The sequence below is a fragment of the Agelaius phoeniceus genome, chromosome 4 (assembly GCF_051311805.1).
Source record: "Agelaius phoeniceus isolate bAgePho1 chromosome 4, bAgePho1.hap1, whole genome shotgun sequence".
Lineage (NCBI taxonomy): Eukaryota > Metazoa > Chordata > Aves > Passeriformes > Icteridae > Agelaius > Agelaius phoeniceus.
In genome coordinates this window covers 69,106,132-69,248,090 of record NC_135268.1, presented here as the reverse complement: position 1 = coordinate 69,248,090, position 141,959 = coordinate 69,106,132, and the positions used below count along the sequence as shown (strand labels likewise).

Genomic DNA, 141,959 nt, shown 5'->3' with positions numbered 1-141,959 from the left:
TTAAAGATCACCTCATTCCAACCCTCCTGCCATGGGCAGGGACACCTCCCACTAGACCAGGTGACTTCAAGCCTCATCCAGCAGCCTTTGGATAAGACTTGAAGATCCAGCTGATCTTTAAGGTCCCTTGCAATCCAAACCATTCTCTGGTTCTGTGACCCAGCTGGAAACCATCTCTTGCCACCTTGCAGCCCCCAGACCTGGGGCAGCTCACTCACATTGATTGCAGAGGTGTGGTCAGGAACAAAACTCTTCCATTTCTTCCTTGTTCAGAACCTCCCTGGAAGCTTTGGCCACATTGCTTTGCAGCTTCAGAGACGGGAACCTGCTGCAAGGTAGGAAGGGTCCTTGGAATTCCAGCCCTTGAACCTTCTAAAGAATTGTCTCCTTGCTCATGCCTTGGCAAAGGTGTCTTGGTTTGAAAAGACAGGTGTGTGCTAAGGAAGGCAGAAGCCTCCCTTGAAATAGAAAATGCAAACCCCCTCCCTCTGAATTATTATAATTTTGAAATTAAGGGGCTCTCAGGAAAAGCTATGGGAGTAGGAATAACAGTTCTTCAGTAGGGAAGAAAATAAAAATAAAATAAACAATGCAGTAATTCAAAACAACACTGCCAGAGTCAGAGCATGCCCTGCCCCCCTGTGTGTCAGGGGGTGGCACAGCCCCATCCCATGGGGGCTCAGCCCTCCTGCAGTGCCAGCTGTGGCTCTGCTGGAGCAGGGATCCTGCACAAGGGGGGAGTTTTCCTCTGCAGCTCCAGGGCTGCTGCAGATGGGCCTGGGCTCCCTCTGGCAATGCAGGGCAGCAGAAGCTGCTCCTCTGGCAATGCACTGGGCAAAGGCTGCTGGGCTGTCCCAAACCTCAGATTGGATCCAGGTAGGAATGCTTGGCTCCTCCCCTGGGCAGAGCCAATGGGATGATGGAATTGGATCAGCCATGCAGGGACACTCACTGGCCCATGAACAGAAGATAATTAATAATGAATGGCCCATGAACAGCAGAGATCTCCTGGAGGGAGGATTGGCTGTGGAAGAGATAAAGAAAACTGCCCAATGAACAGCAGAGAACTGCTCCACCTCTGACAGATGGGAACAGAGTACACACCCCAGCTACATTTTGTAACCTAAGACAAAAGGAAACCCTTCAAGGCCTCTATAGCTGCTCTGTCTCTACTTCAGAGGATGCAGAAGTAGAGCTCTCCTCATTTCCATTTCTGAGCTCTCAGCTTGCAGGCAGGTCAGGTATTTCTGCTTTTCTCCACAGCCTTGGGGTACAAGCTCCCAGAGTGTCCCTCCCAATGGAGGCACAGCCCCTGCCGTGGGCTGGCAGCCTCACAGGGACACTTCCAGCCCCTGCAGCTGGGCACTGAGGGAGCAGAACGAAGTTACAAGGCGTGCAACAAGAACTTGGGAGTTGGCAGCAGGGCTTTTGGTCTAAACTTTGAGTTCCTCTAATCCAAACCATCTTCAGGCTTCTGCGTGCCTGGCAGAACGAGACCCTTATAGTCAAGGGGAATGAAACAAACCCCAGCTCATTACAACTATCCTCTGAAAAAAAGAAACATGGTTTGAAACTGTAAATCCCAGCACTCTAACAACATAAAAATTATCTATCCAGCAGAAGATGTTCTCCCCATCCTGCAAGCATTATTCACACATTAAATCAGAACTGACAACACAATCTTTTCAGCTGAGCTGTTCTCATCCTTCTTTTCTTATCATGATCAAATAATTCCCCTTTTTAACAACTTCCAAATGTTCCTAGGGATGCGTTATTGAAGACTCTGAAAGGCTGTGTTTGGGGTTTTTTCAAAGCACTGAATAGACAGGATGTTAATGAATTGGAGAAGTATTAAAAATTTGTTTTGCAAAAAGAAATGTCTTTAACTCTATAGAGTGCTGCAACAAGTATTGATTGTATTTCCACCACAACAAGGCAGGCAGGCAGGGGCTGATTTATGACAGCAACCCACCCTAACTATCTGACCAGATTTAATACAGTTGCCATCCCATGACACAATGATGTATACTTCGGTGGCAATCTAGAAAATAATTTGCAAGGAGCAACAGCTCGTTCTTCATGCATCAGCCATAAAGCTGTCACGGGAGGGTCCCCAGCCCTGTCTGTGGGACAATGATGTAGTGAGGATGATTGCAAAGCTTCATGGGCTGGGGGGAGAACAGAGGATCTCAAATTTATGGGTAGGAGCATTTTCAAGAGACCGTGTTTGTTACCGGGTTTATTTAACCATAAACAAAGGTAACAATGTCTCTATGAGAATATGCGGTGCTGGCCAAAGTCTCACTTTTAACTGTCTGACAAAAAATTCAAATGGGCCCTTCCTGTATAAGCTCACAATGTGGTGTTTGGTCTGGAGGGAGCTGGGAACAGCTTTCCATCTGGGAAACCAGACAAGGTTAAGGAGAGAAGAGGAGGGTGGTGTTCCTCAAGGAAGAACACCCATGCCCACAGGCTGCTGGGACACCAAGCACTGTGCAGGAGATGCCCTGAGATACCTCCATAGCTTTGCAGGTCCAAACACAACCCTCACTCTTGGCTGGCAGGGGTAGAAAGAAGCTCCAAATAGATTGGAAATTAGGAAAAATTTCTTCACAGAAAAGGGTGGTCAGGTATTAGAACAGGCTGCCCAGGGCAGTGGTGGAATCAGCATCCCTAGAAGTGTTCAAAAGCCAGGTAGATGTGGTGCCCAGGGACATGGCTTAGCAGACACCTGGCAGTGCTGGGTTAACAGTTGGAGTTGATGATCTTGGAGGCCTTTTCCAACCTTAATGATTCTGTGATTCCCACTGGAGGAGAAGCCTGTTTTCTCATTAAGTGTTTCACACAAGATAATTTCTACCATTTGTCATAAGCAGAGCTAATAAATACCTTGAGAAGTAATTTCTTTTCTGCATTTCAATGCAAGTTAAATGGTTGAGCAGTAAATACAAGCAAGCCCTTTGCCCTCCACCATTCCCCTGCTGCCTGCTCTCTTCTGCCCCTGTCGCTCTCCAACATCCCCATTTTGGGGTTTGAGGCATTTTCTTTCATTTTTGCCATAGCTGTATCACCCCCATTTAGGGTGCACTGGCTTCCCCACCAAATCTCAAAATCTGATCCTCAGGATCACTGATACCCCCAGAGGTGCTCCAAGCAAACTTGAAGGTGGAAAGCAAAGGGGACAGGAGGACTGCAGGTGCTTCTGTGACTAGCACCACAGCAGGTTTCCCTAGGAAAAAAAAAATCCATGTTTTAAGCCTCTAAGGATACCTTATTTGCCAGCAGCAAATAAAAAAAAAATGAATAAATAACCCCTAAAGTTAACCACTGAAGACAGCCCCTGCTGGAAACAAGCTGAGCATATTTTCTTTAGTTGACTAATTCTTGTTTAGCCTTTGAAGGCTGATGCCATAAAACTGACAATCCAATTACAATTTCCAGGCTGAAAGGATGGCTTCTAATTATATTGTTTTCCATCATTGCACGAAAGAGTGGATTAATGCTGTATGATTTCATTCCCTGTACAAAATCAGATCTTGGCATTCTCAAGTGTTTTGTAAAAGACACATTAAATAAATTATTAACTATGTTTTTGCAACAGAAATGGGCTGTACCATAAATAGGACAAATCGAAAAATAAGGATCTGCTGCTCTTTCAATGCACAAGGAATGAGGATGACATGGTGCACACTGAGTAAAATGGCACCAATTTAAAATTGGAAAGAAAGCTCAGGTGACTTTTTGAGGTGTGGGAGTGGCAGCTTGACTTCCAGCAGGACTTTGGGAAAGTCCCTGGGCCAAGGGGAGGGAGATTGCAGCTCCAGGCAGAGCCAGCCAAGCTGTCCTGCAGGCAGGTGAGGGTGCCCACGTTCGTGCTCTGACCAGGAGAGGTCAGTGATCAAACATGCCTGAAATGTCACCATTTCAGAGGTTCTGCTGTCTTTGCCTTGTTTCTTACCTGTTCCCCAAGCTCTGGATTCTACCACATGTCTAAACTTTGGGATGTGGATATGGATCTTGCCCCAGATTCCATGTTTCAGGACAGGGCTGAGCCACAGTCTAGGCTGGCATCTGTGAGTTTGGGTTGGATTTACATCCAAGTCATCTATACTCTGGGGAAGAAAAAAATTTAGTGTCCGTCTTGAACAAACATAACAGTTGCCAACAGAAAGATAAATAAAATACACTCAGTTAAATGAGTGAAATGACTGGAGGCCCAATCTCCTGCTATTGCTTCTCCTCCTTGTAGCCAGGGCTCCAGTCAGTAATCAGACTCGCAGTCTGAAAGCAGAACAAGGGAGGAGAGGGTGGCCTTGAGCAAGGCACCATCCCTCAGGGTACAGATCCTTCAGAGACACTTGTACAGGCCCACAGCTGCCTCCACACACACAGCAGCTGTTCCCAGGCACAGCTCCTGGCCCACAAGAGCCCCGGCAGCCTCTTCCATGCAAGGGCTGCCACTTCAGACCTCAAATCAGGGAATCACAGAATGGCTTGGGTGTGGTATTTTCTGGGTCCCCCCATCATTGGAAGGAATGATGAATCTGACTCCATGTTCTTAGAGGGCTAATTTATTATTTTATGATCTATGTTGTATTAAAGAATGCTATATTAAAACTATACTAAAGAAGAGAGAACAGATACAGACAGAAGGTTAAAAGATACTAATGAAAACTCGTGACTCCTTCTAGAGTCCTGACACAGCCTGACTGTGATTGGTCATTAAGTTAAAGCAATTCACATGAAACCAATCAAACAACCACCTGTTGCATAAACAATCTCCAATCACATTCCAAAGCAGCAAAACACAGGAGAAGCAATCAGATAATATTGTTTTCCTTTTTCTCTGAGGCTTCTCAGCTTTCCAGGAGAAAAATCCTGGGCAAGGGGATTTTTCCAGAAAATGTGATGGTGACAGTTTGGGTTGGAAGGGACCTCAGAAGATCATCCAGTCCCACCCCCCCTACCTTGGGATGGGACACTTCCCACAAGACTGGGCTGGTTCCAACTAAACCCAGCTGGCCCTGAGGACACAGCTGACCCATAGCCCTGGAGGTCACAGAGCCTGGTGGACACAGCAGCACAGAGGATGCTTCTCTCCCAAGGAGCAAACAAGTGAAGAAAAAAAGTAAAGTTAGAGTTGCTAAGCCCTTGGACAAACAGTCTGAGCCCTTTCTTGCCTGTTTTAAAAGGAAGGCAGGTATTTCTCTAAAGCAGGTCCCATTTGACTGCCAAAGCCACACAATTCTGACAACATAAAGCAAGAAAAACAAGAAGACATTTCAACATCATGAGTGTAGTGATAACACCATGAGGAAACCAGGCAGGTTCTTTAACACCTCTCTACAACTCATACAAACAGATATGATCATAAATCAATCAAACACAGAAAAAGAATAAAGTGGCAGTGGTTTGCTTCCATCTTTTATTTCTCCAGCACACTTTGAGCTGAGTTCAGAGCAGGAGCCAAACCCATGTTTTGGAGTCAAAACCTGCTACCTAGAGAGCACAACAGCAAATGGAAAGGAGCAGGCTGGGAGGCTGGTGGGGTTTTTTAAAGCAGCTACCTCATAATGTTACAGGTGTGCTGGAAGCTATAAATTTGCTGTGCTGCCTTTTACAGCAACAAAACAGGTTTTAAGAGACCCTCAATTATATATCTGCACAGCACAGACATCGTTACAGGATACTGCTCCTGCTCCCAGCACCAACACTGCTCTGTGGTTGCTCATCACAGCACAGAAACACAGGTTTACTCCCAGTCCTAGAAATTTATGTGGCTTTATAAACAGGGAAGCATCTCTTGCCTTTTCTTTTGAGATCATGTCACTGCTGCAGTAATAAAGTCAGATTTAATGAGAGTTTTTGGATGTTCTGAGTGGCAGAGAATTGTCTGGGTCTGAGTCCTGTGAGTGAGCTGTGGATGGTCAGCAGGTCCAACAAGTGTCAGGAGGGACCTGGAGCTACCAAAAAAAAAAAAAAAAAAAAACAAACCCACAATAACCCCACGAAAAAAACCCCAGAAAACAAACAAACAAAAAAAGGCAAAAAACCAAAACCAACCAAACCAACAAAAACAAACAACAAAAAACTCCATGCAACAACAACAAAAAAAAAACAACATACACACACACATCAAACAAACAAACAAAACACAACCCTGGTGTGTTATCATCTTATTGCGAAAGTTCCATACCTTCTCAGTGATTTCTCATGGGCAGCTCCTCACAGCACTAACTCCTTTTTCTTCACAGCACAACCAACAAACTCTAGCTCTCCTCACCCAGCTAACCTACTCTTTTATAGCACTCATCCTTATTGGACACAGCTGTGGCCTGTTAAGGGCAGGCCTGTTCCTAATCTTTGGTGATTAGTACAGCTGCAACTCCTCAGGTGTGAGATTTCCTTCTGCACTATCTTGATTTTCTTACATTCTATCCCTTCACATGGTGCCACTCTGAGCAGTCTCCCTGAGTTTTTTAACTTGAGCAAAACTCTCAGATTCCACTTCTAGGAAAATATCTTGTTTGAACCTCAAGTTCAAGTAGGACAAGCTGACAAATTCCTTTAGAAAACTGAGTTGCAGCATTTTTGAGTCAAGAAATTTTCCAAAATCGCTGGCATTGATTTCAGGTCAATTCAACACTAAACCAGATTCGCAGAGATACAAAGAGAGCTCTGTGAGGTGTTACTTCAGATGAAGTAACCTCTCCCTAGCAATGGAACCTAACAGGCTTTAATTCCTGTATCATAGAATCACCTCCATCACACATTCAGTCACAGGGCTCTGAGGCTCATCATAGACCTCAGGCAGGAAAGGAGGAAGTGGCAGATAATTTCAGGATTGTGCATTATTTATTTACCCTACATTATGGAATACCTCACCCCCACCACTCACCTCAGTCAGCCTCTGTGAAGGGTCCTCAGAGCCTTGGGCTGCACAGAGCAAAGGCTGGATGCAAATCAAACAGCAATTCCCAAATATGCTCTTGCCTGTAGCCTTAATTTAACTGCACCACCTCTGCTGGGGTATAATCTCTGATAGAGAAGTACAGTTTTAACCCCTTATTCAATAACTCAGGAAAAATAATTATTTAGCAATATGGCCAATAGCACAAACCTAATTTAATTGCTACTTGGAGTGCTGCAAGTTGATGGCCAAGACTTTTTGGGTTTTTTTTTTGATGTTAAAATTTCTGTGGAAAACATCCAACCTGTACTCTTCCCTCTTCACCAGCTATTTCTAGTCATCCCAAAGCTAGAGGCTGTCCCAGCACTCCCAGCCTTGCACAGATGCTCCAGGAGGAGCAGCCCACTGTGTACAACACCCAGAACCTGCTGCTGCCAGGTATCCACAGCAGCAGCACAGCTCCTTCTGCCACCCTCCAGGATCACCTGCAGGCTCCTGCCCATGGTGTCAGACAGACCTTCCCAGGAAAAGCTGTCATCTAATCCTGACCAGCACCAGGCAGTGGGAAAAGGAAGGCAGAGGTAAACTGAGAAAATAGTTATGTTGGAGCACAAGATTTAATTCCACACTTTCAGCAATATTAAGACTTTGGACACCACAAGTTGGGCATTGCCTTGAAACCACCAGCACAGAAGGCAGTCTGAAGTTCTTATTGAAATGTATTTCTCATGGCTCAGATCCTGGCATTTTCTGGCCCAGTTTGCATTGACACCTGGCTGCTACCAGGGAATACAGCCACTAGAAAATGTTAGGGATCATCCAGAACCAAGTATTGTCCAGTAAGAGGAAAAAAACCAAGGGGCTCTCCATCCTTCTCTCTTTGTTGAAGAAAATCAGCGTGGCAATAAATTTCCCTGACCAAAATGAACTTACAGAATTCATCTCTCAAAAGTCAAAGTGATTTATGGATTGACACCACTGTCAGGTGTAGATCAAGAAACACAAAAATGACTATTGCACAAAATATGGAAACCAACATTGGCAGCATTTCTCTTGCACATAAAAACTCCCTGGGTTATACCAGGTTATAGTTATATAGGTTATTCTAACTACTAGGTTATAAAGTAACAACTGCTTTAAGGCTCAACACTAATTTAAGTTTTGCCTTTAAAAAAAGAATAAATAAACAATTTTCCAGATCACTCAAAATATTTATCCACAAGAACATATGGTACTAAACAGATGTGAACTTTTTCCAAAGAGATGCTGTCATTAATTAGCTGATATTTGTCAAGTGCACATTTTTAGGCAGCAAGAAAAAACTGTGCAAAGCAAACCTTTCTATCAAAGGACAGGGTCCTTCTCCATTCTGAGGTGACATCAGTGCCAGGTTAGCACAAACTGCTGCCCAGGCTGGAGCAGATCCAGCAGCTGCTGAGGGACAGCCCTGGACACTGCTGCAAACCTCAGAACCAGGGCTGAATTGCTAAACCCAGCCTCAGACCTCAAGACAGAAGGAAACACTTCTTCAGGATACAGCAATCACTGGATTTATAGCTCTCTTCTGAAATAGCTGGTGCCTCTAAAGGAGCTTCCAAAGAGCAATCCCTAGCAGGAAACTCCCTCCACCTCAGCTGTCCTGGAAGAGCATCTGTTACAGGGATGGAATTCAGGCAGTTCATCACAGAGCACTGCCCATCCCAAAGGGCAGCAGCACAGCACTGCCATGAGTTACTCTGGTTATCAGGCTCATAAGAACCCTGCCTGCAGCTCCCTGACACTCAGTGCTGAGGAACTGCACTCTTGCACAGACTGAGACAATTTAGCAGTGCTATGTCTCTAAAGGGCACCCGTCAGTCATTTTGCTCCAGATTAAAACAAGCACCACCAGAAAACTGAGCAGATCTAGTAAAAAAACCCCTTCTCTGCTGTCATAGGCTCTATCAAATGATGTACTGCTCAATGCTGCTTTCAGCTGTCCAGTGACAGGGTGTCAGGTTCATTTCAGCAAATCATGCCAAGGTGAACAATGCAGCACCTGGTCTCTGTGTCCCAAGGCTGGAGCACCTGGCTGGTGCCAGACCATACATCAAGTGCATGAATCCACCTTTAGTGTGCACAGATGTGACCTGTACCTTATGCACCTCACCAGGGCTTAGCTCTAGGAGCTGCAAATGTCAGTACTGACACACCTGCTTGCTTCAGGAAGAGAAATTCCACAGGGATTTATTTGAGTAGGGAAAACCAAGAACAGTTTTAAATAAATAACAACACGGGTTTTCGTAACAGCACCTTTATAGGAGACAAGGTTAGCTTTAAACAAGTGCCAGGTTACATGAACTTTCAGTCCTCTACATAAAGCAATCTGGGGTTTAATCCATCCTGATGAAACTTGCAACACTGATAGACACAATACTTGGGCTATATCCACAGTAAAAAAAAAAGAGGGGTATCCATTACGGTGCTGGGAGTGGTTAACAAGAAAGTTATTATGTTCTTTTCTAGAGAATAATAATTGTTCTCCACTATGTCCCATTGTTACTTAGATTTCAGAATACAAGCAGTGCAATGCTAGTTAAGATAAAGTGGAAATTAGGGTAAAGTCAGCTAAAGACCAAATCATCTTCATAGTTACAGACAATTTTGAGTACATATTTTGCATGTGAAATTATATTAATTTTTATCAGTAACAATTCCATTTCATACACAACAAACAGAATTCCTTGGCAGTAGAGGACTGCACTGTGCAGGGCTAATCAGCCTTGAAGAGAAAGTCTGGACCTCAGGCATATCCAGCTATGTGGATCAACACCAATCCCTCCAGATCCAGCAGCTTTGGTTTAATGGACGGAAACTTTGGCCTATTGTTCAAAGGTACGGTACTGGCCAGCAACCAACGAGCAGGACTGGACTTCTTAAAAATAAACCAAGATGTGGTATGTGCATAAAGTCAGTGCCTTGATCCTTAAAAGCAGCTCTACAAGCAGCTTCACCTTAAAAAGAGGCAGTGCTTAAGTTACAAAAGATTTTGTTTATGATGACCGAAGAAACGGCTCTGCTTCAGGAATTCAAAGGATGGATCAGATTTAGTAGTAGATTTATTAATTTGCTGTGATTTACAACAGGGTGACAATGTCTGAAACAAGGAGACACCAAAACAGGTTTAGCCAGGAGGTTTATGGCTTCCCAGTCAAATTCATTGACCAATGTCAAGACATTGGGGCAACTGAAGATTAGCAGACATAAGATAAGCGGAGGCCAGGTGCTGCACTGGTGTTTTGGAGAAAGTATTCCAAAGTGTCTTCTCTTACAGCAATTTCCTTTTCTCAAACTCCTGCAAAGAGCACACAGATGTCACCAGCAGGGAAAACAGAAAATGCTTCTATTATTCTTTTCTATTTCAAATTACTTTGTATGTATCTTAGGAAACGTGATGTTAAGAATTAAAAATTTGTATTAAAAATTAAAATATAAAAAGCATAAAGTGTGCAAGTTAGGGGGAAAGGAAACTGAGCATTCTCCCACCTCACATTAACAAGCCAGCTCTGGAAAGCCAGACTGTAGTCACTGCCAGACTGAAATGCTGTCAAGGAACCATTTGCTCCCAGAAACAGCATAACAGGCTTGAAAAACACCAATTCTGCATCAGAACTGTAGTAGAATCCTTACAGTAAAGGACTCAAGCCAGGGAAGCAACAAAATCAAGATTTTCATTTCAGTAAAGAAAAAGCACAACAAAAGAAGGGAAGAATCCCACAGCAGCCTGTGGAGATGCTGTACTATACAGTCATCACAGAAAACAAAAACTACCTAACAGAGCTGAATTATGCATCTCCTCTAGCTGTGAAGCAATCCCCTTTTTTGGATATGAATTAAGTAAAACGCAAATAATCCCATTCCACACCTCAGTCTATCAGCAGTATATATTCAACCATAACTCTGAATTATATGCCAAGGCTCTCCTTCCTCAAATACCCTATTTAGAAATAATGTTGTCATATTTTACATTAATTCAGGCTCTTTGCATCCAGAAAACAATTTCAACAAGTAGCTACACTTGAAACAGAATGTAATCTCTTCTCTATTCTGCTAATTTACTTTTCTATAAAACAATATTAAATAAAACTGTGTGCACATATCTTTTATGCAGTAATTTTAACTTGTCCAGCCAAGAGAGTTCTTATGTTTAAGCAAGTTCACAGCAGCAGAGTATTTGAGTAAGAGATGGACTCCCAGCTCATATTCCCTCAGAAGTGGCTCCTTGCTCTAGATGAGCCAATGCCTGAGGAACCAACCTTGTAGATGGTGCTGCCCAGCTGGGCAGGGGACATGCTGACCACAACCCCTGCACTCTGGAGGGCTGCAATCTTCTCCTTGGCTCCCCCCTTTCCCCCAGCAATGATGGCTCCAGCGTGGCCCATCCGCCGGCCAGGAGGAGCTGTCAGGCCAGCTATGAAGGACACCACTGGCTTGGCATTGGGGCCCTGGAAGAGATAAATGTGTTATGTGGAAGAGGGTGAGAGGAAAAGCAGTTCCAGGTGGCAAACCGCTCATTTTGTTAATCTTTATTTTGTTTATTTTTTATTTAAATTGTTCATTTTTTGTTTAAATATCAACTCGCCAGGCGAAGTTATTAAACAGCTCACACTGGACAAAGAAGTGTGGAGTACCTCCTCTCCTGATAATCATCATAAACCAGAAGCAAACAAACTTTAAATCTTTCTACAGACCATGTATGCTACAAAAAAAAAAAAAAAAAAAAAAAAAAAAAATTAAAAAAAAATCACTACAAATATTGTCACAGGAATAAAATCCAAAGTTGACAATGCTCTCCCCTTCAAAGAACCACAGAACATGGCTGGAAAGACCTCTAAGATTGAATCCAACCTCAACAACACTCTTAATTTCAACTCTTTTTCTTTAAAAAATGCATGACTGTGTTTTTTGTAAATAGAGATGAGACTGAAATGAGTTTTCCTTGGTGTGGCAAAAGAACCTGGCTAACTATGAAAGTGTCTGGAAGCATGGTGTTTTAAGACTTACAGAATTATTTTCTTTTAAAAATGCTGCTGCATCTTCTTCAGCATTTCCTCCAATCTCCCCAATCAATATGATCCCCTCAGTGTGAGGATCCTTCAGGAAGACATCAAGGCAGTCAATAAAATTAGTTCCATTGAAGGGATCACCTCCAATACCTACAAAAAATATTAAAACCACAAGAGAAGAGTAACTCAGGATAAAGATATTGCACTTACAATTGAAGTTTGGAAGTAAATTTCAGCATGAGGAGTATTCCCACAGGCTCTTAAGGCAGGCAGCTCTGAAGGCTGTACCCAAGTCAGAGCATGTCAAATTCCTGCTCCAAATACCTCCCCCACAATTCACACAAAGCTTTGATATCTGAGTGTTCATCTTTCAAACCATCAACAAAATGTTATGAACACAGCAGGACCAAGATGCCAGGTCCAGAATTTTGGTGTACAAAAACTACATTTACTTAACATACCCAACTAAATGCCTAAGAATGCCCTAATCCTTTAGAACTAAACTTCTTGGGACAGTCTGTTTCCAAATTGACATCGTATTTGCTGGCAGTTCTCTGTTCAAAGCTGGTTTTAAGGCCTTTATTAACCTGATGTGGAAATCAGAGAAGAGCTGTACTCTTCACAGCACATAGGTAGGGATCTCACTTCTCAACACAACTGCCATTCAGCAAATTCTACACTTGCAAAATAGGAATTCTGATGGATGTACACTTGTGAAGGAAAAGCAGATTAGTCTGGGTCCAAGAGGCTGATTCTGAGGGAACCTACCAACACAAAAAGACTGCCCCAACCCAACTTGTGTTGTCTGATGAACAGCTTCGTACGTCAGGGTTCCAGATCTCGACACAATACCTTGAGGAAAGAAAAGAAGATAAACTTACCACTAACACAGCACATAACTAGAGGCAGCTGTTCTCATAGTAATGAAAATCACCTCAGTAAACAACATGAGATTCCAGGTTCTCCAGCTGTCCTTGCCAAAACACTCTGTAAGATTATTTCTGTACTCTTTCTTGGTTTTCCTCTTTTGACACTTAACTGAGAATGGACTAAAGCTGCCCAGACAGTAAATAATATTTTTGTCATGATAAAGCCTTACCAGGAAAGAAAACTGAAAAGCAAATAAAAGAAAATACTTCTTATCTTGTATGTCAGTAGCTGATGCACTGGACTTGAAACAGAGCTGCAGCTGAACAGTTAACAAAATAATTCTGTATTAATCACATCCCCAGTATGGCCAGGCACACAAATATCTTCCAGAACAGGAAAATGCTGCACAAATGCAAGTTATCACTATTAAGGTATTTGTTGCTTCTCTACAGAACACACCTGGCATTTACATGACAATGTCACAAGAGACCCAGTTTTAAATTCAGGGTGGAAGGTAGCACAGAACTTTGAGCAGGGGCAAAATATTTGCATGGCTTTTTGTTCATTTTTCAAGTCGAGACTTCTGTTAGTACTACAAAAGGAAAGGTTTTCAGGAAAAACAGACACCATCTTCCATCTATTTCAAGCCATATAACAAGGAATATAATGCATACATTGCATGAACAGAGGAGGAAATACACCACTAGACTAAGAACCTTAGTTTTATCAACTATTTACACTGTTGGCCAGCTCAGATGTGTTCTAGCACAGGGTTTTTTCCTTGCTATGTTTGAAAAGGCCTCCCTGTTTACCACTAAGATCAGATTGCCTCAGAGAAGCTACAGATGAAAGTCCAAAGACTGTGGCTATTTTTATACCTTGCATCACAGTATATTCACTTAATTATTGGATGCCTCACAGTAATAGAAAGCTGGAGAACACATCACCATAGGTCACACGTTAGATGAAACTGGGAGGGTGGCAAATCCACATTTTTATTCCTTGATTCTTGGATCACCATTGAAAACATTTCCAGCAATGGCAGAGCTACTGGATTCAAGATGTTGAATATTCTTTTGCACTCAATGTGCCTTGCATTCAGATTCTAATAACTTGTGGCTGCAACACATTTCTTGTATATATTTAGAAAATCAGAACACAACTTTGATTCAGAAGGGAGTTTAGAGCAACACTGGCTGATGTTCCCTTTGACATTCATAGAGCAATGTCTCAGTGGTTTTTATAAAGGGTATAATTGCAGCCATTTGGTTTTTCAATTCCAGGTTTATGGGTATTGTGAAAGCTGGAGGTGGAACATGAGTGCTAACACATCCTCCAGCATTCCTTAGGTGCAGTCTAGTCTCAAGACAGAAGTGGTTACATAGCAGAGGGAGCTCCTCATGCCAAAAAAATGCACTGAGTCCCTGTAGTTCAACAGCATTGAACAGGCTTTCCCACAATTAACACATTTTCCATCACAAACAAAGGTAATGCTGCTAAGGGTGCTACTGTGCACAAGTGAAGCTGGTTACCTTGCTGACAGGCAACAGCAGCATGTGCAATATTTCTGAAGCTCTACCTACGTACAAATGGACACTTCAGAAGAAATTTCTCTACAGCTCCTGAACTGCATTATTTGAAAATAAAAAAAATCAAGTTGTTATATCTATAGTTTACAACAAGGAGCTGACAGAAGTCAGGACAAGAGACTTGCATGTTTGTAACTCGCACACACAGGGTGTGTAACTCATCACACACAGGGGCTGTGACCAACATTGCTTATGAACAAGTCACTGCCTTCCTGCCCTTTACCACACTGCCTGAATATTGGGTATATTTGTCACTTCCACTTGTGATGGTTTCATAGTTGTCTAAATTATGTTATTAACTTGTCTGTAGTCTCTTCTCTTTGGTGTAGTACTGAGATCACTAGAAGAGTAGGATCCCAGTCCCAAGCAGCCAAGCTGTTGGAAGGAATAATGTTGGAGAGCTTAGTGCTCTCAAATACCAAGAAAAATGGAAGTTTCCTCAAGGCTTTCCTTTGAAGATACCAAGTCAATCACATTACCTACAGGAATCTGCAATTGCTTTGTCTTCACCATCAGCACCCAGTGTCTACTATGGAAGAATTCCAGATTTGGGCCTTCAGGATTGATAATGCTAAAATTCATGTACAAACTGAGGACAGACAAGCTGTCCCACAGTATTCTCAACTCTCTCCAGGGCAGGATGTGCCATGCCTCGCAAGGAAAAACACTAGAGCACCAAACTTGTGTTTTAGATGACGCATAAATATTCAAAAACTCACCAATTCTTCCCTTCTTGTGAATGTGACCAGGCATGATACCAATTTTACATTCTCCAGGCTAAGGAAAGAGTGGGAGAAGTCAGATGGACCATTCAAAGCAGCACTAGGAACAGTTCAGCCTTGGAGCAAAGGCAGAGCTCACTTACATTGATGACCCCGGGGCAGTTGGGGCCCACCAGGCGGGTCTTGTTCTGCCGCAGCAGCCGGTGTTTGACACGCACCATGTCCTGCTGGGGGATGCCCTCGGTGATGCACACCACCAGGGGCATCTCTGCATCGATGGCCTCGTTGATGGCAGCAGCAGCAAACGGGGGAGGGACGTAGATGACAGTGGCTGAAGCACCCGTTTGTTCTTTGGCCTGCAAGGGGCACGAGAAAAAACACGTCGTGCGTTTAGTGGGGCTGAAGAGAATTGACAACAAGGTATTTAAAATATATCCACTCTCAGGCATGAATTAAGGATGTGTCTGAATCAATTAAAATCTCAGCAAGTGTTAAATTCCCTGAAGATGGGGCACAACCAGGGAACTGAGAACTGACCGCTGTCTGGGAAGGATCTGCCCCGTGATCACCATCATGAATACTCTTACATAACAGATGATAAAAATTCACCATGCACAGCAGAATCAATCAGAAACTAGCTGCATTCATAAAGCAAGTGTAGCCAGGCTCTGTGAACTTCACAGTGAAAGCCAAACTGGTGCCTGAGCATCCTGAATGCTCCCTCTTTTACAAGGCTTCTGTTTCACTCTGTGCCCAGTGACATCCACGGCTCAAATATTGTGAGCAATGAAATAAGGAGCCCTTCAGCTTTAAACTCTGTGCCCTCCAGTCACTGCTGCAAATTACCTCCTTCACAGAATTAAACACAGGCAGACCTAGATGAGTTTTTCCCCCTTTCCCTGGAGAAATTCCTCCAACTAGATTGGTGCCATAGTCCAGTGCCTGCTGGCTGTGAAAGGTGCCCTATGAGAGACAAAATAAGTAAAGTTAGAAGGCATGCAATAGCAAATAAACTTAGCCAAAAACTTTGATGTTATCTATAATTCTGAAGGGCAATTTATGTCACTGAAATTTGCAGTAAGAAGGGAAGTTTTCACTACACATATATATATAATCAGATATTTTGGAGAGTGCATCCACATGTTTTAAATGCATTTGGAATATGCTAATATGCTCTCTTTGTTTTTCAATCATAGCACTGTAGTTTCATGCTCAAGGGTATTCTCTGTGTGCTGCTAACACACCTGCAGACACAGTTTCTTTCCCACATCAAGTCTGGCAGATGACAAACACTACAGTGAAATAGAAATTAGCATGCTCATCCATGACTAGCTCATAGTTTTACAAAAGCAGCCTTCTCTACCTGCAAATGTGTAAAAGAGTGAATCTGAGAAAATTATTAAATATCCTAAAATAAGAAGAGAAATTTAGTTTATAGGCATTGATATTGAAATGGATTTGTGAAAGAAGCACTTTGAAAATAGGTAGGTTTTTGCAGGTTATTTTTGCAAATAGCCTTTTACAAGGAAACCCTTTCAGCTGTATACAATATAAAAAACAAAAATGAAATACACTATAATAGAGGTGACTCAAAATCAACTTTCAAGCTTGTGCACAAGTATTTGGGCCAAAGAATGTCAACTACAGGGATCTTCCTGATGGTGAAGGAATTCCAGCTTCCTATCAACACAGACAAAGGCAATATATAATCCATTTCATATATAACTATATTTTCTGAGCAATTAACTTTCTGACTGAAAGGCTGATAGAAAAAATAACTTCTAGCCATACCTGTTTGCCTGTAAAACCCTGACAGATAACCTTTGTGTTCTTGTTAACATACAGGTTTTTCCTGGATGCTGTGTAGGAGCAGTGTCGGACTCCATTCTGTTGAACTGGAGAGAAAAGAGAAAAGAGCACAAACCATTAATCCACTCCCTTGGTAGAGACTGAGTCAAAAAAGGTTCTACCAAGTAAGTGCATACCAATCAATGCTTGTATCAAAAAATCATGAGCAGCTCATGTTTTCAAAAGCAGCTCTGAAGCCTCATTCAGTGCTTGTCAGGCTAGGACATTAAACACCTGTAGCTCACCCTATTATGCCAATTACTCCATTTACTAGAAATTTGGAGAGGTTTCTCATATTGAGTACTCAATATCAGGATTCCTCCTGAGAGACAGAAATAATTTCTTAAGTACTGCTTTCATTTGCAAACAAACTCGTTTTTATCTTCTCAGACACTGTGCAAAGTGACAAAGCAGAGCTAAAATCCTGTTACAGCCCTGGTACTATGTGACACCTCCTGTGAACAGAGCACAGTCCAGAGCAGACAATGAGAGACACTGAGGAGCTCGAGGGTCCCTCAGCCCAGGAAAACCTGATGCTATGTAAGACAGCAAGGGATCTTTTCCCAACAGATTCCTAGCTATGGCATCACATTTGGGCTCAAGAGGAAACACAGCCCTCCAGATACTCCACTAGAGTGATTTTCAATTTAGTTCTCACAGCTCTGGTGCTGAGAGAAGGAAACAAGACAACACAATTGTAGAAAAAGAGCACAGCGTGTGCTGGCAACAAAAAGCCAAGGAGAATGACTGCATCTGTACTGAAGAGAAGGGAATGATGACAGCAAATGCACAGAATGTTATCACAGAAGAAAGCTTGAGATGAGAAAAGGCTTCTGGTATAAATAGGATGCACACCTACATTTATTGCCATATGCTTTTTCACACACCACAGTTTTGAGGGGATCAGAACCAATTTATTCCCTGCAAGTGTTTGACATAGAAACCTTAATTTATACATAGAGTGAGCCTGGGAAGGCACAATCCTAATACAGGATCTTCAATGTATAAATCAATATGTTACTATTTACTCCTTTAGCTCTTTTAAAACTTTAGCAAGAAAGTAAATAGTGCAGTTGAAATCAAAAAACAGATCCTGAATCATGGTCCCCAAAAAATTCCATATACATACTCAGGCACATCTGAAGGGAATATTTTTTCCTTTTTCTCTTTTTAGGAAGGGAGTAAAAGCTTTTAAGGAGAAAAAAGCAAAAAAAAAAAAAAAAGTATCTTTAAGATAATACACAGAATTTGGTAAGATGCATTATTAAATTATTATAAATACAGAATTTATATGGGTTAATAAATCTGCAGAAACTTTTTAAGATCCACGTACACACACATTTCCATCAGAGCTTCAGGGCTCTCTCTTGCCAACTAAAGTTTAGTGCTACACTGCTTTTATGCTTCAGTTGTATTCAAAGGAGTGAACAGAAAAACCAAACCATGCCAGAAGCAGCCTACACACATCAGTGCTACTGCTAAACCTAAAGTCCTTACTCTGTTCTTAGAAAGTGCTGGCAAACCCAGGGTTTAACTCCAGCCACCTTCTGATGTTCTCTAAGGAGCTGCAGCAAATCCTCAACTTCACACAGACACAAAGTTAAACTCCATACAGAAAGGAACAGACTAGGATGCAGCAAACTTGTGAGGAAAGTGGCAAAAGTGCACTTGAGCTCAGTGACCTGCAGGGTTCCAACCTAAATCACCACAAATACTGCTGCAGAACTCGTTCTGCCAGGAAATACAAAGCAGTAACAGACAAAATCCATGTGAAATCCTTAGGAAAAGCCATAAAAAACCCAATTGTTTCCTGGGCTGCATCCAAGGCAGCATGGGCAGGGTTAGGGAGGGGGTTCTGCCCCTCTGCCCCACTCAGGTGAGACCCCACCTGCAGGGCTGTGTCCAGCTCTGGGACCAGCACAGGGAGGACCTGGAGCTGCTGGAGTTAATCCAGAGGAGGGCAGGAAGCTGATGAGAGGGATGGAGCTATGAGGATGCTATGAGGAAAGACTAAGAGAATTGGGATTGCTCAGCCTAGAAAAGAGAAGCCTTTGGGGTGACTCAATCCCCTTCAGTACCTGAAGGGACCTTAGAGGAAAGATGGAACAAAACTATTGACAAGGGCATGTAATGACAGGACAAGGGGAAATGGCTTCAAAATGAAAGAGAGAACATTTAAACTGGATATTAGGAAAAACCCCTCTACTGTGAGGGTGCTGAGACCCTGGCACACGTTGTCCAGAGCAGTGGCTGCCCCATCCCTGGAGTGTTTCAGGCCAGGCTGGATGGGGCTTGGACCAACCTGATCTAGTGGAAGGTGTCCCTGCCCATGGCAGGGGGGTGGAACAAGATGATCTTCAAGGTCACCTTCCAACCCAAAGTATTTTGTGATTCTGTGATTTTATGAGAATATGTCTAAGGTTGAGATTTAATGAACAAGGCTACCAGGCTGGCTGTGGGAGGGGAGAGAGAAGCCACTGCTACAGAAGACAGCACAGGATGATCTTTGTCCTAGGCTGAGGACTTGGTCTTCTTAGGCAGGGCTGCAAGGCCCTGCACCTGAATCAACTCAAAGGCACATCTGGTGAAGAGCAGCCTGCCTCCAGCAAAGGAGAGGCAAAACAAAACCAGGAACAGCTGGAATGCTGGTCAGGAGAGCAGGGAATTATCTGCCTGAGCCCAGGCACTCGGGCAATCCCTCACTGTCACAAGATGTGCCTGGTGACACCCAACCCTGAGCACAGCAGAGGATGATATTCCCCTTGAGAAGGAGCTGTTACAGTCCTTACCACCAGCAAGGCCTTGGGGAGAACACTCCAGGCTTCCAGGAGAATGGCAATGACTGTTTGAAAATGGGCCTGCAAGGGGAAAGAACAAACAGGCAACATAAAGTGATCCAGACCTAAGTTTTACAGAGTCTGTGCCCAGCCACTGACAAATCCACCTGCCAAGAGAGGGATGCTTGCTGGCCACCTGTCTGTCTCTGAGCAATTTCAGTACCTTGGAAAAAATAAAAATCACAGAATGGCTCAGGGATTACAGTGGGTCAGCTGGTCCAACCTCCCTGCTCAAGCAGGGTCATCCTACAGCACATTGCACAGGATTGTGTCCAGATGGTTCCTGAATATCTCCAGTGAGGGAGACTCCACAGTCTCTTTGTTGCTGACAAACTGATAAATTTATTTCTCTACACCTTACAGCAATTGCACGCTCCCAGTTCAACTGTTCATTCCAGATCCATTTTCAGATATTTATAACAGCACAAAAATGTTTTTGAAAGCTTAAGTTTGCCAATCCTCCATTTTCAGAAGACAGCATTAATATATTTTTCAAGGATAAAAAGCTTTTGAGCATTTTCTAAACTATCAAAAAAAACCCCCCAAAACTTTAGGCACTGATATCTAAACAGCAGCTTAAAGTTTAAGCTTTGTATGGATTTACCCTTGAAAACCATGTGCTTCTTACATTACTGTATGGCCTTCCTTCAGAGAAAACACAGCTGGTTCAAAAATCCTGGCTATAGATTTGAGCCCTTTGCTGTCTCCAGAGGCAGGCAGCTTAGCATGGGCAAATGTCTGGAGAGCAATATATTTTTGAAGTGATTTATGGACAAAAACCCTCAAAATCACCTTGCAATCTCTGGGCTGGATGGGTCTGAGTTTCTGTGGTTTTTCAAATGGCTACAGCTCTGTACTTGTGCTCCTGCCCTGCCTGCAGCAGGCAAGGTTTGCCCCAGTTATCAGCAGAGGGGGAGCAGCAGGGCCATGGGGCAGGATGAGCTTCTGCTCCACGTGGCACAAACAGCAAGCCCTGGGTGCAAGCAGCTGGCAACTTCAATAGTTAAGACAGATACAAGATGAGAAGGAAACAGGTGGAAAGTGGAAATGGCATGCCCAAGTTCACAGCAGGTATGAGTCAGAAATAGAAGCCAAGTCTCAACTTCCACCCAGGACCTGCTTCACAACTTCCAAATCAGTCCAGACAATTGATTTTCCTAACCAAAACAAAAATCTGGGTGCTTAGGTGTAAATGAATGCTGCTTCATGAAGACTGGAGGAAAAAAAAAATTAAAAATGTTCTTCAGCTGTGAACCAGCAAGGCCAAACCCATTGGTGATGCTATTTTAATGCTCACATCTAAATTACAGGCCAAGTTACAAAGGTGAAGGCTCCAGATGAAGTCCTAGAGCATAAGGACAAGTCTTATCAAATCCAACTCTTCCCAAAAGCACAGGGAAAATGTTACATTTCATCAAGTCAGAGTTCTAAGATAACATTACCATGTCCAACAGAGGCCTGTAACAGACCTTTAGCAAAGTATATTAAAAATAAAATAAGAGACTGGACAATCTTTCCCAGGCACAATGTTCATTTCTGCCCCACCCCTGTTCAGTTTGTGGTTTAAAAATAGAGCTATATACAAATAACAAGATTATTTATTTTGGCTTTTCAGTACTTTAACTTCTACTTAGCTAAAAAGTGAGATGTACTGTGGCAGGAGCCTACTTTGGCCCATTGTACAGAAAACCAGTTATGAAAAGAGCTCAAGTACCCAAGCCCTGCTGTCTCAGGGGAGATTTGAAAAGCAGTATCTAAATTTAGCAGTGGGGCATAAGCCTGTATATGGAACACCAGCTGTTATAGAGTCAAGAAACCTTATTAGAAATTAAGGGACAGAGTCCCTCCAACACCACACACTGCTGCTGGCTCCTCTGGTATTTCCAGGCAACGAGGCCCCAGCCAAGAGCAGAACTCACTACAGTACAAATAACTGAAAAATCCACCTCATTTACCTCTTAGGAAAAACATCTCACAATCCCAAGGCTCAAGCAGGACTTAAAGCTCACTTGTGCATTACAATTAACAAGGCTTTCTAGAAAAATACCCTCTTATTTATCATGGAGTCCAATCAGGAATTTACATGTTAAAAAGAAAACTGATCCATTTACAAGGTATGTTAAAGCACACAGGGTATTTAAATAACATTTACACTGAGCTTTCAGGCCCTCCTTGAGCAGCAACACCTCTCAGGCACAAATGTCATTTAAAACATTGCAACAACTCAAGCTACATTTCATGGAATCACAGAATGGTTTGGGTTGGAAGTGACCTTTAGAGGCCATCCAGTCCAAGCCCTTCTCTATTTGGGTTGTGCAAAGCAGGTGACAGCACAGATATTAAAGGCTGAATCTCTTCTTCATCCAAAATATACAAAGCTCAAAACTTACTATTATCAGGACTTCATGTAAGATTTCCTATGGACATGAATCCAATCAAAGTGTCTCCTTCTTACCCATATTTACCCCAAACAAAAAAAAAAAAAAAAAAAAAAAAAAAGGACATTTGGAAGCTGAGGTAGCATCTGAGGCTGCTCATAAAACAAGCCCAGTATAAGAGGAAGGTGAAACAGCAGATTCCTCTCCACAATGACCTGAGCTGACACATTGCCAGAAGACTGAAATTCTTCCTCTACTGCTCCTTGAAATACCCACAGAACTTGGAGATGAAGGAAGATATTCCCTTTCTTTTCTATTACCTATTTAAGGAAAGAAGGGTAAGTGTAATTCTTCCTCTACTGCTCCTTGAAATAGTCACAGAACTTGGAGATGATGGAAGATACTCCTTTTCTTTTCTATAACCTATGTAAGGAAAGAAGAAAGCCTTAGAAATCACATTGGAGCTCCAATATAAGTGAGGAAAATGGAGGCCAGTGCAGGGGAAGCTCAGGGAAGAAAAGAAAAGAAAAGGGAGAAAAGAGAAAGAAAAAAAGAGGGAGAAAAGCACTTTATTTTCCATTGTATGAGGTATGAGGAGTGCTGCTTAAAAGGCTGCATCTTTCTTCCACATACACATCCCAGCCCCCCCTCTTTATCTCTCCCATCAGTGATGGGCCTTCAGCTTGCTCCTCAGAGCTCCTTTCAATGCTTTCTACAAGTTTAATTTACATTTTTATGACTATCTCTCCTTTCTCTGGCAACAAATGCAAGGCCTGAGGAAGACACAACAGGAACAGTTCTGGGGAGCTCCTGGCAGTGCAGAGGAGCATAAGCCCATCCCCACAGCTCACCCCTGAAGTTATCAGTTACATTAGCAGAGGTTGCTCCTTGATGACAAAGAAGCCTTCATGCTATTGAGGGATTGTTCAAAATATCCCTTGTTTAAGAGGATTGTGCACTCCAGGATTCCTGTTTATCAGTGCCCAGGTTCTCTTCTCTCACCCTCCCCCTGCCAAATTCCTGTTAATGATGGACACCCAGATCTGTGACCATCAAATAGGAGTTGAGGAATTAAGTAAATTAATCAGGCTGCAAAGGGCAGATGCAATGCCTACACTACACCCACCACATTAAAACAAATCTACAACCAGTGGGAAATGGCATCCAGAAAAATTTCAGTTCTTTCAACACATCTCTCTTTCCTAATCAGTCTCTCCTCAACACAAATCCTGTACCTCCTGCAAGCCAAGCTGCTTTTCCCCAGGTACCCTCCACCAAGAATGGGAGCAGGTAAAGCTTTGTGAGCTTTCCTCCCTCCACACTGTTGATATAAAAACAATTAAGGAATTCTTCAGTTTGGGTTGTTATTTCTGCAGCAATCCTTTGCCAAGGTTACTCACATAATTACTGTAATCTTTTAATCTAAGAGCTCTCCAAAGCCTTCTAACACATCCAGGACATGGAACCCCTAATCCTGACTCTCCAGTCAGTTCAGATGCCTACAAAAACTCTTTAAGGGTATGGACAAGCACAGGTCTCTCCTGATTCTGTCCATACACCAGCTCTGAGCTGACCTTTGAACAGCACTCACCATTTATTGACAGATTTCATACTCCATTTCCACAGCTTCCTGATCTCAACCTTAGGGATACAAACCCTGCATGTTTCCTTCAGCAATGCACCAACAAAAACAAAGTTTGCATCTCTTTTGCAACAGAACACACTGGGCACTCATGATTTCAAATCACTCAGAGAAGTAGATGTTAACTGTTAGGTGAAAATGTATGTGCAAAGACCAAATTTAAGTTTTCAGGAGTCTTTAAAGGGTAAAGAGTATCAAACCAAAGATTTGCAATGAAGGACTATTTCATCTTGCAGGAGTTTCTGTAAAAGACTTCAGGAACAGCTGCAAAAGGACACTTCTTGAGCCACTTCCTTTTTTCTTTCACTTTTTCCTTTCTACCCCTCAAAATGACTCTTTTAATAACCATTCCCTGAATCCCTTACTGCTATTTGTAAAGGGAACAATGTGGGGTTTTAACACATAAAACTGCACTCAAGAGTAGCTTTGCTGGGAATATAAATAATACTAAAGTGGAAGGTGCTACATTCCCATCTGTTCCCCTCCATCAGAACCAATTCTTATTGGGCCCAGGGGAGCCAATTCAAAAAGCTGAAGTGGCAGAAATTAACAGCAGAAATAGTTTTCTATTATCCTGCTTGTGGAGAACAAGAGGCAGGAATGGATACCCACCTGGACAGTAGGTGTGCCACAGGAACTACTCACACCAGCCTGGGGTTGTAAGATCACATTACCTGACCTGCAAGTCACCATCCCAGTGAGACAAAAACACTTTGTGTGCAGTCAAATGAAGTAGGTTTGATTTGTTCATTCATTTTCAGCTACAAGAACCACATTAATGCACAAATTTCTCTGTTTACATTCCTAGTGCCTGGGCATACCCACACTGATCTCACAGAGTGGTTTGGGTTGGAAAAGACCTTAAAGCTCATCTCGGTCCACCCCCCTGCCATAGGCAGGGACTCCTTCCACTAGACCAGGCTGCTCCAAGCCCCATCAACCTGGCCTTGAACATGTCCAGGGATGGGGCAGCCACAGCTTCTCTGGGAAACCTGTTCCAGTTTCCTCCCTGCAAAGAATTTCTTCCTAATATCCAATCTAAACTTACTCTCACTTTGAAGCCACTATCCTTTTTCTATCGCTATAAGTCTCCTTTTCAAGAGGATGCAGCCAAAGAAAAAGCACACTGGAAAGAAAAAAAAAAAAAAGGGAGAAAAGCACTTTATTTTCCATTGTGATGTTCAGAACAACACATATTAAATGCTTCGAAGTACCAGTCTCAGACTGCTCGAATTCTGCAAAAAGGGAAATCTACAACCTTTTTCTTGGCAACAAAAGGAACTTTACCAGGCTGTGCTAAAACCACAGGGTAATTCACGGCCCTCCAGAGGCCTCCAGCCCCAGCTCTAGGAGCTCTCTCCGGCCCTTGCCCTTTGGAGCCTTTCCGGGGCTACAAGGCCGAGAAAACCTCCCGCTGCCCCCACACGTGCGGCCGCCCACCCTGCACGGGAAACTTCCCCTCACATTTACAAACAGCACCCTCGCAGCCAGGCGTGCCCCTGCCCCGAGCGGGGCGATCCTGCCCCGCTCCCAGCGCCCAGCGATGCAGGAGCAGCGCCGGGAGCAGCGCCGGGAGCAGCGCGGGTTCCCCCGGGCACAGCCCAGGTCCCGCCCCGCTGCCCGCGGGCCGAGCGCGCCCGGCCGCGCTCCGCCGTGACCTTGCCCGGCCCCTGCCCTGCCCGGCCCGGCCGGGCCCAGGCGCTGCCCGTGGCCCCCGCGGCGGGGCCGGGAGGGTTCGTCCCGGTACTCACGGCGGAGGAAGCGGCCGAGCAGGCGGGCGGCGGCGGGGCTGCAGCGAGACATCGTCCCCTCCGCAATGACGGCGGCGGCGGACCCGAGCTCGGCCCGCCCCGGCGGCGGAAGCGGCTCCGCGGGGCCTTCTGGGTGTTGTAGGCACGGGAGCCATGAGGGTGGGGAAGGGCTCCGGGATCAGCGAGTCCAAGCCGCCACCCGGCAGCGCTACGGACGCGTCAGTCTGTCCTCAAACACCGCCAGGGACGGTGACTGCGGGGAGCTTTGGACTCCCTCAAAGGCAGGGAGGCCCTAGAGAGACCTCGGCAAATGAGGGCTGGGCAATCGCCAACCATGTGAGGTTCAACAGGGAAAGTGCCGGATTCTGCACCTGGGATGGAGCAGCCCTGGGTGTACGGACAGCCTGGGGAATGAGGGGCTGGAGAGCAGTGCCAGGGAAAGGCACCTGGGGCTCCTGGGCAGTGGGAAGTTGAAGGTGAGCCAGCAGTGCCCTGGCAGCCAGGAGGGACATCCCTGTCCCGGGGACATCGGGCCCAGCATGGCCAGCAGGGCAAGGGAGGGATTGTCCCGCTCTGCTCGGGGCTGGGGCGGCCTCACCTCGAGTGCTGGGACAGCTTTGGGTGCCACAAGATAACAAAAACATGAAACTGTCAGAGAGTGCCCAAAGGAGGGCACGAGGATGGTGAAGGGCCCTGAGGGGAAGCCGTGTGAGGAGAGGCTGAGGGCACTTGGTCTGTTCAGCCTGGAGGGGACAGAGAGGAGACCTCAGTGCAGTTACAAATTCCTCGTGAGGGGAACAGGAGGGACAGACCCTGATCTCTGCTCTGTGGTGACAGTGACAGGAGCCAGGGAATGGCCTGAAGCTGTGTCAGGGGAGGTTTGTGTGGGATATCAGGAAAAGGTTCTGCCCCCAGAGGGTGGCTGGGCACTGAGCAGGCTCCCCAGGGCAGTGGTCACAGCACCAGCCTGGCAGAGCTCAGGGGGTGTCTGGACAATGCTCTGGGGCACAGGGGGTGACTCCTGGGGATGGGGCTGTGCAGGGCCAGCAGCTGGACTGGATGATCCTTGGGAATCCCCTCTAACTCAGCTTGTTCTGTGATTCCGTGACTCCATCACCTCACAGGATCACAGGAGGAGTGAGGTTGGGAGGAGCCACCGTGTGTTACCTGATTCAAGCCAAGCCATCAACTGCCTCGAGAAACATTACTGTAACCAGTACAAATAACTGTGTATTTATGGGCATAGATGGGGTGGGGAGGGCTATGGGAGTGGTTGAGAAAAGAGACAAAGTATTGCTTCAGAGCAAAAATAAACAAGCAAGTCATACTCTGATTTCTTTCTGATTTATTAATTAATTGTGTCCCTAAAACTGAGGTTGGAAGGAGGCTGTAATGAATGAAGCATCCAAATGTTAAGCTTCTCATGAAGTATCCCCTTAGGAGGACACACACACAGATTTTATAAGGAAGCCCCTCACTACTAAAAGATTTATACCTGGATCCATTTCCAAATCAATTTTTCCTTCAGGCTTTCACTAAGAGTCTTGTGGAGATTATAGAATTTGAGTTAGCTGCCGATGTATCGTCATTCTGTATACAGGAACATTTCACTTTTTTAGTGTTTTTAATAGGATCATATAAAATGAGGTAGGGGTTGTTGGTTTGATGGCTTGTTTTTTTAAACCTCAGTAGCAGAAACATCTCTTCAGTCCTTTGCATTCAAAACCTTACTGTGTATAGAGTCTTGATTCTGTAATTAACATTAATGCAAGACATCATCACTCTAACTCTTGAAGTTTCAGGGTATAGAAACAAGCTGTACAATATCTAATTAGCCAGACATACATGGAATTGAGGAAAAGTAAACCTATTTTCAATTTTTTAATGCAGTGGTTTGGTTCCTGTCAGAGAACACTCTGTCCCAACAACATTAATTTTGCTGATTTATTCAACTGCCTAGAAAGCACCCATTCAGCCCAGGGAGAAACAATACAGCAATTATCAACACTCAGGTAGCAGTGACAGGGGCTGCCTCACAAAGCTCAGGTCTGACCCAGTTCTAGCAGCCCAAGGACTGCTCACTGTCCTGGGACTGCAGCCCTTCATGCCACAAACATTGTGGTGAGCTTCCCACCAGGCAGAAATCCTTTGGGATAATCTTGTTGCCCAAAAAGCTGTGAATTCCCCATCCCTGGAAGTGTTTGAGACCAGACCTGAGGGGGTTCTGAGCAGCCTGGCCTAGTGGGAGGTGTCCCCACCTATGGCAGGGGGTTGGATCTAGGTGGTTTTTAATGTCCCTTCCAACCCAAACCATTCTGTAGCTGTGTGGCAGGAGTCACACACTTGATCCATCAATAAACTCAGACTGAAAAACTAAAGGCTCCAGATTAAAAAACTTCAGGTTGTGTTCAGCCTGGCATCTGTACAAACTGCACAGTTGGTACAGCCACAAAATGGACTTTGTGGGCAGGTATTTAACAGCATCAAAAACACCCCTGATTTCCCATTCAGAATCTGAAGCAGGTTTGTCTCCTGGTGTTCCTGGCCAGAGCTGAAAGACATCCCATTGACCAATGCAGGTTCCAATAGGGAGGGTTTAGCAGGAAGGCCATCCTTGGAGGGGAAACCTGTATTTAGGGAATTGCTAAACCAGGGACAAGTTCTTGAGCTGGTTTAGCCCTTACTCACCTCAGTGATGACTCTGGACCTACATTTCTGGCATCAGCTGATGTCTGATTGCTGTCTGATGTCTGATCTGATGTCTGATCTTACCCTCAATAAAACAGCCCAGCAGCCTGAAATCCTCATGAGTCTTGTTAGCTGTAGTGGCATCATCACCTCCTATCACTGGAGCTTAGGGATGTGCAAACAAATTGATCATTCCCCACCATGTCCCTGGAATCAAGGCAGGAACCCAAGTGTGAAACTAAACCTGGCCTCACATTCCAGCAGCTAAGGGGAGCTGCCCCTTCTAAAAACAGACAAGTTTGTGGGTTTCTATAATTTAATTTATAGGCTGTAAGTAAAAACAATCCCAGCATCTCAGCCCTGGGAAAGTGACTGGGAGGAGCTGGACCACTGCTCTCCTTTCCTTTGAAAAGAGCACAGAGAAATTCAGAGCTGAGGATTCCCTCTGGAGGGATTAGCCACACTTGTGCTTTAACCTGCTTTATTTTTAACCTGCAGCCTGTGGTTTTCAGTAACAGAGCTATGGCTGAGAGCATCTGCTGAGGAATTAGTTAGAAATTAACTTTGCTGGGACTTCTGTAACTCCAGAGAGCAGAGATAAGGACCAGTGAAGAGTTACAGCAGGGAGGGTGTAGGCGGAGCAAGAAAAGGATCATCCAGCTTGCTCTTTTTCTGTGCAGTCCCCATTATGCTTTCAGCAAACAAATTCTATATTTTGCTTCTGAAAAAGCCTGCAAACTTTTGTGCTGCTATTGGTATAGTTACTTTGGGGGGCTCAGTATTACTAATGCCAAATGAAAATAAAGAAGCACACAAATACTACCCTCATCCCCTAAGCTGTGGCTTGGTATTTCTAAAGAGGCTGACATTTCTACAGTGCTTCACAAACAGGAGATCAGATTTCAGCTTGGCACCAACTGTGGTCACAACATCAACATTGGAAACACAAGGGAAGTCCCAAGGATGGACACCTGCAGCCTGCCAGCCCCAAAATGATCCTTTCAGGTCCATCATGGCTTGGATTTCTCCTGGAAGGAAGATGCTGCCAAAGACCTGTGATGATCTTCATCTAAATAGTGGGGTTTTTTATCTTCATCTAAATAGTGGGTTTTTTTCCTTTGCTCTGTGATTTGAACCAAGTCTGGCTCTGTCACATATCAGGGGCTTATCAGAGCTTACTCATTTTATTCAGTAAATTTTGCCAGAAATGCTTCAGCAGCTCCAGGTCTTAGAGAAAAGCTTGACATTTGATGGGTTTTTGTAGCAGTTCACTGGGCTGCAGCCATTCACCTTCCACTGCCTTTGTCCCTGCTGGAGACAGGGCAGCCAAGCACAGTGATCTGGTTTATTGAAAACAGGGCTGTCAGACCTGGGGCTGCCCCACAGAGCTGGGAAAGGTCACATCCTGCAGAGCTGCACTTCCAGATCATCAGGTTGCACTGCTGGTAACAAGGAGTGAAGCAGACCAGAAGATGGGAGGGGTTCACAAAGGGAAAACAGCAGACTGGGACAAATTCTGTTCTCAGAGACCCTGCATGGGGTTTTCCTGGTGTTGGAGCAGGATACAGGATCCTGCAAAGCCTCTGCCATACTGGAAGAAGCAGGAGCAAAATGGGATGCAAGTTCCTTGAAATGCATATGCCAGAAAAGCCTCTGGCCATGGCTTGTCCCCCTGCTGTCAGGAATTGAGTTTGGCTGTTAATTATTTCATAGAATCATGGAATGGTTTGAGTTGTAAGGGACCTTAAAGACCATTTCATTCCAATCCTAATTCTTTGCCCTGAAAAAGACTCCACCAAAAACCAATTAATCCCTGTGTGATTCTTCTTCTTCTGCATGATCCCTTCTTCCCTGGAGGCCACATTGGTTTTTAAGGTTTCAGGATTGTAGGGTGCATCTCAGCAGGAGTTGAGCTGAAAGCTGATAAAACCCTGACATCTAAGGGCCAGAAGTGCAGCAGTGGAAATCAGAACATTCCTTTTGACCTCAGCATCCCTGAAATGCTGTGGTTCAAGTGTCTGTACATAATTAGTCATGGAGCATTGATTTTTTTTTTTACTCCTGTGGGGTTTAAGAAACAATTCTGAACATCAGCGTCAGAAAATAAAAGAGGGGTGAGGACTGGGAGCACCCAAAAGCCACAGCCCAGAGGAAGGTCTCAACCTGGCTAAATGTAGCACAGCCTACAACAGATCAGGTCTGGTCTGGTCTGGTCTGGTCTGGTCTGGTCTGGTCTGGTGTGCCCAGAAGTCACAAACACATGGAACAATGTGTTCACCTTCACCAGGGAGAGCAGTAAATCCAGCTCCTTCCCTTTTGCCCTGTTCCCCATCATTGTCATCAGCTATTTCCTTGGGAGATTGGTTGGGCCACTGCAGGACGACTGGGCAGGGCAGGGCAGCGTTCTGGGGTCCTGCAGCAGGAACTGGTGGCTTTTCTTATCCCCAGGTGACAAACTTGTCCCTCCAGCAGTCTCCTGGGGCTATTCCCTTAGTTCCAGTGATGTTCACCCACCTCTCCTGGAGACACATGCACAAAAGCACAGAGAGAAGCTCAGCTGCAGCTCCCATTTAATTCTGCATCACAGAGCCACAGAATGCTTTGGGTTGGAAGGAACATTTAAAGGCCCTCTAGGCCAATTCCCTGCCATGAGCAGGGATATCTTGCACTAGACCAAGTTTCTCAGAGCCCTGCCCAATCTGAATATATGTTAGCACCTTAAGAAATGCTGAGCTGACAAATTACATTTTTACTCCCTTTTTGGATGCCATCAGCTCATTTTCAGTGGTCAGACAGGTCATGTGCAGTCTGGAACTCCCAGAGCTGGCCACAGCAGCTTCACAAACACCTCTTTGGAATTTTTTGCACTAAAATTGCTTTTCAGGGATTGATGAAAAGTAGAAGTTCTCTAAAGTCCACCATTTCTCTGGAGGCTTAACAGCCCCAGAATAAAATATGAATATAGGTTTATTCCATGGCAGGATTTATCTTGAACCTAAAGAAAAAAATATATTTGCTCTAATTTCTTGTTACACTGAAGCCAGCTTTGTCCTTGCAAAAGTAACTGACAACATTAAAAGAACCCAGATGTTTTCTAAAGGGAAGACTTTTATTTCAGGTTTTTAATTTTGCAGAAATTGCAGAAATTTTGCTGACACAGCAATGTCAGTGTGCAAAGTTCTGCAGGACCAAGTTAATGTTCCACTGAAAGCCTTTGATCAGGACTAGTTCTTGAATGTCTACAAAACGTATACAAATGTCTAAACTAAATCCACAGGGGCTAATCCTCATTTCACATCCTTGCAGTTAAAGTTGAAGCAGCAGTGGTGAAGGCACTGCAGTGGCAGCACTTGAGACCTTTGTGAGATCCCTCTGGCTATATCCTTTAAAGCACAAAATCAGTTTTCACTCAGTATATATATATTTCATTTTTAATATTATTTAGTATATATTTTTCATTGGCCAGAGAAGCTGAGGCTGCCCCATCCATAGAATTATTCAAGGACGAGGCCCTGACCAGCCTGGTTTAGTGGAAGGTGTCCCTGCCCTTGGCAGGGGTTAGAACAAGGTGATCTTTAAGGTCCCTTCCAACCCAAAGCACTCCACGATTCCCGGATTTTTCCGTGCATTGTAACAGCCACAAACACCACTAGATGTCACAGCTGCTTCACTGTTGGACTGCTCCCTCCTGAGCAACTTTCACAGGTTTAACTGAGGAGCAAAATACAAAGACAACTAAGCAAAACCAAGGTTTTGTCCTCAGAAAGTGCAGGGTGCTATAGGACACACTTTTCTTGAGGAAAAAAAAAAAATCACGTGTTTCTCAAATCCTCTGATTTGGGGCACGAAAAGGCTTTGCAGTTTGTTCAGTATGAAGGAAATTCATGTGCAGGACCACCCTGACCCTTTGAAACTACAGCAGAAAGCTGTGGAGAAGATGATGTGGGACACAAACAACTGTGCTGGAGACAGGAAAGCAAAGTGACCACAGGATATTATTTTTGCCTTTATTCTGATAATTTCAGTGCTGCCAGTGACTTTCCTGCTCCTTCCCTGGGTATAGCATATGGCATTTGTGTTGTCACTGTGGCTGATGATGCTTGATGGTCCTGGAACACACAAGCAGCCACCCACCTCCTCCTACTGAAATAGTGAAGAAATAGCAAAAACATCAACTGAACTGAATCAGGCCAAACTCAAGGTGTTTTCTGTTGCAGGAGCTAATTTTAGATGCCAAACTGCCACAGAGGCTGGCTCTATCTCTGCCCTATTTTAGCAGCTCATGGCAGAGAGGCAAATGATTGGAAGGTGAAGGAGCAAGCACGGTTGCTTCAGCCCATGTGAAGGTCAGGGAAGAATATTCCTTCTCTGTTCCCAAGGCAATCTGATTTCTGTCTCTGCTGGTGTCATCCATAGGAACCTGTTCATTCTCAGGTCTTGGCACTGAGGTTGCCACAGAACTAAAATACACTGTTTTCAGGGGGGAGGTTCAGACTCATTATCTCCCACAGGCTTTTAGAGAATTTTTCTCCCTCCCCTAAACACACTGTAGTCAGTGCACCAGCCTGTGCCATCATTATGTGCATGAAAATAATAGCAAAGCTGAAGATAATTAATTCATTTATTCACTCTCTCATGACCAGTAATTGCTCCTGTGGATTTCTTTTTCACTCCAGTGACAACAATTATTGCAAACAAAACCAAAACTGAATTCCTGTGAAATTGCTGTTAAAGCATCCCCTGAGGGTGAAAAAACAAAAACCAAAAAAAAAAAAAAAAAAAAAAAAAAAAAACCAAAAAAAAAAAAAAAAAAAACCAAAAAACACCAAACTTAAAACCAATAAAAAAGTAAAAGAAAAAGAAAGCAAAAGTGATTGTCAGAACAACAGCACCTTATAAGAAGCAGTGAGTATCTTGGTGGGAGTGTTCTCATTGTGTTGAATTATGAAAAAACTTTGTGAGGGGAAGAGAAAGGACAGACCCTGATCTCTGCTCTGTGGTGACAGTGACAGGAGCCAGGGAATGGCCTGAAGCTGTGTCAGGGGAGGTTTGTGTGGGATATCAGGAAAAGGTTCTGCCCCCAGAGGGTGGCTGGGCACTGAGCAGGCTCCCCAGGGCAGTGGTCACAGCACCAGCCTGGCAGAGCTCAGGGGGTGTCTGGACAATGCTCTGGGGCACAGGGGGTGACTCCTGGGGATGGGGCTGTGCAGGGCCAGCAGCTGGACTGGATGATCCTTGGGTGTCCCCTCTAACTCAGCTTGTTCTGTGATTCTGTGAAGAACCTACTTTAACTTCAATCCAAAATGGACATGAAATGGCAAAGTCCAGGAACTTCAGCTATATTAGTTCATATCCCAACTGTCCTTCTCTAAAAGCTGAGTGCATTTAATGGAAAAACAGATTTAAAATCCCACAGAAAATCAATGGCACTTTTACCCTGAGTGAGCTTTGAGTCAGACCTGCAGTGGGTTTCAGAGGAACCCTCTGGATGTGCTCCCATCTCTCTGGGAGATGTCCCATCACAGGGCTTTGGAAGCACAGGCAGGAGCCTGCTTTTCCTGAGCAAGGAGCATTTCTCAGCTCACTGGGGTTTCTGCTTGGCTCCACCACTTCAGTGGGTGCCACAGAGGAGTGTTAGCTGTCTGCTCTCACACTCCACTGAAACACCCAGGCACATTCACCCTCAAACTGAAATATTTGCAGTGTTTAAATTCACCGGGACTATTGACAGGTTTAGAATGAGACAAACCCAGGTCCTGTAGGAGATCTCAGTGAAGCACCACTCATCAAACACACCTGTGTGTGACAAAATATGATTTTTATTAGATTTACCTGTGAGAAATATTTGAAAGGTGAGGTTTTAAATGGCTGATTCTGGCTGTGCTTCCTCCACATTGGGATGGACTGCAGAGGAGGAGGTGAACCACAGAGCAGGGGTGGACCATGGGTTAGGACACACATCTCTCCACTGTAACAGGAACCCAGAGTGGCACAAAGGTGTCTGAACTGCCTCAGGCCTGGGCAGAGGGTTCCCAGCCTCTCTACATTCACCTAATTTGCATGACTTGCCCATCACAAGATTAATTATTACAGTGGCTTTAGTCAAATTCCTCTTCCTCACTTTAAAGCAATGCTTTGTCCATCTTATTCAGATGTAGCCTAAAACCAGCTGAGGCCAGTGAGTCTGTTCAAGCTGACTGGCTTTGCTAAATGAACTTCTCTGCTGGACTCAGTGGTGCTTTCTTTTGAGATGACACCAAACCCCAGCTCTCCCAAGCCTGGTGCCAACTCCTTTTGTGACTGGAGGGAAGATAAACTTGGCCCACAATTTGCCTGGGAGAAAAGAGGGGAGAAAAGGGTGGTTGAGAATAAATATTTTCAACCACCCCCCATCCTCAATATGTGGCCCAGCTTTTATCTAAATCAATCTAACAAATCCTAGATGAAAACATTAATCATAGCTATAGATAGATATAGATATAGATGATATAGAGATATAGAGATATATATAGATATAGATGATATAGATAGATTAGATGTAGATGTAGATGTAGATGTAGATATAGATATATATATAGCTGATATAGATAGATTAGATATAGATATAGATATAGAGATTAGATATAGATAGATATAGCTGATATAGATAGATTAGATGTAGATATAGATAGACATGGATATAGATATAGATATAGAGATATATATAGATATAGATGATATAGATTGATTAGATGTAGATGTAGATATAGACTAGATATAGATGTAGATATATAGATATAGATAGATATAGATGTAAATATAGATAGATATATATAGATGATAGATATAGATAGATGATATAGATATAGATATAGATATAGATATTAGATATAGATAGATATAGCTGATATAGATAGATTAGAGGTAGATATAGATAGATATGGATATAGATATAGATATAGAGATATATAGATATAGATGATATAGATTAGATGTAGATGTAGATATAGATATAGATATAGAGATTAGATATAGATAGATATAGCTGATATAGATAGATTAGATATAGATATAGATATAGAGATTAGATATAGATATAGATATAGAGATTAGATATAGATAGATAGATAGATAGATAGATAGATAGATAGATAGATATAGATAGATATAGCCCCTCCTCTGCCCCATGTCAGCCTGGGAAGCACCCTGTGAGACCGAGGGAGACTTCCTCCCTTTGGTGAACTTCCCACGCTGTGCCCATTGGACCAGCCCATCCTCAGGGCATGGAGCTGGATCAGAGATGCCCCAAGTGATCATCCTCAAGACACCAAAGGTTCCTCGTGTGTTTTGCCTTGACTGTTTAGGCTGACTTCCCCAAGCATTGCTCATGTTTGTTTGGAGAGGCCTTGCCTTGTTTCCAGAAAAACAGGATGGTTTCAAACCATCTGTTTATCAGCAGGGTGACAGCTGCTATTGCCAGGTGAAAACTGAGATGCTCATCTCTTTTGTCTTCTTGGAACTGTATTGAAAAACAAACAGCCCCATGGCTGGTCAGGTTTGGTCACAGCCCAGAAATTCTCTTTAGCAACCTGGCTGCTAGCACCTGAGTGTGTTAAATCAGACCTCTGTGGGTGCTGAAGGCAATGACAGGGCTGATATTGGATGTAGGGGGTGACTGGCAAACAGCCCCATCCCCAGCACAGCCACTGTCACCATCCCTGTGATGAGGAGATAAACAACATAAATTTGAGTGTTTTGGCTTCATCTCACTCTCCAAAAATCATCTGTTATGTTTCTGCAGTGACCTGGCTGGTTCCCAGAAAGCATCCCCCACTCCCATACATTTCCATGGAATTTTTCAGCACATTAATCTCCATATCCTCCCCCTGATCACACCTCTGCACAGAACAAGCTCAGTGAATGTATTCCATCAGGGATCCTTCTGTGAAACACCTGGATTTTTAAAACTGCATTTCACTCAATCTTTCAAAACATCTTTCCTCTCCATCTGGGAATCCATCTGCAGCTGACAGTGATTTCTGGTTCATCAGCTCCACCCACTTCACTGGAGCTGTTCCTGCTTGGTGTGGAGGTGAGGAACCCTCACCGTGGGTTGTCACCCTGTGATCAGAAACCTTTAACTAGATCATGTTTTCCTAGCAAGTAAGCAACAGCTTGGGCCAACATGAGCTACTCTGTATGCTTGAGCAGATCTGAAAAAAATCTCTCTACATCCTCCATGAATATTCTGAATCCAGGAAATTCTCGTAGCCATCCTTTCCACTTCTACACAGTCCTCCTAGAATCACATTTTCTGCTCTAAGCAATGCAACACTTTGCTAAAGTGTTAATGTAGTTCTCTGGTGTTGAGAGACTTGTGGGCAGGAGGGGATGTGGGTTGCTTTTGTCTGGGGTGGGCTGCCCCAGGAGGTGAGGCGTTCTGCCTAAAATAGATGGGTTGAATCCATTTTGTTCTTTCCATAAGGCTCCAGGTTTGTCCAAGCTCATGTAGCTTTTGAGTGGGAAGTTATGTGAGATAAATCCTATTACTGATGTGGGAAAAGTAGGAATAAGTTGTTCCTGGTCCTGCTCTATCCATCTGTTTGATCAGCAAAATGGGTGCAGAGATGGATCAATAGACAAATAAAGGAATTATAGCAGACAGCATTTGTCTGTGCTTGGCCAGCCATCTGGCTAAATAGCAATATTGATCCTGTAAATAATGACATCCCTGAAATACCTCACTTACTCCTCAAGCAATAAATACAGGCCTTAGGGCGTGAATTTCTCCAGTGAATTTTTCTTGGGGAAGGCAGCTATCCAACACAGAGTAACAGCAACATGTGGATTCTCTCTCTCACACTGGTTTTATCTTATCTATTTCTCTTAAATTAGTCAAATGAAGACTAGAAAGCATCAGGCTTTTTTTCTGCCTCATTTACTGAATATTTGGTAAAGAAAAAGCACCAGCTTTTTTTTCTGTCTCATTAACTGAATATTTGGTTTGGAGCTCCGAGTATTATTTATCAATAAAAGTTTGAGTTTTCTAAGCATTCATTGACCAAACAAAGCTTATTTTCCCCTTTGTAACCAAAATGTTCCCAAGCTGGATGACTGAAATAAGCTTCAAGAGCTCACATTAGGCACTTGGTGACTGCACCACTTTTAGGCAGCTGAGAGCTGAGTTAAAACACAGAACACCTCTAGGAATGATCCCCTATGTGAGCTGCCCCCATCAAGGCTTGGAGAGAAAAAAGGCCCAAGGCCAAGTCAGTCCTGATGCAGAGGGATCAGGAGTCCAGAGGGAGGGTCTGGTGGGATCAGACCAGCCAGGGGCTTGGAGGGGAGAGCAGGGCTGTCCTGTGCTGGGCACAGCCGGCTCTGGCGGGTTCTGTGGTTGCTGGGGTGTCCCTTTGTGACAGTCTCCTTTGTGTCCCTTGGTGACAGAGGCATGTTCCAGGGCTCTTTGTGACATAGGGGCCCTGCTGTGCCCAGAGGCCACTGTGACCTCTGGGGGTTTTTTGGGCACAGAGGCCTGGTGTGCCACTGCCCCAGAGCACCTTTCTCAGGAGGCAGCAGCGGCCTGAGAACCTCTGCGGGACAGCATGACAGACACACCCAGCCGGGAGAAGGTGAATCCCAAATCCCTGCCCACCCAGGGGCTGCTGAGCCTGAAGAGGTGAAGGATGAGCAGTGGGGCAGGGTGGAGAGGCTGCTGGTGGCACAAGGCTGAGCTGGAGCTGTGCCAAGACAGCCCCCTCCACGCCATGCCTCCTCTGTCCCACAGATGAACTTCAGGCGGCCCCAGAACGAGCAGCGCTGCCCAAATGCCCCTCCTGAGGCAGCAGAGGCAGCAGCCCTGGCCGAGCAGGTGTCCTCAGCAGGAGCACAGAGCCACGTCCCACCCCTGCAGAGCCCCTGCTCTCCCCCAGGCCCCTCATCTGCCCAGGGGACAGCCTCGACCCTCAGCGGGCCTGGGTCAGCGCTGGAAGCGCCAGAGCTTGGGGAAGGCTCCTGGTCCAGCGAGGAGGAGCAGAGGGAAATCTGCCATCCCCTCCAGCCGTGCCCAGGGGGAAACTACATGGAGCGAGAGCTTTCCCAAGGGGAAGTCAGCAGAACCCCCAAGCCATCCCAGGGGGAAAACAACAGCAGCAGAACATCCCCGCAGGAAAACTGGCGCCGGATCACAATCAGGACGGTGTGGGTCAACCCCGACTATCCGGAGCTCCTGCGGGACTCTCTGCAGGAGGAGGGGGCCACTCCTTCTGCCTCCGACGAGCAGCTGCCAGCAGCAGGGACACAGAGCCCCGGCCCGGGCAGCCCCTGCTGCTCTCCCTGCTCCTCCCGGAGCCAGCTGGCAGCCCAGACCCTCGGGGAGCTGCGGGCCATGCACAGGCAGCCCTCCCGGCGGGCTCTGCAGGCTCTGTGCACCCTGCTCTGGTGCTCCTGCATGGAGCTGCAGCTGGATGATTAGTGCCCACTGCCAGGTTCAAATCAGTTCACTTGGGATACTTCAGTGGTCAATAAATTTTTTTTAATATTTGCAAAGGGCTCTGGAGAATTGTCACTGTCTGTGGGATTCACACCTGAGAGAAGCAGTGAGAGAAGCAGAGAAAAGAATGATCAAAACAATTCTTATCTCATTCGCTGCTCCTGTGTTGTGCCAAAGTGGAGTGCAATATGGAGATTGTTTACCCAAAGTGATGGTGTTTTTTTCCTTGGCCTGCCAGGGCCAAGCACGTGTCCAAGCTGTCTGTCAGCAGACAGTCACAAGATTCTGTGCAGTTGAGTTGAGTTGGGTGCTTTGTGCAGATTCAGTGTAGATGTAATGTAATATAGTGTAATATAATGTAGAATAATATAGTATAATAAAGTAATTCATTAGCCTTCTGATAAGATGGAGTCCTCCTCATCATTTCTCCCTGCCACGGGGGTCACCTTGTTTACTATAATTGTCCCTGGTTACTGCACAGAGACTCAAAGCACCCAACACCTTCCCTGCAGGAGGACATGCCAATAGAAAATGCTGATTTGCCAGCAGTGCTCAGTGAGCCACCTCAGGACCCAGATGGGTTCCAGCAGCACCAGAGATTTGAAAATCAGTGTTTTCATGGTCGTTGTGGCCAAGACAGCCACCTGTCACCACCTCACCCACGAGAGCCTCTCTGGGAACAAGCAGCAAAGCACAGAGGGCACCTCTCCACATTACCTCCCCGAGATCCTCTGCCAAGAAGCTGTCATCCAGGTGTCTTGGGGCTTTCCTGGACCTGTCTTTTCCCAGTGAACATCTGCCCAGTGGAATTGCCCCACAAGGACAAGGGTGGTTGGGTTGGCAGTGTCCTGAGAGTCCTTAAAGAGTAATTCCAACATGCCATGTCCTGGCTGGAACAATAATGAACAACATCCTCTGACTGGTGTCCAGAATTCTGAGCACTTGAAGTGAAAAAAAAGTCACTTGAGATAAAGGAGCTTGGATGAAATATTCCCTGCTGACCTGGAAAATGGGTGATGTAATCAACTTTACTTTCAGTTCACTGTCTCTAGAACATCCATGATTTTTAAGGCTCAGGTATTAGATTTACTCCAGGGAAAAAAAATCCCAGCTAAGTAACCAGATGGGTTTTCCCCTTCACAACTTGACACAGGCCAAACTCATCAGTGGAGAGGGAACATGGAACTGTGCCTGCCTGGGAGCTTAAAAATATGTCCATCTGATTTTCAGAAAAAAAAAAAATCCTACCTTTTTTATCCTTTATACATGAACCAAAAGTGATTAAGTTGAAAAACAGAAAAGGCAAGAAATTGCCCAGGCAGGATGGATGAAATGACACTGAACCTCTGAGTAATGTTTAGATGTGATTATGACTGTCACATGTGGCAAAACCTCCAGCTCTACAATCCAGTGAGCAGAGAAGATTTTTCTAATGATTCTACAGCTGAGAGTGTTCAATCTGCTGCAAGATTTTTGCTGATTTGCTTTAAAAGTGATAAAAGGCTGCACTTGGCCAGCCTTGCTGGTGCTGAGGCCACGGTGTTGGTGAGGCAGAGCATCCCAGGAACTGGAAATGAAGCCCACTGGGCATTTGTGGGCATCAGAGATATGAATCACAACAAAGCAACTCCTTGAGCAGCTTCCAAGGATCAGATGAGGGAGCAGCAATGGCCTTGGGCTGCTGGGGAGCCTCTGGAAGGAGGCTGGGAAGGGCTGTTGGCAGGCAGGGCTATCACAGCAGCACATGCACAGGAAAAACACAGAGCCTGAGCAGAAACCCCCAGTGCAGCCCCCAAAGCCCAGCCAGGGTCAGCATGTGCTGCTTGAACTCTCAAATAAGGATGAAAGAAATGAAATAATTGAAATGAAAAACCATAGCTCACAGCTGACCTGCAGAGGAACCTGCAAGTACCCTTGTCCAAAAAGTGGTGGTCTGTGGCAAAGAGGCTGAGTTTTCCCAAAGTGCTCATATGCAGTGGACCATACCCCAAAAACCCTCTCAGGAGAAAGTGTGATTATCTGCTTGCTCTTCAATTAGACAAGGTTTTGGTGCATTACTTATGAGCTGTTGGATTCGACTCTTCACTCTTCCAATCCTCACTAAATTACATATAAAACTCAAGGAAAGAATTATAATCTCCTCTTCAAAAAATAATACTCATTTAAGGGTTAAAGGGAGACAGGACTTTCTTTTTTCTCCTGCAATAAATTAAGATAGTAAGAAAAGCATCCCAGTGTACCATCTAGATTTACAGCAGGGTTTTTCAATTTCATTTGTCATTGCCAAATACATTACATTGGGATTAAACTGTACAGGTTATTAAATACTGATTACAAGAAGCCAGCATGCTGTGGCAGGCAAATAAAACTTGCAAGTTACTGAAATTAAGGCTTTGAAAATGTTTTAAGGGAATTAATGTTTAATTAGAGATTTTGATCTATAAGGCATTCTAGTAATAGCTTCAGTAGGAGATTACACAAACCTGTGAGACATTTATAAGTAGAAAGGATACTTGATGTAGTATTTTCTTTAATTAATCCTGCACTGGAAGACCACCATGAGGGAATTTAGAGTTTGGTGTACAATAAAAAAGATCATTCCAGCCAGCAGGCACTTCAGTTTCTGTGGGGTTTTTTGCATGATCAAATTCATGTGCACATAATTTTAACATTACAGCATGAGATGAACTTTGAATTTAATGTGATTAAGAATATTTCTAACTCTACATCCCCAAGGGAACTTGGATATTGACATGTTGGGAGGTTTACAGATCTGAGCTATTTGGCTTAATAGTCACTTTTTTTCTCCTGCTGAATTTCATCTTTCTGTTACTGACTTTCAGAAACAACGTAAATCATCAAAAGCATTTTGCTTTCCAACATGATTGATGGTTTTATCTTTCACTCAGACATTCTTGTACAAAGTCTTCTGTTTTCACTAAAAAAAATAGTTGATGTTATTTCCTGTAGTCAAACCCAGTGACTGATCCTTTACTGTTTTGCTCACTGCATTTAATGTTGATGGTCTGACATGACTTTCACAAGGCTGGAAGTATCATAAAGGAAGTGTAAGAGGTGTTTGTGTTGGTAGGTGTAAAATTAGAAAAGTCTCATGCTCTGAAAAAAATTCCTGGTCCCAGCTGCCAATGTTATGGAGTTACAGGGATGATAAAACTCCCATTAAAGTTCCTGGAAGGGGAAGTAAATAAACTTCACAAGTTTTCAGTACAAAAACCCAGCCATTTTAGGTCTTTCAGTTCATCTTTAATCTGAAATGCATCACCTTTGTACTGAGTGAAATAAATCTGCAAAGACATTTTTGAGGATTCAAAAAGCTTGACAAATTGGAAAAATCACTTTGAAAATGAGAACATCTTTCCTTCTCCTCCTCCTTTCCAGGTGCAGCTGGACCACACACAGTGTCATTACACCATTTTTTGTTAAATCCATACAGTTAAAAAATGGATCAGGCTTTATGTTCAAAATATATTAATACATATTGCAGCTTACTAATATTCCTCACAGCTAATTTTTATCACTGGTTATGCTATGCTGATTTTCTCCTCATCACTTTAGCTGTAATTGTTTGGTTTAATACCCAGAGCACACATCCTCTATGCTGCCTGATTAATTATTTTCACCTTTTTGTGTCACATTTCTCAGATCAGTAATTATGTCAGATCATAAACCCCATCCTACACTATAATAACTTGACAAATAGTAATACTTTCTATATAACATGGAATAAGGTGAGTTGTTTAACAAAACACATAATTTCTTTCTAGTCAGTTTAATTAATTTATCTTAATTATTTAACCTATTAACCACAGGTTAATTAAATTGAATCTGATGCACTCTCTTACTATATTTATATTGCTTTTTTTTTTTTTTTTTCTGAATGGGACTAGTGTTTCATTACCTCTGTTGCTCATTAATTTTAGTGCTGCTGTTGCTCTTTCTTGAAACGTTTGTTTCCTCCAGGGCCAAGTTAATCCATAATTCAGAGCTAATGGTAAATCTCCCTGCATTACCCACCATGCACAACCCAAAAGGCAACAGGAGGGGGCTGGATCACATCAGGTAACAGCACCCACTGCAGGAATACACCCTAAATAGCCACCACCAGCTTGCCTTGGGTGTAAAAGGACACCTCCTTCCACCTGCTTTTGATAGCCATTTTTATCCCAATGCCATCTTCTAAAAATATATCCTTGCTTTTCTTCCCTGGGTGCAAGGGAGCAGGGTGGGAGAGAAGTGGCAGCCTGTTCCTAAAGGCATCTGAAGGCTCTTTTGAGGAGCACCTTGAAAAACCAAAGCCCAGAGCAAATGCCCCAGTGAAACCAGCCAAGGTGGTGAAATCAAATCCAGCAAACCCAGGTGCAGGAGTTCTCAGGAGCAGCTGCACTGCCTCTGCCCAAGGAGTGACAGGGAGCTGCAGTGCCTGCCCTCAGCTGGAGATCCACCACAGCTTGCTCATCTATGAACTGTTACCTCTCCAAAAACACATGTAATAATGGTGATAGCCTGGAAAAGCAAGGACCAGGGACTAGAAACACCTCTGCTGCCTGTATACTTCACTTTCTTCTAACAGGCTTGTGGCAGAGCAGCTGAGCATCAGTATAAGCAGGCTGTGCTGGTGACAGGGCAGAGCCAGGACACAAAGCCACCCCAGGAGGGGATGGACTCCCTGCACCACACCTGGCTGTGCTGGCAGGTGAAGATGAGGATGGTCATGACAGATGAGGGAGCCTGGCAGCCTCCAAGGGAAAGGACATGACCATTCCCAAAAGCCCCTTAAGTCAAACCCCATCTACTGACTCTGCAAATGTCAGCTGGGGGAGCTTGCACAAGGATTCAGACACTGAATTTTCCCCAGGGGTTTTAATTCCCCACAGACATTCTAATTCCAGCTGTGTAGTGCCCATAACCCACAGCCCAAGTCCCACCCCAGCAGGAGAATCTGCTGCAAAAGCCCCCACAGGATCCAGCCCAGCACCCAGAGCAGCCCAGGAATCAGACCTGCCCATCTCCAGGCTATGGAGCCCCTGCTAAGCACAAAGCTGAATGAGATCACAGCTGGTCCAGGGCCAGAAAGTAATGGTGCAGTAATGGGTTTATTGGCTTTTTGAGAAGGAGCTGTTTGATTTCAGGCAGAGGAGAGTCAACAGCAGCATCCACTCCTGCTAATCTCATTTCCAGCAGCACACTGAGTGAGAAGGCACTTGGGCACAAAGCTGTGCTCGATTGCTCTCTGTTTATCCAGGATTACATTAGGAGCCCAAGAGCATCTGAAAACAGCCCCTAGCCAGAGCTAAGGCTTTGCAAATGGCTTCTGCAGCACCTGGCTTGTGGGAAAAGAAATCCCAGTGTTTCCAGCAAGCTGCTGGCAGTTTGCTCAGTACAAGAGCTGGATTTAGATGCACAGGTTTTAGATGTGCAAATTGAAGACAGTGTCTGTTGAGGAAAGTATTGCAGATAAGAAGTGTTGACCAGAAAATTTGTTTCATTTTAAAGAATTCATTTACCTTAAGCAAAAAGAAATCAAATGCAGAAGGGTGGGTTTGGCCAGGGTGAGGGATTCTTTCAAGGGGGAAGTTAAGAGAAGTTGGTCTGACCATGATCTGCCCCATTATCCACAAAATAACTTACTTTGAGAACAAAATTACCACCAAGTCTGGTATAAGAGCTCTTTATTTCTGTGTCTAAAACACAAAGAAAGGGCTTGCATTTCGACATCAGAACCATGCAAAGCACCTACACACCAAAAATGAGATACTGAACGAGTGTCTCTCTCCTGCTACATGTGGAAAATTTAGGCAGGAAGACTCCATTTTCTTGTGCATTCTGCTCTATCCTTCCACAAATCAACCAGCTCTGAGGGGTGATAATTAACCTTCATTGCAAACCAGATCATTTGCCACTGAACACTATTCCATGCTGCCCTAAGCTGCTAAAATATGCTCCTGTAAGCTTCATCAAGCACCCAGTTCTGCTTTTGGTCTAAAAGGACAAAGTCCCGAACGCCTCCAGCTACAGGACAGACTTTAATCAGAGGTACTGAATTAAATGACAGCAGAGTTTGGCTCAAAGGATGAATGTCTCCTCCATAGGGAAGCCCACAAAAGGCCCTTATTAGTTTCCCAGAGAGGGATGTAGAGACCACCCTAGGCTCAGAGAATTGTCATGTGCACAGAGGACAACCAGACATCCTGAACTATTAAAAAACAGTGGTATAGAAAAATAAAAGGCATAAAATACTGAACCAAAAAGGTTCCAAATAAGGCATCAGCAGGTCCCAACTGGATGTGCTCCTGTTACATACATCACCCTCCCAGCCAGGATAGTTAGGAACGATGCATTAGGATTGTATTTCTGACCTCCATCATTAAGTGCTACGAGCAACCAGAAGGGTTCAAGTTCTCTTAGAAAAAAAGAAAAACAAAAAAAAAAAAACCCAAACCTCCAAACACAAAACCAGGGAGTAATGTTTTTGGTTAAGTATTTCTTAGAAAAGAAAATAAAAACGTTAAAGCAATTCATTGAAACGACTCATTAAAAAAAGACAACATTCCTGTAAAGTAAAAATATATATATATATAAATAGAATCTATTTTTTGTTTGTTTGTTTTTCTTTAAAAAAAGAGACATTCAGTATCACATCAGCAGATCCTGATGGGCTTTCCCGCGGGTCTCCTGCGACGGCCGCCGCTCCTTAAGGCAAAGGTGGGGTTGGCACGGGGGGACAGCGGGGTCCCCTGGCAGGCAGGGTCTGTCAGCAGGGCGGCTTCTCCCGCACGCTGACCGAGCCGTCCTCCATCCCAAAGTACACCCGCTGCGCCATGTCGATGAACAGCCCCGTCTCCACCACACCTGGGGAACGAGAGGTCACTGGTTACTGCCACAGCCACCATTCCTGCATCCTGTACCTGTACAGTGTTATATAGTGTACAGTTACTGCCACAGCCACCATTCCTGCACTCTGTACCTGTACAGTACTTATATAGTGTACAGTTACTGCCACAGCCACCATTCCTGCATCCTGTACCTGTACAGTACTTATATAGTGTACAGTTACTGCCACAGCCACCATTCCTGCATCCTGTACCTGTACAGTACTTATATCCTGTACAGTTACTGCCACAGCCACCATTCCTGCATCCTGTACCTGTACAGTACTCATATCCTGTACAGTTACTGCCACAGCCACCATTCCTGCATCCTGTACCTGTACAGTACTTTATATCCTGTACAGTTACTGCCACAGCCACCATTCCTGCATCCTGTACCTGTACAGTACTTATATAGTGTACAGTTACTGCCACAGCCACCATTCCTGCATCCTGTACCTGTACAGTACTTTATATCCTGTACAGTTACTGCCACAGCCACCATTCCTGCATCCTGTACCTGTACAGTACTTATATAGTGTACAGTTACTGCCACAGCCACCATTCCTGCATCCTGTACCTGTACAGTACTTATATAGTGTACAGTTACTGCCACAGCCACCATTCCTGCATCCTGTACCTGTACAGTACTTTATATCCTATACAGTTACTGCCACAGCCACCATTCCTGCATCCTGTACCTGTACAGTGTTATATAGTGTACAGTTACTGCCAGAGTCACCATTCCTGCATCCTGTACCCTGTACAGTACTTATATAGTGTACAGTTACTGCCACAGTCACCATTCCTGCATCCTGTACCTGTACAGTATTATATAGTGTACAGTTACTGCCACAGTCACCATTCCTGCATCCTGTACCTGTACAGTATTTATATCCTGTACAGTTACTGCCAGAGTCACCATTCCTGCATCCTGTACCCTGTACAGTACTTATATAGTGTACAGTTACTGCCACAGTCACCATTCCTGCATCCTGTACCCTGTACAGTACTTATATCCTGTACAGTTACTGCCAGAGTCACCATTCCTGCATCCTGTACCCTGTACAGTACTTATATCCTGTATAGTTACTGCCACAGCCACCCTCTGCACTCTGTACCTGTATAGCACTTATATCTTGTATAGTTACTTGTACAGTACTTTATATCCTGTACAGTTACTGCCACCCCCTGCACTCTGTACCTGTACAGTATTTATCTCCTGTATAGTTACTTGTACAGTACTTATATCCTGTACAGTTACTGCCACAGCCACCCCCTGCACTCAGGTACAGTATCTGCAGGGAACCCCCGAGGAGAGGGAGGGAATGATGCATCTTGTCGCTGTCATAATTTCTGAAAAAATCCTCATTACCCAGGATTTTTCTCCTGAGAAGCTTCAGAAAAGAATGAAAACAATAATTATCTGATTGCTTTGGAATGTGGTCTGGAGATTGTTTACCAACAGGTGAATGTTTGATTGGTTCCATGTGAATTGTTTTAACTTAATGACCAATCACAGCCAGCTGTGTCAGACTCTCTAAGGCACGAGTTTTCATTCTCATTCTTGTTAAGACTTTTGTCTGTATCCTTTCTCTGTTTTCTTTAGAATAGCATTAATGTAATATAATGTAATACAATGTAATATATACTATAATATAATGCAATGCAATGCAATATAATAAAATATAATATATGCAGCCTTCTGAGAACATGAAGTTAGATTCTCATCTCTTCCCTCATCCTGGGGAGCCTCATAAAGACCACACCATCTGACTCCATGTTATCAGAAGGCTAATTAATTACTTTATTATACTATCTTATTCTATATTATATTACAGTATGTTACATTACACCTAAACTGAATCTGCCAAACACTCAACTCTGCACACTCTGCTCTGAATCTTGTGACTGTCAGCCCACAGTCCCAACACACACACACACACACCTGGCCCTGATAGGCCAAGGAAACAAAACTCCATCACTTTGGATAAACAATCTCCATATTGCATTCCACTTTTTCACAAACACAGGCACAGCAAATAAGATAAGAATTGTGTTTTCTTTCTCTGAGGTTCAGAGAATGTGAAACCCAGAAATATTCTTGGGAAGAATTGTGCCTTGCTTTTCTCTGTGAAGAGAAATGTGGGGACACTCATGTCCTCTGCTCTGCCCTCTGTGGTTTTGCTCCTTCAAAAGCACCAGTGCCTCCACCAGAGGTTTGGAGAAGTGTCCAACCTGGATCAGCCACACTGGGAGCTTCTGGGAAGTGTTTATTGTGCAGCCACTTCCAGCAAAAACTCTCCAGAGATTGAGGAACAACTCCCAAAGCTCCCCCAACATTCACACTGCCCCACCACTGTTGCACCAACACAGCCATGAGAAAAGCATTTTCTGCTGTCTGATGACCCATGGGAGCAAGAGGAAGCTGCACACACCCACAGGACTGGGGATCACTCTCTTTGCCTTTAAACTCACCTGAAAGACTGAAAGACTTCCCTGTAAGAGATCACCTGGCTGACATTTGTTCAAATGTTAAAACTCAGCAGCTCTGGTGCTACCTCTGCAATTTGTAGTCCATTTGTAAATGTACTTTTGATTGCATTTAATTATGGGTGCTCTGTCACCCTGTTCTTCTAAGTTCTTCTGATGTTTACATTTTGGTAATGGAGTTTCTCACACACTTTTCATGTCAATAATGATTGTTTTGCATTCCTTTCTGGAGGAGGAGAGAGATGATGGACTGTTGGTTTGACCAGTGTGGTTGGAGAGGTGGCAATTTCATCCTCCAATCCATGGTCACTTTTGAAAGTCTATCAATATTGGAGTTTGGAAATAAACTGTCCTCTTTTTATCTTGGACATCCCAGCTTGTGTCATCCATTTCATGTCCTGTTGTGACAGTACTCCTAACTTCACAGTGATCACTGACACACAGCCAGAGGCCAGGAAGGTGGACAGAAACAGAGACAAGGGCTACCACAAGCACAGGGTGGCCAAAACCCTTCTACCAGCACTGCATTTAGGCTTTAAGAGCCACACATTTAGGCTCATCTGCTTCTGGGGAGGGAAGAAGCTCTTCTTCCCTTAGCAGGTCCACTTCTGAGCAGGAAACAGGTCCCATTATTTACTATTCTTTTCTCAAACAACAAGAAATGCAGGGAGGAGGGTCCTGCTGTGCAGAGCAAGCAAGCACTGTCTGCCTCTTGCACAGACACAGCTCTAATGATACAGAGATTTGTACAGCCATGGGCAGCAACTGGGTTAGGATATGGAGCACTGCACCAGGGCAGCCCAGACCACCAGAGATCCCTTCCAACCCCAACAATTTTGTGATTCTGTGATAAGCACTGCTGGAGGAAGTAAAACCACTGACCAGAGCCTCTGCCTGGCTTGGAGTTTCAGTTGTGGAGCCAGGACAATACATGGCTGCTTTGTGGGGATGTTGGTGTTTGTGCAACAAGATCCCAACCTGTTCCTGCATGTTCTGACAACACACAAGCAGTCAGTGAAGGCAGCTGTGTGAAGGCAGGACTGCAGGGACAGGCTTTGCCAAGATAACCAGAAAGACATCCAGATGCTGCTTCCCTGAGTTCAGAGAGTGCCAGTGCCATGGGTGGCTCCAGAGGCAGCTCTTGCCTGGGCAGTCTCATGCCAGGCAGGGGTCCTTGCAAAGAAGCTGTTTTGTTTGCAAACAGAGCACTCAGCCACTGCTGCTCGAGCCCAGCAGGAGCTTGAGTGCACTTCATCCTCACAGCAAGGCCAGCAGGGAGGGCTTCCCAGTGGGAATGGGATGCAGAGCTGTAAGCAGCTCTTGGAAATACCACAGCACAGTGCAAACCCTCCCTCCAGAGTGCACTGGTGTTTCCACTAAAGTCCCTCTCTAAATGGGCACAAGGAGAGTAAGGAAGAGGACAGGACTGTTGTGCCTAATGGGAAACAGTGTCAACATCAACCAGCATCACTCCAGGTTTTCACCACCATGTGGGAAAAGCCCCATGGGCACAACTGTACCAATTGAGCTGACTGCTCTCTTGAGTAGAAACAAATGCAGGGACCTGCAGGAGGGCAGCAAATACACACACACACACATTCCCTCACATCCAGGAGACAGCTGCCATAGTCCAGGTTACTTATCACACACCAAGCCTCAGCCAGCTTTTGTGGCTTTTAAAGAATCAGACATCACCTGGTATCATTTTGATAGCAGAGTTCACTTCACGCCACTCGTGAACCTTGTCAAACTTCCAGTCCAGGATGAAGTTCCCATTGTCTGTCACCACAGGGCCCTGGAAGCAAACCCAGTTGTCATGGCATGAGCCCTGTGTCTCCTGATCCCAGCCAGGGACTGTCACAGCCCTCACTGGGACCAGCTGTCCCCACTGCAGTGGCTTAGAGTCATCATTCACAAAAACTGGGGCTGTCCTCACAATAAACCTGTCACCCCCAACCATCACCCCCAACTTGAGACCCTCTCTGGCAGCTCAGACTGCCCTGCAGCCCCCTAACACCCCCAGACCCAGGCTGGCAATCCCTCTGCTCCCTGCTCCAGGATGCTTCTTTAGGAGTCACAGCCAGAGAGGCTTTCAATGAGCAGCCTGAACACATAAATACCCAATCCAGTAACCTAAGTGTAATAAAGAGGAATTACACAAGATGTCACTTGTGGGAGTGAAAGCCCAGATGTCACCAGATGAAGGGCCAGACCTCTGGTCCTCCCTTTGCCCACGTTCAGGAGGGTCCCCAGGGAAGCAGGCAGACAGGGACACTCACTGCTTTGTTAACAGCCATCCGCAGCTCCACGACACCGCCAAATTTTTTGGTCAGGGCTTTGGTGACAGGGACATAAGCCATGGGGATGACCTCGATAGGAACTCCCTTCTTCCACTGCTCCCCAAGGCTGTCAGATTTTTTCCTGAGGGCACAGTTTGAGGTGGGATTAGTGCTGGACATTCCACTGCTGACACCATTAACAGCACCCCAAGCCCTTGGCAAACCCCTCAGGCACAAGGCTCAGGAGGACACAGGGTGAGTCCATGTGTGCCCTGTGCAGCCAGAGCCAGTCTAATGCACAATGCTCTATCCACTCAAAAGCCCTGTTTTGACATGCTTTGGACAAACAGAACAGGAGTTGTTTTTTCCACAGCCCCATGGCTGGAAAATTTATCCCATGCTGACAATCACTGAGCTCAGAGAGCAGAACTGCCACTTCCCCACAAGCTCTGCTGACTCCCAAGCAGGCCTGCTGAGTTGAAAATTAAGAAAAAAAGATAAATTGAATTGCTGAAATACTGGGAGCCAGGCTAATTTCTACCCATTCCCGCTCTCCTGTAACCATTGCAATGACAATAATGGCCTAGCACAGCACCATCTGAAACCTCCCATGGAGGAGAGAAAGGTATTATGAACAGTAATATCTTCACCTGTAATCAGCAATAACAATGAAGCACTTTGCAAATCCTGCAACTATCTTCTCCTGTGTCAAGCAGCCACTGCAAGGGGGGAAAAAAAAAAAAAAAAACAAACCAGAAAACATCAGACTGCTCCTCACTGTGCCTAATGGCCTTGAAATCCAGTCCCCTCTAATATGTTCTTGCTGGTTTTGATGCTGCCATTGCCCCACACCTGATCCTCCTGATCCCCACCCCTCACTGTGTGCCCCTTGTCCCTGGCCAGGAGCCATCTCCCACTGTGGGTGCACACAGAGCCCTGCACAGGATCCCCTCCAGCCCAGCCCTGACACCCAGAGCCACACAGGGATGCTCAGAGCCCCCACCACCAGCACTGGGACAGACAGACAGATGGACAGCAAGGCTCACCCGCCACCTTTGATAAGGTTGAGGTCAGAGTCCACCTCATCTGCTCCATCGATGGCAACATCAAGCTGTGGGGAGAGGAGGAAATGGCTGTGGGAACCCCCCTGTGCAGCATCCAGGCCCTGCTCCTGGGGCAGCTCCAGGGCTGGAGCGTCCCAAGCAGCAGTGACAAATGTCACCAGAGGTGGGTGGCACAACCTCGGTGCAGCCTGACCAGACACAGGTGTCTGATGGGCCAGCCGAGGACACCCTGAGACCACCCAAGCCCCTCCAACAAACAACCCCAGGCATGTGAGAGGAGGAGAAACCCAAACCAACTGCTGGCCTGCAAGGCACATCTCTTCAGCCTCTGGTGTTCTGTAAGGACCAGCATGCCAGATTTCCCCAGGAAAAATCTCTGACAGTTCAGCAACATTCCTGTCTCAAGCCTCAACTTGGAAGAGATGCCAAGCACCTGGAGGCAACACAACCCAGGAGCCTTCTTGCCACCTAAAGGGACAAGAACTAAGAAAGAACTTGGGGGAAAAATAAACTAAACCTGTTCAAATCATTAAGGTTAGAAAAGACCTTTAAGATCATTGAGTCCAGCCATTCAACAAGCCCTGCCAGGTCCCCATTAAACCATGTCCCTAAGCATCAAATCTACATGTTTTTTGAACACTTCCAGGGATGTTGATTCCACCGCTGCCCTGGGCAGCCTGTTCCAGTGCTTGACCTTTCAGTGCAGAATTTTTTCCTGATATCCAATCTGAACCTCCTGTGGCACAACTTGAGGCCGTTTCCTGTTGTCCCAACTCAAGTTCTGCAGTGTGGCTGCCCAAACTCAGCCTCAGGGAGGACTAAGGAGCCTGGACACTTTCTGAAGGACCAGGTGAGAGAAGGTCAGCTGAGGTCTCACCTCTGGGGCCCCACTTACCTCTGGATTTCGGTCCAAGTCACTCAGGGTTAAGCCATTCTGCAGGATCAGCTGACGAGCCTGTGCACCAAGAAAAGAACAAACACCATTTACCAGTGGCAGGAAAGGAAAACAGACTCTTGGTGTCCTACCCTGGCTGCAGCAAGGATGGAGCCTCCCTGGGAGAGCTCCACTGCTCCACTCTGAGCTCGTGGAGAGGCTGCAGCAGGAACACACAGCAAGGAGAAAGTGATGTTTCCACACCAGAGCAGTTTAATCAAAAGAAAATCCTGCTTCTGATTTGAACTAAAATGTTCAGGTGGTATAAGAGAACTCCTGGGTTTGGGTGTCTCCATACTAAATAGCAGGAGGCCTCATCAGCTTGGTGGGAATCACTTTTATCTAAGCACTAAAGCAGATTTGGAATTTTTAAATCCTGTGTTGTTTCAGCTTGGACATCATTCTCCCTCACACCCATCCAGCCCTTCTTATCTCCTTCAGTTGAAAAATGGGACCAAGAAAATTAAATATTTACACCACAGCAATGTGGAACTAACAGAGAAAATATTTTTCATTTGGAAATAAGCTAAAAAGTAAATAACAAATGCACAGCTCGTGGGAAAAGCGTGGGAAGCTGCTGAAACAGCTGCTTGGTGGCTCTGATCTAGGTCTCCTGCAGTGGCCATGTGTTTCCCTCTAGTGGCAACACAACACAGGGCACCCAGAGCTGCCCTTGGCTCAGCCCCTCAGCTTGAACAGGCAGTCACAGAATTGTTTAGCCAGATTTCCTAACACCAAGTCCAGCCCTTAACCCAGCAGTGCCCAGGCCACTGCTAAACCATGTCCCCAAGTGTCACATGTACATGGCTTTTACATCCCTCCAGGGGTGGTGACTCTGCCACTGCCCTGGGCAGCCTGGTCAGTGCTTGACCACCTTCTCAGTGAAGAAACTTTCCCTAATATCCAATCAAAACCTCTCCTGGCACAACTTGGGGCCATTTCCTCTTGTCCTGTTATTTGTCACTTGGGAGAAGAGACCAAGTGGCTGCCCCCTCCTGTCAGGGCATTGTGGAGAGTGAGAAGATTCCTTTTCTCCAGCCCCTCAACTGCTCCTCATCACATCTGTGCTGCAGAGCCCTCCCCAGCTCCACTCCCTTCTCTGGACACCATCCACCCCCTCAGTGCCTTCCTTGTCATGAGGCACAAAACTGAACACAGGATCCAGGTGTGGCCTCACCAGTGCCCAGCAGAGAGGGACAATCCCTGCCCTGGCCCTGCTGCCACTATTGCTGACACAGGCCAGGTGCCCCTGGCCTCCTTGGCCACCTGGGCACACGATGGCTCAGGTTCCCAGCACCCCAGGGCCTTTTCTGCTGGGCCACTTTCCACCCACTCTGCCCAGCCTGGAGCTCTGCAGGAGGTTGTTGTGGCCAAAATGCAGACCCAGCAGCTGGCCTTGCTGAATGAAGCTCAGACCCTTGGCCTTGGTCCATCCATCCATCCATCCATCCATCCATCCATCCATCCTGTCCAGATCCCCTGCAGAGCCTTCCTGCCCTCCTGCAGATCAACACTCCCACCCAGCTTGGTGTCCTCTGCAGAATCTCTAACTGGTTGAATTTTCCACGTTACAAATCATCATTCAAGTGAGATTCCCTCCTTGCACAGACTCTGCTCAGTCTGAACTTGTTACCATGCTGCAGCTAGACCAAGCAACCCCAGTGCAATAGCCTGGATCAGCTGATTCCCCTGAATTCTACACACTAAGACTAACAAAGTGCATCAGTCACAGGTACTGGCATCCCAGAAACATTAGAATTAGCAGGTGGCACTCCTGGTAATGAGATAAGATTTGAATAGTTTATCATGGCATTTCATAGCATGCAGTTTTAACACCCATGGGCTGTGGGGCCCTAAGGACTCACAAAATGATAGGAATAAAAACCAGTGGGTTGGCATTCATCACATGGTGTCCACAAAAGGAGATTTCAGGGATCTGGAAACCCAAAGCATTGAGAAACACTGTGCTGCACATGCAGGCCAGACCCTGAACAGGCTGAGTCAGCAGTGTGGCAACGAGGTGGCTTGGCTCTCTCCAGGCTCTGCTTGCAAGGCAAGGGGAGCAGTGGGAATCAGAAGCAGAGCTCCCATCACTGAGGGAGGGAGGGAGGAGTGGTGGTAACTGCACAGCACTGGACAGGAGCAGGCCCACTCCGTGCTCCTGGCACACATCCTGGTGAGAGGAGACAACGCAAGCACCAGGGACAGATACTTACCCTGCTCTAGCTTTACTGGTGGAGATGGATTAATGCCCTGACAACAGGGAAGGGAGGAGTATAAAAGCCCACTGAAACCAACTCTTCCTTGCCAGTGACCTCAGGCAGCCATCTACACCTGTACACAGTGAAAATAAAATGCTGTTTTGCTGAGCTGGGAATGCTCCACTCAGAATTGGTTGAGGTCTAAGGGACTGCAAGGGATTCAAGGCAGCCCCACGTTGGGAAGTTTGGATCCTGCAGGTGTACAATCCCTCTCTTCCCTTTAACAGCAACTTTTTGTTTTACTGGTAAGAAACTCCATGGTGTTAAATGAACTATGACAACATTTCAAGGCAGGACAGGCTCCAGCCCACACTCACTACAAGAGCTTCATCAATATTTTCTTTAAGAACTAATGACTGGACTCAGAGCACTTCTCCTAACTTCCAAGGGGACATGGCATTTTAGGGTGGGAATCATTAGAGACAGATCAAAGACACACTCTCACTACAGTCTATATAATCAACAGAAGTACCAATATAGGTTTGGGGTTTTTTTGTCACTTTCTGGCCTTTGCAGCACCTTGCACCATACCCCAGTCACCTGCAACAGCTGGGAAGAGAGAGCCCTGTCACCCCCACACCTAAACAGCTGCAGGGTAAGAGGATGTTAGGTTTTCCTAAGATTTTAAGATAATTCAGGTTGGTCTCTATCCATCCAACCTCCAGGTCAAAGCAGGGTCAGCTCCCAGGTTGCTCAGGGCTGTATCCACCCAGTCCCTGAACACCTCACAGCACAGGCTCTGCCCTGCCTGCCACACTGTCTGACTGCCCTCACGGTGACAAGAGTGTGACAAAAGTACAGTCCCCAGGATCATCAGAAGGACACATGCCCAATTCCTTGCCTGGGGTATTGCCACCCAGCCTTGAAAACCCTTCAGGTGGTGGTTCCCATTGTGTCACCTCTGCCTGCCCAAAAGGAGGTTCCCACCTCAGGGAGCAGAGGCAAAGAGACCAAAGCCAGTTGCCAAAGGCATGGGAGATGCTCAGAAGCTTCCCCAGCAGATCTGTATTCCACCACCAAGGCAAGCTCTCCTTCTCCCTCCAGCCCTCTCAACATCCAGCTTGCTATGAACCAATTCCTGCAAAGGCTGCCCAGCAAACAAGAGGTTAAGCCAATTTCTCTTCTGCAATTTATCAAATCCAGCTGATGCATTTGAAGTTCCTGCTGAAAACACAAGAGCTTACTATTATTCTTTACAGCTGTCAGGGCTGGTACAGACTCAAAGGAGACAAAGTGTCTCCAGTGAGCTTTGCACTATGGGTCTGGCTTACCACTAAGCAGCATTTTCCTGCAAGTGGGATCCAGAGGAAGCCACACACCAACCCTGACACAGCCAGCCTTACCACACTGGCTCCAAATACACCTCCCAGCCCGAGCTCAGGTCAGAGTAACACAGCACCATCACCTTCTTTCTGTAGGCTGCACCACGACTGCCCTCACTGGTGCTTTTGGTTCATTCACACCACTGTGACCCAGAGAGGGGCAGGGTGGCCTCCCACAGCCCAGGGGGAGATGCCCTGCAGGAATTTTTGGACTGGCAGGAAGCAAAGGAGGAAAGCACTCACCTGAAAGGATGTAGGGATGCAGACAATGGTCAGGTTCTCCTCCTTAACTCGCTCAGCTGCAGGCAAAGAGCAGAAGCCTTGGTTAGTTCATTGCACAAGGCAAAACCACAGCAACTTTCTCTTTAAGAAACCTCAGTTTTCAGCCCCCCTGATTCACTGCAATTACTTGCTTGGCTTGCAAATAACTCAGTCACGCTCAAAATGCAAACAGGTGCCCCCTCCATAGGCTGAGGCTCAGTTTCAACACAAATGTTTCAACACCCACTCTGGCCCAGCCCAAGCCACCATGAACCATTAACCTTTATGTCTCCAGCAGCAGAGGAGCCCCAGCAGCAAATCCTCACCTGGGAAAGGAGCCCCATCCCCTCTCTCACTCCATTAGACAGGTTTTTGCTGCTCTCCATGTAAACACAGAGCTCCAGCAGCTGTCTGAAAGGTTTGCTGGCTTGTTGCCCTGGGGACATCACATTAATTTATTATAGAACATTTAAATATATAGCAGAGAAAGAACTAATAAAGTACAGTATTCCATTAAATGGAAGGAAATATTTCCTCCCCCAGGCTAACCTCAAATGACTAAAATCTATTACTAAGATATCATTATGGATAAAATGTTATTTTAGTAATTACAATACCCAGGCACAAGAGCCAGCAAGAGCTCGTGCAGCAGAGCAAGCACATGAGCTACATGCTCCAAGGTAATGCTGCTGCTGGAAGGATTGAACATGCAGTACATGAGGCTGGATGTTCTTACAAGCCACATCCCAGTTCTAAAGCAATCAGGAGACACGAAAAGCCAGAATGTGCAGCCTGGAACAGCCACTCCTCTTCAAATACAATAGCCATTTATTTAGAGACTGATTCTGTGCTCAAGGAGGGAGTGGTTGCAGTACTGAGCCAAGCCCAGAAGGCTGAACAGCAGCTCCCAGACAATGAAGTGCATCACACACAGAGTGGGGAAATGGGTGACAAGGGGCAGCCCCAGCCCTGCTGTGCCCCTGTGCTCAGAACTCAGCCTGCTCTGGGCTGCAGGACAGCTCTGCCCAAGGGAGCTGGAGGTCACCAGGGAACTCCCCAGACAGGCAGAGCCACCCAGGTGGGACAAACTGAACTGTGCTGCCCAGGGAAGTGGTGGAATCTTCACACCTGGAAGTGTGGATTTAACACTTGGGAGTATGGTTTGGTGGTGAACATAGTGGTGCTGTGTGGAATTTGAGAATCTTGAAGGTGTTTTCCAACCTTAATGATTCTCTGATCCCCCTCTGTAGCCAAGCAAGACCCCTGAGAACAACAGGGTTGATCCTGCACTCCCAACCCACCATGGCCCCCACAGCTGCTCTGCTCTGCTTCCAAGGGCATCCAAAGTTCAGCACCTCCACAAGCAGGGCTGAGACTGCCCTGCAAAGGAACTCTGAACCTCTGCACTCTCTGTAATGAGCCATGAGAGTAATTACACTCGCTCTGCAAAGCTGCATTTGCCTCACTTGAATATTTTGCTGAAATTCTCTGAATCACTCCCTGAGCAAAGCCCTGCACCTGGAGCAAGCAGGTAAACCTGGCTGCAGGGTACATTAATAAAATGCAGCAGGATTTCACATTCCTCCTTTTCATTACACCTCAGCAGGGCCCTCAATGTGAATCCCATGGATGTGGGGAACAAAATGAGCCAAAGGCAAATGGGTTAAAGGAAGCAGAGCAGCTGCATGGCCCCGAGCCACACAGCAAGCCAGCACTGGGCAGAGCTGGCAAAGCTGGAACCAGACCAAGGAGTTCAGCTCCAGTTTGTGGTGGCTGCCAGTGGAGAGCTTTTCCTGGCTGTCAGGAACAGGTGGCAAATCATTACCTCCTCAGGACTCTCAGGCTATAAATTTGGAGCCCAAGGCCCAGTTTTAACCTTCAGCTTCAAGCAGGACACAGCAGCCAGTGAACAGACCCAAGGCATCAGCTCTAACTCAGCACACAGGTGATTTTAGGGTGTTTTTCAAGTAGTTGGGGCAGATGGAAAAGGAGACTTTTTGTGATGGGAGGCACAGGAAGGGGAGCATCCTACCTAATCGTTGCACCGCGTGTACAATCGTAGATCCGCTTCCGATCCCAAGAACTTGATTGTTCTGCAAATCAAAGAGAGACAGGGGAATGCTGTCACTGGAGGCTCCAGACTCCACCTTCCCAGTAAAACTGGCATCATGACCACATGCAAGAAGAGCCTTGTCCAGGGATGCACGTGGACACAGCATCTCAGCACTCTGCAGGCAAGGGAGGGAACACGCTGTGCCAGCGAGGGCACGGCCGTGGTCTGCAGCCAAGGGATTTTAATCAACTCTGCCTCTCATTAAAGGACATGTGCTTGCTAATTACCAGCACAGTCCGATCTCAGGGTGTTCAATGCACACTCACTGGTGGTTGCTGGCATTCCATGAAAGCTCTCCTGCCGGAAAGCTGTGAAATTTCAGACAATACCACAGAGGAAGAAGGGGAAACAACCTCAAGATAAAATCTTCCCAAGGAAGCCACACAGTAAAAGGCTGCATTAGCTGCCAACCATATCATTAGTAAACAGCACAGATGCACCAGCAGCCAAAGCAGAGAGCACAGCAGCTGTTCCTGTGAATAATAAAGAATATTTTCCAAAACAGAGTGTAAAGCTGCCTATAGGAGAGTCCAGCAAAACTTGGAATGTGGGTGAGCCTGGCAGCATGTGCTGAAGAGGATGAAATTTTAACCACAGCTCCATCCTGGCCTTTCTCTGCGTATTGCCTGATTAAAGAAGGATCACTGCCTGTCACCTGTAACACAGATACACTAAAAGGTGCACACAGCACCTAAAAGGTGCTGCAGGCTGAGGGTGGATGGGTGCACTTGTGTTACTTCTGCAAGACATGTTCTCTGCCACGTCAGTCTCTGTTTATCATCAACTCAGTTTCCCATACCCTGTAAGTGACCCTGCAGCCTTCTGCACTTCCCATTTTCAGTGTATTTCATTTTCTTTGGATGGGATCCAAAGCTTAAATTGACTTAAAGAGGCCCAGTATCACCACAGAGACTTCAGATGAGGAACATATGAAGACAACCAGAGATGCAGGCACAGAGCTGTTGTGCATTATCTCTTGGACATTAGACAGATCTGGAGCTCTTTCCTCGTGTGCAGCAAATCCAGAGTTGGGCAGCTGTGGAAAAAGCCACACCTGCAGCACTTCAACCAGCTAAAATCTTGCTGTCACTCAAGTTTACCTGGATAGGTGGAGTTCAAGACAGGTCACACTCCCCTAGGATTAGTCATTTCTCTTGCTTCTGCAATTTAAAAGCTCAAAGAAAACAGAAGTTCTCTAAAACCAGAGGCTCAGCTTCCATCCCAGCCCTCACTGTGACTCTGCAGAAGCTGGGCACAGCAACAGGTCCCAGCTGCACACCTGCAGCGTGGCCAGCAGACACCAACAGCTCCTGAGGCTCCCGTGTCACCCACCCAGCAGGCAGAGCTAAGCAAGGCCAGCCAAGGCCAGGGCAAGCAAAGCTGTGCAGAGGCTGGCAGGACATGGGCAGTACCAGAGTTCCCAAAAGACATGTTCTGACCCGGGGAGAGGCAGTTTCTTCTCTTTGCCCTCATTTCTGTAGGGTGGGACAGCTTCTTGGAGCAGCTGGGTACCCTAAAGGGATGGGGAAAGCTTCAGCATGGGCTACTCCACTGTAATGAGGCAGGAAGAGCTCACAAGGGTCCCAGTCCATGCATTTATCAGTGATTACACAGCTGAAGACCCTTTTGGGTGAAGTGGGCAGTGACCACAGCATTTTCTCAGCCAACCCAAGGGCCTAAAGACACTGCCCAGCACCACAGAAGCCAGCAAGGCAACACACATGGAGCAGCACCAGCAGCACACAGGCACTGGCCAGTCCCACCTAAGTTTCCAAGGTCAGAGAACAAAGAGCTCTATCTAAAAGCAGTAGATAAATACAGAGCAAAGCCCAAAGTTTGCTCAGTACTCTCTGGGGCAGTAGGACATAGGGCAGTAGCTGTATTTGCATTTCCAACAGAGGTGCTCACAGGGCCTGCCCTCAGAGGTGTTGTATAAACTCAAAGCCAGCTCTCCCCAAGCAGCTTACAGCTCTAAAGCCCCAGCCCTGTGCCAGCCCCACTCCCCCAAGCTGTCACAGCCCCACAGCCCATGGCCTCTGAGGCTGGGCAGCTCAGTGTCCACTCCAGAGCTGGGGAACTCTGCTCCTGCAGCTGCCCAGGGACAAGGGCTGTGGGTAAACACATGGACCTAGCTTTAATTAAAAAAAAAAAAAAAAGAAAAGAAAATAAACCCAGAAAAGTTATCCTGTTCTAATCCCCCCTCCCACACCCAGGTTTACATGTGGCACACAAGGAGCTGCTGTCCTGGCAAGGCAGGGATGGGTGTGAAGGGGGATGGCAAGGGAGGAGCCTCATCCAGGACCAGTCCCAAGCCCCCAGTGCCACAGATTTATGGCACAGTTAAGCAAGGGAGATTTGTCCAGCAGAACCAAACCCTGGTGTCTCCCACACATCCCTGCTGGGCAAGGGAAGCCTCAGCTTTGCTTTCAGAGGTAGCATTGCCCCCTGTGAGAGCTCTAACAAGCAAACACAAAGGTATCCATTGCAAACAGCAGCTGCCCCCTGCCAGTGCAAACTGACAGCTGAGACCATCCAGCTCCTGGGCAGTGACTCTGAGCCCCTTCTCCACTACTTCCTGAAGCCAACTTGCACAAGCATTGATTGGGGTGTTACCTCAGACACTGCCTGATTTACTTAACCAGCATCACAAGCTGGACATTGAACTTTAATTAGCTGGGACACAGACAGAAACATTATCCTGAATTTGCCTGGCAATAAAACAGTACAAAGGCCATCGATTTCACTATTAAAAGTCCAAAAGTACTGGTTTTACCCCAAACCAGAGGAGCCCCCATTTATGATATCTCACAGCAACAGTGGTGTCTTGGCTCCACACTTTGTGAGATGAGCCCTTCCTCCCATGATCCCACAATGCACAATTTTGGGTTTGCCTTGGGTAAGAAAGGGGATTTTTATGCAACTGCCAGAGCTCCCAGCTCCCCCATCTCACAGACTGATCACTTTTGATGGTGTTGGCACAGCAGGGGCAGGTCTCACACACATGTGGTTGTGCTCTCAGGCAGGTACAGACTGCTCAGAGGAACGGGGCTGCAGAACAAGCAGAACTTTCGTGGGACACAAGGGAAGCCATCAGCAACTGAAGCTCAAAACTCTAACCCAGCGAGGGGGGAGCAGGAAGGAAAAGGGATTTTTTTTCTCCCCTAACTGCTAATATCTACATTCTTAGCAGGAACTCCTCACCCCGATTTCAGCACTGCTATTGCGAAAGGGCTGGCACAGAACCGATAAAGCCCTGCGTGACTGGAACCGTTGAGCTTCCCAACCAGGTGGTGCCAAACCCCAGGCAGCTCCAGCCCTATCTGACATTCATGGGGCTGACTCCAGCCCCTGGCTGCACTGCCCTCCCTGCAGAGGACACAGAGAATCCTCTGGTCAGGGACTGTTGCTCCTTGCTTGGGTGCTCAGAAATGGGGTGTAGCAGCAGCGCATCCTGGATTTGGAGAAAGGAGCAGTACCTGGCATTAGCCTGAACTCCCACCACAGCACAGCTTGCAGGAGGGTGTACAGTGAAAGTTTGGAGGTGCAAGACATTACCCCAAATTCAGCATAGACAGTACTGAGCTGGATCAGGCATGAAGCTGCAGCTGGGGAGGCACACACTGGGGAAGGAAAAGCTGTTTTCTTCCTTCACCTCACCTAAAGGGAGTGAAGTCCAAAGCAAAAGAGAAAGAGGCTCAGCAGGACCCATCCATGCACCCCAGGGTCCCTCTTTGCACCCAGGACTGTTCATGCTCCAAGTAGGGGGGGTGGGGGGGGTATTCTCAGTGCCCCCCACTGCATCCATGTACCTCGGGGCTGCTCTGTGCGCTGCAGGAGTCCATGCCTATCCATGCCCTGCAAAGTTCAGTTCATTCCATGGCCATTCCATGCACTGGGGAGTCCCAGCACTGCACAGCCTGTGCCTGCACCTGGAGCTGCCTCACACAGCCCTGGGTCTGGCCGTGCACTGGAAGGCTCCGTGCACACCTATGTTTTGTGGCCGCTCTGTGTTTTGTGTGGTCCCGGCACCCCAGAGTTGCACGGTCCATCCATGCACCAGAGATTCTGTGTACTCCACGGCTCCTCTGTGCATTGCGGGGTCCCAGCACCCCAAAGCCTATCCCTGCACCCGGAGCCGCTCCATGAACCCAGGGCTATCCGCGCTCGGGGAGAGTCCGTGGCTGCTCTGTGCTTTGGGGTGTCCCTGCACCCCAGAATCGCTCCATGCGTCCCACGGTCCGTCCGTGCACCGGGGGACTCTGCACTCCCTGCGGCCGCTTCGTGCTTTGCGGAGTGCCGGCACCCCAGAGCCGCTCTGTGTGCTGGGGCATCCGTGCATCCCGCAGCCCGTCCATGCACTGGGAAGCTCCGTGCACTTCACTGCCACTCCGTGTACCGGGGGGTCCCGGCACCCCACAGCCTGTCCCTGCAATCCAGAGCCGCTCCATGCGCTGCGAAAATCCGCGCACCCCGCGGCCGCTCTGTGCTTTGTGGAGTCCTGACACCCCGGACTTGCTTCGTGCATTCAGAGCCCCAGAGCCTGTCCCCGCTCCCGGAGCCGCTCCACGCAGCCCGGGACCGTCCGTGCCTCTGGAGACTCCGTGCACCATGCGGCCGCTCCGTGCATTAGGGGGTCTCTGCACCCCGGAATCGCTCCGTGCACCCCGAGCTCCGTCCGTGCACTGGGAGCCTCCACGCACCCCGTGGCCCCTCGTGCATTGGGGATCCCGGCACCCCGGAGCCTGTCCCTGCACTCCGGGATCTCTCAGTGTACTGGGGGCTCCGTGCACCCCAGAGCCTCTCCATGCGCTGAGAAGCTCCGTGCACCCCATGGCCGCTCAGCGCACTGAGGGGTCCCGGCACAGCAGATCCTGTCCCGGCACCCCGGAGCCGCTCCGTGTACTGGGGGTCCCGGCAGCCCAGAGTTTGTCCCGTCACCCTGGAGCCGCTCCATGTACTTCATGGCCACTGCATGCATTGGGGGAGCCCAGCACCGTGCAGCCACTCTGTGCTTTGGGGGGTCCCTGCAGCCACTCTGAGCTTTGGGGGGTCCCTGCAGCCCGGAGCCCCTGGGTGCACTCCGGGTCCGTCCGTGCTCCCGGAGGCTCCGCGCACCCCGCGGCCGCCCCGCGCTCCGGGCGCTCCGCGCTCCCGCGGCCGCTCCGCGCCCCGGGGCTCGGAGCCCCCCGCGCCCCGCAGCACCCCGGGCTGCCTCACCTGGACGTGCTTGTCCACGGCGGCGAAGGCGGCCCGTTTCTTGGCCTCCTCTGCCATGGTGCCGCCGAGCCGCCCGCGGGAGAAGCCGCGCCGCGCCGCCGCCCGCCCCGTTCGGACCCTCCCTGGCGGCCGGGCAGCCAGGGGCGTGCTCCGGAGCAGGGCGAGCCGGCCGGGGAGCCGCATGCCGGCGCGGCCCGCCCCCGGGGGGCTCTTCCTCACGGGCTGCAGGCCTGGGCCGTGCCGGCTCCTCTCCTCCTCCGCCTCCACCTCCTCCTCCTCTTTCTCCTCCGCCGGGAGGCTGGGACTTGTAGTGCAGCGAGCGGCAAACTACAGCTCCCACAATGCCCGACAGTCCCCGGAGCCACTTGTTGCATCGATGTGTAAGTACCGAGTACTTGCTAAGTACAGAAAGACCCATTTCCAGAGGCTGGAAGCGTTCGGGCATTTCCACAAAGAGCAGAGGGATGCGGGGTGTGCCACCGGGAAGTGCTGGGGAGGAGGAAGGATGGTGGCGGAGTCCCTGCAGGAGGCCAGGCAATGCACTGAGCTCAGGGAGTTACTGGAACTCTGGCCGCGCTGACACAGGTTTTGAGGAAGAGCCTTTCTTGGACTTTCACTTAAACTTTAGCACGATCTCCCTCTAAAGTAGCAACATGGACATGAAAAATGCCAGGGGTCCTTTGGGCACATGGTATCAAACAGCACTTAGTCCCTACCCCACCCTGCAGGAGTGGGGTAACAACACCCCACGGAGATCTCCTGTCCTGAAGCACACAGAGCCGTTTTTTATTTGCCATTTTTCCCTCTACCCTGGGTTGACCTCTGATGAAATTGTTTCTGAAACATACTAGAGAAGCACAGCAACCTTGAAGTCCCTCTACAGCAGCATTTTCACTCCTGTGAGCCACATTAGGACCATTCACAAGCACCTCAGTTTCTCTGCAGCTGCAATCCCACAAAGAGGGATGAGAATTGCAGGTATTTACCCCTTTACTACTCACTCCAAGGTCAGGCCACAATTCGTAGAGAATAATCTTTTTATTTGCTCAACAGAAAAGCTGCCGCTGACTTCTCTTTTTTAATTCTGTGTATGACTGGCTTGCTTTTGCTGCCAACCTCTGATTCTGCTGTGATTTTCAAGGACTAGAAACATTTCCTTTTGTTCTCCCTGGCCCGGCACATCAGCCCTTGAACAATGGGGTGGGATTTCAACAAAGACTCTATTATCATTGCCCGGGTTTATCTCATCTCGGTGAGGCCTTACCTTTCTGTGCAGAGCAGGTGACTCGATTTTAAGAGCAGCACGTGGTTCTATGCAGTGGTTCAGTCTTTTCTGCCAGCTGGCAACGATTTTTCCTGCAAGTTACCCATTTGAAAGGGTAAATACACACATCTAGTGGGATATACATTCAGAGGGAATCAGACCCAAGCACTGCTCTCTTCCATGATGCAAGAAGCGTAAAACTGAAGGAGCAGCTGACTGAACTTTGGGAGACATTACAAGAGCAGGTAGTGACAGGAAAAGGGAGAATGGCTTTAAACTGAGAGGAGGTTTAGATTAAATATTAGGGGAAAAAATTTACTGTGAGGGTGGTGAAGCACTGGAACAGGTTGCCCAGAGAAGCAGCAGCTGCCCCAGTGTTTAAAGCCAGATTGGAAGGAGCTCTGGGCAATTTAGTGTAGTGGAAGGTGTCTGCCCACAGCAGGGGGCTGAAATGGGATGATCTTCAAGGTGTTTTCCAACCCAGGCCACTCCTTGATTCTATGATATTCTGTTCCATATCCTAAGTATTTGACTGAAACGAAGAACAGTCACTAGGGTTTTATGTTGACTCAGGAAGCCCATCCTGGGCTTCTCTCAAATCCCATTGTTGTGAGGAGTGTTAGTGCAGAAGTGTGGGGTGACAAACCTGTTGTACCCTCAGAACAATGGCTGATGGCTTTGGCTTGAAAAACATCTTGCAGTGCCTGGGGAAACACAAACATTTCCACTTCTAGATAATAACCTTTCTATTAGCAATTTATCTGAATCTTTTGGTGAGTTACAGCTCCAGTGAAAGCAGAAAATCTTTCATTTATGCTGTGCTGAGCCTTGCCTGTGCACTAAAAACTGGTATTGGGCATTTTAGAAACAGATCTTCTGTGAATTTCAGCAACAACCAGCTCTGTTTGCAAACAGCTCAAAGTCCTTTTGTACAAGCCTGGTTTTGTCCCATGTCAAAGCTTCTCTGGGAGCCAACTCTCACCCTGTGTGCTTCAGTGCCAGGAGGTGTTTGAACCTGCTTTGAGCAGACATTCCACCTGTCAAACAGCAACTAGGAGGCGTTAACCCCGACAAAAGCCACGCTGAGGAATGGAGCAGCTCAGCCCTTTCAGGCTGTCAGGGCGACTGCGTGACTCCGGGCGCTGAATTCTGCATCTGAGGCTGAAATTACATGGTAGGAAAATTACATGGTAGCTGAGATAACAGCTTGCTGTTGACAAAAAGGGAAGAGCCTGCTCCTCACTGCCTTCAGTCACCATCCACACGCAGCCTGGCTACAGCTGATGCTGGTGCTGGCATTCCCATCACCCTGTGCTGATTCACCTTGCCATGAAGGCAAGAAAAGGCAGCTGCTTCTTGCTGGGTAAGTGAGGTTGAACTGGGTCAGCCACACTTAATATATCTCTCTGAAAGGGAGTTTTGTAACTGTCTTAAGCTGCCCTGGTCTGAGACAGAAAAAAAAAAGGAGCATTCCCACCTTATGGTCCATCACTTGCCATTTTCCTGCTACTTCCATGTGTTGGCAGAGAGCTGATCTTTCTTTCTAAAAGGTAAAGCAACCAAAAAAATCAAGGTCAGTTTTCCTTGACTTTTCCTGAGGAAGGCAGCAAGATTGATCAGCTGGGAGAGGGAAGGCTGTGGGACCATCTTCCATGGCAGGCTTAACCCAGCCTAAAGCAGCTGGAAAAGTGCATTCTAACCCGAGTGAAAATCTGGTGAAGGCACCACCCCTCTGGGTGGCAGATGTGTTGATCCAGTTATCTACTCCTCTCTCACTGATTAGGCATGAAACAGCTAAAATCCAAGACCCATGACAGTAAAACTTCACCAACAAACTGGTGAAACCAAGTGGAAGATGGAGATTTCCCAGACAAACTCTCTTTCTGGTTAGTAGCAGCACTCCAAGCCTGCCACATCCCTACAATTTACATTCCTGCAACCTAATTTTTTATCCTGCAAACTCCAGTTCAGTGACATTTCCTCTGAATAACACCTGCCTCCCTGCTCGTCTCTGGTTTGATCTGTCGGGGGAAGAATTACTCGGTTTTACTCTGCGTGTGAGAAGGCATCGGCAGAGGTGCCGGTATGCTAATTGCCACACACGCAGATTTTGGGAGCTCTGGATTCTCCTGGAAAAGGGAGGCGCTAGGAACGGCCCTGGGCACAGGGCAGCCACGAGGTGGCACGCTGGGCTTTCACTGCCGCGCCCGGCTCTTCCAGGAGCAAGTTATTCGGGAAAAGCAGGCAGATCTTCAGTGGAGTTATGTAAAACACCATTCCTGTTAACATCCATCCATCCTGCAAGAACAGGCTTTGATTTCCACATAAGTGGCTAGTTAGATTCAAAGTTATTGTCATATGACTGAAATAGATCTCTTATGTCAGTCAAAACAGAATGGAGGATGTGAGTCATGCTTTGCAAAAAGCAGGAAGTTTGGTTTTGTTGGCAAAAATTTTTAATACAGAGAGAAAATTATAGGGCTGCATTGCCATGTTTGTCATAAGGATTCGAGAATAACGTTGTCCATCCCTTGGAGAAATGTTTCCAAAACAAGAAAAATAAGAGCTTTTTTGCATTCTGATTATTATTCATTATTCCTCGGTGCCACGGAATCTAGGAGGAGTCTAGAAAGAAACGTGTGCTCGGGTGAGAAGTGCCAGATCCTCCCCAAAATAAAAGGCTGCGATTGGGAGGCTGCCGCTCTGGGGCGGGGGTGGGAGGGAACGCAAGGGAATGAGGTCATGCTCATGGCGTGAGAGGGACCCGCACGGGGTGGTTGTTGTTCTGCCCGAAGTGTGATAAACCTTCGTGACCCAGCACAAAGGTACACATGCAGATCTAGTCGTGACGTATCCCAATATTCTGGAAGTTGCTGGGGTCTGTGGTTATGTCTCTGTGTCCCTCAAAGGATTGGTGGGACAAGAGATAAGTTACTGTAAAAAGCATGGCAAGGAATCAGCTTTTCTTCATTGTCCAGGAATATGATGGAGTTTAAAATTTAACTAAATTTACCCTTCAACGTGACTGTTCAAAACATCACCATGCAAAAGAAAAAAAAAAATAATTTAAATGGAGACAGGTGCAGGGGAGGGCAAGTCAGAGCAGAGAGCCAAATGTGTAAGAGAAGAATAAAAGCCTTTGGCTTGGTTTGCCTAGAGAAACAAGGAATTTGATTACTCTTTATAAACATATGAACGGGTAGACACTCAAGAGAGAGGAGTTATCTAAATAAAGAAAATAGTAGCACAAGAACATATGGGTGCAATAATAAAATGTCATTTAAGTTACTAAAAATGACATGTGCCATTTGGCAGGTGGCACAGGGTAAATTCTTTTGGACTTTGTTATAATGAGGGAAGTAAAAAAACCCAAACGAAGATCCCTGGATTGCAATTCAGTGGTTGGCTGGGGAGCAGTGTTTGTGACCTGGGTTTCCATACACCTGGTACTCTAAAAGAGCTGTATTTCCAAATCATCAGAAAATAAGAGTGCAAGCAGGAAGAAAAAAATTAGGTACGAGTCTAAAAATGACAAGTATGAGCTCTTTTTAAAGAATTCATTGGGCAATCAAAGAGCCACAACTTCAAGAGAGAAAAAACATTGCCAACTCTTGTTTTATTAATGGTCTGGAGATTGTGAGTAAAATTAAAAAAGAAATAGCCAAAATGGAGAAAGCAGGAAATAAGGAAGTGTTGGTATAAATGAGAAGCAGAGTAGTTATTGGAAGTGAAGCACATCAAAGGAAATCCATAGCTGGCAAGGCTAAATCCCAGAAAACCTAGAAGTGAATGGTACAGGCCCATTACTAGATGGACATGATTAAAATGTCAATAACAATGCAGAAGTGTTCATTGAACATTTATGATCTATGTTTGTAAAGAAGCAGGAAGATACATGCCTGGGGGGTCACCTGACAGTGATGGGATTCATTTCAGTGCATTAGTGACCAGTGGAGCTCTTGTTTTCCAGGGATAACTGTGACCCAGGAGGTTGGAAACAGCTGACTGCAGACTTGTGTGTTGACATTCCTCTTGAGTGAGCCTTGATTGACCAGGGCAATTCTAGGAGGCTGAAAAAGTGCCAGGCTGTTGCCTGTCTTCAGGAGAGGAAGGCTGCATGATATGGAGTGAATGTAGATTTAATAACATCAGATCTGTGGATAATGTTCTGGATAAACACCAAAAAAGGGTGTTATGTCACTCATTAAAGAATTAGTAATGCCAGTCAGAGTCTAATAGAAATCTCATTTCATGCTTCTAAAAGACAACAAATAATTCCATTTCCTCCAAAAGGAAGGAGAGCTGTAATAAACTTTTAAAAGCATTTTTACTTAGAACTGCACAATATTTTAATTAAACAGGGTAATAAAGCATCAGTGAAGAATACATTAAACACTGGTCACAGAGATTATTTTTTTATAAGTGGTTATAAATCACTATTGAATAAGGCTATGTCTAATAGGACCTTCCAGGATCATATGTGCTGTACTACACACATACGTAATCAATATTTTCATTAGTCATTTGGAAGTAAATACAAAATCAGCCCTAATCCAATTTGCAGATGACATCCTCATCAGTCGGGTGGTACCATCAGGATGACAAAAGGACTGTTCTTCAAAATATGGTAAACTGGGTCTGGAAAAAACTGGGGGGAAACTAACCCTAAAGGGGGCAATTACATATCATATGTATCATTTATATCAAGTATACAATGAACAGAGACTCACAGAATGACTGGGGGTGGAAGGGACCTCAAAGACCATCTCGTTCCAGCCCCTGCCATGTGCAGGGACACCTTCCACTAGCCCGGATTCCTCTGAGCCCCATCCAGCCTGGCCTAGAACACTTCCAGGGACGGGCCTTCACAATTTCCCAAGACACATCTGCGAACACGTGGAGGCAACAGGACTTTAAAGTACCTCAGAGGCTTTCTGGGGCTACTACCACACCTGGCCGAAGTGCTGGGGCTGCCGGTCCTGGGGCTGTGTGTGCTGGGGTGGGGGGGGGCACAGAAAGCCCTCACAAAGGTGGGGTCACCTGGGGTGAGTTCACCTGGGGTCAGCACAGGGCCCATTTCGGTACCAGGGTTAGGGTTACCTGTGCCGCCCAAACAGCCGGGGTGGCACCACTAAATGACAGAATCGATTCGGCTGGACAAGACCTGTAAGCTGACCGAGTCCCAGGTCCGTCCCACGGCCCTCAGCGCCGTGTGCTCTCTGCCCTGGCCACCCCCGGGCGCTCCCTCCCTCCCGGCCCGCTTTCCGCCCGACGCTTCCATTCCGCTCCCGCCTGGGGGGAGGCGCTCTCGCACCGCTCCCCCCGCGCCGGGTGGTGCGCGCCGCTGGCCCCGCCCTGCCGGCGCCGAGGAACAGCCACGTCTCCAGCCCGGCCGAGGAAGGGGCGGGGCCGCGCCGCCCGCGCGCCAGCCGGCAGCCAATCTGCGAGCGGGCCGGTGAATCATGCGCTCGGCGATTGGCCGGCGCGGCGGTAGAGGAGGGGGAGAGAGCGGCGTGGCTCCGATTGGTCCGGCGGGCTCTGTTGACAAACACCCAGCTCCTCCCCGCCCCCCGCCGCCGGGCGCGCCAATCAGAAGGAAGCGGCGGGCTGAGCGGCGTGGCGGCCGACCAATGGAGTGCGTGTCCGCCTCGCAGGGGCGGGTGCGCGCGGGGTGCCGGTACGTGGCGGGCGGGCGTGGCGCGGCGGGCAGGGCTGCGCGCGCGGCGGGCGCCCATTCTGTGGCGGTGACAGCGGCGACAGCGACAGCGGCGTTCATGTCCTAACGGGTGGCGGCGGCGGGCGAGCCGGGCCCCTCCATGCGGGGGCCGCGGGGCCGCAGCGCTCTGGCCGCCTTCGCGTTGCTGGTGCTGCTCGGGGTAGCGGCGGGCGGCCCGGAGCCGCCGCCGAGCGATGCCGCGGCTGTGGAGGCCGCGTTCGGGCTGGGGGCAGCCGCCGCTCCCGCCGCTCTGCCCGCTAGTTCCGCGGACGTGACAGTGGAGGACGATGAGGGTGGTGTGGCCCCTGCAGGGCCAGGAGAGCCGGACGCTGAGGGCAGCGGAGAGGCCCGGACCGGCAGCAGGTGAGCGGGGGAGGGCGGTGACTGGGGTGGGGAGCAGTGCCTGGGGCTGAGGGGGGTGTTCAGTGTCCAGGTGAGAGTGCGGGGTCGCTGTTTGAGGTGAGGGTCATGCCTGGGGCTGGCTGGGGAAGGTGTCGGTGCCTGGGATGGCTGTCGGGGACTGGGGTTCCTGAGGGGGGTCGGTGGCTGGCTGGGAGTCAGTGACTAGATGGGGGTCGGTGCGGGGCGGCTGAGGTGGGGTCAGTGCCTGGGGAGGCTGAGGAGTGTCGGGAATCAGTGCCGGGGTCTGGTTAGGGGGAGTATCCGTGGATACAGGGATGGGGGTCACTGTCGGGACTGTTGAAGGGTGTCTGTGACTGGGGTGGGGGTCAGTGGTCCAAGCGGGGAGGTGCTGGGGAGGGGCTCGGCCCCGGTGTGGGGATGCTGGGCGGCCTCAGAGGACAAAGGTGCCGTGTCCAGGGGGGACACGATTGTGTCTGGGCTAGGAATCAGCAGCTGGGGGTGTTGGGGAGGGGGCAGTGCTTGGGAAAAGGGCTGCAGCGTCCCGGGGGTCGTGTGTGGGGAAGGGCCCGTGCAGGAGTGGCCTTGGACGGGAATAGCGCTGGGATGTGTCGGGAGTGTTGGAGCGGGAAGAGGGGAGGGGGCAGAGTTGTGCTTGTAGGGTTATCGTAGATGGAACGGTGCTGAGGAAAGCGGTGAAACAAGGGTGTCGCAGGCTGGTGCGTGGGGCTGGACTGTGGGACACGCAGGAAGTGTCCCAGGGCCGGCGGGGAGAAGGGGTGGAAGGGATGAGTCCCGTGCTGGGGCTGCAGGAGCGCTGCAGGGATGGGCAGGCGGGACCGAGGGGGAGGCGGTGACAATGAGGAAAATGAACTTCGGGACCTCACCAGCGCTGAGGTGCTTGTTCTTTACGCCGTTGTTAGCAAGGAGAAAGGGTGTCTTAGTTCTTAGACAAACAAGCTGCCGGATGTCACGCTATGTGACATCTGGCCCGTCTGCTTACCCTGATAATACCACGTCTCGATCCCTTCCTTGCCTTGCTCCCAGTTCTGTGCCTGCGGGAAGGAGACCCTAAAGCATCTGGAGTCGAAACTCTTCCCAATGCCCGCTGTTCAGAGCACGCTGTCCTTTTCTGTCATCGTTTTGTTTTAAAGAAAATGCAGTTCCCCCTGAGTACTTAATTGTCTGTTCAGCACAGCCACTGGGGTGTGCCTGAGGGGAAGCCAAACATGCTAGGCGAATTGATGAACAAGTTTCAGAATGTAAGAAAGGGAAATAAAATCCCTAATAACTGCGTGTGGCAAGAAGCTCCGGCGAAAGAAATACTTCGATGAATGACTCAAGTGCAGAAATGTGAGTGAGCTGATTCCAGTCTGTTTCTGAATTGGTTGTTAACGAAGAGATGACAAGCCACAGCCAGAGTTTAAAGGAAGAACAGCATGACTAAATGCCTGCTGTATTTGAAAACATGAAAATGAATAGCCCAAAGCTTGTTCTTAGTATGCCCAAGCAGTCACTTAAAACAAGAAACCGGCTGATAACTTGGCACCCTGTTTTCTTGGAGGACAGTCTCACCAGTTAGCAACACGATCATTCTTTTGTGTATCAGGTGATCAAAACAGCACCTGGTTTATTGCAATTCTGCTGTATTCAGTTTTTGATAGGACCTTTGTTTGTTTAGCCTAGGAAAATTTTAAAAATATATTTTCTGCTTGTCTTCCAGAGCTAAGTAGAATACACTAAAGATGTTCAATGTAGTAAATTAAGCCTGAGATTAAATGTAGCTGCTCTGTAATTGATTAGCATGTAGGAACAGATTTGCTGTCATCAAATAAAAATAGAATGGCTGCCTGGCCATAGTGTTTGTGTGCATTTCTTTTTTAATCTGTGTTTCTGAGATTTCCACTCATCTCAGCTAATTGTTCTTCAGCAATACACAGGCAATATAGAGGTCAATATAATCTGGAAAAAAAAAAGAACAAAATCAAAACCCCAACTGTCTCTGCTGTAGTCAGATGAATATAATCATCTTTGAATGCTTGAATATTTCTTTTGTTTTTCTAAAAGAAAATAGGAGGATTAGTGATTTACTGTGCTTTTTACATACAGACATGCAGGGTTTGCTGTTGGAATAGCTGCTTAGAGTTCAAGTTAAACTAAGAGCCATATTTGCAATGTCCCAATGGACTTTTGAGGGTTTGATGATTCTTTTAAACTGAAACAGGAACAGTGGTAAATGTACCACGATGACAGCGAGTTCTGCTTTGTTTTTCTAACAAAAACAACTTACTTGAATAAATGCAAAGTTTGGTGCAGTGGAAGGGTGTGGGTAAACTAAAGAACCGTTCCTCCTCTGTCCTGCTTACAACTCCCCTTGCAATCCCCTTTTGTTTGTGGGTAAATCATACCTTCACTTCTGTAAGGTGGAGCAGCACTGTGCTCAGGCCTCCTGATCTCCCAAAGTGGGCTGTGATCACTGGGGGGTACTAAGAGAGGTTTCAAGGCCCAGGACTGGCCTTTTGTCAATGTCTGTGGAAGTTTGCAGTAGATATTTTGCATCATTTAAAGGGGGGGGAACATTATCACTGCCCTGGAATAACAAGTTCCTGTCTGTGAGCAAAAGAGGATAGGAATTGGTAAGAAAACATTTCCATTCAGCCACAGAGGCTGATTTTAGGTGGTTGGGGTCAGGGAAGTGTGTCCAGATGTGCTTTCATAGTGACAAAGTGCACATAAAGTCTCACTGCACAACATTGGCTTGTTCTCTGCCAGCTGCTCCAATTACTGATATCTCTGTGTGCTGCACAAACTGCCCCCTTGCTTTAGTCCTGCTGTTGGCCATCTGTAAGGGCCCAGAAGGGATCTTCTTCCCCTCCATCACAATATATTCTGGACCAGCAGCTCAAGGCAAGGAGAAGTGCAGGTTTTCATTTCACTGATGTTTATTTGTCAGGTGAGGGATCCTGGGATTTAAGTGACTGCCTCATTTTGAGTAATGTCTTTTTGTATCTTTTTTGTTCTGGTCCAGGCTTGTGGAGACTATTGAAATATAATTTTGGTATTGGTCATAGTTTTGTTTTTTTCCCTTTCTTTCTTTTGTATCCCTGTGATGTGATTCACTCCCTGATATAGTCTGAGTTTTACTGTCAACAAGTATTGACCCAGCCTTGATGCTGTCTGTCTCTATCCTCCTCACTTCCTTGGTGATAAGTTGTGATTTTTGACCTTAAGCTGGGTAATATTTTGTGTCTTCCCTTCTCAGAAGGGAACCTGGTTTGGCAGTGTTCTCAGAAAACCTGTGTGTTCCTGGAAGATGGCATCTTTGGTCAAGGCAGTCTTTCAGCTTTACCCCAGTCAGGAAGTGATGTAAATAAAGCCAGCAATAAGGTGCTGCTTTTCAGAGAATAAAAGAGTTTATCAGGCCTAACCAAAATAGAAACTGAGTCAGGAGTTCCTTTTGCTTTCCGTTTGTCAATCAGTTGGCCCAAAGACACATCAAAAATAATCTTTTTCAGTTTGATGTAATGGAATTACAGGAATTGCAGCCCTGACATCTTGAGCCAACAAAGGCTGGCAAACAGGTGGCTGAAAGGACTCTGTTCTGGAACTGTGGCTATATTCTTCTAAGATTTTGATGTAAGAATTGCCATAATACACTGCAGTAAGCCCACAGTGGCACTGTGGGGTGACAAAAAGCAAGTCACCTGCCTGTTTTTAAGCTCTGAAATATTTTCTTGAAGTAGTTGCCTAAATTGCTTTTATCATGATGTGTTAATTTAGTGCTTGACTAGACTACCTGAGCAACAGAAAGATCTCTTGTCACCACTTCATGCTCCCAGTACACAAAGCTGCAAGCACTGGAAGCTCACAGAGAACGGGAAGGGAAAATCTGACAGTGAGAAAGTGTAACACTAAGAGAGTGTTGGGCACAAATTTCAGCTCTTACCCCAAACAGAGTTCAAGTGATGGGGTTTTAACTTACTGGAGTCCATCAGAGAAGAGGAAAACAGGTATTGAGATTTTAACTCAGACAAATGGAGTAAGGAATGAAGGATTTTATCAGAAGAGTAAGGAGTTCTAGCTCTTTTTTCCTGGTGTGTGGTATAGCTGAAGAGCAAGATGAAGTTGGAACCAGAAGTGTGGCTATTTAGTTGAAAATGAATAATTTATTTAAAAAGCAGAGAGAAATGGATGTTTTTCCTAAACCTAGTTCCAGTTCTAAAGGTAGCCACACCTAAGATTTAGATACAGCTGGGCTGGTTCTGTTCCTCTGTCTCATGGAAGTGTGTGCTCAGTAGGTGAAACAAAGTCCATTCTCCTGCTGGGGACTGACCCTGAGTGCCACTGCACCCAAGAAAAGCCAGGATTTTCACAGTGTGCAGAAGTGGTTGGTTAAACCAGTTCCTCCAAGTGTGTGCTGCTGGCACAAAGGTTCCCCAGGCTCCTCTGCTCTTTCCTAATCAGCTAAAGTTAAAACTGAAGTGTGGTTACAGCACCCTTTGGGTGGCTGGAGGCCAGGGTGCACGTACAGATTCCAAAACCACTGTCTTGAGTGGTGGTGGAGAGCCTTAAACAGTGAGGTACTCCTAGGGAAGGCTGAGGTTTGCATCTGGTGGGGGAAGATAATACAGAAATGTGAGATACAAAGGCATGAAACATTTGTTACTTGAGGGAGAAGTCAAAGAGGAAGAATTAGATAAAGGAAAACAATGGGAGCACATGGGAAGAAAACATTTCACAGTGTGATTTTAGGATTTGTCTTCTCTGCAGTGTGGCTGCCAAAATTCCCTTCACTCTAGCTGCATTTCTACCTCTTTTTATAACCTACTTGTCAGGAGGATCAACATAAAATTTAAGTAGACCCACTTGGAATAATATTTTCTTATGCAATGCTAGAGGGTTTCAGATAAATTGCTTTACCATAAAGCAAACAGATTGTGTTAAATATGTGTCCAAGGCCTTTAGTGTGTGAGCACTTGTTTACAGTACTTGAAAATAGTCAATCTCCTGCAATCTGGTTTATTATTAACCCAGTCTACGCTTTGGAAAAAGCGTTTGTGATCAGCTCATAAAAACTTCTGTCTTCTACTGTGCAAATATTTGCACAAATGGTATTTTTCTAACAGTCTCTTAAACTTAGCTTTTTGAGGAATGTGATGTTTGGCCACCTTCAGAAGTAAGAGCTGCTATGGCATTTTTGGAACAGGTTAAAGATCTCTTTGTTTTTCTCTTTATTAGTAGTGTTATAAGCATTATTAGTAGTGCTGTAAGCATTATAAAATCCTATAAATTGTGTGGGTTCCTTTAACATGTAAAACAGCCATGTTTTACATGACCTTTGCTGGAGGTGATGTCATGAGCCACTCTCCCTGAACATGTTTTTAGATCATGATTTCAGTTTTTCCTTCCTTAAAGCAAACTAAAAACCCCCATCATTCCTTCCCTAAATTCCGTGTTACTACACCATTAACTTTGGACAAATGAATATATTTGGCCAGAGCTCTACACAATAATTTATTGTCCCTTATTGTTTAAAGTAAAGGTTAATATACATGTCTGTGGGTGCACTACCAGCCCCCTGGCCTTTCACCCTCACCTGAAACTGGTTAATCTCCCCATCACTTTATTTGCACAGTTTCTTATTCTCATTGAAATCAGTGACTATAAAGGTCCCTTCTGGGTCACTGGATCCAGCCCCCCTCAGTGCAAGCAGCTGTAAAGTGATCAAGTTCTACTCCCTCTGCCTTTGAAGATTGGTGAGCTGCTGCAAGCCAAACTGACAACACAGTCTCAGCTTTTTCAGGTCAGAGAGAAACAATCTTCAAGGAAAAAAAAAAAAAAAGCCTTTCAGAAATGCCTTGTCAGTGCTTTGTCTCTGATGTGTTGTTTATTTTGTTTGTTTGTTTATTTTAATGCTGGAGCTCTAGCCCAACCAGAGATGCTTATTCTAATTGTATAGCTCTGTAAGAAACAAGACTTACTGAAACTGAGGAGCTTCAGGCACTGTAGAAATCAGCAGCCAGCCTGCCATGGCCCTGTATCCCAGACATCAGGCTGCTTAAAGCCCAAGCTGCAAAACCCAGTTTCGTTTCTTCATGGTCTGCAGGTGTTGGAAGTTTTTTGTAGTGCCCTGTGTGTGCCTTTGGAGGGACTTTTTTTATTCAGAGATTTACAAAATGTCCCAGAAATTTGATGTTTAATCCAAAATCATTGAAAACTTAGTTGCAACTTAATATTTCTTAGGTCCTGGTAGGTTGGATTCATAGTTTTGGGTTTAGGTTGCTTTGAAAGGATGTGTTAAAGCTCAGTTTGGAAGGGACTGGAAGAAGTGAGATCCATACTGTTTGTATAAATATCTCCAAAAAGATGATCTCATGCAGTATTTTAGTGGTAATATCTGCATGCAGGAGCAAAAAGTCAACTGCCTTCCCCTGAATGTGAGCTCTGAAAGTGTCTTACAACATGGAAATTAGTGTATGACACCAGCCAGAGACTTCAGCTCTTCCACTCTGTTGCTGGTCTGGGTAGCCTACGCAGTTGAATTGCTTTTCTGCAGAATATAGAGACTTAACTTAAGGGTTGGAGTTGGGTTTTACTGAGTATAAAAGGCAGCTAATAGGGGAAGTCCATGCTGCTGTAGTTCTGAGTGTGAATGTTTCCATCTTGCAGATCTCTAGTAATTATCAGCACTCTGGATGGACGAATTGCTGCACTGGATCCAGAAAACAGTGGGAGAAAACAGTGGGATCTGGATGTGGGATCGGGTTCTCTTGTGTCATCCAGCCTCAGTAAACCAGAGGTAAGGCTTAATTTCTTTCTTGACTAAATAATTAAAAATAGAGTTGTCTGTAATATAAGGAATGCAGCTTCCTCCTTGTTTGGTAGATGTTAAATAATGGAACAAACACTTACAAAACTTTGTCAGTACTATTCTCAAACTTTTTTTGAGTGCTTACATCATGTTGCCATTTCAAACTGGAGTGTGTCAGCGTTTCAGCCTTGGGATTGATGTATTTGATAACTACCAAACTAGATGATGTAACTGAGTTGGGGAATTGTGTGTAATTGCTGATTGAAAACAAGTTACTTGTAATTTCAAGCAAATGAAAGGATCATCTGCCTTGTAGTACTAGACTATGTCTTGGCAAGTACTGGCTTTTTTTTTCCCCTCAAGAAAAGCAAAAGTCCTTGTGACTTAATAAATGAACAAAGGATTGTTTTGGGTGTTTTATACTAGATAAGCAGGCTGCCTGTGAAATAGAATGTGTTAGCAATTAAACAGAGTGCTGAAGGTCACCCTGAAGTACTGAGTGCTAGAGGGTTGCATCACTTCTTTCTGATGAACTGTAAGTAGAAAATCTAGAGTTCAGTTTCTTGTTTGCTGCTATTGGCCACCATCAGTTTCAATAAACTAGGCTAAAAATTAGAAGGTTGGTTTTTTTTCCTTTTTTTCCTCTTCCTGCACTGGGAAGATCTCTGATTCATTCTCCCCTAGAATTAGGAGGAACAAAAACCCCCACAAAGAGGTAATTTGGGATGATAACACACCACAGAAGTACACAGTCCCTCCCTGTCAGGGATGGTTGGGTTTGATGACCAGTCCTGTATCATCCTTTGCACAATGAGCATCAGAGAATGAAAGTTGAGTTCAGGATTATTCAGACTGCCTGACTTTCCTGCTTGTGGTTCTTTGTTGCTATCTGTGGCCATGACCTCTGTTTTGGTGTGAAGAAGGCAAAGGAAAGATGTGGACTGTAGGTGTGGTATTGTGAGAGCTGCTGATCAGTATCTCAGGTTGCAGAAGTAATACAAATTATTACTCACATTCCTTTGTTTCTGAGAGAGAGTTTTATTTATGGGTGCAGCTTTGTGAGATTTGTTCAGGTGTATTTTGTGGTTTAGAAAAAACACTGTAGGAAAGAAGAATTTCCCCCCCAAAATCTGTTTAAGAGCATTGAATTGTTTAAGAGAATTGAAAAGAATACAGGAGAACAGTAAAGAGCTCTGTGAGGTGGAAGATATCAGTGATTGTGTGATCCTTCACAAATGTTCTCAGCAGTAGATACATGAAATACTGGCCTGTTACCTGTTGCTGCAAATAGTTTCTGATGAGCACATGAAAATAGAACCAGTGGTCATGAAAAGCACACATTTGAAAACTGTACAAATATAAACTTTGTTTTTTCACTACAAGTTAAGTCACAAGCCCATGTTTTTAAAGATTTTGGGAGTGCAAACATTTATAATGATAGAAGTGTTTTTGCAAATACAGATTCTGTCACTCAACTGTCTGTCCAGGGTTTTGATATTTTTCCAACATGGTTTGGCTGTAGAAATCAAAGGTTGGGGTTTAGACAACAAAAAAATGTAGTTTGTCCATGTGATGTTTAATTCCCTTGTGTGATTACAAGTCAGTAGGTTGTGGCAGTCTTAAAAATACATTTTTAAAGAGCATTTGCAATGGATAGAGGAAGTTGGACTTTCAGATGAGCTTTCAAATAGTTTCATTTCTACAGCTGTGGCCAAAGACACTGAGGGATTTTGACAGTTAAGATGCAGAGCCCATGAGAGAACTAATTTTGGAAGGAAAAGGTCATTTTGGCCTTCTAGAAGCTGTTAAGTGTTATGAATATGGGCCTTTTTAGACTTCTTACTGTCATGTAAACAAATGCTGTTAAGACAGAATTTAACCAGAAACATGATGAAAAGTGATGAATACTCTGAATAAACTGCATTTAAATATTTAAATATTTAATCTGCTGTCAGTAATCAGCTGAAAGACTTCATGCAGTGAATCTAGATACTTAAGTGAGTAATTCACCTCATTAAAATTGCTGTGAAAATTCTGGTTTGGGTCAAAATACTGACGTGGCATGTGAGCTGTTGAGTTTTAGTCTCTCAAACTGAGTCTTGAGACTTTTCCTTCCTCTTCCAGCATTTTTGAAGTAACAAAGGTTTTTGTGCTAGCAACCACAGTCTTCATCATAAAGCAGTAACATTATGTAAGCTGTTAAATTACATCTTCTTGCAAGAAATGGCAGATGAGAAACTCTGTGTTACACTTGCAGAGACAAAGATTTGTGTTCTTTCAGAGCAAGGAAAGTGTGATGATGCTGGCTCTTAATTGTTTTGATGAGGGTTTTTTTAACTATCTCAAGTGTGACTACAATGAACTGTAGTTCCAAGTCCTGGTGCAAAAGCATGAATTTAATTCCCAAGTGCCTTTTAAGAACAGACCTTGGATCTTCAAAGTTTCAGTGTTGAACAGAACTGTAGTTAACTTCCTTTACCTAACTGTAAAATGTCAACCTGGCTGTCTGGAGCTCGTGTGTTAATTAGGAAAGTGAGGCAGTGAAATTTCAAATGTTCCAGCAGCTCTGTCAAACACTTCAGATCTTGAAACTACTGCTTAAGACACTGACAAGTGAGATGTTCATCATTTGTCATATGAACCAGATCAATTAGAAAGGAAAGGCTGCTGAAGTATTAATTGGGTGTCTGGGTAACTAAAATGCTAAAATTCTTCCCTTGGCTCTAAGCTCCAACATCAACAAATCATGGTCGGGGTGCCAATGCTGAAAAGTTGACTCTGCAGTTCAGGTTTGTGTGTGAGAATTTAAAAACTGTTTCCCTATCCATTGTTTTAAAATGGAAAACCTTTCTCTTTAAAAGCCTGGTTACGAGTCCAAGTTTTCCTGTTACCTGCACGCAAAGATTGCCTGATGAAATTCACAGTAAAGTCATTGAATCACAACTTTTCTAAAAGGGAGCTTAATTTTAATAAAAACACTTTGCTCTTTAAGATTTGGGTTTGTAATTAATACACTGTCCATACTTAGACTAGAATACTTTGGGGAGAAGCAGCGTGTTGAAATAATGATGGTTAATTATAGTGAAAGAGAGAACTGCTTCAGAAGCAGTGGGAAAGGTTCATAGCACAGGGTTTGTTGATGAGGATGATTAATTCTTTTACCTGCAAGCTTTATCCTAAATTACTTAATGAGCACCAATCAGAGTTGTTTCAGTGCTCTGGGCAGAGGCTACACTGGGATGGACTCAATAATCAAGTACCTGGTAGGCTTGGGCTGTTACAGACTAATCCCTAAGTAAGCATCTTATTTCCTTATTTGAGACATAGAAGATCATGGGACAAAATCAGTTTCAGCTCACAAGGCTGACATTTATAGCAGAGTAAACATACCACTGTATCCTGGAAAAATGGAATAATTTGATTATGCCATGTCACCAAATCTGTCAACATCCTTATTCCAATAAAGACTCTCGTGACCTTTGTATTTCATTATGTGTATGCATGTACATAGAGATAAAGAAACATAAATATATCTTTTTATTGTGATAGCCACATAAAACCAACTTTTCTACAACCCCAGACATCTGTATCATCTTTTTTGGACATAGAAGTGTCATATTTTTATGGAATAGACTAGTATTATGGTTTTTTTCTCCAGAGAAATATGGAGAGGTGAAGAAGTTTTATACTGAAGTAATCTGAAAACTCACTGCATTGTTGATGAAGTGAACCCACAGAGACTTTGAGCAGATTGTTCCTTTTTTGCTTAGAGCAGTGGGTTGGAAAAGGATGTTGAAATCTCACAAAACTCCACTAGTGTCTGCATTTAATGTACAGCATGAGTGTGTATCTTCTTTCTTTTCCCCTCCCTTTATCTGCATCATTAACCCTTCCCAATTTTCAGTGCTTTGGTTTCCTAAAAGAAATACAGAATTCTGTTGTGAGGTATCCAGACACCTGGGATTCACTCTGAGGTACTGACTTGCCTGCACATTGCTGCACTTTGGATAAGGCAGCCTCTGTGCCCAGAGAAGCCAGAGAAGAGCCCAGATCTGTCTTGGGTTGCTTTGGGAACACAGGAGGAAACTCAGCAATTCCCACCCTTTGACCTCTTACACTCTGGAATAGAAGAAAATGCAAAATCCACATTGAAATGGGTCAGGGCAAGGCAAGAGGTCAAAATGCCCTCTGAGGGGCTTGAATTGTGAATTCTGTTATGGGCCCTCCCAGAGGTTCAGGGAGAGTAAATAATTTAACAGTGTCTTTGAAAGAATTAGGAAAGTTTCACCAACCACTTACAGCAGTATTTTATTAGTTTGAATAAAACTTATGTGTTTGTTTGGCTCATGGCTTTCTATTATAGTTATTTTTCAGTTGAGTCACTGTCTGTAAATACCATCCAAGGAAAAGCTGATAGTGTTTGTCTTGGATATGGGTGGGGAACACTTAAGACTGTCAGACACTTGAGTGTTTTCACTGAAGAGGTTATTATAGCAGCTGTTAAATGCAGTGATGAATATAAGGAATTTATATTAATCCTGCATAAAATTGTTCTGACTCTGCTAACATTCACTGGCCAAACAAAAAGGAGATGCTTTTCAAACTACACAGACGTTCTGAGAAAATGCCTTTGTTCTGAATTCTGCTTAAAAAGAATGCCTCTATCTAGTTCACTGTTAGTAATTTTAACTCCTAATCTCGGGTGCATCTTAAAACGTCTGGAATGGAACACACCAGCAACAGAAACAATCTTGGGTGCATCTTAAAACATCTGGAATGGAACACACCAGCAACAGAAACAATCTTTCCTGCTTAGCACTTGGAAGAGTCTCTGTGCACCATCAGGCAGCTCACAGGAGAGTCAGAGTTTCATATACATAGAATAGCTAGCTGGGTCTCTGAGGTGCTTGAGTGGGTACAAAAGGTTTTTAAAGGACAGTTTTATGCAGAAAGAATAAAAATTTTTAAATATATATTTGTGCTGTAAAATGACTTTTACTGAAAAATGGCTATAATACTTTCTGAGCAGATGTAAAGCACTGAATTGCCACTCTTCTCAAGCAGGCAGAGTGTAAATCAGTGGGCTGGTTATTGAGGTGACTAAAATGGGGAAAATGCATTTCCTTGTAGGTAAACTGGCATCATTTTAGTTGTCTGGAAGAGCATTCTAGTGTCCTGTAGTGACCTTTATTTCTGTGTACTGCTGAGACCTGTAGAACCACCAGATGCTTAGATAGTTGGAGCTGTCATTCCTGCAGGGAAAGGCTGGCACTTCAGCTGGCTCTCAGTCATACAGGTTTTCTATAACAGCCATGAAATTAAACTGTGCTAAATGAAATACAAGATGTGGGGATTGATAACAGTCGTTTTGTTGTTGAAGGTTGGAGGTGACCAGTTTAAACCTGAGAAAACTGTGCACTAAGATATCCCATGACAGGGAATCAGCTGCCATCTCCATTCCTCTGCAGGGGAAGGAAATGTGATTCCCTGTTGCCTGCGGGTAGAGAGAGACAGATTAGTGTCTTAAATGGTCCTGGAAAAGCTCATAATGAATAAGAAGTGAGTGTCCAGAATTGTACTTCAAAGGAAGATAAATTCTAATTGCAATTGAGGCAGACAAGGTTTCAAGCCATCAAGGGGAGTGGAGCCTGTGTTTTGCTGGAAGAGAATGGATGTGACTGCTCTGTAACTGCATGGATGTATTAGCATTCCTGATGGCACGAGTGGTTCTTTTCAGTTCTGTTGCTGGAAACACACACATATGTGTGCATGAAGAGGTGACAGGCTTGGGGAACTTCACTAGAGAGACTTCTTGTTGCTTTCTTGTTGAAACTTAAAAGATAATTTACAATTCTCCTGAAAATAAACTTCTAATGCTGTTTAGTGGTCAAAAAGTCATCTGCAAAAGACTAATTGTTTTAAAGTACCCCAATAGCAGGAAGCTGTACTTTTATAGGAAGCACAACCAACTTTTTTTAGTAAGAAATGGTAAACCTGAGGAAAAGGGGAATTGCTGACAGCTGCCTGAGGTGAGCTGGTGGTCAGTGTGATGCAGCACCATCATACCATTATCACAAGTAGGGCTGTTGCTTAGGCAAGTGATGTTATGTATTTATCCAAGCTGCACATCTTCAGTCCTCTTTGTTTGGTGTCCTGCTCAGTTAAAAAATCCAAAAGCCTTCCTGTAGCTGCAGCTTGGTGGCTGCCTTGCTGACACTTGGAGTTAACACCGACCAAGCCCTGAGGAAGCGCTGACTCGTGTCCTTTCACTGCTCTAAGGACCCTTTGGAGGATGACACCTTCCCTTAGGGGACACGTGAGCAGCTACAGAGCAGGATGTTGTGGCTTGTGTGATACCAAAGCTCTGAGAACAGTCCTCAGGTGATGCTCTGCCTTGAGCAAAGCAGGAAAGTTCCTCAGAGTTGCTCTGTGTACAACCAGCTTTCATCTCACGCTCACAGCCATAGTCAAAATGCTCCATATATTGGAAAGGATTTTTACCAACCCCATTGTCTCTGGTTTTTTATTCTCTTTATAGTAGAATAACAGAATGGTTTAGGTTGGGATACACCTCTAAGATTACAGAATTACAGAGTCCAAGTGTTAACCCTGCAATGGTGTTAACCCTGCAATGCTGAGGTCACCACTAAACCATATCCTTAAGTGGCACATCCACAAGGCTTTTACATCTCCCCAGGGATGGTGACTCCACCACTGCCCTGGGCAGCCTGTTCCAATGCTTAACCATCCCTTCAGTGAAGAAAGTTTTCATTACAGCAAATCCAAACCTTCCCTGATAGAACTTGAGCCCATTCCTTCTTGTCCTATTGTTAGTTTCTTGGGAAAAGAGATTGACTCCTCTCATCTGGCTAAACTGTTCAGGGAGTTGTAGGGAGCAATAAGGTCTTCCCCGAGCCTCCTTTTTTTTTCCAGGCTAACTAACTGCAGCTCTCTCAGCCATTTCTTGCAAATCTTGTGGTCTGGACCCTTCACCTCCTGGGTCTAGATAAGGGCAGGAAGAGAGCTTGTAATTCAGTTGCATATGGCCCACTGCACGTTTTGTATTGGCTGTTTAACAGTTCTGCTGTTTACAGATAATAAAATGGATCAACTCTAGTACCTAGACAAATATCAGCTTCAGGTAATGGATAACTTAGTTGGAATTCAGCTGCCCAATACACAAAAAAGTAATTTATTCTGCCCTAGGGTCTATTTTAACTTTCAGGCTATATCTTTATCTATATAAAGAAGGGCCCATTTTGAGGGTTAAGCGATTTAGACAGTTTAGCAAATCATTCCTCTAGCAGCACAGCCACTGACATCTCATTTCCTAATTTCTTCTGGACTTTGTGCTTCATAAGGAGGTAACTATTAATCTTTGTCAGACTCGCTGCATGTTTCGTGCACTCATTCTTTGCATCCTTGAAAGAGGAGACTGTGATTTGCCATGTTCTGTTCTCCTCCTGTGTTGGGCTCTTTTCCTGTAGGAGTTCCTCTGTGACTCAGTTTCTCACATGGACTCTGTGTCCTTACCTGCAAAACCATCCTGTCTGAGCAGGGCCAGGGGAAGAAACACACAGGGTCCAGCAGAGATCACTTTGAATCCTGGTCTCCTTAAGTGCCACAAGAAGCTTCTGCTATTGCCTCTGCATGGATGCCAGGTGCCCACCAAAGCCGCTCTGTCACTTCCCTCCTCAGCTGGACAAGGGAGAGAAAAATCTGTTGGAAAGGCTGATGGGTCAAGATCAGGGCAGGGAGAGGTCATTCACCAGGCACCATCATGGACAAAGCAAACTTGACTCAGGAAAACCAGTTTTATTCCAATAAAACCAGAGTAGGATAAGGAGAAATAAAACCAAATCTGAAGAACACCTTCCCCCACCCCATCCCAGGCTTAACTTCACCCTGATTTTCTCTCCCTCCACCCCAGAGTGGTGCAGGGGGGTGGGGTGTGGAGGCTGCAGTAAGTTCATCACACCTTGTCTCTTGTCTCTGCCACTTCATCCTCCTCAGGGCAGGACCCCTCACATTTTTCCCCTGCTCCAGTGTGGGGTTCTTCCCCCCCCTGTAGCCCCCACCACCAAAGCCTTGCCTTGCAAACCACACGTAAGTACCAGTTCTGCTCTGGTGGCTGATGGACTGTGCAGGGCCTGTTTCTGCAAAGGCAAGGCTTTGGGTAATGTTTTTTTGCACAAATCCACTCCCTTAGATGCTGTTAGTTTCGAGGAGCTCAGTGATGGGCTCGGTAGCAGCAGCACCAGTTTCTCAGTGTCTCAGAAAGCACTGCTCTTAAGTTTCAGAAGACTTGCAGTCTTATTAATAAAACTTGCCATGTAAAAGAGGGGGATGGAATAATGTCAAAATAAAGTCTTTCTTAAAGCACTGTGCAGTTGGGGTTTTTTTATTATTATTAAGGAGAACAGTTTTTAAAAGTCTGTTACCATGGCAGCAGAGCAGGCTGGCATCTCTGTATCTCAAAACCCCAAGTCTTGTTTGACTGTGTAACTGTGATATTTCAGTTTGCTTGTCTTCAGAGGAAGGGTCTGTGTGACTGCACAGCAAACAGTATTGGGTTCCTGATCTCCTTTGAAGCTGGGGTGGTCTAGTTAGCACACTGCAGTTCCTCAGATTTCCTTTATGGCCCTTCAGGGGAGGGCAGAGCAGCAATAATTCTTTTAAGGGCAAACTCAAGCTGAACAAGGTAGTGTGCCCCTGACATTGGAAAGGAGAGTATAAGTCTCAAGCTGCTGTGCTGCTGTCATCTGTTGCTTTTTACTCTGTTTGTGTAAAAGACAGTTTTGTTGGGACCCTGGTGCTTACACCTGATCAGATTTTAAGATCTGAAATATAGAATCATGACAGAGATACCAGCTCTAGTCTTTAATAAAAGTTGTCGGGAGGATGTTGCAGGTGTTGCTTTGAAGAGAGAGAAGAAAGGAGTTTTGAAATGAGTTCTAATGAGTTCTCTAGTACTCAACCAGGCACAAGGTTACAGCATCACTTCACACACTCATCATACAGAAAGTACAGGCCCACGAAAATTGAATTTATTACTCTTCTCCATGTATTCATGAAAAATGAAACTACCAGCTTGTGGAGTATGGGGGGTGATGGAAGGAGAAGAAAGACAGTAACTGATATAAACTTGTGTCATAAGGTACTTAATGCAGGCAGGAGTAAGGGACAAGGTTTTGTCACTTGATAGATGCTGTGAACTGTTGCTGGGTGAGCTGTACAGCCTGATGGTTAAAATCAGCCTGAGCTGTGAGAAACATCTCTGCTCACTGTTGCTGTGCAGACCTGGTGTGCTCTTTCAGGCTGTCACAGCCCAGCTGAGATGAAACCTATTTCCATGGCTTCTCTGATGTGCCGCCTCTCAGCTCTGCAGGGGAGGAAGGCCACCTAACCCCACCTCTGTAAACAGCTCAATAAAATACTGATTATCTGATGTCCAGGTGCAGCCTTTCTCACAGTCCTGAGCTCAGAGATGGTTTGGGCATGTTCAGTGCTTAACAGGCACAGGAGGTGGTCAGGACAGGCATGCACTTCATAAACAAGTGTAGTGCTGAGATCAGAAGTAATGGTATCACAAGAAGGAAAAATTCTCCAGACAAGCCACAACCTGTTGGTATTTCCTGCCTCAGCTTCCTCATTGCCCTTGAACACGTCTTAGGTTGTTTTACTGATCTAAATCATGGACTTCCTTTCACAGTCAGTTTTCCTTTTCCTGGCTGGTTGAACAGTCAATGTTTTGAAGAATACTTTGCTCTCTTACCAGTGCTTTAGGCAGTGGAATCTTTTCAAAAGATTGTGCTTGTGTCTGGGTCTTTGTTCTCTTAAGGAAGTGGGAATGTTGTGGACCTTGCAGAAGTTGGAAGACTCTGGCTGGCCCCTTCATCCCAGTGTGCTGCTGTTTGATTAGGGTTTGCCTGCTAGTAAGAGTACACTGTCATCATTGTAGTGCCCTGTGCTCCAGGATTTCTGCAGGTTGCTGGAGGCAAAACAGATGAATCAGCATCCTGAAATCTGAGGTGAAGAGAAGAAATAACCTCTTCTATTGGAAGTTATAAGCCCATGTCTCTGTGCAGATAACCTTCCTGCATGCATAGCAAATAAAGAGCAGACAATAAATCAGTTCCAGACCAGCCCAAACTAGGGAAAACTCAAAAATTGTGTGTGTGTATGTATATCTCAATATATATCTATATCACCTGAAGAATCTGTAAACAGTTAGTAAGAATACCTATGTTACCGTCTATGGGTTTGTGGTTTTAATTTGTTTGTTTGTTTTTTTAATGTGGAGCATACCAGCTTGCTTTCACTTTCCCAGATTTCTTTGTGCAGACTCTTGTTTCTACCCTTCAGAATAAAGCTGCCATATGTGACTTTTAATATGTTGCCTAGATTAATTTTAAAGAGGCTTAAAAGACATAGTTCTCAGTGAGAAGTAGCTTTCTTAAGACCATGCTGGATGTTGGCTTTGATCCTGTTTGTTACTGTGATCCTATTGTAGGGATAATCATAGACGGGGAAAAAACTGGTACCTTTATCACTTAAGATCATGTAGGTTGATCTTAGTTAATTAGTAATTGGAATGAAGCTCTTGCAGCTTATAGTAACAGTAAGATTTGAAAACTACAAGCAGAAGTGTTAGAAAAACATAAAGACATCAAATCCTATTTTAAGGAGAATATTTCACTTGTGCGTGGTTATTTCCTTGGAGTCAGTAGATAGTCCAGCCCATCTGTAAACAATAATATTGACTGCTTTGGCACCAGACTTGGCTCAGATGCGTCTGCACGTGAGCAGGCTTGATTTTTGTTTCAGACGATAAAGAGCGTTAGGAAGGGGGTAGAATGTCACGCTTGCTGTTAAACAGCTCCTGGAAGCTTTAGTACTTCAGCTTGTTTTGATCTCTGTTTACACAATTTTTCCTTTTCTTTCTTTCTCTCTTCTCTGCGCCGCTGTAAATCAGCGGCTCCCTGCACCGACCAACCTGCCGTGGCACCTGGCGTACGGTGCCCTCCTTTCCAGTAAAGAGTCTAGACAGCAAATTCCCTGGAAGCGTGTGCCACTCCGGATCGTTATGGCTTTTTGCTTTTTTGTGGAGGCTTTTTAGAAACTGCATTACCTCACCCGTCGGCCTGGAGATTGCGCAGCCCGCGCCGCTGATAGGGCTGCAGAGCCCCGCGCAGAGCCAATGGAGAACTTGGGCTGCAAACTCTTAATGAGCAAAAGAGCAGCGGCTCGCTTAGAGCTCCGTACTTAATGTGGGGGCTTTTTTTTAAGTGTTACTTCTGAAAGACGAGCCACTTAACAATTATGTGCCATATTGCTGACCAGTGAAGCTGAACAAATAGCTATTTACATTGACAGATCAGAGGAATGTGTAAGTGCATCGTGGTAACCTACATTTTCTGTGCCAAGAGATTTGCAGCTGACTGCCTGGGTGACTCACTCCTTGGATTAGGAGATGAGGTAATGCTTTTGAGATACAGGGTGATGTCATTCCTTTACCTGAGCTGCATGCCGATGCTAGTTGCTAGTACTTTCAAGGAAAGTCCCTTTTCTGCTTCTCATGTACTAGAGAATGAGCTGCATAATTCAGATAGTTGTTGTTATTAATGTCCTTCCGAAGCCTCTGGCTGAACTGCTCTTTTGAAAACGGATGTCACCACAAGTGGCGACAAATGCCTTTTGTTACACATGTATGTGGGCACCTGCAAGTGGCACATTTGCATACCTGTCCCATTCTTCAAATAAAGCTATTTTGTTAAAAGAAGACTTTCTTCGTAATCAGGTGCTACCTCTTGTCAGCAATGTGTCATGTAATCCATTTATAAATAAAGTCATCTTAAAAGAAGGTGATTTTTTCCCCCTGTTCTGTTTCTGTAGTGAAATAGCTCATTTGTGATGGTAAGTGACCCAAATGTCTCACTTGCACTTAGGGTCAGATTAACCTTATCCACTCCTACTCTAGCATTGTCCTTCACTGCAGCAGCTCTTCCTGCTGCCCCTGCTCCCTTTGCTCATGTGTTCATGGACAGCAGCTGTGATTTTCTCAGCTTTTCCCTCCCAGTGTCACCCAGGACGTGCTGCTCCTGTGGATGCCCTCAAGGTTGGGAGCACGGACAGGTGATGAGCAGAGCTGCCCAACGGTGTCAGCTGCCCTCTGCAGCTTATGGGGACTGAGCTTTCAACACTTGAGCAGGCAGAGAGCCACTGTCAGGGAATTGTCAAAGCCATAACCTGATTTGGTCCATATTTTGGGAGTATACAGGTGTGTGCTGCTGAGTCAGCTTCATGCATCTTGGAGGTTTGGGTGTGGTTCCTAGAAATGGCCAATGTGTGTGTGTTGTTTGCTGGGGGAAAATTTCCTACTCAGGCCCTGGAGTGAGAGCTTTGGGACAGGGCAGGCACTTAAGGTGACATGGGTCACACTGTCCCCAGGGCTTGCAGCTGCCCACAGACAGTCTTCCTTGCTCAGCAGCAATCCCTGGGCAGTTTACAGCACTGTCTCCATTCTTCACAAACCATGGCATGGTCTCCAGCCCCTGGAGCAGAGTATTTCATGCTGGCTGGGCTTTCAGACTACTTGCATGTGTATGGATCATGTGCAGATCCATTCAGAGGATTTGTTAATGCAAAGTAACAGCTGCACAGGCTAAAAGTTGTCATCAGAATTATTATGGGCTTCTGAAAGAATGTATTACAGAAACGTTTTGTGGCATTACTCCTCTGTGTTGAATGTTTTAACAAGGTACTTTGAGCATGGTTACAGCTGCAATTTTGACATTGGCATTTTGGTTTTAAAAATATGTTTTCCAAATCTTCTCAGTCTCTTGTTTCTCAAGACTACAAGATTGTTCTTGAATATGAATGTTTATATAAACCTTGTTTGCTTTATTTGTCCACCAATCAGGTGATCTCTACAAATGACATGCCCCACTCCTCACGGAATATTTCCTTTTTTGTTGGTTTATTTCTGTGTGTGTGTATATCGGGCTCTGTGTGTTTACTTTTCCTCCCCAATGGTAGACCATAATGCAACATTTGTATGTCACATGCAGTGTCTTTTCCAGGATGTTTGGCCTTTATTGCCATAAGGTAAATCTCTGAGAGGGAAAGAACACACCTAGTTTTGCTTTGTAAGAGCTTCACAGCTAATCTCAGGAGCTTATTTTTACCATCTCTTCAATTACACATTGTGCTCCTGAGAGGAGTTTTTATTTCAATTGTCTCTCATCATGAGGCTTTTCAAAGCTGGAAAGCATTGCTGTTGGATCCTTTAGGGACCTGAAATACCAGCAGTGTGGGGTAACTCACCTGAATTTTCTCTGTAAATGAGGTGTGTTGAACAGTGTGTGAGGAGGTACTAGTCATGACATGCACACATCTACAACATCTGTCTTTCCCTCCTTGTTCAGGTGAATCCCAACTTTGCTCCATGCTGTTTGCTTGACTCTGACCCAGTTAGAGGAATAAAAATTCCATGTTACATGGAACTTGAATCATGCGGAAGATGTGGTTTCAGATCCTCACAGTAGCTCCAGAAATAATAACAAGAAGAAACCTTCCTGCATGTTTTGTACCACTTTGTAATACACATCTGTGCCTTGGAGTCTGAGCAGGAATATTTTTTTCCAAGTGACTAATACACATGTACCAGAAGCAGTCTTTAATTCCTAATGTGTCAAGTATCCAAATTTAATGTAATTATGTTGTAGGATATTGCCCAAATGGACAGAGGTTCTGAAAAGGCAGTAAAACCTCCCATGTTAATCCATATCCTCAGAAGCTAAGATTATGTGGATTACAGTTTCTCAGTGTTCTTGATGGGCACAGCCACTGTGGCTCCACAGCATTAGTTATGGTCCATCATGCTGATAATGAGTTTCTTAATAAGTCCCTCAGTACTCACTGACAATGACTCATACTTCTGAACTAGGATCTCCTAGAAAATCTCTGTGTAATGGGTGAAATATTGTATCCCAGTGAAGATTTCTTCCTTACTTGTGTGTTTAGGGAAAAGCCAGGCAATTTTTAAAGGAACGGTGTGCTTAAAGATAGGAAATTCCAAGGAGAAGTTAGATTTAACTGTCTGGAGAGGCAAAGGTGAAAATGTGAGCTCTGATCTCAGTGATAATTGCTCTCTCTGTGCTTTACAGAAAGTTGGATATTCTGAAATAGACATTAATCATGAAAACAGCCTCAGTTGTACTTTCAAAATGACTCTGTTTTGAAACTATCCCAAATAATCTGCAAAACTTTGCACTTTAACCAGTGCCTGTCTCTTGGAGAATGCTTCAACCCACATCTTATTTTCTGCAGTTTTTGATGAAACATGTCAACTCATCGAGCTTTCAAATGTTTTGAAGAAGTGTCACACACTGAACTGTTTTTAAACTAAGAATAGAGAAACATGGGTTTGATTTGAATGCCTGAAAGTTTTCTGTCTTCAGTATAACTTTGAAAAATGGGATGCTGAGATATAAAACCAATAGGACTCTGAGATACAAAACCATTGGGACACAGGAGCATAACACACTAGCCTTGCTTATACAGCATTTCTGTTGCCATTTGTGGTCTGTGTGCTTTTAAATTATGGTCATAAATAATTAAAATAATGGTTAAATCATAGCTAACTGTTTCTGTAGGACATGAAATAAAACGATGTGGACATGCAGCTTTTTAAGGTAAAAAAGAGGATGTTTAATTTCTGACTCTAATATTTATAGATTTTTAAAAGTGACAGTGGGTTGGAGGGATGACAGTGCTACTTCTCCGATGACACTGGACAATCCAATAGTTCATCAAATTTTTCTTCTTTAAAAAAATACAAAACAGTAAGTTATTTACATAAAGTGCATAAGAAAGTTCCTTATAAGAATATAAACATCAGAAGGCTTCGAAAAACTCTAAAAAACAAAGCAACAGCTAACCTTGAATTCAATTACTTCAGGTGTTTGGAAACAAGATCATTATCCCTTCCTTGGATGGGGACCTCTTCCAGTGGGATCGGGATCGGGGGAGTATGGAGGCCGTTCCCTTCACGGTTGAGTCTCTGCTCGAGTCATCCTACAAATTTGGCGAGGACGTTGTCTTGGTTGGGGGAAAGTCTTTGACCACCTATGGCCTGAGCTCCTATTCAGGGAAGGTAAGAGCCTCAAAAGGTGTTTTGTGGCTGTGTGTTTCGAGCTCTGCCTCGCAAACAGGTAACTGCTGAGCTTTAAACTGTGCTGCAGCTCAGGAGTTTAAATGCAGGGCACAAAAGGGGAGAACCTGAGCCTCGTGGGCTGCAGCAGGTGGCATGGCCCTGCAATCTCCTCCTGCCTGGAGCTCCTGCTCTGCTCCTGTGCTGGCTTTAACCCTTGAACACCGTTTGCTAACCCAGCAGTGCACTGTTCACTTTTTACTGGATTCATTTTGTGCTGGGTTAGCTGTAGCAGGGGATCAGGGAGCGCCAGAGCCAGCACAAGGGAAGGGACAGAGCTTTGTCACCAATAGTGAGAGGATAAGAGGGATGACCCCTTTCTGTGGGAGGACTTCAGCTTTATCATCTGGCTCTGTTTGAAGGAGACTTTACAGTTCAGCTCACTGTATATCAATTAATGCTTTAGGTGACACCATTTTTTAAACTAATTTCAGATTTTCAAAACTGCTAAGAACAGAAAAAATTCAACATATGCAAAAGTTAAGGACTTTTAGTTGTTGTCAGTGTGCTTACTATCAGAAGTTCTCCTTACATTTTAAAGTCATATTTAAAAGTTAAGTTAAATGTCAGATGTCATTAAAGTGCTTGTAAATACTTGGTGTAGTCAAGAACAGACATTTGATAATTCAGAAACATTGCATTTTAAAACTAATTAAAAATAGATTCAGTTAAAAAAATAAAGTTCCTAGTGTTTGTTTTCAACAAAATCAGGGTGGTTTTTTGGTTGGGTTTTTTTTTTTTTTCATTTTCACCATACATTTTAATGTGGAACAGTCCTTTGGTATGGTGTGGAATCATCACTAATGATAAAGAGCACAGACCCCAAACCAGAGTTCATTAATTCCTTTTTTAGTTTCCTCACTGGTAGTGGAGGGCTCTCTGCACCAACAGGTTCTTCCTCCTCCTCCAGTGCTCAGAAGAGGAAATTTTCATTTCTGTTTTGATTCCTGGCTTGTGCTCACAGTAGCAAAGTTGCCTCTTAGAGGAAATAGTGCCTGACTCTTCCTTCCTAAGAGTTTGGGAAGTTTGATCTCTCTGGCCTTGCCCATATAATGCAAATTCTGTTTGAGATTGGGACTGTTGGAAACTGTAACTGTGAGAGTTTATTAAGGTTTTCTTTTCCTTTTGATAACTGACAAGGCAAAGGGGGAAGGTTTTGTGGTATTTTATATAAATCAATAATACTTGAAGTACTATCAGTACTTCATTTGAAGCTGATAGAGTTATGCTGAGATAAATATTACATGAAAGCAGAATTATGCTGTGGGTCTTGCAGGAATGTTCTTTTGATGTCCACAGAAACAGTGGAGAAAGAGAGAGCTCAGATTTCTTTTTGTTAGAAGTACATGCAAAATACAGTCAAATGGTAGTCAAAATACCACAGACTGTAAACTTTCTAGAATGCTTTGAAAGTTTTTGTTCTGAAAAGCTGTTATCTCTTAAACCAGGCTTTTCAACATCCCTCCAGCCAAACATCTGAAGGCATGGAGTTCCAAATTGCCTGCCAGCCAAGAGCAGGCTGGAAGGGCTGTTAGCTCTGAATCTTGCTGTTGATGGTATTTGTTGTGAAGTCTGACGTGTGAGCCTGCCTTGTCCCTCAGGTGAAGTACATCTGCTCAGCTGTGGGCTGCCGCCGCTGGGACGATGAGGAGAGCGAGCAGGAGGAGACGCTGCTGCTGCACCGCACCCAGAAAACCGTCCGGGCTGTGGGGCCGCGCAGTGGCAACGAGAAGTGAGTCTGACCTGCTCACAGCAGCTCTGTGGAGGTGGTGAGGCAGAAAAGATGGCAGTCAGGTCACATTGCTTCCCTCGTCCTTGCTCACCTCTGTCGCAGGAGGACACAGAATGAGCGACACTCGTGCTCTGAGATGTTTAAGGCAAAAAAGAGCCTTTGTTTGTTTTTCAACTCCAATATCTATAGAATTCCAAAGGTGACCATGGACTGGAGGATGAAATTGCCACCTCTCCAGCCACACTGGTCAAACCAACAGTCCATTAATTCTCTCTTCCTCCAGAAAGGACTGCAAAGCAATCATTATATACATGAAAAGTGTGGGAGAAACTCCATTACAAAAATGTAAACATCAAAAGGATTAGAAAAACTTCAGAAGAACAGGGTGACACACCTCAGAAAAGTTTGTCACTGCTGTACTGCACAGGGCAAATGTCACTATAATGTTTGTTCTAACTGCTGCTTTTGTACAAGAGGAGACAGTTTAAAAGTCTTCTTATAATCTACTCCCTTTAAGGTTCTTTTCGTACAAATGGTAACTGTCACTGGGGAGGGAGGTTATACATGATGTCTTAAGTTTTCATTTTAAGTTGATATTTTAAACCATTCTTAAATTTATGTTGTTCATTCCATAATGTAGGTGGTTTGTTCTTTCTAAGCTGTAGAAACTGATTCAATCTGTGATTTTTCTAACGCTGTCATATTGAAGTTTTAATATATCAAGATTTCTGTAAAATTACAGACACATATTTTCTGGAAAAAAAAACCCCAAACCCACTTCATAAAACACAGACTTAAAAAGATGGGTTCTGTACATAGATACAAGTAACTGCCCAGCAACATAGTGGAGAATCAGTCATTCCCTGTTCCCCTGCTCCCTCTTCTGTTTGCAGCAGGATGTGACAAGTTGTGAATTTGTAGCCTATCAGAGAGAACCTAATGAGAACTCAGTAACAGATCAGATGTCTGAGAGGATAAATCTTGGTTTCTGTGTTTCTTGGAGACAGATATTAGCCAGGAGAGGTATGTCAAAACCATAGTATTTAGTCTTGTGTCCCAGAACCCTCCTCTTTGTGGTGAGAAACCAGAGGTGCTTTCCTGGTGACATGGAATGGGTAGGAAACATCTGGGGTTTTAATCCAGAGGAAAAAAAGTTTTGTCTTTAATAAATCGACTGAGTGTATAAAATATGCCAAACTCTTACTATAAGGGTGTAAATTCTTTAAAGAGCCACTTGGGGTTCCTGGTGGTTGCCAGACTGATAAGAAGATTTAGGCAACCAAATATACTGTACAAGAAATATTTACCCTTTCATGCTGTCCAAACATGCCATGCTTTTCCTGTCTGTATCTTTGTAGGTTTACAAGCATTGAAGACTTTTTGCTGTGCAAGAAAACTGCTCCTTACACATTTCATTATACATTTGTCTTTTTTTGGTGTTAACCTATGAGACATGAGCAATCCTGGTTTCAGGGAGTACCTGTCAAGGGATCTATGTTAGGTTGTATGTGGGGTTGAACAAAAAAAGTCATAGTCCCTTTCCCAGTTAGAAAAATCTTATGTTTCCAGTTAAATCCACTTAATTAGTGAAGAGAAAAATGTTTTTTTAGAATGCTGCTTCCTAACAGCTTTGTACTTGCTGCTTTCTTCAGCTACAGAATGTTTTCTTACTAGGCAGACTCTAGTACTTAATGATTTTAGTTTTCCCCTTGATACACTAAACCTTTAGTGTCATTGGCCCCTACTTCACCAGTTTTTTTCTCAGTTCACTCATCATGTTGGACAACATTTCTCAAAAAAAAAATCTTGTTTGATTTGTGTTCTGGATTAGCACTCCCCTCCTGGTACAGTTTTATTTATTTGACAGTCTAAGAGTTTACTATGGGCCAAATTCAGGTAATTCAGTTTAGAAATTTTCTGCACAGAGGACTTGGGACTTCCTTGGAATATAAAAGCTGTTACTACAAAGGTTTTCTCTTTCTCTTTGAGGTGGAATTTCAGTGTTGGTCACTTTGAGCTGCGCTATGTCCCAGATATTGAAACTAGAGCAGGATACATTGAGAGCGATTTTAAATCAACTATGAACAAAGAAGAAACAAAAATTATTTCAGAGGTGGATGAGCAGGAAGCTATGATGAAAGACACAGTGATAAAGGTCTCTGTGGCTGACTGGAAGGTGATGGCTTTTAACAGACGAGGAGGACATCTGGAATGGGAATACCAGGTAGGGGGAAAGACAGAATATTAAATATCACAAAAGTAGATGTTTTGAAGATGTCTTTCATCTTTGGTTTCAGGCACTGTCTTTGTAAAGGAGCACGCATCTGCTTGTAATTTTTTAACTGAAGTTCTGACTTTGAGCTGCTGCATCTGTTACAAAATTTAAACAAGAAATTTAAGCACTTTGTTTTTTATTCTTATTTAATAGCTCATTAATACAACATTCATTTTCCAATTACCTCTCTCCTCTTCAGTTTTGCACTCCAATTGCTTCTGCATGGCTGCTTAAGGATGGCAAAGTAATTCCAATCAGTCTGTTTGATGACACAAGTTACACAGCAAATAACGAGGTACCAGAGGATGAAGAAGATCTTGTGGAAGCTGCCAGAGGGGCCACAGAATCCAGTGTCTATTTGGGTGAGACACCAACTGCAGCATTTTCTGTAGTAAACATTATTAATTTCTCTGTTGAGGTTGTAGTAAAGGAAATCTTTTTGTACTGGTAGATTTCAAACCCATAAATCTTTTCCATCTTGATTCTGAAATGTTCATTGCTTTGTAGTTTCAGTACATTGGAGATGACTAAAAGTCTTGAAACTTTATAAGACAGGTTGGCAGCTAATAAAACAGCCTTATTGCCCATTAATTTGTACACTGATTGCAGTAACATACTGTGAAGAAAATTCAGATGAGATTATACATGGCTTAGTTTTCATCCAGCTGTCAGGATCCATTGGATTCTGTTTGTGACAATTTGAAATAGAGTGGCTGGAGATCCTCCTCCTCAGCTGTCTGGCTCTGGGAGGTAAATGTGCTTTAGTTTCCTAAGACTTGGTTTGCTTTAAGCCTTTTTCTCTCAGTCTTTGCACCTTGTAGCTTTTCAGTTAATGGTTTGAATAACAGATACAGAATAACACTTGGAAGAAGTTACAGCCTTCCTGGTAATGGCTGTTTTGTGCAGCATTAACAAGGGTAGGAAGTTTGAATGAGGTCTCACTTCTGCAAATCCCAGACTCCCTTATAGCTCTTAAGAATTGCTGGCATTTTCCTGTAGCACTAGCTTTCCAGCAGTAAAAATGAGATGTTCTGAACTCTTGCCTTCCTAGAACAGAGGGAAGATATTACTTGAATTCATCCAGTTTAGCAATCAGAGTCAGTATCTCAGGTTCTCAGAATAAGAAGGAATATTTTCAGAAATGTTGTTAACCATGTGTTTTGACTAGGCAGTTTTATTCCAGGGGTCAAGAGAACCAAATCTAAATACTAATACACTTCCTTGTTTATTACTTAGGTATGTTCAGGGGCCAGTTGTATCTTCAATCATCAGTCAGAATTTATGAGAAATTCCCAACCAACCCAAAGGCTCTGGAATCCAGGAATGATAATGCAATTATTCCTCTTCCCAAAATCAAATGGAAACCTTTAATCCGTAAGTAACAATTCAGAGTTGAATTTTCTACCTTAGCTCAGAAAAGACAGGGCATCTTTCTGGTTTCCAGTATGTTTCAAACTAGTCTGATGTTTCCAACTGTAAACTACTTTGGGAATATATCTGTGCTTTATTAAGTGTTTATTTTTTTCTAATCAAATATTTAATGTCTGTTTTCTTTTACTATGGATTTGACAGGGTCTTTGTTAATAATTAAATGTTGGGTCTTCTTAATCAAAATTTTCAACAAAAAGAGGAAGAAGTTTTTTGCAGTGATGTGAATATGATTGAATTGACTTGTCAAGGGGGAGAATAATTAAGTAACTGTTACCTTAAAGTACCTTTTTTAATGTTTCCTTCTATGAAATTTACTTCCCATTACCTGATTCAAGAGGCATTTTGTAAAATTAAGCAATTGGAGTTCACTTGAAATTAATGTGAGAACTGAATTTTACAAACAATTGACATTTTATATACTCTGCAGAATAAGCAGTCTGTACTTGAAATAAAGCTCAGAGAATTTTGTCTTTTCTGTGCTTAGAGTCCCCTTCCAGGACTCCAGTGTTGGTGGGCTCTGATGAGTTTGACAAGTGTCTCAGCAATGACAAGTATTCTCATGAGGAATACAGCAATGGAGCACTGTCAGTTCTGCAGTACCCATATGGTAGGTGAAGTTCCAGACTTCGAAGTGTTTCAGATACCCAGCTTTTATTATCTGGGAATTTCAATACATGACCATTTGTTAGACCTTAAATATGTGTATTTTTTTAAATATTTAATGAATTAGGAAATTATTGCTCAAACTAGGATTTTCAGATTGCAGTGTAAGTACAATTAATGCCACATAAAGCACAGCAAAGTGCCAGGAATTGCCACTGAAGAGCTGTTGTGTGTGCTGCTGTTGCCACTGAGAGTTGCTTGGAGTGGAAAAATCTTGGGAATTATTTTTTCCAGAATTTACTGAGAGTGCTGGAGACTCAGGATGGTTGTCACGAGTTTTCCATATGGAAGATATTCTGATGTAAAGCTAGAGAGACCTAGTTGCTGTCCACATCCTTAATTAACTGAATTTGCTTATGTGCTATTTAAAATAATAGAAATTAAAACCACTCCATGTCATGTCTATTGAGGAGACCTATTAATGAGAAGGCAGAGTTGTTTTGTAGGTCCCTGCAGGTAAATCTGTGTTCTCTTTGTGTGCTTTATACACAGATAATGGTTATTACTTACCCTACTACAAGAGGGAGAGAAACAAGCGCAGCAACCAGATCACGGTTCGATTTTTTGACGACACCAGTTACAAGAACATCCGCAAAAAGGATCCTGTTCTGCTGCTGCACTGGTGGAAGGAGATTGTTGGCACCATTTTGTTCTGTATCGTGGCCACCACCTTCATTGTGCGCAAACTCTTCCACCCCCACCCTTACAGCAGAGTAAGTGTTTGCAGAATCAGAGGAATTTTCAGAGTCAGAGCAATTTTTTTTCACAATCCCAAATACAGAAGGAATTATTTTAGCTGTTTCTTTCAGTTTGGGCTCTGCAATGAGTAATATTAATAAGTTAATAACTAATGAGATAACCAAATCAAAAGCCTAAATTTATTGTTTAATCTGTGTGTGAAGGCTGCCAGCTGCCACATACAATTTGCTTAACTGCTTCAGCAAGCAGATTAGACTGCTTCTGACGTATCTGGAGATATTTATTTAATGCCATATCTAGGGTACAAACCAGGCTCAGGCACTCAAGGAGTTGATTTTGTTTGTTTGTTTGTTTTGTTCTTGTTTTGGAAATCCTTGTTAGCTGCGGAAGGAGTCTGAAACACAGTGTCAGACTGATTGTAAGTATGAGCCCACTTGTGGAGACATTAAAGACAACAGCTGGAGTGATGCCAAGAACTCTGGATATGTGTCAAGGTGAGGTCTGTTCAACACAACATAAACAGGGTGTTTAATCAGTGTGGCTACTAATGCTGTCTGGAGATAGAAAGAGTAGGTGTTCATCTGTTCTTACCTAGGAACTCCCAGTCCTCTGACTTCCCAGGATAATCAGCAACTGGCACAAAGGACTCTGTGACCCCATTACCTGTGGGAGATTGCAGTTATGATTAGTCTCATAAATTCCAGAGAGTCAACAGGTTACATGTGATCAGAAGTATTGCTCTCATACTTCTTGCTGATAAGCAAAATGGGAGATTGATCCTTGTAGGTCTTAAGCAGTGTTTACTCCATCTGTTCCTGTGTTTATGGTGTAAGGCAGGGAAAGGCAGTTGCAGATGGAAGCAGATGACATCTTATATACTCTGCAGAATAAACAGTCTAAACTTGAAATAAAACCTTTATTAGTTTTACAAAGGAGTTGGTTAAGACAGAAGGCTTAATAGGGGCATGCCATTATGCTCCAGAGCAGATGTGACCATTTCCTGTACATTTGTAACTCAATGAAAGCAAGAACTGTAGTGTTTAAAATGAGGAAGAGTACGAAAAGTAGTGATATATAAGAACAGTGATGTTTTGGATGGGTTGTTGTGCTGGTTTTGCATTAATTGATTTGTGGTGAGGAGGGAAAAATGTCAGGACTAGAAGGACTAATTGCAGAAGCAGTTACTTGGGGTAGGGTTAAAGACAAATCATGATTTAGAAAATACTCAGCTATAGGAACATGGGCTATATACTCAGGATCCAGTAGGCATGCAACCTGGTATTCTGAAAAACCTCTCCAGTTTGTCCAGTGCATGCAGAATGGATCCTGCTGGCCTGTGATAGGCTCTGCATAAATACACATTTAGCAACTGTCCATTTCATAGATAGGGAATTGCTCACAGTGGGTGAGCAGGGAAAAAGAAGAAATTCTGCACATGTTTTGCCTGTACAAAACTACTTCAGTTGTGGTCATAAATGACTTTATTTTTCTATCTGTACTAATGCATTTTTCTCCTCTATCCTCCCTCCCTTCTTCTGTCCCTTCCTCACACCCCTCTCTTCCCAGATACCTGACAGATTTTGAACCAATCCAGTGTCTGGGTCGTGGAGGTTTTGGAGTGGTTTTTGAAGCCAGAAATAAAGTAGATGACTGCAACTATGCCATCAAGAGGATCCGATTGCCCAACAGGTACTGAATGGATTTGTTGGGAATAATGAATGAATGGTGGGATCCCATCCTGCCAGAGCCATCTGCTCCTGACCTGATTGCCCAGATATTTCATTAGGGTGAATGACACACTTTTAACGGGGGGCTGTCTCAGTGTTGGCACAGAGAATGTGGCATGTGCACTGCCAGCAGAGCTGACCTGCTTGGCTCAAACACTTGTATTGCAGATCCCTTTGTGGGGATGCTGCTCCACAGGCATTCCCTTGGTGAATGGAGCCTTTGCTAACAGGATCAGTAATTGCTGTTAATGTGCTTCTCTCCTTCCTCTCCTTACCTTTCCTACTCCACCTCCTCTTTCTTTTCTCTCTTCCTCACCTCCTTTTTTGACTCCATTTCCCCATTTGTTTCATTTTCTGGTCCCACAACCCCTACCTTTTCTCTCAGTCATAGGTGGTCAAGCCATGCTGCTGGATTACCCTACCCAGAGCTTGCAGCACTTCTTTTAGTGGGAGATGGGAGACACTGCTGCTGAAAATCTCAAGTTAGAACAGCAAGAGGGAGGGGGTAAAGCTATGAAATCTAGAATTACTATTTTTTTGAATGTGTTAAATAAGCATAACTATTTAAGATTAAAGGTTTTGTTCAGAAACTTAAGGTAGCCTAAATTCGTCTTTTCCAAGAATATTCAAAGCTATTAAATAAAACCATCAGACTTTATCTGATCCAGTTATGAAGAGAGATAAATTCCTTCAGTAAGACAGGAGGCTGCCTGCTTTCCTGTCCACAGAACAGAAATAGTCCTTATGCAACCTCCTTACCTATTGCCAGTTAAAAAACAAATACTAAGGTGTTGCTGTCTGTCTTGTCTGTCAGTGTCTTCTACATCCCTGTAGAATTTTGCTGTTTAAAATCTTTTTTTCTATCCTTGAGAACAGTTAAGAGGAAGATGAATTTCTTCTTGTTTTTCCTGCCTGTAATTATGTGAAAAGGGAAGACTAAATATTGAGTCATTATGAGCACATTCTGCTCCTGCACACTTCTAAGCTAAAGGAGTTACTCTGGGGAATTTAAGACATATTTTTGTTTTCATGTGAAAAGCAATGCTACTGGCCTGGTGTACACTGGGGCAGCTTTGATTAAATTCCTTTGCAGAAATGTTTGTGCTGTGCTGTTGCTTTTGGTGACCATGTCTCTTTTTCCCCTCACCCCAAACCCCAGGGAGCTGGCTCGTGAGAAGGTGATGAGGGAGGTCAAGGCTCTGGCTAAGCTCGAGCATCCAGGGATTGTTCGGTATTTCAATGCATGGCTGGAAGCTCCCCCTGAGAGATGGCAGGAAAAGATGGATGAGCAGTGGCTAAAAGATGAAAGGTAACTCATGGGGCTCTTTTTAACAATTGAATTTGAGATTGTATGTCAGGAGAACTAGAAAACTGGTAGAGGATCCAGGAAGATGGAGAGACTGTCTAGGAGAGAGATGGTTGTTAACTTAGCCTGCCAACTTTTCAATTGAACAGATACAAATACATCACACTTCTGCATAAAGTTCTTGATTTGTGGGTCCTCTCTTGTGTTAAGGTCCTGCTTTCAGCTTAGGAAACATAATGTGGTTCTTAATTGAACTTGTGTGGCTGAACCTTGCAGTGATTGGAATGTTGGAGCATTGCTGCTGTGATTCAGTTGCAAACTTTGCAATCTCTGCCTTCTTTGTTCCTTTCTACTGCTTTCTTCCTCTTCATTATCTTGAGTGAGATGGACCTGATACAGTACTCCAAGAATCCAATGAATTTATTTCACTAGAAATACATGAGGGATAATCAGACTGAGGATTTGTGAAGCTTGGTAGAAGTAGGTTAAAAATGGAAAATTAGATAAAGGAGAGAACGTGAAGAGAGAGGAAAAAGTGGGTGTATGCTGGCATTTACAGAATGAGGCCTAATACAAGACTGCTGGCTGGTTTCATAATAACAACTTAACATGCCTCACAATTTTTAGAATACAGCGACCTTTATATTTCAGGCATCAAATTAACATTTCACAGCTGTAATTCTTCCAAGGCACTTTAAATAGTCCTTGCAGTGCGTGTTCCAAAGGGATGGATTTTTTCAAACTGAAGATGAGCCTGATTGCACATTAGGAATCCAGGCAGTAGAGCTTGTTAAATATTCCTTTATCAACACTTTTGTCTCAATGAGAAAACATTATCCTTGCTAAGACACAGATGCTAAATGCTGGTTATTGGTGATTCCCACACTTGGGTAGTCACTCCTTGTTGCAGTATGACCCTGCAGTATGACAGGTGTCAGGGGTAGCAGTTGTCAAAATCTGGGCTTTCAGAAGTGCATTTCTAGTAGAATGATTGGAATCTACTACAATTTCTCCAGTATTGATCTCTCTTTGTCTTCCAGCACTGACTGGCCACTCAGTTCTCCCAGCCCAATGGATGTCCCATCATTTAAGATCACAACAGAGCCATTTTCAACAGAGGAACACATTGAAGTTACTGCAGCTTCATCAGAGAGGGTGAGGTCTGTGGGGATACCCTGTGGTCAGTCAGATTCATCTGGAAGCCAGTTTTCTCCTCTGGAATTTTCTGACACAGACAACAAGGACTTGCAGCACTCAGAAGATCCACTATTAAACCTTCAGGATAGTGTCCTTACAGGCTGTGATGTAGAAGACAGTACTATCAACAGTAATGAGCTGGGACACTCCTTGGAAATTTGTCCTTCAGCTGTTCCTGTTGTACATCTGAAGGAAGGGACCTCCTCCTCTATTGTGTTTGAGGATTCTGGCTGTGGAAATGCCTCTAGTAAGGAAGATAAAATTGATGTTTCACATAATGAGAGTCCTTCTGAGGATAAAGGGAAAAGTGCAAAGGAATCTGATAACAAGAAATCTGCTTCAGGAAGTCCCCTCTCTGTTTCTCCTCCAAGACCAACGAGTTTAAGCCTGGACCTTTCTAAAAACACTGCAGAAAAAGTGAAGCCCACCTCTCCCAAGGTGTATCTGTACATCCAGATGCAGCTCTGCCGGAAAGAGAACCTCAAAGACTGGATGAGCAGAAGATGCACCATAGAGGAGAGGGAAAGGACAGAGTGTCTGCAGATCTTTCTGCAGATTGCTGAAGCTGTTGACTTTCTGCACAGCAAAGGATTAATGCACAGGGATCTCAAGGTTTGTATCCATAGGTTGCTGTATGTGGGAGGAATGTGGCACTGCAGACAAAGCCTGCCAAAATAGCTGACTCCTCTCAGTGACCTCAGCATGGGTGTTAAAAAAGCTGAATTAATGTCTGTACAATAATCTGGAGTGCAGTGCTCCAGGAAATAAATATTCATCACTTGTTACTGCAATTAAAGTCTTTCTTACAGCAAGACTTCTTGTACCTGGCACAGATCAGTGGCATTTGTCCTACGGTATTTTGAATTCATGTTCTTTGTACAGGGTTGTTCAGCGCTGAGCTCTATGACAAAGCTATTTTGGATCCTGTTCTACTATTTCAAGTGAAGCAGATAATTGGCAATGTGGAGCTTGCAGTTGGACTTGATCTTAAAAGTCTTTTCCAACCTAAATAATTCTGTGATTCTAATTCTGGTATTTTCCTTCTTTCTATAGCAGTACAGCCTAAAAGGAGCAGTGTAACTCTTAGAGAGTTAGAGAAAGTAAAAATTAAGCAATACTTCTTTGGGATTGAAATGTAAACTGTCCTGGAGCAGAACTGTGAGCCAGTGCCAGCTATCACAGTGAAGCTTTCTGAAGGATTCACAGGATTTTTAATGTCTCATAGCATCCAGACAGGGAAGACTGGGAAAGGTGGTTGCACCTCTGGTGTTTAGTGCAGCTGAAGTCAGGAGTAACTTGCACCTTTTCTTTCATTTTGTTCATGATCCTCCCATGCTAGTGCCTGATTTTGCTCTATCGTAAAGCACTGGAAGTGTCAGTGTGTGTTACCAAATAAATAAATTTAACTGAAGAGCCCAGCCAAAGTTAGTTTTATTAGGCCTAGCTCTGAGAAATTGATCCCTTTTGCCAAATGTGGACACTTGTGTTTCCCTTTGCTTGTTTGAGGAGGCATTAGTAGCCTACCTCAGTGGAGTAATTACTGAAATGATTGTGGCTTCTCAGATGGTAATTTGGCATCAGCAGAAGCAAAAGCTAAAAAATTCCATGTCAGATGTGGCAGTAAAAGGAGGTTCAAATTAAATAATCCTCAAAGGATATGTCAGAGTTAGAAAAACTCTAACAGCCCTTGCAGGTATTTTCTTTTCCCATCAGCATTAGGCAATTACCTTGAACCAGTTATCTGACAAATCTTTAGTGCTTGAGAAACTGACCATAAAAGTAATTAAATCCCTGTACTAATATGTTGCTAGACATGTTAATTAATAACCTTTCTCAACAATACTGTCAGGTGTAGCCCTCTGCAGTCTTCACTGAGCTCACTGTTCAGTAAACCTTATGTAGATCTACTCTTAAAACTGTATTAGTCTTAATCAGGTGTGGAGTGTTTTGTTGGAACATCTTAAAAGTTCAGTGCTGGCAGCAGTTTGAACAAGAGATTTAATTTTGTTTACTTGGTATAACCAACTTGGAAACAGTCTCCCTGGATGAGCACCTTCCTTCTTCAGGAAACTTCCTATGCTTGTATAGATGTTATTCTTGGATCCCAAAGTTTTTTTTGTCTGTTATGTGTTAATTTGGTCAAAACAACAGCCAGTTTATTTAATTATTTTCTCTACTTTTCAGAAGCTCCTAGGAAGGGATCTCATCTAATTTTGTAATTTGTCCAAGAGGTTGGTCATGCAGCCCTGAGTTGGTGCCAGCACTAACAACTGAATAACCTGCAAAGCTGCTTTGGCTTGGCTGCAGGCAGAGTTCAATGATAGCAGAGGCCAATTCTTGCTCTCATTGGCACCTACAAAAGCTGGTAGATCTGTGTGAAAATAAATTTCTATATGGGCATATTGAAAGATCCAAGAAGTAATCTAAATATTTAAATTAACAGTGCACATTAAAATGCATTAATTAGGCTCCTGCTAATCAGGGATACTGCAATGACAAGATGGTAGGAATTTATGTGGGGAAGTGAAGAGGTCAGAGTTCAAATTCTTTTGAAGAAAATGAAGTGCAGAAACAAAAGTCTGCCTGTCAAGTGAATTTACTGTTACTCCTAGGATAAGCTGTCGGTCATGCTTGGCAGCTCAAAAGAAATTATCAGTTTCACAGAACTGCAAGAACAGTCTTGGATACATTTTGCAGCATTAATTGAATTAAACAGAGTATTCCAGATGTATGAGAAGCTTATTCATGTGGAAAAATGAGAATTCTTATTCTGACTGAAGAATATGGAGAGAAATTTCTTTGTGCAGGTGGCAAGATAACTAAACTAGAGGGTGGTTATATTTGATTGTACTCTGCTGATGATTTAAATCAAAACTGAGTGCTTCTGCCTTAGGCTTTTTATTCTCCCAAATGTGATCTTGATGGTTTCTTTTTGCTGGTATTTTGCAATAGCAGAGTGTCCATTCCCCTTATTTGTAGAAACTATGTGCCAGCCTGTTCAGAGACAGTCAGTGTCCAGCCAGAGAAGTAATAAAATAAACTTTGTTATGAGGAGTTTTTCCTCCAGGAAGAAGACAAATCTTGCCTTGTATGTTTGTAGGAGGAGAATGGAGATCAAGGCAATGGGATACAAACTCCTAATGGAGATGTTTGTTCCTTGAGCATTAAAATTCTCATATCAAGACTTTTGACCATGTGGGTGTGCACTGAGGGGTGAGTGCTCTGCAAATGCTTCAGCCAGAGCCTGGAGACACTGTGGGTTTACTGGGCAGTGGCTTTTGTGCCCTGAAGGCACCGTGACTCCCAAGGGCTGGACACTCATCACAGGGAAATGCAGTGGGGGATAAGACCTGGCTAAGAAGGCAGTGTCAGAGGCAGGATGTGGGCACTGTGGAACTGTTTCTCTAGGGCTTCCCTCAGAGCTGGCCATTGCCAAAAAAAAAAAAAAAACAAAAACCCCAAGAATCCTTTTTTCTGTCTTGTTTCTTGTTCACGCAGTGGGTTTGTCTTTAACTGAGCAAGTCAGATGGGCTTTGAAATATGGTCCTTTATCTTGTGGGAAAATATTGCCTTCTGTCTGTCTGCCTGCTCCTGCTGCAGGGCTGATGCCAGCAGAGCATAGCCCAGGTTCTCCCAGCCTCGAGGGCCAGGAGCTCTGAGAGGAGCTTGCCCAGCACCACCTGCTCTTCACAGCTTGGCCCTGTGCAGCATCCTGCTGCTTCCTCCCCCTTGCAGGATCAGTCTGTTCTTCCCCCCAAACTCTGTACTTGTAACCCAGCTGGAGTGGTTTTATTTCAAGGGAATAATCATTCTTTTGGTGGGTGCTGTTCTATCAGCCAGGAAGCAAATCTCTTGAAAAACTGTCTTGGATGTGCACCATTGGCCAAGGGACAGCTCTGTTCCAGTCTCTTGTGTCAGTAGGCTAAGCCAAGGATGGGGGTGTTGGCAAACAAGCCAAAGGAGAGTTAAGGCAGATCATCAGTGTTGCTGCCTTTATGAATTGCAAAGTTCTTAGGCTTCTATCAAAAATAAACTTTTAATTCTGTTATGCAAACAGCTGTTCTATGTTAAACTGCAGAGTTACACTGAAAAGCAGACCTTGTTCCCACTGTATCTGTAATTTAACACTGGGATGATGTGCTGTGGGCTGGTTAGTAATAGAGCAAACTGCTCTAGCACTTAGGGATTAAAATACAAAAGGCCAGGAGATGGAGCTGCAGCATGTGGTGTCAAAGTGTCGTGTGGTGGTGATCACTTACCTGTGCTGTTCCCAGCAGTGTTGACTCTGTGTGTGTTCCTCAGCAGAGCTGTGTGCTGCTGGTAAAGCTCTGCTGAATGACAAGAAATGAGCAGTCTGAGCTTCAGGAAGAGACGGTGCTTAATGCAGGAGAAATTCCTTTTTCCTGAATAGTTACAATTCTTAACTGCTATTTTTCAGCACTTTAATAATGAGTGGTTTTAATTTTAACCTTGACAGCTTCTGAGTTTGAACCAAGTGTTATAACTGCTGAAACACAGACATCTGTTTGTTACTTACTTTCTCCTTTTCACCTCTCTGTTTTCTCAGCCTTCCAATATATTTTTCACAATGGATGACATAGTAAAGGTTGGGGATTTTGGACTGGTGACTGCTATGGACCAAGATGAGGAGGAAGAATCAGTTCTGACCCCAATGCCAGCTTATGCCAGGCACACAGGACAAGTAGGGACCAAACTCTACATGAGCCCAGAACAGGTTTGTGCTCTTTTCTCTCAAGCTGTGTTTGGCAGTGCCCAGAACAGCCCTGAATTTTTGGGAGCTCTTAGATCAGGCATTCCTAGTAAACCATTGCAATCAAGTCACTTAAATTCTTTCTCATCAAAATACTTTTGAGGTAAATGGAATTCCAAAATGCATATTTAAATGTATATAGCAAAAACAGTGGCTAATTATTCAGACTGAATGCATTTATTTTTCTTGCTTTTAATGCAGTATAGGAAGGTAACTGTAAAAGATTCCACTTAACTGAGGAAGGACACACTCTTGTGCATGAGATTAAGTAAGGTGAAACATTTTGCTTTGCAGCACAGAGGAGCTGAGGATCAGAACCTTGCTCCCTGCTGCTCATGGCTGAAGTTCACCAACGTTCCTGTGCTGCTGCTTCCAGCTCTGCACAGGGCTGGTGACTTGCACAGGTGAACTTGCAGGGGTGATGTTTACTTTGTAGATAATTGCATGCAGTACCTTGATTGCCCTGACCCTGACTTTGCCTTCTCAGATCTGTGGCAACACCTATTCACACAAGGTGGATATCTTCTCTCTGGGACTGATTCTCTTTGAGCTGCTCTACCCCTTCAGCACACAGATGGAGAGGGTCAAGGTATGTGTGGTGTTGGGTTATCTTCAGTTTGAGCATTTGTGTAAAACAGCTGTTTGCTTGGTGAAATGCTGGCAAGAGGTTCCTGTCCTGTTTTCTTTGGAGAAAAGCCTTGCAGCCAGGAGCACAGCTTCTTTATCAGCCTTGTACAGACCCCCTGAATCACTGAAAATAAACTGCAGTCTTCCTAATGTGTGTGGTTGAGTTGAGGCTTTAATTTCTTTACAAAGCTCCTCTGTTGTGAAGCCAAGTAAGAGAAACTATTGAACTACAATATCCAAGAACTCAAGTAATAAATATAGCTTATGACTTTAAGCCTACCAGCTTGATTTTCATTCAAGAATTGGAACCATGCTGTGCATTTTGATTATTTCTTCCTTCATTTGCATCTGCAGTGCTTTTTCACCCAGAGCACTTGGTGAAAAATGGCTGATCCTTTTCCTCCAGTGAGTCTTAGCTGTGTGTCTCACTCAGCTTCAAGCACAGTCTTTCCCATAACTGCTGCCATTCATTGCAGCAGATGTGAATTTGGGATCTTTGATGGTGCCTTACAGCTCTTGCTTGCTGTTAAAATGTGAGCTCCATCTTGCTCAGGAGCAAGTTCATGGAGAACAGGGGCTACAGCCAGAAAGGTCTCTCCTCTCTGACAACCAGTGACCTGTTTAGGAAAGAAAGAGTCATTAAAACTTGTATTTATCACTTGAATGTGCTTGGGGGTGTTACATTCTCAGGTGAAGATGGAGTGAGTTTAGCAGAGAGTAAGAAACAGCTTGAACAGCAGCCTGACCAAGTGCTTCATCTGTTGATTCTCTTGATTAAGATGCTCTGGCTTAAAATGGCACAACCTGTACAGTGTAGAGGAGGAATTGGTGTTTAATTTGAACCTCTGGCACTGAAATCAGTTTCAGTTTCTCTAAATCAGTTTTACTGAAACAAAATACCTGGGGAAGAGCCATCCTGGATTCTCAGATCTCTTGCAGCAGTGATTACAGGCTTTACCCTTCCAGTTTCTCTCCTAAGAATAGAAGCAAAGCAAATAATCAGAATGAACCCTAAATTCCATCTAATTCAAATATTTTACTTGAAGAGAGTGTTAAAAGAGTGCCCTGACTTTCCAGGATTTTCACTGTCATTTCACTCCTTTTGCTAAAAAGGAAATTCCTGCCCTTTCATTGCTGGATTCTGGAGTTTCACTGCTTCAGTAGCTATTTCTGAGTTCTTACACTGAGGTTTTCATTGGCCTCAGCCAAGCATTAGCACTGCTTGCTGAAGCAAAACATGCTCTGCCTGACCAAGTAACCCAGCAAATTCTAGGAATTTGTGACAACTGGCTGGAAAAATCCCCAGAGGTAGAGCGTGAGAGCTGCCTCTGTTTCAAGCTGTGAGCAGTTAGTCAGTAGCAGTGCAATTTATTTCCAAGTGACATGCTGGAAAACAGATCACTAAATGCAGGCTGAGCTGACAGAAAAGGGGAAAAGTTTTCTGAAGCATTTTAATGTCATCAAACTCAGTTCTCTTGAACAGGAGTTTGGCTGTTGCCCATCACTATTAACTGGTCACTATATTTCCAGTGGAGTAATAGTGAAATGAATTTTGATTTAACTTTAGAACTCTTGTATTTTGTGCTCAAACTTTTGTAAAAGCAGATCCTTCCAAGAAAATTGAAGTGCTAAATCCTGCACATGGGAAAAACACTGTCACTAGATGGAGCCAGTGGCCTTTGTATGAAAGGAGCACAGAAATACCCAACTCAACTGCTTTCCAAACTGCTGATAAATCTTCTCATTCCTCCTTAAAAGTTAAACAAAGACAGGTGCTTACATTGGTAATGCAGAGACAATAATTACATGTGTCTTAATACTGGTGTAGGCCATCCTGGAGTTATGGGTGGTGCACAGATTTGTTGGTTTTGTTCAGCTGAAGTGAGGAAGTTCAGGTTCATGTATCTGACTGATTTAAAACTGCAGAGATCACAATTCTTGTAGCACAACTCCTTCTGCTGCAGGCTCAATACCTAGGGAAGCAGCAACTCACCTGTCCAACTAGGTTGTGATTTTTAACCACTAAAGCAACACTTTAAAACAAAGAGTTTTCTTTCCAGCAGGCTCATTTCTTTGCATAATTTGCATATTTTTGAAGGGTAGGTTAATATTACTAAGGAATGATATTTTGGAAAAGTTACATGTCATTCTTCATATTTTTGCAGACTTTAAGTGATGTTCGAAATTTGAATTTTCCACCACTGTTCACTCAGAAATATGCACAAGAGGTAGGTACAGCTGATGTATTAATCATAGCCTTTTCATTAATAATTGTAGCTTTTTTCCCTTTGCTTTCCAGTTGCTTTGTAGGTGAAAATGGAGAAACCAGGCAGCTTTCCTGTTATTAAGATGCATTTCCCTATCCCAGTACTTGTCCACATTTCAAAGCTATAACATTGCAATAATGGGCACAATGACACATCTGTCACAGTGTTCCTCCAGGAATACTTTTTTACCTAGCTTCCCTTTGTCACTTACAGCCATTCATTTCACATACATCTGTCATGATTTCCTGCACAAATCTATATTCCCAAATAGAAAATGCAAAGATTCAGACAGGTAAAGGAGAGGCTCTAGGTAGCACCATGGTTGTATGGGATCCCCTCCAGAGCTGGACCTCCCAAGAGGGAAATCACATGAGCAAATTATGCTGTGTTCTCATTAGTCAGGTCTGTCAAGTGATGTGGTGGCAGGTAAAGAGGAGGTGATGTCCAAAACCGCCCCAGAAAAAAGCTGAGGTGCTTTCAGGTGTTCAGGGTAGCTTCAGACCAGTGGCCAAATGAGACCAGCCTTTCCTGCTTTACAGCTGAAAGCTGCGTGGGAGAAGGGGCTGGAGTAGGACAATAATTCTGATTAAATTTGAAACAAATATTCAAACTACTTGTACATTTAAAGGAAAAATTCTAATTTGCCAGGAGAGAAATTCAGTGTGGCTAAATATGTGATGGCTAAACATGAATCTAAAAATTGCATATAAATTATGTATCATATATTTAACTTTGATTGCAAATAATGTGAAGTTTTTTATAACCCAATTAAACCTTGAATCCAATGACAGTAAAGACACTTTTAAGAGATGAAAAGTGATACATTTTAAAATATTTAGTGCACATCTAACTACTGAGCCAAATACCCAAATAACTCAGAAAGCAGCTGGGGTTATTTCCCACTACTTCACACAGCCACAGCTGAAGCCAGGACATGAAATGAGGAAGAGTTTATGGATTGGTTCATGTAATATGTGTTGTCTTTTCTTTCAGTACACCATGGTGAAGGACATGCTCTCTCCAAGTCCCACTGAACGACCAGAGGCTGCAGCAATCATAGAAAATCCTGTCTTTGAAGACTTGGAGCTCCCACCCAAGCCCGTGCTCAGGCAGAGGTCACGGACAATGAGCCTATCAGGAAATAAACATTCCAGACAACCAAGCAAATAACTATCCTCAGGATCACTTCTTCCACTTGGCAGGTTTCACAGGGATTGTTCAGCAGAAGGATCCTATGATGCAGAATGTTTATCTTGGGAATAGTTTACTTCAGCTTTTTTTGCCATGTTTAATGTATAAGACATGTTGGACAGATTTCTGTTTACTTTGACAGCCAAGGAAGCCCAGTAACCAAACCTTTCACATTCCATTTTCCTTACCTTTGCTCTCCTAAGTGGACAGGTCCAGCTGCTGTGCTTGCCAATATTGTGCTCCATTATCCTTTTTTGGGGGGGTTTCTTGGGTTTTTTTGAAGCTTGTAAATGTCAGCTTGCTGGGTGAGTGAGAGATCTGTAACATGTAAATAGAATTAAAATACTGTATTTTTATAGAGCAAATTACAGTCTCTAAGCCTAGTGAGTGTCTATCTGGGTCACTTGCTCTTTGGTGAAATGAAGATGATTTTGAAATTAACTTTGACTCCATTTTTTTCCCTGGTGGGTAAACTGGGAATCTGCACTATTTTTAAAGCAAAAAAGTACCACAGTTGTACATATTGTCACTGTCCATAGCCTGTCTTTAGAGGAAATCATTTCATACTTCTGCACTACAGTAGATCTTAGGGAATGCATCTTACACGGATGAAGCTGTAGAGAAGGAAAAGGAGCTTTTTGCCATTAAATGGGGGGTTTTATAGGCAGTGGTTGGAAGAGCCATAGTCAAAATTATGTACAAAAATGTTGTGATTCTGAAAATTTAAACCTAATGAAGTCATACATGTCGTATGTAATCTTGTAGATTTGTACTTTTTAAAAGAAATCAACTGGTAGGCATTTGTGTAATCTGCTAATTTAACTGCCTAATGCCATGCTTTTATTTCTCACTGTAAATATGTTAATTTTTATTTATAAAATACAGAATCAATCCATTTGGGTTGGTGGTGTACAGGATGCACTTGTTGTAATTGTTGAGTGCATTGAATTACTGTGACTTCTTTCAAGTCTAAATGATTTAATAAACTTTTTTTATTTATAAGACAAAATAGTAGTTGCTTCTGTTGGAAGCCTGCATCCGTGTGTGCTGCAGATGGCAGCCCTGTGCAGTGGGAACAGGATGGGCTCTGCATTCCTGAAACTTCCTTTGCTTCCCTGTCTCACACTGGCCACAGCGTGTGTGATGACGCAAAACCCAATGTGCTGCTTGGAAGTGAGACAGGATCTGGAGAAAAAAGGGAATTGAGCTCTAAACTGGGTGGATTGTGGATGCAATTGCTCACCAGAGAGGGGAGAAGGGATAATTCTTAATGCTGTTACAGCTGTTCTTGTACAATTTTATTTTTCTCTTTTACAGATTTAAATTTGTTAAAGTGTCTGAGATCAGTTTCCTAAAAGGATACTGGACTCAGATCCTTCTGGGGATTACTCTGCTGTGGTGTGACACTGTGACAGCAATCAAACCAACTGACACCCTGCAGCTTTGTGATAAGGCAGAAGTAGATTACAGTGATTGTCTTCCACATCCTCTTGGATAACTCTCCCAGATACTGGCTTGTCCAGGTGAAACCAGAATGCTGCAGTGAGTGTCTGATCAGGAACAGAACTTGTGTTTAGCTGGGTTAAAGCAGGAGAGTTAAGTGTGTCCTCACACACAGAATTGTGTTTGGCCAAATCTATCAAAAGATCCTTCAGCCTTGCTTTGACTTTCACACAGAATTTCTCGGTTGGAAGAGACCTTTAAGATCATCGAGTCCAACCCATGTTCTAACACCTCAGCTAGATCATGGCACCAAGTGCCACATCCAGTCTTTTTAAACACATCAAGGGATGGTGACTCCACCACCTCCCTGGGTAGATGATTCCAGTATTTGACCACTCTTTCTGTGAAAAACTTCCTCCTTCATTCTAGCCTGTATCTCCCTTGGCACAGCTTGAGACTGTGTCCTCTTGCTCTGTCTGTTGTTGGAGAAAGAGACCGACCCCAGCTCACCACAGTCACCCTTCAGGAAGCTGAAGAGAGTGATAAGGTCACCTCTGAGTGATAAGGTCACCTCTCCTTTTCTCCAGGCTGAACAACCCCAGCTCCCTTCCTTGGATGTCCCTGTTTGCATCAGCTGCACAGTGAAATGGCCACGTGGGGAGCCTCTGCCTTCCCTGCCAGCCCAGTGATTACAGGTGGAGCACAGGAAATGAGGATTAAGGTATTTTTAACTTGCTGTGTATCTGGATGTGGGTAACTGCCTATTCCAAGGGCCCTGCAGCATTTCAGTACCAGAACTGGCATATGTGTTCACACCAGGTGTGTCTGCATATTCTGGGATGTTACATTTGCCCTCAAAGGGGTGGATGAGTCCTCCCCTGCGGGGTCCCTGCCCAGCCACAAAAGCATCTGGCCTTGCTCAGCTCTGAACTGCCTGGTCAGTCTTTGGTTCTCTCAGCACTGGAGTGTGTTGTCCCTGTCTCTGTCCCTTATTGCTGCAGGGTTAGACAGAGAAAGGCTCTTCTCTACCCTGGGAGGTTTTCCTCTGAGTGATGTGCACTTTCCTGCCAGCTGTTTCATGGAAAAACACCCAAACTGGGATAGCCCTGCAGAAGGGGCTTTGGCCTGGGGTTCTGCTGTGCTGTCCCATTCTTTCACAGGATATTGCCTATCCCTCAGCTCCTTTCCCTCCCCCATAGCTCTTGGGAAATTTCTTGGGAAATGAAGAGCTCATTTCTCTGTCAAAATGAGCTGGGTGGCAGCAGCAGGATTTCTGCCCTGTCCACCTTTGTGCCCACAGGATGCTTCCCCCAGAAGAAGGTGTAGGTAGTTACCACTTCCATGTTGTTGCTGGAGTTGTAGGGTCTGGAACACCTCACCCTCTCCATGGAGAGTCATTTCACAGGAGAACCACTGTTGAACCCCAGGTCAGGGCTGGTTTTTCTACCAGGCTCTTGAGACAGGACTCCTGACCCTTGTGCTGGCATCTTCAGTAGCTCAGCTGCTCCAGGCAGGTCCTACTGCATTTTTCTACCTCTGAGGACAGTCCCCTGCTAACTTTTCAGAGTAACCCTTCAGTGAGGCATTTGTGGCTTTCCTGCAGGGAGCCAGTGCTGTTGGAAGTCCAGATGAGCACTTGGGAGTAGTAAAAATAATCATTTCCATGTATCATTATTTTTTCATGTCTCTGGTAGATACCACAGTGTACACACAACAATTCCTGTTCACATCCCATCTTCAGCCACCTGTAGCTTTGAAACTGCAGCGCTCCTGCTGTTACAGCAAGTGTTTGTCATCTCCTGGGGTCTGCCACAGGGAATGTCCCCTTCCAGAATTAATAAGGAAACCCACAGATAATTCACAGAAGGCCATGGAAAGTTCTGAATATCCAGATGTTGCAGAAGCCAGTGAGCTGAACCTTAAGCAACAGCCCAGGCTGCAGAGTGGTGCCTCTTTAGGAAGTGAGCACATCTCTCCTCTAATTCCCATACTCAGACTGGCACAGGTGGAGTTATTAAAACTGGTCCAATCTGTAATGAAACTTCGAGGTGAAAAGCTACAGTGGCTTGATAAGAAACACTGTCCCACCTGACATAAATCACCAAGATGTACACAAATGTAAGGTCACATTGTATCATACTAGTTTGTTTTTTTTTAACCCAAATGAAGGCTGAATTTGTCTTAGAAAATGCTCATTAGAAAAAATAATTATCCAGGAATTAATTAGTTCCATTAATATACAACAAATTGCCTCTAAAATATCTGAGTTCTTCATGTGGAAGGTGAAGAAATGCATCTTTGTTGTATTGTCCCCAGCTGTAATATTCCAGCCCCTGCTTCCCCTCTTTTCCTACCCTTTGTTTTTCCACTGGGACGTGCTCCAGCACTTTCTGTATCACCACCTCCAGCGCCTGCTCCTCCTATGACTTGGGTTTGCCCTTGGGGGCACCGTTGGGCACCGCGGCGCTGTATTCCAGCTCTGGAGCGGTCTTGGAAAACGTGGCTATGGAGACCATGTCTTCCCCAACGTCCACCTGAGACCTGCGCCTGCACAGCAGCAGCTTCTTGAGGGCGTGCTGGAAGTCCCTGTTGAGGAAGGCGTAGAGCAGGGGGTTGATGGTGGAGTTGCAGTAGCCCAGCCAGGTGATGATCTTGAAGGTGCCGAGCAGCACGGTGCTGGTGGAGTCGCTGCCTCTGGCCGCCAGCCAGACGTTCAGCACGAAGTAGGGCAGCCAGCACAGCACAAACACGGAGATGATGATGCTGATGGTCCTGGTGGCCTTGTTCTCCAGCTGCAGGTGGTTCTGCCTCTTGCTGTTGGGGTGGTAGTGGATCTCCAGCGTCTGGGACATGATGCGCGTGGCCTTGAGGCGGGAGGCTCGGTAGATGAAGAAGTACATGCTGCACATGACCATGAAGGGAAGGAAAAAGGCCAGGGCAGAAGCCACAATGGCAAAAACCCAGTTGGTGACAAAGATGCATTCCCTGCCTGCATCGAAGTCCACCCCGGGGATCTCATTCCAGCCTTGCATGACGGGAAGGAAGGAAATGAGCGAGGAATATACCCAGACCGTGCAGGTCATCACGATGCATCTGCAAAAGGAAAGAGATGCAGAAAGGAGGGAGGGTCTGAGTAATTTTGGGCTGAGAACATCCAGTACATTTCAATCCCCATGGTAACCTGTGTGGGATATCGCTGCTGAGCAGTCCAGCAGGGCGTGGAGAAGGGAAAAAGCTGGACTATAACCAGTCCAGACTTGCATATCTCTGACAATTGGGTAATTGGGCTGTAGTCGACAGAATTGGGGTCAGCTCAAGGAGTGCTCAGAGCTGGCTGAGAAAAGATGAGGAAAGGTTTTACAGAAGATGTCTGTTAGTATTTGAAACAACAGCATGTAGATATTTTTGCTTTCAGCTTTAGTATCTGGCCATTATCTCACCCTCTGGGGCCTGATGAGGATGGAGCTGATGGCAGAATCTGCAAGGGGGGGCCACAGAGTCCCCTCCTCTCTTTGCCTGTGATCCACAAATCACACACAGCAAGAGTCACAGTGGGAAAAACATGCCTGAACCCACCCTGTAAAGCACTCCACTGCTGCAGTGTCCTCTCTGCCCACCCTCCGATGACTTTCCCCACCCTGCAGTCCTCATTTCAGCCTTTCACATGAAACCTTCATGGGAGCTCAGGAGCTCTCCTTGTTTTCCCTGAATATCACTTCAGAAAAGATGGTGAGTTTAAGAGAGGGAGGACTACTGCTACATGCATCCTTCTGGGTCTCCTTTCACCTAGGCCTTAGAAGTCCTTCCCCATCTCTGAAAATGTTTAAGGCCAAGGCTTGAGCAACCTGGTCTAGTGGAAGGTGTCCCTGTTCATAGCAGGGGCATGGAACAAGGTCATCTTTAAGGTCCCTTCCAACCCAAGCCATTCTGTGATTCTATGAAATTCCTGAAATGACTGCACAGGGAAAAATCTGTATGTCCAACCCAGCCCATATCACTGGTTTCTACCCTGTTTTGCAGCCCTTCCTTCGCTCAAAAAATATTCTCCCAGGAGCACCATCCAACCCCCTCAGCTGCACCCTCCTTGTCCTCTCCTGCAACACATTAAGCATTTTCTTCAGTTTTAAATGGTGAAAGTTCCTTTCCCCACATCACTCTGCTTCTGGGCAGCACCTGAATGATCTGAGCTCATCCAGCCTCAGATCAGTGTAGGCCACTGTGGTATTTTCGGGGTTCCCCAGACAGAGGAGGAATTGAGAATGACTCAATGTTCTTAGAAGGCTAATGTATTATTATATTATATTATATTATATTATATTATATTATATTATATTATATTATATTAATTAGAGTTATTATATTTGTTATATTAAAGAATACTATACTAAAACTATACTAAAGAATAGAGAAAAGATTCAGACAGAAGGCTAAAAGATAATAATGAAAAACTTGTGACTCTTTCCAGAGTCCTGACACAGCTGGACCGTGATTGGTCATTAAGTCGAAACAATTCACATGAAACCAATCAAACAATGACCAGCTGGTAAACAATGTGCAAACCACACTCCAAAGCAGCAAAACACAGGAGAAGCAGATCAGATAATTATTGTTTTCCTTTTTCTCTGAGGCTTCTCAGCTTCCCAGGAGAAGCAATCCTGGTGAAGGGATTTTTCAGAAAATATGACAGTGACAGGCCATGTCCAAGGGACAGCCTGGAGGGAGCCAAAAGGAGGAGCAGCTGCACTCACCTGCCCCGGGACATCCTCCTGGAGTAGTGGTAGGGGGTGACCACGGAGCAGTACCTGTCCAGGCTGATGAAGCACAGCGTGACAATGGATGCGGTGCAGAACATGACATCGAAGGAGATCCAGACTTTGCAGAAGAGCTTCCCAAAGAGCCACATCCCTGTCACCTCGTAAATGATGCTGGGAGAGAAAACAGGAGGAAATCAGAGCTGGAGGGGCTCTTTGTGCAGTCCCTGCAGGTGTATGAGGCCAGGCTGGATGAGCAACCTGGTCTAGAGACAGGACAGGTGTTCCTGCCCAGGGCTGGAACAAGATGATCTTTAAGGTTCCTTCCAACCAAACCATTCTGTTTCTATTTCCTTGTGACTGGGATAATGCTATATTTTATCACACAGGCACTAAAGGTGGGCACACAGCTCAGACAGCAGGGATTCATCCTCCAAGCACAACCCAAAAAAGGAGCACCCTGTGGTATTTTCAGGGTCCCCACGATGAAGGAGGAACTGAGAATCTGATTCCATTTACTTAGAAGGCTAATTTTTTATTATATTATATTATATTATATTATATTAATTGTATTTATTATAGAATGCTATACTAAAACTATACTAAAGAATAGAGAAAGGATACATACAGAAGGTTACAAAGAATGATAATGAAAACTTATGACTGCTTCCAGAGTCCTGACACAGCTGGCTGTGATTGGTCATTAAGTTAAAACAATTCCCATGAAACAATCACACATCCACCTGTTGGATAAACACTCTCCAAACCACATTCCAAAGCAGCAAAACAGGGAGAAGCACTCAGATAATATTGTTTTCCTTTTTCTCTGAGACTTCTCAGCTTCCCAGGAAAAAAAATCCTGGGCAAGGGGATTTTTCCAGAAAATATGACAGTGACAGCACCCCACATCTAGAGCATGACTGAACAAGAGCAAACCTGTGCTTCTTGCAGCCTAAGTGCCTTGAGAGAGGTGCTTTACCCCACAAATCTCCTCAAATTTACATCTGCACAGCTTTGTTTAGACAGCATTTTCCCAGTGCCTGGCACAGCACAGGCTTTTATGATTTGTCCCCAGTTCCTGGGGCGTGGGACATCTCCAAGAAACTCACTTCACACCCAATCAAATGCTTCCAAACCAAAAAGGATTTCCACTCTTGGTTAAAAAGAAACAAAACAATAACATCCTAGGAGGAAGCCCATGCAGCCTGTACATTATGTGGCTCATAAATGCTTCAGCAAGGTAAACACACCAGCAAAAACAGACAGAGTACCAAAAATATTTCTAACAAAGTCAAGAGGGGCCTGTGAGAAGTGAGCAGTGAAGGAAGGAACATATGGCAGCTGTAGGAAGGCTGATGCATGTTTCTCTAGCATTCACTGAGATGCCATTTGCTTCTTTCTTTCTGCAGCTCCCAAGGTGCTGCTGAAATCACCATTGTCAGTGAATTTGATGAGTAACTCCCCAGTCCTGCAAAGCTTTAATTATCTGTAACTCCCCAGCTTGCTGGTAAAATGCAGTGAGCCCAGGGCTGCTGTGCTGCTGTGCTCAGGTGTCCAGCAAGGAGGAAAGATTCAACCTGATGTCAGAAAACAATGCCTGATCTACATCTCATCACACCAGTTCACTAAATGACTTGTGAGGGCTGTTCCAGAGCACAGCAACTGCTGTAGGTGGGGACAGTGCTGCTGAAGGGTCCCAGCCCTCAGCAGCTCTTTGTCATGTGGGATTTCATGCAAAAATCCAAGCAAGGTACAGCAGAGCCTGTCCTTACGCCATGGGCAGCGTGGAGGATGCACAGCACACTCATGGACAGGTTCCATGGCTCTTTTACAGAGGGAAATGAGGAATGAGAATTGGAGCATGGGTTCAGCACTGGACTTGGGTGCTGTTCTGCCATTGCTCAGAGCCCTCCTTACCCCCAGAGATGCTGCAGAGGCTGTGGTGTGCCCTGGCCCCCCAGAAGGAGATGTGCTGCTGTGGGGACAGCCTTGCACACAGATCCCAGGTGAGCAGGTGCCCAGTTCTCACCTGCACACACCTGACCTGCAGGCATCCTCACAGCATGGGGAGATGGACACCTGACCCCTTTTCTCTGAGGTAAAAAGCCTCTGCAGCTTGGAAATGCTGCTGGAGAAGAAGGAGTAGTAAAAGCCAAAAAAGCCCACACAATGAAGTCACTCCTGCCTTGCCCTTTTGCTTGCAGAGGAAAAGAATAGCTGGAAATATTCAGCCTGGAAATGACAGACTGCCTGGAGTACTCAGACAACGAGCTAAGCTCACTCCTGCAAACCAGTCCAGACAGGAACAAAAGAAAAATCTTACTCTTATGAAATTAAGACACCAAGAACAAATTTGTTTTTCCCTTCTGCCACATTTTCCTGAGCCAAACTGCCTCCTAAGATCATTTCTTTTCCTTCCCTTTGGCACATAACAACCTGCCAACTGAGGAGCAAACTGAAATCCAAAAGAGCAGCAGAGATGTGAAGCCAAACCAGTGGGAAAGTGTGGAACAGCAGGCAGGGCTGGCCAAGGCTGATGGAGCCAGGAGTGTCCATTCCTCAGCACGGAGCTGGCAGCACCAGGACATTCAGGAGGGGCACAAAGCACCAGCCGTGCTCTCATCTTTGCTCCCCCTTGTGTTTTTGTTCTTTAAGTAAAACATCACTAAAAGTAGATTCAAAATAGATAGGAGGAAGAAATTTCTGACAGTGAGGATGCCCAGAGAAGCTGTGACTTCCCCATCCCTGGAAGTGTTGAAAGCCAGGTTGGATGGAGCTCTGAACAACCTGCTCCAGTTGCCTATGTCCCTGCTCAGTGCAGGGGTTGGGTTAAATGACCCCTAAAGGTCCCTGCCAACCCAAACCACACTATGGTTCTATGATTTCAGAACCTGAACTTTAAATTCATTGAGCACAGAATTTAGGTTAGCAGTAGTATTTTATAAAAGAACACCATTAACTGCATTTTTTTTTTACCTGATACCATGAACTTTTAACTCAGTTTGTAATTGCTTGTTAGGACAATATTTTTCAGTGCCAAATTCAAAGGAATAGGCAGCCCAATGAGAACTCAAGCATAGAAAATGGAAATAATTCAGTTTCCTTATATTGCCCCATGAACTCAGGGTGCAGCTCCCTGATTTACACAAACCTCTGGCTGCTTTGCAGGACAAGACAGCCAGGACCACAAGCCAGCTGCTTTCTGCTTTTGTTTCACTTGTTTTATCCAGGTAGTGAAGCTCCCATAAATACAAACCTCATGCAGAGACACCTGCCCTCTCCAGAGCCTCTTCCTCCGTGAAATGTAGGGGCAGCCTAAATTACCCAGCTCATCCTGAATAAATTCCTTACATCCCATATGCAGAGCCAGTCCTGGAAGAGGGAGCAACGACTGGAGCTCCACATACAGAGGTGGAAATCAAGTTCAGGTCAGCAGCCAGGGTCCCTGTGTGGCCAGCAGGAAAAATACCCTTGGGAATTGTGTCTGCATGCATGCTAAGGGGATTATACCATGGAGCAGAGCCAGGGAAGCACACACAGCCACCAGCCCACAGCTCAGCCCTTTGGAGAGCCCAGCCCTGAGCCCAGCAGGTGAATCCCAGCCCTGCTCCGTGGTGTTTGTGGGGGTCTCCAGGACGAGGGAAGAGATGGATCTGACTCCATGTTCCCAGAAGGATTGATATATTTATATTATATTATATTATATTATATTATATTATATTATATTATATTATATTATATTATATTATATTATATATCATATTATATTATATCATATTATATTATATCATATATATGATATAATATCATATCATATCATATTCTGTTATACTATATATTATATTATATTATATTATATTATATTATATTATATTATATTATATTATATTATATTATATTATATTATATTATATTATACTAAAACTATACTAAACCTTAGAGAGAGGATACATCAGAAGGCTTAACAAGAATGAATAATAAAAACCCGTGACTCCTTCCAGAGCCCAGACACAGCTGGCTGTGATTGGCCATTAAGTTAAAACAATTCACATGGAACCAATCAAACCTTCACCTGTTGGTAAACAATGTCCAAGCCACATTCCAAAGCAGCAAACACAGGAGCAGCAATCAGGTAATTATTGTTTTCATCCCTCTCTGAGGCTTCTCAGCTTCCCAGGAGGAAATCCTGGGCAAAGAGAATTTTTCAGAAAATCCCTGGGAGAAAGGACATTTGTCCTCCTCTGCTCCCAGCCCCTCCTCACCTGAAGGGCATCACCAGGCAGGCCACCAGGAAATCAGCCATGGCCAGGGACATGATGAACATGTAGGTGACCGTGCGCAGCCTCTTCTCCACCACGGGGCACAGGAACACCACCGTGTTTCCCAGCAGTGTCACCAGGTCGATGAGGGTGAGGACAAGGCCCACCAGCACCTCCTGGAGCCCAACCCCTCCCCTTGCAAAGGAGGAGGCAGCAGAGGAGAAATTGGAGAGCCAGGATTCGTTCCTGCCCGTCAGCATCTTCCCGCTGTTAAAATCTGGACGAGACAAAAGGAGAGAAGCAGAATTACCTCAGTGATGATTTGTAGGTGTGGGAAGGGGAGGATGGAAATAATATTTTTGCTTCATTTTCTCCAGGAAAAATCCACACACCCTGCTGTGGCTGTGTCCTGGGTTAGCAGCCCATTAGAAGTGTCTGAAATCCTGAGGGTGAGATAAATGTGAAGCATTGACTGAAGTCCTTCACAGCAATTAAAAGCCCTCCTGTGAATGAAAATGCATCATCAGATGAAGCGTGAGACCAGGAAAAAAAAATAGAAATGTACTGAGAGCAGAGAGAGGGAAAGAAAACAACTGAAATCAAAAATTAAAGCAGCTGGGCTAAATCCCACTGAACAGCATGCCAGGTCCACATAATGTGGGGGCTGGAACTAGATGATCTTTAAGGTCCTTTCCAACCTAAACCATTCTGTGGCTCTCTATGCTCAATACCATCTTTGCCACCCCCAGAGCAGCTGGGGCTGCTTGCCCAGGCTGGCTGTTCCACAGCCCCACTGTTCAGTCTGTGCTATGCCCTGGGTTGGCCTGGTGCTTTTTCAGACTCTGAAGTTTAGGGGTTTTAATTATCACAGTGGGCAGCTCCATCCTCCAGCCTGAATGGCCAAGCAGGGCTGCCAGCAGCTCCACAGGGAGCAGAGTTGTGGAATCCCAGAATGATTTGGGCTGGAGGATCATCACATTGAGGTGTCCCAGGTGCAGCCCTGACTCCCTGACTCGTGTTCCCTCTGTGCCCAGATGCTCCCAGCTCCTGAATTGGGGATTTTTCTGCTGGGGAAATCCACATGCTTGTGTCCACAGCTCAGTTCCCAGACTTTACAAAGTGGTGTCACAGGTAGGTGGGAATGATGCCCTGCAAAAACTCCAGCAGTTCAAAGCTCACTGGTGTAGCTGGGGGAGCACAAAGACAAAGCTTGTGGGGAAAAGAGAGTTATAGAAATGTTTCCCAATGAAAATTTGTTATATTTAAATACCATCACTTCTCCTGTGACCAGGATCTGCTTCCACAGGACCCTCAGGTGAATCTCACATCTCCAGGGCACCCTTCTGAGTGCAGTGTGAGGGTGGGCCTGATAACATCCCTGTAGCCCAACTTGCTTCATCTCACAGGGGCCAAAGTTTGGCTTAGGATGGGTGTAAGAACAAGGCAGCAAAATGTTCCCAACATCTCTTTGTCCTTCCTGCAGCCTTTGGTCCAGAATTACCTCTTAAGATGTTATCAATGATTTCTGAATCATGAAACTGTCCTGCTTCCCCTCTGGCCCAGCAAAATTTAGCATCCATCACCTCCTACAGCAACAACTTCCACAGCTCAGCTCTGCACCCTGCAAAGAAAGACCTCTTTGTGTGGGAATCCATAAAATCAGAGGGGTTTGGGAAAGCTGCAAAAGGCAGCCCCAGAGACAGCAGAACTGTGATTAGAGCTAAGCAACAGCCATGAGATTTGTCAGCAGAAAAATTGTGTAAGAAGTAGAAAAGTGAGGACAAATAGAACAATGGTGTGTGTGTTAATGCTTATCTAGAATAACTCCCTAAGCTGCAGAAAAGTTTATCTAGTGAGATATTAGGAAGTTCTAAGCTTGATAATGGAGCTCTGTGCATTGTGTTTGAAGGCTCACAAGCAGGTATTGTATTCCAAATTGTTTTAACCAAAGGTACCTGTGCTTATGGTGGTTGGACAGAACTGCTGTCAATGTGCTTTTCCTGTGTGGGATTGGCCATAAAGCTTTTAAAGTGAGTTGTAACATTGAGTTCTTGGTCTGCTGCCTGGGATGTGAGCTGCTGGCACCTTCCCATTGCCATAACCATGGAATGAGGCTGATGCTGGAAAATCAAACAGCTCAGGGCACATTCCCAGCAGTCCTGTCCCATTTGTGGTTTGTACCCAGCCCCAGCCAGTGAAACTTTGTGCTCTGGTACTTTGTGCTTGTCCTGAGCCTGCCACCAGCTCCATTGTGTGCCTCTGGTCCTGGCCTTGCCAGAGACATCTCACAGCCCACCCCACCCACCCTCAGTGCCCCTCTGGGCTCTGCAGCCTCTGTCACACCCCACAGCTCCCTCCCCTCTGCCAGCCTGCTCATTCCTCACAGGGGAGCAGCAGAGGATTCCTGCCCATCCCTCCTGCTCCTCTCAGCCTCTGAGAGGGACCAGAGCTCCAAACAAGCTCCAAGGGGAAGATGCTCTGTGGATTTGCCTAAGGGAATGATCTCTGCTCTGTCCTGCTCCCCTTTCACCACCATCCTGACACGATTTGCTGATTTGAGTGGCACTGGGCTGCCCTTTCCACTGGGCTGTGGCCATCCAAAGGCCTTGGTCCTGCTCAGAGTCCACTGCTTTAGATGGGAAAATAGCAGGAAATTAGGAAATTAGGTTCTCTCCATCTTTTCAAAACCCCCTCACTTCACAGTTGAATGCTTTCCTCCACTGTAATGCTCAATGAGTCTCACAAAAACTTTTTTTCACTTAGTGAAGTCAGACATTATCCTTCATGCCCTGGTTAAACTTTCTTTAGCCTGTAAATGTCACCAGTTCATGATCCAGATCTCTAGAATCTCAGCTATCCCAACCCCTATCCCTGTAAAGAGCATCCCTGACCTCTCTGTGGCTCACCATGCACTTACCCCTCCTGCATGTCACCTTTCAGACAAGTGTTTTAATGTGGGAAATGCATTTGGAGATCTCTAAAAATCCATTTCCCACATTTTTTTTCACACAGGGAACTTCCTTCTTAACTCAGGGCTATTACATTTCCTTAAAAGCCCCCACCATGAGGGACTATGTTGAAAACCTGTCAGAATTCCAGGCAGCCTACACCACCCAGGTGTTTCTTTTCCACCTGCTGACCTCTTCCAAGCATTCCTACACCACTGTGAGGCTGGGCTGCATTTTCTGAAAGCAACAGTGCCCTTGTCCTTGGATGCAATCATGTGCTCATGCACCTACTCATCCTTCAAAATCCTCAGCTCCATGCCCTGACTTCTGTTTGTTAGCTGGATTTAGTGCTTTCCTTTCTTTAAGTAAAAACTAAAAAAAAAACAAAAACAAAAACAAAAAAAAAAAAAAACCCAAAAAACCAAAAAAAACCCAAACCAACCAAACAACAACAACAACAACAAAACACCAAAAAAAACCCAAAAAAACCAAAAAAAACCCCAAAATTAAGGGCAGATTCAAGCTGTCTAGAAAAGAAAACATAAAGAAGGAAAGCTCTTCCCCACTGGCTGAGACCTGAAGCTCTCCTGCTCCTCCAGCACTGAGAACAATCAGGTTTTTTGAACATCATCTCAGGCAGCCCCCTGGGCCAGCACTGCTGAAAGACTGCAGGATGTCTTGAGTACCTCAGTCCTAATGAAAATATTCCTTGGACAACATTCCACATCCTGGGAACACCCCATAAAAATAAAATAAAAAAATCCAGTCTCCAGCTCTCCCATAATTGCCAGGAAAGAGGATAATGTGTGCCATTCTTCCTAACAGCTCCACTGAGGGTGTCAGCAGGCTGGAGGAGCTCCTGTGGAACAGTTGGGTTTCAATGCAGCCACATTTCCTGGCAGAAGGAATTGTTCAGGCTGTTCTCCCTCCTGTGTGCTCCACAGAGACAGCTCAGGGACAGCGGGGTGGGAAATCCACATGGAGAGGGATGGGAAATCCACAGGGACAGGGGTGAGAGATCCACAGGGACAGGGGTGGAAATCCACAGGGACAGGGGTGGGAGATCCACATGGAGAGGGATGGGAAATCCACATGGACAGGGGTGGGAGATCCACATGGACACAGGTGAGAAATCCACAGGGACAGAGATGGGAAATCCACAGGGACACAGGTGAGAAATCCACAGGGACACAGGTGAGAAATCCACAGGGACAGGGGTGGGAGATCCACATGGAGAGGGATGGGAAATCAACAGGGACAGAGATGGGAAATCCACATGGACAGGAGTGGAAATCAACAGGGAAATGAGTGGGAAATCCACAGGGACACTGGTGAGAAATCCACAGGGACAGAGGTGAGAAATCCACAGGGACAGGGGTGGAAATCAACAGGGAAATGGGTAGGAAATCCACAGGGACAGGGGTGGAAATCAACAGGGACACAGGTGGGAAATCCACAGGGAAATGGGTGGGAAATCCAGAGGGAAATGGGTGGGAAATCCACAGGGACAGGGGTGGGAAATCCCCATGGACACAGCACATGGCCAGACGGGAGCCAGGCTCCAGAACCTGCCTCTGCAAGGGCCATTCCCTGCTCCACAGCCCTCTTCCTTCTCATCTCCCACAGCTGCTGGTGTCCTCACACCTCTGGTACCTCTGCAAGATCTGGAAAATGCCCTCTGACCCCACCTCGAGCTGCCCCTAACCAGTTTAAACACTTGAGCAACACCCAGTGAACCCCAGGGTCTCCCAGGAGAGCATGCACCATTAGGATAGGAGATATGAACAGCAAAAAATCAGGTTTGATGAAAAATCAGTGTTTAAAAAAAACCCAAAAAAATCTGTGTCAAAAATTAAAGTTTAAAACATTCGGTCTTCAGGTTTTTAAAAATCACTGTAAAATTCTGATTCATGGGTAGATGAGAATGATAGATGAGAATTCTGGATTAATTATTTGGGGTTTTTTAGAGGTAACACTGAGACAAGAAGATTTTGAAGAAGAAGGTTTTGAAGAATTCCTGTTCCCACACGGTCATTAAGCTTATATCAGCCTTAGAACCACTCTAATTAAAGCACATCATTACTCACACTGCTCTGTGAGCACACTCCACTCTCAAACTTTGAGCAGAATAAGGACATGGTTATTAGAACTCCTCCTTGCCAGCTCCTTGTGCTCCTCAAGTACCATCTCAGGCACCAGCCTGGGTTAAAGGTCTCCTCCAGTGAAAAACTCACAGCAGCATTGTCCTTAATGCAGGACACATGCAGGAGTATGACAGTGCACAAAACCAGACAGATGTGCCCACATTCACAAAACACCAGAGAAATACTCTTTTGTCATATTTTGTCATATTTTTTTTTTCCTTTTTATCAACACAAAGGCTGAGGGGCTGGAAATAAGGCTGTCTTTATTTGACACCTACATCTCCAACTATAAAACCAAGAGATGATGGATTCTTGAAACTTCATGTTTGAACCTTGAACTCTAATTCAGGGTGCAGACAACAGGATCCTGCTGCTCCTGATCCCTCTTAAAAACCCCCAGGCAGAGTCCCTGGAATCTCATCCACAGTCAGAGCCAAGCAGCCCAAGGTGGGTGTCTGGATCCTTTTGCCTCTGACTGAGAAGCCAACCTTTATCCAAAGTGTGCTAAATGAAATCAGTTAACTGAGAAGTGCTGCTCTCCAACTGCCTGGAGAATTGTCATCACAGGGAACCAGGGGATGATACCACCTTAACCTCTCTGTGGAAATTATTGGGACAAATCAGGATATGCCATCTTTCCCCACTTCCTCAGCTTAAAATACTGGAGCTTTTAAATACTCCTGCATGCTTAAGTAGCTGCAGCAGCCCATGTGGTTACACTGCTGAGATAGCCCAGACTCTTTCTACAACATCAGTCATTCAGTCTTTCCTGTTGGAGAAACCTTAAACCAAAGGGATACATGCCCAGTTGTACCATGATGTGGGATCTTCCCAGGTTTCCTGGGGATCTCAGATGCTTTAGAGTTTGCACTGGGGGTTTTTTGGATATTATGGTTTTACTTCCTTTCAAAAAACTGATGGCTTGGATTCTGCTCTGAGGCTGCCTGAGCAAAGCAACTCCTCCATTTCTGTTCCCCTTCAATATCCAGAAAGTTTCACCTAATGTATTCAGCAGACAAATCCCAAGCTAAAGGTTAATTTCATCAGTGAAAGGCATATTTTGATGGCAAGGGAGGGGAAAAAAAAAAAAAAAAGCTCTGCAATCTCAAGGCTGACTGCACTTTAAAATCTTAGAGGAATGATGAAAACTGGAAATATATTACTGGGAATTATTTGCTGCCAGGCTCTGCTGCTCTGCTGAATCAGGCACAAACCAGCATGGAGCAATGCCTGCCCCAGGACCTCACACACCTTTCCCTCCTCCTCCCCATGGGAAAACTGCAGCACTCGGTGATTGCTGAGCAGTGCGAGCGATCCGTCCAACAGTGGAAGGCTGTGGGTGGTGATAAAGGAGGGGGAGAATGCCTGGGGATGCTCCCACCGGTGCCACACGCACTCGAATCAGGGACTGAGCCTCTGCACTGACTCTCCCTCCCTCTATCCAACTTTTCCCTTGGAAGGACGATTTCCCAGGGCACGATTTCTTTCCACCCCCAAACCCGCACTCCTACAGCCTCTCGGAGAGCCGCGGGGTTGGGAGCACAATAAAACACAATAAACCACAATAAACCACAATATCCTTACCTTGGCAAGTGTCGGCCGAAGCAGCCCAGCAGTGTCCCCAGCCCGGAGCGCGTTGTCCCAGCTGCGGGGTACCCGGGGCTCCCTCCCCACGGAGCTGCTCCCAGCCCGGCTGCCTGGGGATGGATGGTGGCTCCTGCCCCGAAGCGGGATAAAATCCTCATCCACAGCCGGCACAGCGTTTGGGATCAGTCCCCGGCACACGGGAACGCTCCTGCACAGCCACAGCAGGTCCGGCAGCCTCTGCCTGCCCCGGGGAGAGACGAGAGACAGGGGCGACATCGCAGCAACAAAACTCGAGGCGAGGTCAAACCCGCGCTGCAAACACGGGGATGCTCACCGGCATCGGGAACTGAGCCGGGGTGCCAAAACCCAAACCCTGGGGAGGCAAAACCCAAACCCTGGGGTGCCAAAACCCCAAACCCTGGGGAGGCAAAACCCCAAACCCTGGGGAGGCAAAACCCTCACCCTCAGGGCAGCAAAACCCCCAACTCCCGGAGTGTAAAAAGCCCAATCCCTTAGGTGCAAAACCTCCCAACCCCCGGGGTGCAAAAGCCCCAAACCCTTGAATACAAAGACACTACTGCCGGGGTGCAAATCCACAGCCCCGGGGTGCCAAACCCACCCTTCCTGGGGTCAAAACTCTTGGGGCAAAACCCCCAACCCCCAGGGCAGCAAAACCCCTGCCCCAGGTAGGGCAAAAGCCGAGGATGCTGCGGAGCATCAGCCCGGGAGGGGCTGGGGACCTGCCCGCGGGGAGGATCTGTGGTGGGGAAGAAGAGGAGGGAACCCTTGCCGAGGGGGAGACCGTGTTTGGAGGGGGTTTCCTTCGGGCAGAGGGCTCAGGACATGCCTGGGGTAGCCACAATAGAGGGGATCCCACCCGCAGCGGGGAGCAGCAGCGGCAGCCCTGGCCGGGGAAGGGTGTCAGGATCTGCCCGGGGATGAGGATGAGGATGAGGATGAGGATGAGGATGAGGATGAGGATGAGGATGAGGATGAGGATGGGGATTCCGCCGGCAGCACTTACCGAGGCAGGCGGAGGAGCCGCCCCCTCTCTCCTCCGCCCCGCAGCGCCCGCTCCTCCCGTTCCAGCCGGGAATCCTTCCTTCCTTCCCTCCGGGAAACGGGGGCTCCAGCCGGGAATCCTTCCTTCCTTCCTTCCCCTCGGGAGACGGGGTTCCAGCCCGATTCCAGCCGGGAATCTTTCCTTCCCTCCCTCCGGGAAACGCTGCTCTCTGCTCTCCCGCTTCCAAACCAGCCCTTCCCACTCCCCCTCGGCAGCCGCGGGTGACCCGATGCATGAAAACAACAATAATAAAAAAGAAGAGGCGTTCCGTGGGTTTGGCTCCCCTGTTGCCAAACAGGGCGGTTTGTTCATAAACTAAACGGGAAAAATCCGAAAAATCCCGGGCTGGGAAAAGAACCTGTGGCATGAGGTTGGTGAGATGTCACCTGGCCATCCCCGCTGTGCCTTGTCCCCGAGGATGGGAGGGCTGGGATGGATTTTGGGAGGGTTGGGATGGATTTTGGGAGGGCTGGGATGGATTTTGGGAGGGCTGGGATGGATTTTGGGAGGGGTGGGAGGGCTGGGATGGATTCTGGGAGCTGGGCAGAGAGTTCTTTAGGCTGAGCTGGCCTGGGCAGTCCCGGTCCCGGTCCCGGTGCGGGCTCAGGGAGCGGCCGGCGCCTCTCGGGCTCCTCGGGGAGCTCAGGGGCCGAAAATGAGCTCGGCAAGAAGAGGTGTAAAATTCGGGTTCTTTGAGTGCTGGGGGAATGTCACACACCAAGGAGTGCGGGTGTAACCCTCGGCCGTGGCTCCTGTCCTAAAACAGCCCCCAAATCCCGCTCAAAGGCATCGGCTCGTCGCTCTGAATTGCTGCCATCGGCGTGTCGGGCTCCTTTTCCATTTGTTTTCCAGACTGGTGCAAAGGTTTTGAAAGCTGGCTTCACCCACCACCAAAAAAGACACTGGAGAATTTTTTTCATTGGGTTTTTTCAATGGAGAAATCTCTTGATCAGTGTTGGTGGAAAGTAAAGAAACTCAGATTTATTGTCCTCTCCCTGGAATAGCTCAGCTCCTGGATGGCAATTGGCCTCTCAGGTTTCAGGCTTTTCTGTGATATCAACACCCAAACTGTGATGGAAGAGCATGTTTGGGTCATTTTGTGTCATATTTATTGCTTCAGAAAGCCCTTTGAACATAAGAAAATATTTACTTTAAAATACTTAAAATAATGGGTTTTCTCAAGAGGAAAGGAAAGGAAAGGAAAGGAAAGGAAAGGAAAGGAAAGGAAAGGAAAGGAAAGGAAAGGAAAGGAAAGGATGAGAGAAAAGAAAAAAGAAAAGAAAAGAAAAGAAAAGAAAAGAAAAGAAAAGAAAAGAAAAGAAAAGAAAAGAAAAGAAAAGAAAAGAAAAGAAAAGAAAAATTGCGTCACAGCCAAACACACCCTCATCCCTGTATTTTCCATTAATAAGAACAAAATGTGTTCTATAAAGCAGGAAAAATAAGTAATGTGTGAACCAGAGTTTTCTGTGAAGTTAGATTGATTCCATTACTTCTGTCAAAATAAGCTTCCGTGTGTTTCTGAAAAAATCAGCTTTGACAACTTTGATGTAAATATTTTAAATTATTGTGTTTAAAGTTATCTTCTAATTTGCATTTAATTTTAAGAAGTTTTAATGAAACTTGAAATCTGAGCAAAATATTTTATTTCTGATCAAAAAGAAAAATTTTCAAACCTGAAGGAAAGGTTCCCCAGCCTCTTTGAAAGCTGAGCTCTTAAAGCCACTTTCTGATCTCCTTCCTCTGTCCTTTAATGCCACTGAACCAAACAGGAGCATCTGACCCAGGGAAGATAAGCAAAGAGGTAGAAATTTTACTTAAAAGCTTGTACCATGGTCTTTTATTTCTCCATTTGCTGACAAACTAACATCAACAAATAGAATTAAAGTGTATATATATATATTATATACACATTTAAATCAATTATATTTTGTATCATATTAATATATTAAAGCATAATAAATATATTAAATTGCAGAAACAAGAAGAAACTTGTGGATTTTAATAATATCTAGTTTATGGTGGGTTTTGGTTTTGGTGTTTTGTTGTTTGTTTTTTTTTGACAGAACCTTCCTACAACCTACTTTGTCATAGGCCCATAGAATCACAGAATGGACCTTTCAAAGTCATGTAGTTCCAATCCCCCTGTGGTGGACAGGGACCCCAAATCCTTTTTGTCAGGGCTGCTCCTGGTCTGTTCATCCCCCAGCCTGGACTGACAATGGGGCTGCATCCACCCAGGTTCAGCACCAGCACCTGGCCTTGCCAAAACCCCCTTCTCTTCCCCTATTTCCCTTGAATTCAGAGTAAAAAACTAAAAACAAAACCCAAAGGAAGCTGCTTCTTTCCCTAATTATCATTAATTGCCCACTCCTGGGGTCTGGGAGGGGTCTGTGGTGCCAGAGGGTGGCACAGCTGGGTCCTGGCTTTCCTCTGTCTGGGCCCTGCTTCGTCCTCCTGGATTCCAGGCAGGCTGTCAGGCTCCAGTAATTGAGTTTTTATAGAGTAGAGAATAATAGCAAAGAACTGCAGCTCTTCCAAAGCACCAATCTCAAAAGAAATGACAAAGGATAGAGAAAACAGCAAGAAGAAGTGGTCTGGACAGAGTGCTGCAAATGCTGTGTCAGCCACTCGTATTAATGTGATCCATTCACCTGCCAGCATGTCACAAACCATCAGAAAAAAACATAACAAAATCTAGCATTTACTGGAAATTCAAGGATATTGTCAAGCAGGGATTCTGGGATGTCATTTCATGGGTTCTGGTTTTACATTATATTTTCTTTATATTTACATTATATTTACAATACTACCTGGAAAGGGAGGAATGAGGGAAAATGGAGTTTATTTAGCTTTCTGACTTTTACAACAAGGACGGTAAGAGGAAATGTACATTTTGGATCCTTTTGCATATCAAAAGCAAAAGCATATCTTAAAAACTTTAAGTAGTAAAGCTGTTTATGCAGACACTGGGGTGCAACTCCTTAAACTGGCAAATAAGGTGGTGCAGGGCTGGATTACTCAGGTGTGAGAAACAGATTTGTTGAGAGTTCTTGGGACTTGACAAAAGGCTCTATAGTATTGTCTTAGCTTGGAAATGGGGGTGTGTATTCTATTGCCATCTGTCAGAGGTGGGGCAGTTCTCTGCTGTTCATTGGGCAGTTTTCTTTATCTCTTCCACAGCCAATCCTCCCTCCAGGAGATCTCTGCTGTTCATGGGCCATTCATTATTAATTCTCTTCTGTCCATGGCCAGTGAGTGTCCCTGCATGGCTGATCCAATTCCATCATCCCATGGGGAGATGCTCTGCCCAGGGGAGGAGCCAAGCATTCCTACCTGGATCCAATCTGAGGTTTGGGACAGCACAGCAGCCTTTGCCCAGTGCATTGCCAGAGGAGCAGCTTCTGCTGCCCTGCATTGCCAGAGGGAGCCCAGGCCCATCTGCAGCAGCCCTGGAGCTGCAGAGGAAAACTCCCCCCTTGTGCAGGATCCCTGCTCCAGCAGAGCCACAGCTGGCACTGCAGGAGGGCTGAGCCCCCATGGGATGGGGCTGTGCCACCCCCTGACACACAGGGGACAGGGCCTGCTCTGACTCTGGCAGTGGTTTGTTTTCTGGGGTTTTTTGTACTATTGCATTTGTATTTTTTGATTTTCCTAGTAAAAAACTGTTATTCCTATTCTCATATCCTTGCCTGAGAGCCCCTTAATTTCAAAATTATAATAATTCAGAGGGAGGGGGTTTGCATTCTCCATTTCAAGGGAGGCTCCTGCCTTCCTTAGCAGACACCTGTTCAAACACCTCAGTGTCTGCATGTCTTGGATTGAACAATTACTGTCTGTTCAAACCAAGACATGCAGACACTGAGGTGCAGCTCCTTAAACTGGCAAATGAGGTTGTGCAGGGAATACTCAGGAATTGTTTGAGGCTTTATTCACACTCGGTGGCCACTTGGACAGCACTGTTGAATCCCTTGGGAAGGAGCTCAGGCCAATGTGTTGTGTTGCCAAGTAGAAGGACACAAGGAAACTTGGTGGGATTTAGACCTCATGGTTCAGCAGTGGAGATGCTGCTGTGGCAGGTGATAACCACACCATGCACAGAGATTTACAAAATGCACAGAGAATGGTGGATAAAATGGACCTGTAAATCACATGGCACTGGGCAAATAGCCCCATAAGGGTGTCAGCTTTGGTGTTTTCCTTTGCCTCTTGATGGGGAGCCTGTCCTGATAGCATTACCTCCTCTCCAGCCCCTCCTTAAGGCAGCAGCATGAGAAGAAGGAGGAAGAAAGGAGCATTTGCTTGCTTGATTTAGCCAGGTGTGGACCTGTACAAACAGCTGTCTGGACTGTTAAACAGCTCTTTCCTAACACTGCTGACTGACAGGGCTCCTGAGCAGAAGCCTCTGGAAGTGCCTGCAACCACTTGTGTGGCAGCTGCAGGCTGTGCCCTGTGCCAGGCTGCTCTGGGGCTGTGCCCTGTGCCAGGCTGCTCTGGCACTCTCACTTCATCCCTGTGGAAGTGCTTGGGTCCCCAGCCAGGCAGGGAAGCTCCTTGGACACACCATCCCTGCTGTGCTCCCTTTGCCAGTATCTCATGTGCTGCAGTGTCTGAGACACCCCTTATGCTTGATGAATTCTACCTGACAAATTCTCTCTCTCTCTCTTCCTTCATCAGGCCCCATATATTTATATTTTCTTTTTCAGGTGAGATTTGTAGTCTTCCTACTTTGACATAATCACTTCTAAAATGATTGTTCCTGCTGCCTGTGGCAGGCTCAGCTCTTCTGTGCTGCTTCCATTTGCCCCTCACACCCTAAAAGTGGTTTATCTTCTTTCCAATGGATATCTAGAGGATATACACTCCTAACTTTTTCTGTCTTAACACTGTGCAATTGATATTCTGGACATAAATAATACATCTATTCCCACTACTTTCCAACAATGTTTATGCTGATACACTTTTAACCCAGTTTTAACCTCCATGTCTCTGGTTGTGCCTCAGCTGAACTGCAGCCTGTGTCACCCTGCTGAAAAATCAGGATCCTTGCCACTGTCAAGGGAAGTAGAGAGACCCAAAACATTCTTGGTGAAATCCCTTATTTCCTCCAGGAATTACTGGAGGCTGAGATAGTTTATTAGGCATTTATTATCATCACACCCATTAATTCGAGGCAGTAAGATGGATATGCAGTTATAGAATTATGGAAAAAAAATAAAATCAATCCTCAAAACACTGGCCAATCAATCCAAACAACCATCACCAGAGTCCAATTAACAAATCACTCTTGGTAAACAATCTCCATAACACATTCTACACACGCCAAACAACAGGAGCAGCAAGTAGAGATGAGAATTTGTTTCCTCCTCTATCTCTGAGCTTCTCACTGCCTTCCCCAGGAAAAATCCTGGGAGAGAGAATTATGTCTCTCTCTGTTCAAAGAGTAGGTGAATACCACACTTGATGATGAAAATGAGTTCCAAAATCTTTTTTTCTGTCACTCCCCATGAGTTTCCCACTGGTGCAAAGCAGCCCTGTGTGTTTTCCAGAGGGACCTCTGGTCACTGTCCCCAGAACTCTGCTGATGCCTCTAAACTGCAGGGCTGTAGGTACTGAACTGAGTTAATCAGAATGTGAAGTTTTGTGTCCAAATTCTGCTCTGTCATGGATTTTCCCTTGAGCTAGAGAAGAGTTTGAGGCTCATAAGCTCTAAAAGCACATCCAGACAAAGAAATGGCCCAGCTCTGCCTCCTGACTTGCAACAGCGACAGCTCCTGAGTGCTCTTGAATGCCTGAGCTGTTCTTTGCAGCTTCACTTCAGCCACACTCTGGTGTCACTCCACACAGGAGTGAGCAATTCCAGCTGAACCCTCACCCCTGCTTGGGGAGACCTTGGGCATTTCATCCCAGAGAGGGATAATGGATCTGATACTGCCAGATCACCCTTTTCTCACAGCAGCTCAGAATCCAGCACAGGTAAAGGCTGGCAGGGAGCTGTCCCTGAGTTTACCTGAAAGCAATAATGATTTTTACAGCTGTTAGACATCAGGAGACTCTCTGGGAGCTCTGGATAGCTTGCACTGCAGTGTGCACACATCTCCCAGGCATTCCCATGGAATTGCTTGCTCACATCTCTGTAGTGGCTTATCTCCCTGTAGCTGTTGGGCAGATGACTTTTATTTGTGTGGGAGATCTCCCCAGAAATTTGATGGCACTTCTAAGCAAAGTGTTTTTCCCTGCACAGGGCATGTCCCAGGCATCAGAGAGTCAGGGTTTCACCATGGTCACGCTCCTTGCCATGTTCACACCACCACAGCATTTTCACCTGAGGCTTGCCATGTTGTGCAAACAGAAACCCTTTGTCCAGAAGGAACCTTGGTATTTTTATCCTTAAATTGAAACCCAGTGAGTAACATTCCCCAAAGTGCTCTCTAATTATGGGCTCCTCCATTCCTAAGCATCCAGATTGGGTTGGGCTTGCAGCAGGAGTGTACAACTGAGCGTGGTGTGTGCTTTGAGCTCCAGAAAATTCAAAGACCACCAGAAAATTCAAGCCCAAGAGGTATGAAAATGCTCAAACTGAGTCATCAGAAATGAGTGGACATTTTTTAAGCCTTCACTGCCTGCCAAAAGCTGCACAATGACTCAACATCATGGTCTGAGGCAAACCCTGGTGCTGTGTGTTACCTATTAGACCGTGTCGGATGTGAGGGATAGAGAAAATTATAAATCCAGTCAGAAATTCCACTGAGGAAATTCCACTGAGGAGAAAATTATAAATCCAGTCAGAAATTCCACCAGAGATCTGCTGCACAGACCACCAAGGGGAGTTGCAAGGGCTTTTGTTGATCTTGGAAGAAAAGACAGCACTGATACACAAAACAGTGTCCTGAGCGAGAGGAGAGCACTAAACACCCACAGACAAAACCACTGGAGGAGAAAACTCAGGATATCCTACATGCTGTATCAGGACACAGAATCTATTTGAATAGCTGCCATATTTTAATTGCTTCCAACAGTCCTGGTTCTTGGCTCTGTTGTGTATTTCTAGCAACAGTGCTGAAATTATTGTATAACTGAGGGAAAAAAAAAAGAGAAACTTATCATCGGAACCACTTGTCAGGCTGAAAAAGGTTGCCAAAGAAAATTTTCTTTTTCCTTTTTATTGTTCTCCAGACAAGCTGGACAGGGGCTCTTTTCTGTCATGCTGAAAAATCTAATTATATACATACATAAAAAAATAGATAGCACTAACCATTTGTCTCGCATGACTCACCACTGTCTGCAAATGTCATAAATGCTGGCAAGCAAACTGCAATCACAGAACACATTAGTGCCTCACAAGGCTGCCTGCCTTGATTACAGGCTGGCAAGGATTGGGCTGAGTAATTGGGAGAAGATGGGAGGAAGATTTCACTGGACATCTGGGATTATTGTGTGCAGGAAGCATGGCAGGAGACAAACACTAAAGGACAATCCAGTGCCTTCAATGGCAATCCCTGCTGCAGGCTGATACCATTTGTACAGCCCAGAAGAGATGAAGAAACAGAGCCTGTAATTTAAATAAATGGCTGTGAAACCCTTTGTTCATTTACCACTTGGGCCTCCTGTTTTAAAGAAAAAAAGGGGATCCCTGTCTGGAATAAATCTTCATGGCCACCTCCTGTGCAGGAGCAAGGCTGGGAAGCCCTGCCCTGCACCAGGTGGTAGGAGGAGAGTTCCTGCTTCCCCACAGTGGGACCCTGGACACCCCCACCAGGTGCACAGCAAATGCATTTCACTGCCTCAGCAGCCCCACTGGAATACCAGGGTCCCTCTGGATCCTTCTGGGTTCCACAGCCCCTCTTCCTGTCCGGTCCGGCTGTCTGTCTCTGCCCCGACACGGGTAGGGTGGTTCTTGGGTGGACGCGTTTCAAAGGACGAGTCTGGACTCTTCAGCTTTTCAATCCTCAGATTGTTTATTGTTTCTTATCTACAAAATTTTCTGTCTGCCCAACAGAGGTCTGATCTGCAAGGCAGCCAAGGGCACTCTGACCACCCACGGGGCGGTCGTGTCTTTTTATACTAAAATCTACGTACATGATATTTACTTTTATTTTCTAATACTTTTCACCCATGTTGGCAAGTACACCTTCACCATAAACCAATCCCCAAGTGCCAACATCATCACAGGAGATGGAAGACAAGAAGAAGAAAGAAGAAGGACAAGACACGCCCTGATCCCTCCATCTTGTCTCCATAACCCCCCTGTACCAAAAACCTTAAAGTTTATATTTCACCCTCTAAATGTGTCCCTTTTACACCCTTCACTCTAAAGTGATTCTCATGTCCTCAAACTGCTGTCACTTCTGTGGATGGATCAAAATCAAGCCACCAAGCACTCTTGGCAACATTCCAGGATTTCCGAGACCCCCAAGGGTTCTCTCGGTATCTCTGGACATCCGGAGCAATGTGCTGAGATCCCACATCTTCCTCTCTGCCCTGGGGCTACACCAGGTCCTGAGACCTCACCTGCTGTGCTGTGTCCAGCTCTGGCACCTCCAGCAGGACCTGGAGCTGCTGGAGCCAGTCCAGAGGAGGCCAGGAAGATGCTCAGAGGGCTGGAGCACCTCTGCTGTGGGGACAGGCTGGGAGAGCTGGGCGTGTTCACCTGGAGAGGAGAAGGCTCTGGTGTCTCAATAGGACCCGAAATGAACGGCACGCACAAACTGAGAGGTTTAAGGTAAAAAGAGGGCAGTTTATTTCTGAACTCCAGTATTTATAGACTTTTAAAAGTGATTATGGATTGGAGGATGAAATTGCTACTTCTCTAGTTACACTGGTTAAACTAACAGTCTATTAATTCTTTCTTCTTCAAGACAGGAATGCAAAACAATCATTATTTACATGAAAAGTGTGTGAAAAACTCCATTACAAAAATGTAAACATTAGAAGGCTTAGAAGAACTTAGAAGAACAGGGTGACACTCTGGGAAGACCTTAGAACCTCTTTCAGTGCCTAAAGGGCTAAAAAAGAGATGGAGAAGGAGTTTTGACAAGACATGCAGTGACAGAACAAGGGGGAATGGCTTCAAACTGAGAGAGGCAGGGTTAGATTGGATGTTAGGAGGAAATTCTTTACTGTGAGTGCAGTGAGACCCTGGCACAGGTTTACTAGAGATGTTGTGCCTGTCCCAACCCTGGAAGTGTCCAAGGCTAGGTTGGATGATGCTCTGAGCACCCTGGTTTATTGGAAGGTGTCTCTGCCCATGGCAGGGGTGTTGAACCTGGCTGATTTTAAGGTCCCTTCCAACCAAACCATTTTATGGTTCTGTGATTCTCTGCATCTCAGGGCAGAGCAGAGCCACAGAGGAGCACCCTGGGCTGAGCAGAAGATGAGATCACAGGAGTAAATCTCAGTCTCAGAACACCAGACATGATGGATCTGCTATAGATAGGCTTTAATAAGTAGGCAGCTGTTCTAGATTACAAGGCAATGTGTGTTCTATTCCCATCTGTCAGAGGTGGGGCAGTTCTCCTCTGTCCATTGGGCAGTTTTCTTTATCTCTCCCACAGCCAATCCTCCCTCCAGGAGATCTCTGCTCTTCATGGGCCATTAATTATTAGTTATCTTCTGTCCATGGCCAGTGAGTGTCCCTGCATGGCTGATCCAATTCCACCATCCCATGGGGAGATGCTCCGCCCAAGCATTCCTACCTGGATACGATCTGAGGTTTGGGACACCAGCACAGCCTTTCCACTGGATTCCCAGAGGAGCAGGTGCCTCTTCCACTGGAGCTTCAGAGGAAAACTCCCCCCTTGTGCAGGATCCCTGCTCCAGCAGAGCCACAGCTGGCACTGCAGGAGGGCTGAGCCCCCATGGGATGGGGCTGTGCCACCACCCTGACACACAGGGGGACAGGGCCTGCTCTGACTCTGGCAGTGTTGTTTTGAATTACTGCATTTTTTATTTTATTTTTATTTTCTTCCCTACTAAAGAACTGTTATTCCTACTCCCAAAGCTTTGCCTGAGAGCCCCTTAATTTCAAAATTATAATAATTCAGAGGGAGGGGGTTTGCATTTTCCATTTCAAGGGAGGCTCCTGCCTTCCTTAGCACACACCTGTCTTTTCAAACCAAGATAACAACTTTTTTAAAAAACAAAGCTACTTCTGAAACCTGCAGAACTCTGAAGAAACTCATCCTTTCACAGTGAGATGGGCAGTGAATTTCTGAAACACAGGGTTTCTCAAATGCTCTTCCTCAACTTCCATGGCACTGATGCCAGGACCTGTCCTGACAAGAGCCAGTCTCATTTCAATTTTCCAGTCCTGTTTGAAAATTTATCCCCTTGCTGTTTAATTTTTGAAGTTTAATCCCTTGATTAAACCCTTGTTTAGTCCCTGAAGGGCTGCACTCAGTCCCATTCACATGCTCAGCATTTCCTGGGCCAGGGACAGCTCCTGAGCTGTGAAATATGTTGGAAATGTGTGAAATGTGTGAAATGAACTGTGTGCATTCCCCAGCTCCTTCAATGTGCCTGGAGCACAGATTTTATCTTGCTGGATGACACCAGGGCAGTGATGCCTGATTTTCTGAGAAGTTTCACAGTAAAAAAAGACAAATCAGGAGGAAATACTCATGTGGACAGGGAGGTTTTGGACAGGAAAAGAGCCATGCTCTGTTTAAATCTGAGGCCATCCTATGCTGCGTTGGGAATTGTTCTCTACAAAAACTTCCCTACAAATCTTCTCTACAAAAAGCTGCGTTGTGCTTTTTTTCATTTGACAATTAGATCTGTGGTTTATTTTTAGCTTTAATTAGGTATTCTTTCAAATGTTATCACTGCCCAGCCAGAGCAAGTGGAGTGGCATAAATACAGACAAGATGTAGAGTATCTTATGCTGAAGAGCACAGCAACAGCAAATTAATAATCTTTTCTTTTTCCCCGGCATT

At 45.2% G+C, this 141,959-nt stretch overlaps 4 protein-coding genes and 2 long non-coding RNA genes across 9 annotated transcripts; 2 read left to right on the top strand and 4 right to left on the bottom strand.

Moving 5' to 3' along the window:
• Positions 1-9,105: 9,105 nt before the first annotated feature.
• On the bottom strand, positions 9,106-25,733 carry SUCLG1 (succinate-CoA ligase GDP/ADP-forming subunit alpha). The gene is made up of 9 exons (XM_054632800.2): positions 25,593-25,733; positions 16,928-17,031; positions 15,983-16,099; positions 15,280-15,492; positions 15,134-15,191; positions 12,724-12,807; positions 11,954-12,105; positions 11,206-11,394; positions 9,106-10,244 (listed from the first exon to the last, which is right to left on the bottom strand). The coding sequence occupies exons 1-9, from the start codon at positions 25,642-25,644 to the stop codon at positions 10,218-10,220; spliced, it is 996 nt and encodes a 331-aa protein (XP_054488775.1). The 5' UTR covers positions 25,645-25,733; the 3' UTR covers positions 9,106-10,217.
• Positions 25,734-44,424: 18,691 nt separating this feature from the next.
• RPIA (ribose 5-phosphate isomerase A) lies at positions 44,425-63,848 on the bottom strand. Its single transcript, XM_054633137.2, has 9 exons — positions 63,583-63,848; positions 58,285-58,345; positions 56,235-56,290; positions 52,370-52,429; positions 51,457-51,521; positions 51,061-51,129; positions 50,411-50,552; positions 49,827-49,926; positions 44,425-45,621 (listed from the first exon to the last, which is right to left on the bottom strand). The coding sequence occupies exons 1-9, from the start codon at positions 63,763-63,765 to the stop codon at positions 45,524-45,526; spliced, it is 834 nt and encodes a 277-aa protein (XP_054489112.1). The 5' UTR covers positions 63,766-63,848; the 3' UTR covers positions 44,425-45,523.
• Positions 63,849-63,880: 32 nt separating this feature from the next.
• LOC143693993 (uncharacterized) lies at positions 63,881-69,070 on the top strand. The gene is made up of 2 exons (XR_013182178.1): positions 63,881-63,962; positions 68,817-69,070. It is a non-coding gene; the product is annotated as an uncharacterized LOC143693993 (long non-coding RNA).
• Positions 68,854-70,132, bottom strand: LOC143693992 (uncharacterized). 2 transcript variants are annotated; one of them, XR_013182177.1, is made up of 3 exons: positions 70,011-70,132; positions 69,577-69,732; positions 68,854-68,959 (listed from the first exon to the last, which is right to left on the bottom strand). It is a non-coding gene; the product is annotated as an uncharacterized LOC143693992 (long non-coding RNA). The 2 variants fall into 2 exon arrangements; XR_013182176.1 differs by lacking the exon at positions 68,854-68,959 and adding an exon at positions 69,157-69,484.
• A 395-nt stretch (positions 70,133-70,527) lies between these two features.
• On the top strand, positions 70,528-113,832 carry EIF2AK3 (eukaryotic translation initiation factor 2 alpha kinase 3). Its single transcript, XM_054633568.2, has 17 exons — positions 70,528-70,925; positions 77,592-77,721; positions 92,696-92,890; positions 94,549-94,679; positions 96,669-96,903; positions 97,154-97,316; positions 98,191-98,328; positions 98,870-98,992; positions 99,541-99,761; positions 100,129-100,241; positions 101,314-101,436; positions 102,634-102,783; positions 103,821-104,589; positions 108,545-108,712; positions 109,236-109,337; positions 111,541-111,603; positions 112,636-113,832. Exons 1-17 carry the CDS (start codon positions 70,663-70,665, stop codon positions 112,810-112,812), a joined length of 3,264 nt encoding a protein of 1,087 aa, XP_054489543.1. The 5' UTR covers positions 70,528-70,662; the 3' UTR covers positions 112,813-113,832.
• Positions 108,925-131,447, bottom strand: LOC129120805 (histamine H2 receptor-like). Of its 3 annotated transcripts, XM_077177856.1 has the most exons (9): positions 130,990-131,447; positions 129,963-130,206; positions 123,679-123,789; positions 123,290-123,563; positions 119,025-119,201; positions 115,611-117,369; positions 113,022-113,151; positions 110,276-110,349; positions 108,925-109,992 (listed from the first exon to the last, which is right to left on the bottom strand). In XM_077177856.1, exons 4-6 carry the CDS (start codon positions 123,544-123,546, stop codon positions 116,697-116,699), a joined length of 1,107 nt encoding a protein of 368 aa, XP_077033971.1. In that variant the 5' UTR covers positions 123,547-123,563; positions 123,679-123,789; positions 129,963-130,206; positions 130,990-131,447; the 3' UTR covers positions 108,925-109,992; positions 110,276-110,349; positions 113,022-113,151; positions 115,611-116,696. The 3 variants fall into 3 exon arrangements, with proteins under 3 accessions (XP_077033971.1, XP_077033972.1, XP_077033970.1); XM_077177857.1 differs by lacking the exon at positions 123,679-123,789 and having other exon boundaries at positions 108,925-110,179; XM_077177855.1 differs by lacking the exon at positions 123,679-123,789.
• Positions 131,448-141,959: the final 10,512 nt, after the last annotated feature.

Bases quoted from the DNA above. Each gene is read 5' to 3' on its own strand.
- SUCLG1 (XM_054632800.2), bottom strand. From the start codon at position 25,644: ATGTCTCGCTGCAGCCCCGCCGCCGCCCGCCTGCTCGGCCGCTTCCTC. The intron at 17,032-25,592 runs GTGAGTACCGGG...TTTTCTCTCCAG, and splicing joins GCTCGGCCGCTTCCTCCGCC to TTCAACAGAATGGAGTCCGA. The intron at 16,100-16,927 runs GTATGGCTAGAA...TGTCTCTCATAG, and splicing joins AGGGTTTTACAGGCAAACAG to GGCACCTTTCACAGCCAGCA.
- RPIA (XM_054633137.2), bottom strand. From the start codon at position 63,765: ATGCGGCTCCCCGGCCGGCTCGCCCTGCTCCGGAGCACGCCCCTGGCT. The intron at 56,291-58,284 runs GTAGGATGCTCC...CTTTGCCTGCAG, and splicing joins ACACGCGGTGCAACGATTAG to CTGAGCGAGTTAAGGAGGAG. The intron at 49,927-50,410 runs GTGAGTGTCCCT...GTTTGCTTCCAG, and splicing joins GGATGGCTGTTAACAAAGCA to GGCCCTGTGGTGACAGACAA.
- EIF2AK3 (XM_054633568.2), top strand. From the start codon at position 70,663: ATGCGGGGGCCGCGGGGCCGCAGCGCTCTGGCCGCCTTCGCGTTGCTG. The intron at 96,904-97,153 runs GTAGGGGGAAAG...TCTCCTCTTCAG, and splicing joins ATCTGGAATGGGAATACCAG to TTTTGCACTCCAATTGCTTC. The intron at 111,604-112,635 runs GTAGGTACAGCT...CTTTTCTTTCAG, and splicing joins CTCAGAAATATGCACAAGAG to TACACCATGGTGAAGGACAT.
- LOC129120805 (XM_077177856.1), bottom strand. From the start codon at position 123,546: ATGCTGACGGGCAGGAACGAATCCTGGCTCTCCAATTTCTCCTCTGCT. The intron at 119,202-123,289 runs GTGAGGAGGGGC...TTTCTCTCCCAG, and splicing joins TGCCTGGTGATGCCCTTCAG to CATCATTTACGAGGTGACAG. The intron at 117,370-119,024 runs GTGAGTGCAGCT...TTCCTTTTGCAG, and splicing joins AGGAGGATGTCCCGGGGCAG to ATGCATCGTGATGACCTGCA.